Source organism: Mytilus trossulus, chromosome 1 (assembly GCF_036588685.1).
Source record: "Mytilus trossulus isolate FHL-02 chromosome 1, PNRI_Mtr1.1.1.hap1, whole genome shotgun sequence".
Classification (NCBI taxonomy): domain Eukaryota; kingdom Metazoa; phylum Mollusca; class Bivalvia; order Mytilida; family Mytilidae; genus Mytilus; species Mytilus trossulus.
The window spans coordinates 32,068,696-32,212,874 of NC_086373.1; the positions used below are offsets into that span (position 1 = coordinate 32,068,696).

The 144,179-nt window shown below is 31.9% G+C and overlaps 6 protein-coding genes and 1 pseudogene across 6 annotated transcripts in view; 3 read left to right on the forward strand and 4 right to left on the reverse strand.

Annotated features, from left to right (window-relative positions):
• The window catches only part of LOC134721638 (uncharacterized), a 3,525-nt gene extending 1,101 nt beyond the window's left edge, over positions 1-2,424 (forward strand). Inside the window, exons 2-3 of the mRNA XM_063584770.1 lie at positions 1,125-1,274; positions 2,144-2,424. Of these exons, the coding sequence (XP_063440840.1) occupies positions 1,125-1,274; positions 2,144-2,412 (419 nt within the window). The 3' untranslated portion in view covers positions 2,413-2,424. The remainder of the gene's footprint in view (positions 1-1,124; positions 1,275-2,143) is intronic.
• Positions 2,425-13,021: 10,597 nt separating this feature from the next.
• Positions 13,022-37,155, reverse strand: LOC134721645 (uncharacterized). Its single transcript, XM_063584783.1, has 10 exons — positions 37,050-37,155; positions 23,818-23,875; positions 23,041-23,187; positions 22,517-22,605; positions 20,894-21,152; positions 19,675-19,832; positions 17,957-18,019; positions 17,508-17,628; positions 15,628-15,753; positions 13,022-14,775 (listed from the first exon to the last, which is right to left on the reverse strand). Exons 1-10 carry the CDS (start codon positions 37,137-37,139, stop codon positions 13,493-13,495), a joined length of 2,394 nt encoding a protein of 797 aa, XP_063440853.1. The 5' UTR covers positions 37,140-37,155; the 3' UTR covers positions 13,022-13,492.
• A 5,804-nt stretch (positions 37,156-42,959) lies between these two features.
• LOC134721652 (uncharacterized) lies at positions 42,960-46,878 on the reverse strand. The gene is made up of 2 exons (XM_063584794.1): positions 45,855-46,878; positions 42,960-45,443 (listed from the first exon to the last, which is right to left on the reverse strand). The coding sequence occupies exon 2, from the start codon at positions 45,436-45,438 to the stop codon at positions 44,770-44,772; it is 669 nt and encodes a 222-aa protein (XP_063440864.1). The 5' UTR covers positions 45,439-45,443; positions 45,855-46,878; the 3' UTR covers positions 42,960-44,769.
• An 880-nt stretch (positions 46,879-47,758) lies between these two features.
• On the forward strand, positions 47,759-73,971 carry LOC134721662 (2'-5'-oligoadenylate synthase 1-like). The gene is made up of 6 exons (XM_063584802.1): positions 47,759-47,859; positions 66,986-67,171; positions 67,588-67,852; positions 68,447-68,616; positions 71,569-71,759; positions 73,021-73,971. Exons 2-6 carry the CDS (start codon positions 67,004-67,006, stop codon positions 73,148-73,150), a joined length of 924 nt encoding a protein of 307 aa, XP_063440872.1. The 5' UTR covers positions 47,759-47,859; positions 66,986-67,003; the 3' UTR covers positions 73,151-73,971.
• Positions 61,255-63,248, reverse strand: LOC134712506 (uncharacterized; annotated as a pseudogene).
• Positions 73,972-85,531: 11,560 nt separating the features above from the next.
• LOC134721666 (2'-5'-oligoadenylate synthase 1-like) lies at positions 85,532-91,744 on the forward strand. Its single transcript, XM_063584816.1, has 6 exons — positions 85,532-85,550; positions 86,293-86,481; positions 88,173-88,437; positions 89,413-89,582; positions 90,015-90,199; positions 91,442-91,744. Exons 2-6 carry the CDS (start codon positions 86,314-86,316, stop codon positions 91,566-91,568), a joined length of 915 nt encoding a protein of 304 aa, XP_063440886.1. The 5' UTR covers positions 85,532-85,550; positions 86,293-86,313; the 3' UTR covers positions 91,569-91,744.
• Positions 91,745-96,031: 4,287 nt separating this feature from the next.
• Positions 96,032-107,518, reverse strand: LOC134721673 (2'-5'-oligoadenylate synthase 1A-like). Its single transcript, XM_063584828.1, has 7 exons — positions 107,398-107,518; positions 103,482-103,650; positions 102,064-102,203; positions 99,646-99,764; positions 98,838-99,022; positions 96,888-97,072; positions 96,032-96,333 (listed from the first exon to the last, which is right to left on the reverse strand). Exons 1-7 carry the CDS (start codon positions 107,484-107,486, stop codon positions 96,165-96,167), a joined length of 1,056 nt encoding a protein of 351 aa, XP_063440898.1. The 5' UTR covers positions 107,487-107,518; the 3' UTR covers positions 96,032-96,164.
• Between the last annotated feature and the right edge of the window lie 36,661 nt (positions 107,519-144,179).

The window sequence follows — 144,179 nt, forward strand, 5'->3', positions numbered from 1 at the left end:
AAGAATCTATGGGAGGCAACACAAACTAACTAACATAAACACAATAGAGAAACCATCATATTAGAGTGCTAAACTGAATGTCTAAAGTATCAAGCAGTACACATATTGTAAAAGGCATTTATTACCCGAAAACTACTTGCAGATATTGAAAAAATATATAAGTATATATGTCTGTATTTTACATGAGCATATACTAACACTACAATATTACTGTAACTATTGCACACCTTTGTAAACTGTGCGAAGGAAGCGAGCCAAAAATATTTTAGACAATTTGAGCCATGCGATAAGAGAAGATTATTATCTTGTAATTCAATGAAAGCCAAAATATTCATTTCCACAATCTGAAGTGCCTTCACCTTTAATCAAAATGTATCACTACAAAGCTTCTATAATCGTTGTACTATTCTCCGTGTTCAGGAATCGTTATTTTAGTAATGAAATTTGTAATAATCTATATCAAGTACTGTAAGAACACAAAATTACTATAGTTCCATTAGATTTTCCCAAAGAATTTACGTTGTTATTTCAGTCAGTTTTAATGAACTTGCAAACTTGGCTAGATATCACATGTTATAAAATGCAACTAGTTATTTTCTGTTTGATTGCATGCTCTTTTGAAAGAACTCAATTGTTTTTACATTTAATATATTGTCGGTGCATTTTCCGTTGTGAAGGCATAATCATTCACAAAAAACCTTGTATACTTTACTAATCAGCTATTCCAACCATGGAATCATATAATATAAAGACATTCATATTCTTGTTGTAAACCGTTATAAACAATATCTCAGGTTTACGAATATTGTGCAATTAAGATGAAAATACAGATACCAATACTGAAACATATACAATACTTTACAGTGTCCAAGATCCATTTTGCATAAACATAAAATGATATCTATTGGAATATTTTATTTGCATCTATTTATGGTGTCATTTCAAACAATTAATGCCGCAACTGCTATGAAAGAAACCATTTGTTTCATTCTAGCCCCTTCGGAACAAACGATCTCAAATTCAAGGTAAATTCACCAAAACAGTCGCTTGTCAAGTTACCGTAATATTGCTGTACAGACATTATTTATATCATTGCTAAGGGTCTTTTTTTTTATGTATTTAAGGATATTGCACTAAATGCTACGTCTGCAACTCCGAAGAGCATCCAGAATTTTGTGGCCGCGAAGGAAACTTTACAGAGGAAAATGCACAACACATTGCAGACTGTAATGGAAACTGTTATGTGGGTACACTCACAGGTGAAAATGGAGAAGGTTAGTTTATTCCTCTTGTGTATTACGTCATGTTGCCGTTATGAAAGTTCAATTGAAATGATTAAATTAGGGAAAAAAGTAGTACACGGTTCCCACCCCATAAATATTCAGTAATGTTTTTATTGCTCAATGTTAACTTTCATTTCCACAACTGACTCACTGATAATTTAATCTCGGAATTATAACACATTTAAAAGCTAACAAAACATTCAGGTTTTGTCATAAGGATTTTTTGTGTTGAATTTTTCCCGGATACCATTATTTTTGCGATTTAACTTTTGATTTTAAAGTTCTCAAAAAGATATACACCTCTATTTGACCATCTGATTTTTCTATGAAACATTTGACTCGGATCGAATCATGCATTGTAAAAATGCCTTACTTATAAATATAGGTAGGGTTTTACCTCGAAAGTTCCCATTGTTAAACCTTTCAATCTCATCTCTTTGGGTACATGGTACACACTGTATATTTTTTAACGTAACAAATAAAAAAAGGACTAAAATCATTGCAGAAAATGAATACTTCTAGCTAAGGGGAAAATAGAAAAAGGATAAAAATTAATTTGAAAAAAGGATTCAGAAGGCCAACAGGAACAAAACAATCACAGACTTATAAACGTCAATAATTTAGCCATCTCAAACAAAGTAATAAAACGGGTAACATAATATTGTATCATACTTGATTAAATTTTAGTTTGATAAGGATACAAGTATACGTTTCAAATATATTTTCCTTTTTTGCCAATGAACTTTTTAAAAAAAAAAAAATTTATGATTTTTTTAATACTATCTCTCATCGTAATGTCATACCACCCTGTTTTTTATTTATCGTTTTATCTCAAAGTCCCCTTTAAATCTTTATTTTAGCACATTTAAGACAGTGTCTGCCAAGCAAAATAACTGGATGTGAAATAAAAGAGAGTGGCTCCATATGCCAATGTGGAACAGACTTTTGTAATAAGGATTTGATGACGTGCTACAAACAAAACATCAATATTCTCCGATGCAAACAAGCTCTGAAACCAGTACAGATGACACAGACATCGGATAGGAACAAAATGGCACCAAAAACATCGTTACAGTTTTTTGTTATCATTGCAAGCGTTTTCATGCTATTTATTTTTCAAATAAGTTGACCATTTATGACTGCTATCCAGGATAATTTATCACCATGGTAGAACTCATTTTGATATATATTTTTAGAACTGACCAATCTTGTGTCCAGTTTGGAAATTGATATGAACAACATTGCATTGGTTTTTCAAAAAGTTATCAAACCCTTTTGAAAAGACGAATATAACTTTCAATTCGATTAAGCTCATTGGATTATTTTATGCCAAATGGTTCTAATGCTGATTTCTTCATGATTGTTTTGTGGGTAAAAAGCTAGTGACCAATATTTATATTTTTTTATATTTAAGTGTGAAGTACAGTACGACCGGCTTGTAATAAAATCTCGAATATACCATTTGCTAATCGTTAAACTGCTGGAGATTGCAAAGGAGTAGGTCCGGTAAGGACTCATTTTGGCCTCAAATTTCAGTTTCATCTGACGAAAGATTTTGACCACTTTTTAAACACTTAAGTGTCTATTTCACTTGATTTAATTAATTTATGTGAAAGATTTTAACTGATTTAGTCATTAAAAACGGTCCGATTCAAGCTCAAATATGAAAAATCTCTCAAATCTGCCAAAAAACGACACTTCTCAGATGTTTTTTGTCAAAAACGAAAGTGGCCGCATCTGTGTTCATCCACAACCTTTATATATGTTATGTATTATCATGAAATACAACTTACATTTCAATATTAAGGATGAACACGAATGCGGCCACTTTCGTTTCACACGGAAACCGTCTAAAATTTAACTAAAATGATAGAATTTTGTATTTTTTTGTAATTTAGCATGACTTAATAGTGCTACGACACGATATATGTGCATTGTATTGTCAAAAACGGCCCATATTTATGTAGCAGAACCATTTAAATGTTTAATAAATAACTAAAACTTTACATTTTATCAATTTTGTAAAACTGTTATTTTTTGGGACCAAAAGGGGGTCTTACCGGACCTACTCATTTGAAGCATTGGGGGAAGTAAGGAATTTATGTTGCAAATAGTTTCTCGAGAAAAAACGAAACAAAAATAAAATATACCCAATTGCATAAGTCAAAGGACTATCGCTGCAGAGTAAGACAGCACAAAATGATTTGCAAACCATCCCAGAGATTGCGTTACTTTTCATTAGCGTACATATTAATTTACTTTGATAACATCTAATGAGTGGTTTTTTTTGTCGCAAATACTTTAATTTTCTATTTTCTTCCAGTAATCAATATTGTGTTTTCCCTTTGAAATGCAATGCACCTTCACACATTACTATACTTATATTTAGAATACCATTTTTATCCAATTATTCAGCTACCTTTTATGTTCTATGTTCTCGCTTTTATAAATTGGTCACATATATGCAAGTGACGGCATTGGTCCAAGTGATCAATTCAACGGCATGCAGTTCTTAGACCGGAACTAAACAGACTAATTAGAATTGTTAATAAACAATATTCACTGAAACCGTTTTAATTATCTCTTAATTAAAATATATATTGAAATGCAAAAACAAAATATATATAGATTATTTTCTTTAGAATTTAATTTTATTCAATATTTATATTAATTTTGTATTATAATTCAGATTTTATATGTACGTCGTTTATTTTCCCATCGAAACTATTGTCAATGAATACATATTTAATTTTACACCGGAGGGAGTATTATTTGGTTTTAATCTATGTTTATTTGTTTCCATCAGATTCTCTATTATAAAAGATTCCTATTCTATCATATATCAGGATTTATTTATTGAATTATTTCACATTCGGTTGAGTAAATACACTTAGGCGAGTGACTTTAACCATAAAATCAAATTTTTAATGCACCTACCTAACACACGGCTAAATTATATATCATTTTAAAGCTACACATCTGTTTTGCCCGGTCGTAAAAAAATCGTACGGTGCAATTTCCGTCTAATCGAGAACGAATAAGTGCATATTTTTGAAGATTTCAGCCTGATTGCATTATATGACTTTTATATACTTAATTCACATATGCAAACAATTTAAACTTTTAGCAGAGCGATTAACAGTCATTATTCAATTTTTTCAATTCAGTTTTTAATATTTAAAGCGTGTTTTTGACAGAGCGCACATGTTTCCTGAAATTCGAGTAAAAGTTAACAAAATGTGTGAAAACCCATTTTTTTCTTTCTGGTGCAACTGCTAAATACTTTAAACTAAAAGTAATAATGACTATCAACGAAGTTTTTGACATCATAAAATTTCCTAAAAGTATGCTTACTTCTAATCAAACAGCAAATCATAACAACTCATACAGTTGCCCATAATACCGCCATCTGCGAAAACACTGCTTTTAAGAATTTCTTCCTATTTAAACATTGTATGTGGTCAATATAAGATTTAATAAACAAATTCTTAAGAATCTGAGAAATTTAAAGTAAAAAAATATGTGCATCTTATTGCTTGAAATAATAGGGATGAAACTAAGAGAATTGCAATCTGCATTGTAACTACCAGTCTGAAATAAACATATTTTGACTTTTCTAATTGTTTGATTTGTAGCTTCATTATAAATATTGATGAAGTGAAAAGACCATTTTATTTATTTATGTGAATTGAAAATTTCGACCATGATAAATAAAAATAAACTGATGAAAATTGAAATTTCAAAGAATTTCAAAAAACTAGTAAACACATTATAAAACTTGATTTCTTGACTGCTTGAATTGCGTTGATCATTGTTTACATGTATTAATTCATAAAATAAGAATGATTTTGAAGAAAAAATATCCATTTATACGCAAAGATTCTAGTTACAACTAGACTTCCTGAATAGCTTGAATGACTAGTTCATTTTTCATACGAGGATGACTTCATGCAAGAGTTTCTGATGACGACTGAAAAGAAGCTTTCATTATCTTGAAACTTCACTTTCCACTATATAGATGATGTCATCTCACTAAAGAGCGCAAAATTTGTGACAATGTTGGACATGTATTTTCCATTGAAATTGGAAATAAAAGACTCAACAGATATAGTTTACGCCATCACGTATCTTGAAATCGATGATGAGGGTTGGTTGAGAAAAAGTTTTACGACAAGAGAAATGTGCATAAAACAACTCATAAAACCAACCCTTACTACAACATTATAAACTTCTCATTTCCATCTAACAACATTATAGCAACGCCTGCATATCTTTACTACTAAAGGAGGAGACCGATTTTATTGAGCCGCATCTCGTCTGAAATAAAGGCAACTATAGTATACCGCTATTCAATAGTGATCAATCGATTTACTAGTAACTGAAATAAATCCGGGTCACAAAACTAGAGAAACGCATAAACTATAAGAGGAACACAACGATATAACAGAAACACTGAACTGCTACAAAAAAACACACGCCATCATACAAAGAAACAGAGTATTCGATACCAACTGTCATATGCCTGACTTGGTACAGGATATTTGAAGAAAAATGGTGGTTTAAACGTGGTTCTAAACCAGAGTTCAAATGCAAAGTTGAAATCAGCCCTTTAAAAATTGCATGGACGCCACTACGAGTTGGTTGACAATTATGAGATATCTGTTTCGCCAGATGGCGACTGATAAGTTCCATCGACGTAACCAAATTGCCGTCATCTCTGCCGTGAATGACACCAACCGAATAAGGCTTGGCACCGAGTTAGGAAATACATGAGCCACAAGACGGGTAAAAGACAGCAGTGGTGTAGTGGTTAGTGGTTCCTGGTTCGATTCCCGTTCCGTGATGAAAATGTTAGGGACTGAATTTTCGGCTCTACTAGACACCATTTGTGAGTATGGTCTTAAGGAAACAATGAAAGTCCAATGGAAGGGGACGATAAATGGCTGTCCCGTGTAAAGAGAGAGCCATACCTCTTGCACGTTAAACACACGTTTGTAGATTTCGAAGAAGAGCAAACTAATGACGCTACAAGGTAGCACTTGCTCACGCAAAGTGGAAAGAGATTAATTAAAGTTGCAAAACTTGTTTCCCAATCCATTTTAAATAAATATGTTTAAACTAAGACGGTTGTCACATGTGGAACATAATCTGCCTACCCTTTGGGAGCCCTGAGTTCACTCAAAATCTTTTGGGGAGATTGTGTTACTCAATCTGTAGCTTTATATGTTGTGTTTTGTATACTGTTGCTTGTCTTGTTCGTTTGTTGCCCAGCTTTGTCAGTTCGTTTTTAATTATGAGTTTGATGTCCCTATAGTATATTTCGTCCTTATTCAAGTAGTAAAAAGTTTTCAAATGATAGATCAGTGTAGCTAAATGTATCATGATAACGATTTGGTTCTATATATATATATATATCACCGTGAGCAAATTAAGTTACTTAGTATTTTCGCGGATATTTGTCTTATTGCATTTATCTTCTTCAATTTACTTTGAGGTGATTTTTGGCCGATTTTCCTTCCTGCAACTTAATGTCTTTAAAGAATAAAAAATACCAAAGGGACAATCAACATCTAAAACCATGAATCAAATAAAGTTAATTAAAACCATGAACAAAATAAAACTAAAGTCCAAGAGACGAACAACAGTCCACAAAACACAGCATACAATGAAAACGATCACTCCTAAAACAGCGAATGATCTTATAAGGTAAAGAAGGGTATTAACTTTGTCATTTTTTTATTATACACTGCTTATAGTGTTTTACATCCACAATGACATGCTTATGTATTTTAAAAGCTTATGTAGAAATTTCTCAAAGCATCTTTTATTCAAATAATTAAAGCGAATAAACTTCTAAACACATTTAATATGATTTAATATAACACGATTTTAAACTAAATAAGAAACAGCCGCATTTTATTTAGTTTGTTTACATCACGCTCCAGACAACCAAGTGTTTCTAACCAAGGTTATTTATTTCAATGTTGCCTACGATTTTGTAGCAAAGTCATGCTTGCATTTAAACATAACTACAAAAAGTAAAAAAGTTTGACTCAGTAAAAAACAGTTTAACCTCAATTACCTCGCATATAATATGTTCTAACTTTAAATATCCCTTCTTTTATTATGAAATCTCATTCTCCTCCCTGATATTCTCAATTAGCGATGTGCTATTTTAACATAAATTAACAAAATGATCGCTATTTGAAGATGGTAGATTTTTTGGGCAACTGCAAACACTTCAATAGAAGGCTGTTCCATGAACAAAAATAAATAATAACATCTTAAAATTACAAAACAAATATTCCTTTACCTAAAATATATATATTTGTCTACTTTTTAGCATACAAATATCGATTCCCCAAGCTATATTTAACTTTTTGAAAAAAAAATCATTTTTTCAGAATTTGTGATAAACTTCAATTTTCTGGAAATTTTGCGCATCGAATTTCTTATTTTTTGTTTGATTTGAAAATCATGTATCACGTTCCATAAAGTTCATATGATCTTTTGAAAAATTTTAGGGTACAAGAATAAGAACATAGCGTTTTATTTAATAATCGTAAAAATTGGATTTTTTTTTCAAGACCTTTGACCTTGATTTAACAGAAAATGCATCGTACGATTTTTTTACGACCAGGCAAAACAGAAAGTACAGATTATCAGCTTTCGAATGATATATAATACAGCCGTGTGTTAGGTGGGTGCATTAAAGTCGTTAACTAAGCGTCTTCTTGAAATAAGTCACTCGCCTAACTGTGTTAAAAACAGATCCTACCAATGCATCGAGAATGATACGATAGTTGTTAAGTCGAGACATTTAAATTTTCAAAATTTAAAACACGAGGCTCGCAGAGCCTTTTAAATATTTAAAATTTAACTGTCTAGAGTGGATAAATATTGTATTACACGAGATTTGGTGGTGGAATCTGTTTCTCTAATGATTTTTAAACAATATGCAGACAAACTCAATACTTCTTTTCAAATGATCTGCAAAAAAAGATGTGTTCTTTCTATGTGACGTCATCAGGCATGGTCGCCTTTTTTTCGTGCCGTCACAACAGGAAATTCAGAAGAAAGCAAGAATATTCGACGTCATAATCGAATTTTGACCAATGATGAACTGGGATCAAACGATTCCCGCGTTGATTTAAATACAAATAATCAACATGTCAGAAAAGGGATAAATCGTGTAAGAACTAGAGAAACTTTTATGCATAATTACACAAATCTACTTTTATTTAAAGCATTTTTATCACCTTTGACAATGTACCATTTTTATATAATATCCGAGATGAATTTTAAAATGTGTGTTGTTTGAATTATTGTATTTGTAAATCAAATAAAATATAATTTTTTGCGTGTTTTTTTTTATATCTATCCAACCATTAACGTACAGAAAGGAGTTCTGTGCATACACGACAAGTTACATGACATGGAGAGTTATGGATGCCAGCATCATCATCTTTTTTTGTACTTTTGCAAAGTCATGATAGAAAGTCACACTTCATATTCTCTTATTCAAGAAGATTGTTGACACCTTAAATGACTTATAGATCAGGTCTCTGGTTAAAATGCCAACTTATGGTTTAAAGCTTTCTTTTGATTTTTTTTTTCGTCTTTTGACGATGGCAACTATTTGATGCACGGCATCAGCACATAATTGATGACATCATTTTTTATTTGAAGAGCAGTTCTTGTAACGTCATTATCACTTTCTATCTTCGGTGAAAACAGCGTTATTTCCGTTCTGAATCACGTAAGATGGAAGCAATATTAGATCGTAAATTGGAATCCTGACACCTCATATCAAAAATACCATATGACAGCCAAAACTAGCCTGTTTATTATCGCAAAATTGTGTAGAAAGTGGTGAGCAGGTCAACACGAAATATTGAGATTAACGCAGAGTATCTCGAGAAAAATGTGAACTAGCTAAAATCAACTTAAAAAATATTGCGAGCAGCCCTCAGCTCTAAAGATTATAAACGTCGGTACCATACTGATTAATAATTATTTTGAGCCCAGACCGACTGTGCCGGAGGAACACTTGAGCCCAGACCGACTGTGCAAGAGGTACACATATGTTTTATTTTTGGCAAGCTTCTCATCATTGTTGTACCAAAAAAAAAGATAGAATATGAAAAAGTGTAATATATTTCTACAACAAACTCCCAAATGTAACGGTCACTGTTGGAATTTCGGATCCTCAATGCCCTTCAACTTCGTATTTATTTGGCTTTTTAACTTTTTTGATATGAGCGTCACTGATGAGTCTTATGTAGACGAAACTCGCGTTTGGCGTATTAAATTATAATCCTGGTACTTTTGTACTATTATATGACGTCATATATCGAATGACGTCATTGTTGGACATTTTACGTCACAAACGTTGAGCGGTAGTTTTTTCTGGCACACTAAATACAATTGGGAAAAACAACTGACAGCAAGAGAATTAATGCTATAATCCTGGTACCTTTGATAACTATCTGTTAAAAACTGTGATAACATAAACCAAAAAAAAATGTTTTGATTTCAACATTAGACCTATCACACACTTAAAATGGTAAGTTATTTGCACAAAGGCTAAAATCACTTTTTACAAGAAGTGATTTCATTCAGACCTAAAAGGCCGAAAGGTGTATGCATTTTGTAATTTAAAGTTTATTGTGTATTGATTCTTATCATTTATATTAGACACATATCACCTATTCGTAGCCCCCATTTCTATCCTTTTTTGTACCTACAAGCAATAATAGAGGAAGGCGGGATCAATTATATACATTTATTTACACGTCAATTTGTGCTGGTTATCCAAACTTTGGCAATAATCATCATACATTTTCAAATACATTCATTAATTTTTTTTTGTATTATCCAAAATGTGTCCAACAAAAAAGGGACGAAAGATACCTGAGGGACAGTCAAACTCATAGATAAAATATAAACTTACAAAGCCATTGTTAAAAAAGAAAAACAAATAATTATTATAGTACAAACGACAAAACATAGAATACTAAAGACTTAGCAACACGAATCCAACCAAAAACCGGAGTGATCTTAAGGTGCTTAAGATGGGTAAATTGATCCTGCTCTACATGTAGAACCCGTTGTGTTGCTCATGTTATTACACACTCGGTAGATAGTGTATTCGGAGGGTCATAAAATGAAAAGGGAACGGGATTGTAGTACGAAATAAGGAACATATCCGATATCATCTGTGAAGCGGATATTCCATAACAGTCAACCAACTTCATTGTATAAGGATCACCAGTGCTTTAACTTTCTTTTTTACAAAATCCTTTGCGTAGATTTATTTTGTTTAAGATATGTAATACCTTCCAGTATGTTCTTAACCGGTCCCGACTTGGTAGTGTTACATCTTTCAAAGTCTGTTCGAATTATTTGGCAAAGAATTCCGCTCAAACTTTTGATAGAGGCCATCTTACACTTGCATTTTATTTTTGTTGCACTGTGTTGAAGCCCTCATTGTGTGACTATGAGATGAAGAACAGTAATATAAGCGCTGTTTCGTTTGATAATGGTTTTGATTTTTATATTAATAGGTATAGTTGATGGAGAACTTTTGTTTTTAAGACTTAAGAATTTCGCCTAGAATCATTAAAGTCCATCTTTTAAAAAGAATTGACAAAATGTAAAAAAAACAAATTCATACGGATACAATTACAGGGACTTATTTTCTACACTTTTGAGGGAATAAGACAAGGGTGTCATTATCTTCAATAAATTTTGTTTTGATGAGTTGAAATAATGGTAATTAAAATACCGGAACATATACAACTATAAGGTCAGCAATTAAAATAGATGGATTAATTAAAACAACACTATTTTTTATATGTTCAAGATAGAAACAAAGGAGAAATAAACACCGAGTTAACATGAACTTTAAAAGGAGCTCGACGAGGAGCATCGACATTGTGAGTGTCTCTCTTTAAAATTAACGTGAATTGTCACTCAAAATACCACAACGCAAATAGGACACAATCGGTAGAATATACTGGTACCAAGTATCTAAAAACTTAAACAAAATAAATCTACAAAAGTTGCAATTGCCAAAGTAATTCTTAAATGGGTGAAATCCATAAACTCCTGACAAAATTAACCGTGGGACTACATCAACCAACGCAACGAACCCTTGTTATATAGCTAGCAAAGCCTCCAAGTTGTAAGACCGATGTTAATGGTTTCGTTATTATGACAAATAGGTCGAGCAAACATAATTGGTATATTTGACAATAATTGGGATTCAGCAATCAACATTGTGTTAACATACATTTTAATATTTTAATCAGTTGAGTTGATGTCTGGAGCGGGTATGTCAGTAACTGCTAGTAGTCCATTGTACATTTATGTATCATTTACATTTAGCTTAGTATCTTTTGTTACCTATTCTGCTCGAACTTCCTTTAAATTGCGTTTCACTGTGTGTATTGCTGTGTGTTTTTTTTGTTATACATCTTCATTTGCTAGATGAATAGAGGGAGGGTTGAGATCTTACAAACCATGTTTCTTTGCGCCTGTCTCAAGTTAGTGGCCTCAAGCCTTTGTTAATCTTGAATGTTTTTTTTTAATTTTAGTTCATTTATATGTTTTGAAATTTAGTGTGACTTTTATATTCAGTGAATAAGTACATATTCTAGTTTATGGTCAGCTGAGTCCCACCTCCTGCTGAAGAGTTTTTTTTTCGCTGTATTGAAGAATCAATGATGAACCTCGGCTAATGCGTTGTTGTCTTTTTGGCACATTAACCATTTCCAGACTCCATTCTATCATAGACACAACTGACTTTAAATTAAAAAAGGAAAGGAAAATAAATCAGAAAAAGACGTCAACATCAAGTTATAGCAGTTTATAATAATCCGACGAAGACCCAACCAACACATTTTTTTTCTCGCAATTGATGGCACGTACAGTATTTTAAAACTTAATATCGTACTGTATTTATTTTTCTGATCAAGTTTTGATTAAGAAGAAGCATAACATTTTGTAATTAGCATATCTCTAATGATTCGTGACCGAAGAACTTATCTATTGTTGAATTCAGTCGTTCTTCCGTGTAACACTATTGAAGCAGTTTTTAGGTGCCACATGTGGAGCTAGATCTGCGTACCCTGTCGGATCACCTCAGATCATCCCTAGTTTTTTATGGGGTTCGTGTTGCTTATTCTTAAATTTTCTATGTTGTGTCATGTGTACTATTGTTTGTCTGTTTGTCTTTTTCATTTTTGGCCATGGCGTTGTCAGTTTATTTTCGAATTATGAGTTTGACTGTCCCTCTTGTATCTTTTGTACCTCTCTTATGTGTAAGTAGCACAATTCAGTGAAAATTAGCAAGAAATGAAACCCGTATAGGGTGACCATGTGTAATTATTCAGACATGCAAACGCCCTAAAATTGAACCGAATTTATGTTACTGCTGTGAAATAGGTAGTTGATAATTGGAACGTTATGAAGATCAAGATATGAAGCAGACATTTTAAATCCAGTAGTATCCTTCATCTCAAATTCACAGAAATGTAAACCCTCATTGGCAGTTGGGTTATTGAGTGATACAACGTCACTAGTTTACCTTAAAGTAAAATGAAAAAAAACTTTTCAAGATGAAAAGACTTCTTTCAATTATGTAGGGATAATTCCCTAGGAAGACGACGCATAGTAAAACAGTTCCATTTTTATATATTCGCAATGAAAAAAAGTATTTTTAAGGCGTTGTTTTGTATAACATGTCTTCCTTGCTAACTTATACTGGTGACCTTAAGTACGAAAATGCTAGCACATTCAGTCATTTTATATTTTTTATAGAATGCTTGGTAAAATTGTAACATATCATATGCATATATATCTGGTCTATTTTCGAGGATAGGAATTATAATAGTTCCTCAAAATTCTTGTTTTAACTGATTCAACATTTTGTGTAGCCCTATGTTGAGTATGTTCAATTTTACAGTAGTTCCTCATAATTCTTTGTATCAACTGATTTAACATTTTGTGAAGCCCTATGTTGAGGATGTTCAATTTTACGGATATCATTTTCCAGGTACAGTGAACATACATGAGAACAATTCACTAATTACGGTCAATCATTACAATTATAAAAGCTGAACACATATCCTTGTCCTTTTAATCAAATGGTCTACGTATCGTAACAAGAGCACACTGGGCTAATAATGTTTTTTTTTACTTCCTTTCTAATTTTCCTCAATGTCAGAGTTATTTTTAATATAAGACAATCCTTGTAATTCTTGGCTTGTATCTTGGTCATTGCCTTCGTTATGAGAACAGAAAGGGATTTCCGCCGCGTTGTTCGATTGTGTAGGTGATTGGACTGCGTTTTCAGTTTCATGATTAGCTTCCGGATATGTGAAGTTGATACACTGGTTTGAAATCGCAGTGCTAGCTATTGTTTTCTGATTGGTCTCCTCATTTACTGTTGAAGTCGTAGTACTCGTCCCCTGTGGTGTTTTAATGACTATGTCGGAGTATTGACCATTCTCTTTGTCGACACTTTTCTCGGATGTATCTGTCTGAACCAGCGTTTTAACAACAGTATCATGTTTGTTGTTTTGCGTCGAGTCTGACTCCACTGTTTTAGTTTTTGTCGAATCATCTATGTCATCAACAATTTTGACCTCGGTTTGTTCCAATGATCTTGGATACGCAGTGGATGTTGTATCTTCTCCACATGTAGCAGCTTGACTTTCTTTAACAGCAGTGGAATGATTAGTTCCAGATTTTGGTTCTGTTAAGCTAGGATCAGATTCATCTCTACCTGGATGTAATTGACAGGACGGGCCTGGCTCTGGTGGTATATTTGGAATAGCTATTGCATTGTTCCTAGGTTGAAGAGTTTCAACTAATATTTTCCTGCTAAACTGTGTTATTTCTATTAATAATTCTTCCTTACTTTTGGAAGAAGGTAAATTTTGTATAAGATGCCTCAAATCTTTCACGTGATCACTTCTTACCAATCTATATTTCCTGCCACGTCCTGACGGTGGACTCACATAGGAAAATATGTCTTCGCAGTAACTATTTTGTGTTTTATCAAATGCAACAAAGTGGCACCAAATAGAATGATGAGGTTTTGCCTGTAGATCTTTGATTGTTTTGGCTAGTTTGAAATGTAGTAATTCTTCATTATTTCTGGATATTGAATTTTGAGTGTCACCTAAGTTAGCTTTGGCATGATACGTTTCACATAAATCTTTAGTAGCCACAAATATCACGTGATTAAAACTTCCAATCAATTCAATAATGTTACTTTCGATAGTTTCAGGCGTTTTGCTTAAGCTTCCCTCATACAATAGCTGATTGAAAAGGTTGGTCGTATTTGTTGTTCTGATTCCAAATGTTATATTTATCATCTCTTCAAACCGAGAAACCGTTGTAGCTACACCCGAAGACTTTGCAAATGATATGAGCAGTACCTGGTTATTAATTAAAGGTTCATGCTGTGCATTCTCCGTATCATCTGGAAAAAAAAACTTAGTGGTGATTTATTTATTTACATTTACAGATTTAGAAAGATTCAAAAGAGACCATGAGTATTTCAAATTTCCATTACTTAGTATTATATCGTTTCAACATGAGTGTGGGGAAAATTTTGCTGCGACTTTTTCTCTTTTTTTCTCATTACACAAACTCAAACCTTTAAAGAATGAAAAATATAAAACAAACAGAAAATTTTTGATGGTTCAAGTAAATGTGTCTTTGATATATCACCGATGATAACTATGCAGGTTCTAACAATTATTTTCTACATATTTATTGGAGCTATATTTCCTTGGTTTTATGTCTTGGTACTGCTTAAACTCGAAAAATATAACTGACAAAAGAATAAATGTTTGGACATGACCAGATGTATTGCGATGTTTTGACCTGAAAGTTACATCTGATATTAATTATAAGATGGCCTTTACTCGATAACGGGCATTATATAGTTTCACACATTTGTGCTAATTTAAGCTTACAAAGAAAAAAAGAACGTCTTCAAAAATAAATTGTACCTACTTGCAATATAGAATCTACTAATCAACTGTTATATTTTTTAAGCTGTTGTTATACATAGTTATGCTGTAGCTTTATAATTTCTAATTTCAGAAACAGATTAAAATTGCACGTTTGAGCGTACTGATTTTTTTTTAATTTTACAATCAATTTGTAAAATGCATGCTATATTGTAAAACCTTTTTGCATGTTAATACATTAAATACACATATATATAAAATTGTCAAAATAACTGAAATGATGATTTTACTTAATGGTTTTAAAGAACGTAAGAACAACTAATGCATGCATTTTATGACATAAAAATAAAATTTACCATGATGTCTATTGTGACTATTTTTTCTCTTCCGGTGCCACAATATGAAAACTACTACTAAAACAAACATAACAAACGTTGCAGTTATAATTCCTATAGTGTACTGCAACCATCTTATTCTGTCATCTGTAAAAGTGTAACACATTTTGCATTATCAATTTCTCTATGATTATCATGGAGTTATAAGAATGCCGTGCAGCATTTATTAATATTTTCTTCCAACAATGGTATTATATCAAGGAATAGTTAATAGGCAAGGTCACAGATTTTGCTAAAATTTGGCATACAACCTTGGCTCATTGGACCAACTCAAAATCGAAAATATAATGCAGTAGTCTCTTTTATTATCTGAAATATGGCTGTTGATTTCGTTATTAAGGGTGTATATTTGTATAGAAATCACATAAAATTGGCGAAAAACCTTAAAAATTCGTCTTAAAATCATCAAATCTCTAATTCTACTTCATAAATTTTTCTTAAACTATATGTTGTTGACACAAGAATTTCCCTTTTATTGATATAAAATAATCATATGGTCGCCGACTTCATTTTTGTTTAATAATCAATTTGTTACCTTATTGGTAGTGAAAAACCTCAACAGTTAAATTTTACGGCCCAGAACGCGGTGACGTTACGATTATTTTGACGTTTTTTTACATTTTTTCAGAAATAACACAATTTTGAATGAAGTGTACCGTAAAAACGAAGTCGGTGACCCTATCTCTATTTTGCATCATTTATACGGAAATCTATGTGTCAGAAACATATATATTTTTTAAGAAAATCTATGGAGTAGAATTAGAAATTTGTTGATTTTGAGACAAATTTTAAAACGTTTTTCCGTCGAATTTATGTGCTTTCTTTAAAACATACATCCGTTTTGTAAGAATTCAATTAGTAATATTTCAAATGATAAAATAGATAAATGAAATATTTTTAAGCGAGAGTTTATGCCAAAATTTACTGACATCTGTGACATAGCTCATTTACTGTAACTTGACCTTTATAATAAACAGAATTGGCAGTCTTACAACATCTTGTTTTTTACAAACTAAGTGCAACTGCATTTGTTACACGTTTTTGTTATTAATGGAAAGGTTTGATAGTTTCCTGATGATCATATAATGCGAAACCACATTAAAATTACTTCAAACACTAATTCCTTCACTTTGAAGTCTCTTTTTAGATGAATATTAAGAATTAAAATACATTAATAAGTAATAAAAAAATTATGAAAATGAATTCATATATTTTTTATTTAAAAATAATTTCGAAACTATATTTGAAATGAGAACATCTTAATAATGAATTTTCATAACCAAATGCAAGGCTTGCCTTACTTGTTCCTTCTTTGCTAACCAACTTTTTCATATAGGTCGGCCTTTAACATGTTTAAATTACACGAGTATATTTCGTTTTATACTTTTTTATGCTTGCAACATTTATATGTACTTATCTATCAGGACTATGGACAAAAAATAGTTTCGCTATGTGATAAACAATTAAGAGTATCCGGATAATCAGAATCTATAGCTATATGGTATTGATTTTTTTTCATAACATAGTATTTTTAAAATTCCATGCTTTTTTAAATACTTACTTTCATATACGCACGTATATAAACTCATCTTAAATACAAGGATTGCAATTTTGAATTTGTGACAGACGCACGTTTTGTCGACAAAAACTCATCCGTGAAGCTCGAATAAAAAAGAAAGTTAAAACAGCCAAATAAAATACGAGATTGTAAAGCTTTGAGGACCAAATATTCCTTAAAGCATTGCCAAATACATCTAAGGTTATCTATTCTTGAAGCAGAAAAGCCTTAGTATTTCAAAAATTTAAAGTTTTGTACACGGTTAATTATTTAAAATAAGTACCAATGGTAATTTTCTGATGATATGATAAAGCCTGAGGAGACCATCTGTTCGTTTTGTTGATAGCTTTAATTTTAACACAAGAAGGTGGTTCGTCGCTATACTGTGGACAATGATAAAGTATCTACAAGGAAGAAAAAAAGATAGAAAAGGGAAAGTATTATCGGAATAAACATAATGCATGAGTCATTTTGTCGATGTGATAGTTTCCGCATTGAATTTATTGCATTGCTAATTTTCCTTTGTTCATTTGTTTGCATTCAATAAAAACTTTTAAACTTTTCGATTAATTGTTTTAAAATATGCACATTACTTTCATATAAAAAAAATTGTTTGCTTCCTGTAAGTTTTAATATGGTAGAAAATTCGTTATGTATAAAGGATATGTTAAATTATAATTGAAATATTTAAATAATTGAAAATTGCTTTTAGTTGAAATAAGTTAGACAAACCTTTAGAGCATAAATACCTGCAGGTATTTTAGTGAAGTTAAAGTAGCAACTGTCTTTATAAAACTGAAAAAAGAATAATTTGATAAACAAAAAAGATAGTCAATCAGATAAAAATCGATGCCAAATTGTTGGCGTTATGAATTGAAGCACCTATGGCCAATAACTGAAAAGACGAAGAAATTACAGAGGCCGAGTAAATAGCTAAATGCAAAGATTATTATTTGCCTTTTTTCTATAACATGAACAATAACGAGGCGACCGCATTTCTACACACGACACAACATGTATAAATGTCCGCAGCAATAAGAACTGCTGGACAACGGAGAGAATTGTTGCAGAATATAAACATTTAGACGGGCACTAATACATGTATGTTGCATTACTGTTTCAACAGTTAACCAACACAATACTTAAAATGTTTATAATTATTGAACCCTTAATCTATAGCATTGTTCGATCTAGAATAATAATGCAATTGACATGACTCAAAACGGATGGGTTTCCTTACACATACTTCATTTTTTAAATAGATTTCAAAATAAGTATCTTCATTATGATATCATCTTTGCACAATTCAGCATTACTCACTCTAAAATTACCAACAATATATGAATCAATTATATAAATACGTTTTATTCTAATGTTTTTGCAAAAATCCTATAAATTTTTTAAGACAGAGTTTCAATTAATATACTTGTTAATGAGGATGTTGATCCTGGCATTCAACTGAAACGTTTCTAACTAGTAAAGAAAGACAGAAACACATCAATGAAAAAAATATGAAAAAAATTATTGCAATCAAAATATTGTTGAATACTAAATTTGGAATATACCTTAAGAATTAAAGGAAATGCAATAAGGATGCCGTTGTAACAACACATAAAACATCTGACAAAAAAATGTTTTAAAAGACGCTCAATTGCTACCAAATTTTGATAAACCGGTAGAACTATTGGGCTAATGATTAAAGCCGTCTAACATGGCTGCCAACGTCACCAAAAATAACTTCACATATAATTAAGATTTAATATACAATTATAAAAAAATCTGAAACTGTAAGATCCTGATATAGTTTACTAAATTAAAACATGAAGTCTCTGAGTTCATAATTAGAATAAACTCATCATAGATGTCAGGATTAAAATTTTGTGTTGACGCCATACGCGCGCTTCGTCTACATAAGACTACTCAGTGACGCTAGAACAAAAAAAAAGTTTAAAAAAGGCCAAATAAAGTACGAAGTTGAAGAGCAATGGGAACCATAAATTCCTTAGGGTTTTCCAAATATAGCTACGGTTATCTTTTCCTGAGGAAGAAGAGCTTTACTATATCGAAAAATCACATAATTAGTCAATGATAATTCATAACAACACATTAGTGCTGACTACTGGCCTGGTGATATCCTCGAAGAATAAAAACTCCACAAACAGTGGCATCGACCCAGTGGTTTGCAAAACAACTTATCATAGATGCCAGGATTTAAATTTTGTGTTTACGCCAGAACTAACTGTCATTTTTATAGGAGGTTATGTGCATTTAAAAGTGTTCAACTAAAATATTTAAGAAAAAAGCTTAAACCACGACAGCCTTTTTTCATTTGTCATTGTATTTCTTGTATTTGAGTTGGCTTGTTTTACGTTTTAATCGTTCTTAGATGAAAAATCTTAAGACATACAATTGTCTTCAAAAGCTATTTAACTAGAGTCATAAGATATTACCTGTTTTGTGCTATTCTCTGGCATTTCCGATAAAAATATGCTATCAATATGTATTGAATGATCTTTAGGGCAGATATTAGAGGATCTTACTATAATTCCTGTGGAGGTCAAATTAACCGATAAATCATTTTTCAAACATTTACAGCTGTTTGGCGGCCCTGTAAAGATAGATTGAATATGTTTTAAAATTTACATGTTTAAACAAAGTGTGCTAATAAAGTTGAAGGCCGTACCTTGACCTATAATTGTTTACTTTTATAAATTGTTATTTGGATGAAGAGATAAACAGATAAATAATAGTACACAAGACACAACATAGAAAACTGAAGACCAAGCAACACTAACCCCACCACAAAACTGAGGGTGATCTCAGGTGCTCCAGAAGGGTAAGCGGATCCGGTTTTACATGTGGCACCCGTCGTTCTGCTCATGCTATTACACATTTGGTAAATAATCTAATTCGGTAGGTCACATTCATGAAAAGGGAAGGGGATTGTAGATATGACGTGAGGAAAATATCTGATATCCCTTGTGATGCGATTATTCTATAAAGGTCAACGACCTCGTGATGGCGTCCGTAAAATTGACGAAGGGATGATTTGAACTGCACTTTTTGGAACTGTTGGTTAAATAGCTTCCCTGTGAGCAGCAGCCCTCTATGAAAATCATGAGGGAAAAGAAGCCCGGAATATCGTATCAATCAACAAACTAGATGCAGTCGTCAAACGCCAATCATTCCACATTTATTTTATTTTTATATATAATATCTCGTATCAATCAATTACCTTCATAACTTTGGAAAATTTAATGTTTTATTTTGACAATAACTCCAAGTGGTAAATAAATTAGTATACGTGTGGTAAAATTTAAAGATAATACCTATATTTTTTAAATGAGTATGAGTAAAAGATGTTGACTATAAGTTAATGGAACAGTAACCAAATGACACTATATTATTTCTGATGATAAGACCGAAGTAAGGCTATTGAAACAAACATCACTGGTCATGTGTAGCTCTACGTTATTTAAGTATATGTTCATTTTGATCACTTCTTTTTTTTTATTAGAGATTTTGATTTGCTGAGGTAATGTTTAAGTTTGCCTTGCATGTTCTGCATAGCTTATATCTTTTCCAGTTTGATATCATATACACGTACATATATATCAACACAAACTATAAAGAAACTAAATAGACTAGTTCATTATTAAATTTTAGTACCTCTTGTTGTGGTAATTTTTCTCTGTATCGTTCTCTGTATCGTTCGTTTTGACCTTTCAAATTCCGCTGACTTTCCATAGTTTTCGTATTTTTCGGAATACCATCGACACTTATTAACATTGGAAGATTTTTCCCGTCTTCGATCTGTCCAGTTTTTGTAACGTACCAAACTCCATACTGTGACTTCCACGAACGATGCGTTAGTTGCTTCCGGAAGATTTATATTTGACAGTTGGTAGTTGAGCTCACTCCCTTTTACCTGTAAAAAGAAAACATGTAACTAAAACACATTTATTTAATGTAAGTTTATAAACTGAGGGTCTGGATGGAATTGAAAGAATAGAGATTTATCTGCAGTAATAGGCTGTCATCAGATGCTATCTCGATTGGTTTTAGATAGCATATAGCCTAAAATACACACGAAATGTTGATAAATATCGAGTACATGCATCGTAAATTGTTTATGTTTATGTCAGAATTTTATAATTTGAATAAAATGCCTCGGGCACACCTTACCGGATAGCTCGAAAGGACGCCTACCGGATAACTTCTTTTTCAATCTGTTAATGTCCGTTAGATGTCCATTCTTATCCGTTAGACGTCCGTCTATATCCGTTGCATGTCCGTTAAGCGTCCGTTTTATCCGTCGATGTCCGTTTTGTCCGATGAAAAACTTTGAGCATGTTCAAAACTTTGAATGGACGTCCAACGGATAAAATGTCCGTTGAACGTCCATTAGTCGTCCGTTTTGTACGGTGCTCTTCCGTTTTGTTTCCGTTATGTATTCGTTATGTGTCCGTTATACATCCGTTGGAGGTCTGGAAGATAAATTCAACGACGGACTTCTACCGGACGTTTAACGGATACAACGGATGTTGAACGGACAAGAAATGGACTTCTACCGGATGTATAACGGACACAACGGATGATGAACGGATCTGAAACGGATAAATATTTGCCAATTAAAAATTTCGCGTCAGAAATGCCAATTATAGGTATGTCAGATTTCTTAAACTTCATGAATTCTTATTATTCATAATCGATCTCAGAGTATAGGCAAGTCTTCACAATCAAGCAGTTCTTATTCAGGCCAGACACTGCCCTTTGACAGAGTTTTGAAGAACAAACCAAAACCAGTTACACAGAAACATTTTGAACATTTATGCGATTAACATGTATTATCTTTGTCGCCTTTGATTTTTCCGTATATCTTGTTCATCCGTTTTATCTGATACTCTTCCGTTAGGTGTCCGTTTTATGCGTTACTCGTCCGTTGGATGCAGCAGATACAAAAGATACAAAAAACTCGGCCTCTGAGGGCAATGAAAAGAGGATAACATTCTGAAAAATGTTTCCTTTAATCTATCTATACGTGTTTTCGTGATAATAGATATAATTCGTATTGAGAAAGCATGAGCATCTAGATATCCCAATGAGGATTGTAGCAAAACTTGGTTCCAATTGGACCACTGGCTTCATAGGAGAAAAAGTAAACAAATAACGACAACGACGATCACTAAGTGATTGGAAAAGCTCACAATGGCTCTTCGCGTCAGACAAACTAATTAGACACAAATAATGTATCGGAAGTATTTCTCAGAAAAAAATGAAATAAAAACCAACCTTGTTTTTCACCACTACATATCTTGATATCAATGGTACCAATGTTTCTATTTTAAGAAGAAATCCTTTTTGTCTGATATGTTTATCATCTTAAACAAAAGAATATATAAAAATCTATTATCAATTGTCTAACAACACATTATTGTTTGTTTTAAGTTGCATTAATAAAGATTAATGATATCAATTATTTGGAACTCTTTTTTTCATACTTGTTTATTTTCATTAATATGCTGATTTATGATCTTTAACTGTTAGAGTACTGGCTAGTTGACCATCAGATATTTCAGAAATTGGTAAGATAAACAGTAGAATATCTGTTCTTGCAATACTACAGGCCATACATTATATACACTTTTGAAATGCATAAAAACAACTTTATAACCCTTGTACATTTTAAAAAAAATAGTAATGAATTTTGATTTCTTAATAACACTTCAAAAAGCCAAATATTTAAACTAAATGGTCTCTTTGTAGAAAGGACAGTTACAAATAAAGCAGAAATTCTTTTGGACAAACATATTTACCTGGTTTTGAGTACTGCCAACTAACAGATAGATTTACAGTTCTCGAAGTAATTGAGTGGTTCATTATTTTGACGTAACTCACTTTAGGTGGTTTAAAGTTATCTGGCAAAAACTCCAGGTACTTGGTAATTGTACGATTTGAACAATCTGTAAAAAAATATTTTTCAAAGTATATATAAGTTATTCGTTTTTTTAAACTTTTGAAGGTGGTAGACTCTTAAATTGTTTGTACTTTTAAGGTGCAATGTCAAGTGAAATAGTCTAAATCAATCCAATATTTATCACTCTATCAATACTCATGTGTTCCCGTGTTACATATTTGTTTTTCGTTTATTTTTTGTACATAAATTAGGTCGTTACATTTTGTTTGAATTGATTTGTTTTCGTCATTCGGGACCTTTTATAGCTGAATATGTGGTATGGGTTTACCCATTGTGGAAGGCTGTACGGTGGCCTACAAATAGTTAATGTATGTGTCATTTTGGTCTATTGTGGTTGTCTCATTAGCAATCATACCACATATACTTTTTATATTCACATATGATGGAATAATGGTAAACCATACCTGCAGTTTAGCTTCAGAGGACAATTATAGATTTTTTTTCAAAAGCGTATTACCTTATACAAATTGATGACCCTGACAAAGTATTATTAAGTCATATGAAATGAAAAACAATTATATTTTTCTTCTTTGACAATGAATATTTCAGATGTGAAATTTGAAAAAAGCAACACACTTTTTTTCAGTTTTAAGAAGATCAATACAATAAGTCTTACTCGTATGTATTGCTGTACACTTGCATTCGTCAGTAGCATATGTACCAGTCTTTAGTACCTAAAATATATAATGTAAGAGAAATCCTAAACTTGAATTGTAACCTAAACATGCGTCTTATCTAAACTGCTCGTTGTCAATGAAAGCAAATATATTTGTTTTTTATTTTATATGACTTATATAAAAGAGGGACGAAAGATACCAAAGGGACAGTTAAACTCATAAATCTAAAAGAAACTGACAACGCCATGGCTAAAAATGAAAAAGACGAACAGACAAACAATAGTAAACATGACACAACATAGAAAACTAAAGAATAAACAACACGAACCCCACCAAAAACTAGGGGTGATCTGAGATGCTCCGGAAGGGTAAGCAAATCCTGCTCCACATGTGGCACCCGTCGTGTTGTTTATGTGATAACAAATCCGGTAAATAGTCTAATTCGGTAGGTAATATTTATGAAAGGGAAGGGGATTATAGTTACGACGTAATGAACATATCCGATATCATTTGTGAAACGGTTATTCCATATCGGTGTAACCAACTCGTGATGGCTTCCGTAAAATTTACGACGGGATGATTTCAACTTTACCATTTTGAACTCTTGGTTTCATAGCTTCATTGTGATCAGTACTTTACTTAATCTCAGTTATCCATTAAAAAACCGTTTAAATTGCTTTTGCTTTAAAAAAAAAAAGAATGCAGATGGCAGGCAATGTCTTATATGAAATTTTTATTATGTTTGAAGTCATTTCATGAATTAGTTCTCGAGAATATTTTCTAAGGTATTTAGCATTGGGTCAAAAACATTTTAACGTGCAAAATTTTTATCATAACATTTGCTTGGCATTGCTATAAAAAGTAAAAACACAAAAATACCGAACTCCGAGGAAAATTCAAAAGGAAAATCCAAAATCAAAAGGCAAAATCAAAAGTCCAAACACATCAAACGAATGGATAACAACTGTCATATTCCTGACTTGGTACAGGCATTTTCTAATGTAGAAAATGGTGGATTGAACCTGGTTTTATAGCTAGCTAAACCTCTCACTTGTATGACAGTCGCATCAAATTCCATTACATTGTCAACGATGTATGAACAAAACAAACATACTCAACGAGTAAAAATGTCAAAAATAGGGGTACAGCAGTCATTATTGTGTTATCATCTTAATATCACTATAAAAACAACAAATGTAACGAAGAATCACAAAAAGGTATACATCAAAATTAACATACTCATTTTGCTTTTCTTGTACCACTTAATTTATGTATATAAAGTTTACCCGTCAAGGAAAGAAGGTTGTCATTGCTGGTGTAAAAATGCGCGTTTGAAATTCGTACAGGTAGACATAAAAATAATTTTGTCGTTAAAAGTATGAACAAAACAAACATACTTGCATCACTATAAAAACAACAAATGTAACGAAGAATCACAAAAAGGCATACATCAAATTGAACATACTCATTTTGCTTTTCTTGTACCACTTAATTTATGTATATAAAGTCTACCCGTAAAGGAAAGAAGGTTTTAATTGCTGGTGTAAAAATGCGCGTTAGAAATTCGTACAGGTAGACATAAAAATAATTTTGTCGTTAAAAGTTTGAACAAAACAAACATACTTGCATCACTATAAAAACAACAAATGTAACGAAGAAGCACAAAAAGGCATACATCAAATTTAATATACTCATTTTGCTTTTCTTATACCACTTAATTTATCTATATAAAGTCTACCCGAAAAGAATAGAAGGTTTTAATTGCTGGTGTAAAATTGCGCGTTTGAAATTCGCACAGGTAGACATAAAAATAAATGTGTCGTTCAAGGTATGAAGGTATACATACATGCATAGTCAAGTTGATATAACAAACAACAGACTCAACAGTAAATGTAATAAAAATAAATAAATAAGGTGTGGTTCAAAGTATGATGGGATACATACGTACAGTATCAAGTCAAATGTATAAAATAAAAAACAGACTTAACAGAAGTTTAAAGTATTTTAATGAATAATTTTATCATTCATAGTATGTAAAAATCCATAAGTAAGAGTAATTTAAGTAAATGAAATAATTTTGTCGTTCAAAGCATGATGTTTTTATATAACCACAGAGTCAATTCAAAAGAATATCTCAAAAATGTACAAGCAATATTAATAAAGACTAATAAAATAACATTATAACGCGTTATTAAGATGATAACCAACGTTAGTACGCAAAATCTATACTTCAAGACCATCTTGTATTATTTGTGAAGTTGATACGGAATATTTATCAACAAGTTCTGGGTATCTTCCGATGAACTTTTTTAGAAAAAGGACGAGACGTTCTTTGACATACCCCTGGTTCATCAACTTTCTGCTCAGACACTGGTGACGTTGTACAAAGTCTGAATAGGAGCTGCAAGCTCTTGAATACCTAATAAGTTGGGAAATGTATATTCCATATGCAGGTGAAGTTGGTATATTACTACTAAGGTGGGGGAAATTGATAATTTCAAAATTGAAATCGTCTCGTTTGTCATAGATTCTGGTACTGAGATGACTGTGTATGTCAAATTCGAGGTATAAGTCTAAAAATGAGGCGGAGGAAGCCGTGTCTGTGGTCTCTTTAATTTCTAGTTCTAGTGGGTATATTAATGGAACCCAATCAGAAAAGTTCGGATTGTTAATGGAAAGAACATCATCAATATATCTGAAAGTGAAATTAAATAACCTGGCTTCTTTGATCTTCTTGTTTTTAACAAGTGTCTGAAGGAACTCCGATTCATATGAAAATAAGAAGAGATCGGCAAGGAGAGGCGCACAATTCGTTCCCATAGGAATGCCGACAATTTGTTGAAAAAGTCTACCTCCAAATTCAACAAAAATATTGTCAATAAGAAACTCTAGCATACTGATCACTTGTTCCTCTGTGTAGTATGTTTTACCCTTTTGTTCCTTATTAACAAAATATGCCTTATGGTATCCCAACGTGATAAATTTATAGCGTATGCTACCATTTTTATGATGAAAAGCATTGTGGATAATTTCTTTTAGACGATTTTTCAATTTCACATGGGGAATGGTTGTATGCAAGGTTGAAAAATCAAAAGTTTTAATAGAACTAATTTCAGAAAAAGATCGAGATTTAAAATTCTCCAGAAGTTCTTTAGAGTTTTTAAGAATCCACATATGATTAATACCACTGCGTGAGTAAACAGTTTCACAGTATATCTGAAGTCCCTCTTTAACTGCTGACAGAATTTTAGTCAATCTAATGGACAATTCTTTAGTAGAACAAGCAGATGAGCCAGCAATGTATCGTTGTTTGTACGGAATTTTGTGAAGTTTATGTATCCAATACAAACAAGGTAAGTCCTCCGATTTGTTGTTCAATGTAATGTTCATAGAAGCCATGAAGGACTTATGATTCGCTAAAATCTCATCCTTGTCAAATGATATGTTTTTGTATGTGGGATTACCTGAGTGCTCATTTATTCCTAATTCTTTTATAAGACATTCGTAGTAATACGATTTACATACAAAGACAATATTATTTGAAGCTTTGTCCGCAGGAACAACAACATACTTATCCTGAAGAGATGATAGACATTTTACAGCCTCTTTGTCACTAAAAATGGACTTGGGTCGATCATTCACACAGTTCTTCAACTTATGAATGCGACGTTTTATCAGAGACCTGATTGTTTTGACCCATTCTGACTAAATTATACCTCTAGTTTCTATAACCATTGAAAACTATTCCCAAAATAAATTTTGTACGTATTTTGTGAGAAGCACCCTATTTTTTGTTATCTGTAGGAATCCATACAAATATTTTAAAAGACACAAGGGACAAAGAACTATTAAAAACACATCCTGAATAAGTAACGTTTTTAAGGGAAGTGATTTTAAATAGTTTTCCATGTAATCACAAGTATCTGATTTGAAAAGGTTACTTCCCCTATATATTGCAATATCGTCTTGAATAATCATGAACTATAAGCAGCTAGACGATAAGCACGTGTACAATCAAACCAAATCAGTTAAGACATCTGTTTAAATGTTTGCGGTTTATAACAAAACAATTCAAACCACAACCGCCTATCGAATAATGTACATATCAATGTCAAGATTTTTGTGTGAAAAATGAACTAGTCCGTATGTGGATGTTTGCGTATTTTAAAAAAAAATGTTTTACAACAGGAATGAGGAACGGCTTTTCATTACTTTGTTTTATTGCATAAAAAAGTATACAAAAAAAGCGTCGACTACATTCTTAGAATGTTTACATTTTTGTACTTATATGTTTGATCCTTTTAGATTAAAGATAAAAATAACACAATTATTACTTTACTCTTCGAAGATCTGAAATAAAAATAAAATTGATTTATGTTCATTTTTATGGATTCATATCATTTTATCATTTTAGGTATAAAATTCGCATGTTTTTTTTTCTCCTCAAGTGATTGTATGAAATTTATTAAAGGAAAGTACATGTACTGTACATGTAATTACGACTTCAAGTAGATTGAGTCTAATTTTGTTTGGTTTATTTCACGGAAAACCCTATTTTCTCTTGCTGTCATAGTGTATTTCCAAGCCTACGACAGCTTCTCACATCAAACTTTAAGAACGACCTTTGATGCTTGACTGTTCAGTAGACAGGAAGCACTTTTTACTTTCCAGATAAGCTTATAGTTATTTTAACTATAAGGGTAACTCTGATATTCAAAATACATGTCTTCTTCCTTTGGTGGGTTTCTTAAGTAAGCAGTTGTATGGTTATATTTCAAACCCTATCCACTATGCTAATATGTTTTAGTAATAGTCAAATTATCTGTCTCATTTTCCGTTTTATTTTCAATTGTGTCCATGGATATTTGTTCTTTTTCTTAATAGCATGAATGAACTAATTGCCGTTATCGGGCATACGTAACCAAAAAACCATTGAAGTATAATCAAATGTAGTTTAGTAAACGTTTGGTTTTAAGTTTATACCATTATTTTCAAAGGAGAATCATTGTCGTTATTTAAATAGGCATATTATTATTGCCTTGGAATATCTTAAGGTACATGTATTATATGATAGATATATGTTATGAAATGACATTTTATTTTGTAAAAATAATCTATGATTTCAAATAGATCTTTAATAAACGTCAACGAATAAGCAACTAAAAGCACCAAAATACACTAAGAGGTTATTAAACAATGTACAATATTCAATCATTGAAAGGTGTCTAAGTAGAATTTTAAAATCGCAATCGGCTAAAATCTAAGCATTTTGATTAAGTTTAATAAAATAATCTTTATACCTTACAACACCAAATTCTACAAACGAACACACATTGGCGCATGTTATTCAGTGGTTGTCGTTTTTTTGCTTTCAGTATTTTGTAAATGAAGCAGGCAGTTGATTTTCTCGTTTAAATTGCTTTTAATAAATTGATCAGATTGGTGTCATTTATAGCTCATTGTGGGTTTTATTCATTGTCGAAGGAAGGCCTAACGGTGACCTATAGTTGTTTTAAAATGTCTGTGTCCTTTGGTGTCCTGTGGAGAGTTGTATCATTGGCAATCATGCAACATCTACTTATTTTGATATACAAACAGCATGATAATAACAAAACAAGCCAGACAACATTCTTGACTTGAGACGGCCAGTAAAATTGATATTCTAACCCTAACCCTACTTTTTCGCAGTCTTTGGGTAACGAAAAGGTAAGGATTATACATGAAATGATAATTAGAAAGTAAAAGTACTTTTATTTATAGGCTTAAAATAAAGTTCAAATCGATATCAGGCACGCTCAAACCAGAAAAAATAAAATTCAACAAATATATAAATAGTTCAAAGCTTTGAGAATCTATGTTACCAAAGGGGACATGACAAAAAGGAAACATATACTAGTCAACAAAAGAAACGATGCATAAGCTTGAACTCCAATTTATTATAATATACAATGAATAGGAAAAACTGTTATCAAATAAAAACACTCATTTACAAAGCAAATGCATACCATTAAAAAAACTTGACCATATTGAAAAATTAAGAAAATATTTTGCGGAAAAGGAAAATAAAAGAAGGCACTTCATTTCAAAGGGGAACATAAAGAATTGAAATATAGGGAAAGGCATTTAAAAATTGTATCGTTTGTTGACTAGTATATTTTATTACTTTTAATAATCAAAATCTAAAACAAAAATAGTATATTAGCTATAAATACATTTAATAAAAGATTCAAGTCTTTTGATAATCTCTAGTTTCATGAGAACAAAGTCATATGATAAAATAAGGGAAATAAAGTCAAACTACAAAGAGGTATTTAATGATAAAAAGTAAATAACCGTAAATGAATGATGAAAATAATACGGAAATAGAATTCAAAAAAGTTTTATAGAGTAACTAAAATTATCACGACACTTCTTTTTATTAAACACGTGTTATTAGTAATTAAGGAACATATACTGACCGCATGTTTCTGTTTCACTTTGTTTACTATAATTATATTTTTAAAAGAATATTTCACCCTTTCCTCTTCCTTACAGAGAAAAATTGTTGTTTTGGTTGGGTTTTTTAATTTTTTTTATTAAATATCATATTAGGAAGTAGATTTAGTGCACATGTTCTTTTGTTAAATTACATCTGTGTCTTATTTTGAACACTAAAGGTATGTAATCTGTACGAAAAAGAAAAACTCCAAAGTTAAATAAGCAGACACAATCAGTACTTATGCACATCCGAAGCAGTGTACTGCGCTGAAGGTATTTCAATTCTTAAAAAGTTGAGAGATTCAACAAGAAATAAACATAATACTCATCTATAACTAAAATAACAAGGTCTTTTTTGTCAGCCGTCATGGGATTGAAACAGAAAGCAGAGAAAACTGTGCATCTTATAGTCGGCATGACTTTATCAGATGACAATACCAATACTAAAATAAGGCTTACGCATAGTTCTATACTTTAATTCAGTCACGGACCCGCGATATCACGGGTGTGTCCCAGTATCAACAAAATGAAGACGTGTGGACAAGTCAAACAAACAAACGCAATCACCGTAATTGTGTTGCATTATGTATTACGGAAAATTTGGCATCTATGTTTTTGAGTTCATGTATAACCATTTGGTCGGTCATTTCAGGTGGAGTTTTAACTACCGTTTGTTTTCATCAGCCCAGTAGTCAGCATCAGAATTATCATTGATTTATTCATAATTATAAATGAACTGTTTACAAAAGTTTAAGATTTGAATTAATACTTAGGTTGGATTTTTTTTACCGCAGGGGATATATTACCTTAGCTGTATTTGGCAAACTATTAGGAATATTTGGTCATGAATGATCTTCAACTTCGTACTTTATTTGGTCTTTTTGACATTTTTATATTCAAGCGTCACTAACGAGTCTTTTGTAGACGAAACGCGCGTCTAGCGCAAACATAAAACTTCAATTCTAGTATTATAAGTTTATTTACAAATACTGGGTCGATACCACTGCTGGTGGAGTTTTACTTCCACGAGGGTATTACCATACTAGTAATCAACACTTCTTTACGAGCGTAAAACATTTGTTTTGTATTTTCCAGTTTTGTAAATACATTCTTGGAATCTGTTAGTGAAAGCACGATATCATAAGATGTCTAACTGTTATCAAATATGAAACACAATTATGAAACTTTTAATAAACCTTTCAAAGAAGTATTTCCAAAACTGTCAAGTTAATTCCCACAAACGGAAAAAGAAAATTAGGGTTATATAAACACATTAAGGGACAGCATCAAAGTAAGAACACAATATTGGTATACAACTAGTATTGGGCTTATTGATTATGTATTCTGTAAGAATAAAAATAATAAAATAGAGCGAATGATCAAAGGAAATTAAAATTTTTGTATGTCCGATTCGATTTGCTGGTTTTAATGTCTGTCAATTCTGAACAGGCGAAGGGTTTCAACAAGAAATTAACATAATACTTCGATAACAACAGAGTTAAGACATGTGAAAGAGTTTAACAATCACAATTACTGTTATAGGGATGTAAGCTGTACAACATGAAAACGTGATATCATATTGAAATGCTACTCTTATGCTTTAATTCAACTGGCTCGTTTTTTAATAATGTCATGATTTCTTCTAGTAAAGTATGTTAGTCGAACAGAATTCGAATATAAATTTAATAAGCGTCTTTATCCAAAATACCATGCTTTAAGGTGGTATGTGAGTCTAAAATAAATATGATAGAATTTGTTTATACTTTGCCAAAACGTAGTATCCATTAATAAATGCTCAAAAATATAATAAAAATGAGAGGTCACCGCGCATTTTCTCAAGCTACAGCACATGACAAAATGACACATTTTGTACGAATAATATGTATACAGGAAAAAAACAATTTTGTGATTAGAAACTAAGCAAAATGATAGAATTGTTAAATACTTAAGGAAAAGATTGCTTTCAGACAATTTTTTGAGAATATTAAAAGAAAAGATATGGTCACCATACGTTTTTTTCGGCTAAAATACAAAATAGGAAAAATTCATGTAGAATCCTACAAAAAAGCACTATTTTAGAGTTACCTGCCCTAATAATGTCATTGTTTTTTTTTAAAACAACCAAAATAATCAACATTTGCCAAAATTTTAATATTTATAAGTTATATAAAAATAAATTGGCTCCTTGAAAATTAACATTAAATATCTGCATTCCTGCATCAAAGTTTGCTAGCTTGATAGAAAATATGGACCTTTAATTGTCTGTTTTTTTTACAATCCAAGATGGAGGAAGACACCCATACCACCTTAAACAAAACAATCTCTCTTGTTTCCCATTTGAACTTATTGACACATATTACAAGTGATACAAGCACTAGTTTTGAATTGTTTAAATGAGCATTCTTTGTACATTATTACTATGTAATTTCCAGTTTCGTAAATACATTCTTGGAAACTGTACGTGATATTGAGGACAGCAATTGATATCTAAATGTAATCAAATATGAAACGCAAATATGGAATTGTGGTCACATTTTTATGAATCAGACAAGACATAGAAATCTTTCAGAGACTGACAAATAAATTCCCAGACCCGGAAAAGAAAATAGGTAATACAAACACATGTAGAAGGAAAACATCAACGTTTTGTATTAGCCTAGTATTGGACTTATTGATTGTGATCAGACGCAAGTTCTAATATTAAAAAAACCACCTGAATACTTGAAAATTAAATACGTGCAAAAACAAATGAGCAAACAGACTTTATTTTATTTAGTCCATTAATGCCTGTTATCTTCATACTTTTGACCAAGTCAATTGTTATATATGTGATTAGACAATCTGAAACCTTCATCAGGCCATTTATTCACTCGTATGAGTTGTCTCTACATTTGTCATTTCGTAGCTTGCTATACTGTATAAACTTAAGTTCTATTTTGCATTCAATTATCTGCTTTCTGTCATCATAATGAGACGAATATTGCTTCTACCATTTACCTCTTATATTTTCCCTTAGTTTTAGTTTGTAACCCGGATTTTTTTTTCTTCTCAATCGATGTATGAATTTCGAACAGCGGTATACTGCTGTTGCCTTTATTTACAATTCTGCATTTTGACTCTAAAATGGTTTTTCATGTACTAAATTCTAACGGATATTGCTCATAAAGAAAAAAAAGTAACTGTGAACTGAAAAAAAGGAATGACATATCCAGAAGATGTGATATGATTGGCCATGTAAATCAAGAAATGTCGACTCAACTATAGAAGCCGGCAGAAAAAAATCATCAATCTTTGAGAGATGCAATAAGAGTCTTTAGAACTGAAATCTTCGTTTGTAGCTTAGAATATACCACATTATTTGTCCAAACGGTTATTTATGAATTATGAAACTTACATTCGTGTCATTTTTAGCATTGTTTTTGTGTTATTATAGTACAAATGTTGTTTCGTTTACAGGTCAAAATCGTATAAAAATGTTTGAAACAAAACAATTTCAAATTTGGACTTAAACTTATTGACAATTATTAAAGTAATACAAGAACTAGTCCTTGGAGGTGCCTGTCTTGACAGTTTCTATGAATAGAGCGTTAAAAAATATTTTTTGGTAGTTTCCATTTTCGTTTATACATTCTTGGAATCTGTAAGTGATATAACGACAGGATATGATGTGCAGCTGTTATCAATTATGAAACACAAGTTTTAGAACTTTTAATAAATCATTCCAAGAAATGTTCCCAAAATTGTCAAGTAAATTTCCATACATGGAAAAAAGAAAAAAAGGTAAAACAAACTTATGAAGGAGGACAACTTTAAAGTAAGGAGTTCACACAATATGTGGGCAATTTATTTTAAAAAATGTCAAAAAGGTTGTCCTGAAACTTATATTCGTGTTAGTTGTAGTATTTTATATTTAATGATTGTGTAAATGCTATTTCTCTTTCCTGTTATCGTATAAAACTGTTTTTTTTTATCAAAACAATCTCCATATTTGGCTTTTAACTTATTGACAATTATCAAAGTAATACAATCACTAGTGTTGACTTGGCAGTTAAACAAAAGTTTCGATAATACATTCTTGGAATCTTAGTGATATTAGGGACAGCATTTTAGTATCTAACTCTTGTATGAAACGCAAATATGTAATAGTGATATCGAAAGTCTTGTTAAGTAGGCGAACTAAAACCTATGTCCCACCGCTTGTATTCTCGGTTGAATGGTTCCTATTATATTTGTCATTTTGGTAGCTTGCTATGCATTATAAGGTTGAGTTTTATTTTGCCAAAAAATATCTGCTTTCTGTCATCATAATGAGAGTAATATTGCTGCCACATTTACTATTCTGCATTTTGACACTGAAATCGTTTTTTATGTACTAAAGTCTAAACAGTATTGCTCATAAAGACACCAGTCAGTGTAAATTGAAACTAAAAGGAATGACAGACATGAATTTGTATTCAAAATATGTGATTTGATTGACAACATGACAACGAGACCTAATGACTTAGACGTTTACCAAATATATGTCACCATACGACCTTTAGCAATGAACAGGACCCATACCACATCGTAAGCTGTACAAATTCCTAATATAACAAACATAAAACCATTCAAACGTGAAACCCAACGGCATGATTTATATTAAAAAAAAAAAAAAAATAGTAAACAGCAACACAAGACAACGACTGAATATCATGATCCTGTCATGGGACCAGCAAAAATTAATACAGATTATGGCGAATGAAACACGTTTGTTAGCGCGCCAACCTTCCCCTTATTGCACAGAATAAGCATGCGACTGATTGTAAGTACCTCATTCTTGTTAAAGCCATTTAAAAAACATTTAGATTATATACAACAAAAACTTCATTTGTAGTCAGCTAACAAAGTAACGGGTTTTGATGTATTTAGCGTTTTTGGCATTTTGTATTTAATATGGGGACTGTTTTTTTATTTAAACATATTTTGGTTATTTGAGGTATAGCGCCACTTCCAGCGACTTTAACATTTTCATCCAGATTTATGTTTACCTTGTTTCTCTGTGAAGAGAATGTTTTAATTGAATTTTCCAGTCTTTATACTATATTGTATTCCAGCACTAATTGCTTAAGCAAATTTTGAGAATAGTGCCCTTCCTGTGTCAACGTTAGAACTATTGTGTGTGCTTTCCAAAGAAATGACTAAAAAAAGTTAAAAAAGTAGGAGTTTAAAGAAATATCTCATCATTTTACAAGATTTTTTATAGAAATTGTACGATGCAAAATAGAGACCGAATTATTATTAAGATCTTTAGTGTTTATAACTATATCTTTTAAACGACTTTTTGATAAAAGAGGTTTTCAACGAGATAATAGATACACTCATCGTAACCGCAAAGTTAGAGTCTATAATTTCACATAATGATGTCATTGACCTTGTTTAAATATTTGGGAGATAATGTTTGACAGTGGGGAATACCATATTAATGTATTCGTTTTGTAAATAAGCTTCACGTATCAAGTTGTCAACCATAATGAAAATCGTATAATAATCATTTGTACGCGTAAACCCTAGCAGCCGATAGTCTATGGCATAAGTATGGGTAAACAATTATAAATCCTATAAATTTTGTTGTCGATACGTTGCTGTTTTATTAAAATTTACCCTAAATCTCATTGTATTACCCCGCTCAACTTTAATGCCCGATACATTATTTCAATTACCAAAATAAGACATCAGCTTACTAACTTTGAAGTAAGCAGCGATTTATTTTCTCTCGTAGAAAAAAAAATCGGTACAGATGTCATCCGTGTAAAAGGAAGTAAATGATTTTAAACAAAATGCGTAATTACTTGATATATGAAGAAATATAAATGGAATTTTCAAAAAGTTGATTATGAGGAAAGACCAAATGCTATGTTATACTAGATATTTAATTACGTAAAAAATGTTCCTTGCGCTCAAAACATACAGTTTTTAAACAATTTGACAAAATAACTGCCAAAGATCTTGAACGAACACAATTAAAAGGCATATGAACATCACTTTCAAAGAGCTAAATTTAAAATATTCAATAATTTGATGCAGATTCAACGACTTCGGTAAAAATTATACAACTTTATCTCATCATAAGTTGTCCCAAAACATGCGTCTGATATAAGAAGGAAAATAACAAGCATAGTGTACAATCCAAAGTAGCAAGTCTAACCGACAGACGTTATACAAAAAGGCTACACTGTAATGCGTATCTTTATTATTACACAATGTTGATGAATAATATGCAATGAAGCCAATAGTTTACTAACGATTAAAGTCCATTTCAAGTAATATAACACAGACAACATGTCAAAAGTGCACGCCACCTTCAATTCATACAGATAAGACAAAGTCCGGGTTTTTACTTCGGAAAACCAAAATAATCCTTCAGATAAAAATTAAAATAGCAATCCATAGATAATTGAGTACTGAAGATTTCATGTAAGTTCAATAGTACATCATACACAAGATTGAAGGAATTTAAATATAAATGTCTACAGATGGATAAATCTTTCCCCAGTGTACCAAGATAAGCATTAAAGACACAAAATACATTTGCGCACATGCACATGTATACGTTGCAGATTAAAATTTCTATTTATACTTTCAATTTGATATTGGTCTACAATGCACCTGTATAACTAACAGGTACCTTAACATTACTTCGGCACAGGTGAAAATTGACAAAATTTAAATCATACATTTAAAGATAAAATTATTTAAACAAAATTTTAAATCTTACTTTAACTTTGCAAATTGGCCGATCAGACGGAATGCAAATGACAGAAGCAGTCAACATTATCACCATGAAGAGTTCCTGACAGATGTACATGTCGAATGATAGCCATTCTGGGGGTTTCCATTCTGTATTTATACCCTTAATTATTTCCTTATAATGGAATTATTTCCTTGATAATTATGTTTGGTCAATTATTATTAAAAAAGGGTGGCTTGACTCGGTATAGAACTGTTGTACGCATAGATAGTATATTTTGAGGTGGCATCCATAATGCAATTCGAGGATGTATAGATATGCATGTTCGTCTAATTTAATGCAAACGTTTAAGTTGAAAGTTTTTTTACATACAAAAAACAACTAACAAACACTGCAATAACACTTCAAGGAGTTCGTATGTTGCTTGGTGCTCTTCAAAATTTTATTTTTTCGCTCTCCATCCCGGTTAACCCATTTTGCAAAACCTTCATTTGAGCAATAATTGTTTAATTAGTTCTAATCCTGAATATGCATCAAATATTTGCAACTGGACACACAAAACAAACAATGTAAATATTTAACCAGCAAATTTTGTATAGATGTAAAGACTTTTACAACATTACATCTAGGATAGTAAAAAATGGCAAGAAAAAATGTGTCTGGCAAAACTCTAGTCAAAGTCCACTGGCATTTAATGCATGTGGTTACACTGTTGATCAGTTCGTGAAAATGAGTGAAAGCGCTTTTGAAAGAAGTTCAACCGTATTCTTCTGTGAAACAGGAGACATCGATGGCCAAAGTGGTCTAAGTAGTTCTGCTGTAATCATTAGCCAGTCAACACTGAGGTTGTGACTTTGGAACCCCTCGTGCGGGTGTACTCGATTCCAACCTTAACTGACTGGAATTATCATTTTTCCAATCAAAGGTCGGTGGTTATCTCAGGGCACACCGGTTTCCACCTCAAAAAAACTTGCCGCCACAAAAATGCCACAATGTGGCGTTTATAAGTGGCATTAAAACACCAGCAATCAATCAATCATGCTATGAAACGGATGTATGCATCATTCACGAAAACATATTAATAAAATATCCGTGTATTTGATTAAATTTAACATGTATTAATAAAAGCGATTTCCTGTTTATCTGAATCGCTTCTAAAATAGATTATTGCTTAGGATATAAGAACTGTAGCCTGCATCTCTTAATACCTTCCCAGCTCTTATAAAATATTGGTTTACTATGGTTGGATTTATTTTGGTGTTCATTGTCGAAAACGATCGTCTAATCCTGCCTAGTTCTAATCCTGAATAAAGCTGACTATGCGGTATGGGCTTTGCTCATTGTTGAAGGCCGTACGGTGACCTATAGTTGTTAATGTCTGTGTAATTATGGTCTGTTGTGGATAGCTGTCTCATTGGCAATCATACGACATCTTCTTTTTTATATTAGCACCTTTGGTCACACATCCGCCACCTTATCAACCATACCCCTCAATTTTTTGTTGGGTTTTGTGTTACGCACATAAATAAAAAATATGTTGTATGATTGACAATGAAACAACTCTCCACAAGATACAACACACACATTAACAACTATAATTGGTCATCGTAGAACCTTTAAAAGAGCAAAGCTGACACCGCATATCATCAGGTTCAAAAGTTCCCGAAACGACTTGTAAAACAACTAAAATAAACAAACTAACGACTGCATTTTTATACAAAACATAAACAAATAGTAAAAAAAATGTTACACAGCCACAAAGGTTAGCCGCTGAATTACAGGACCCCGACTTGAGACAGGCACATACATAATATTGCAGTGTTAAATTTGAGAAAGGAAATGGTGAATATGTTAAAGCGACAACCACCCGATCATAGAGCAGACAACAGCCGAAGGCAACCAATAGGTCTTCAATGTAGCGAGAATTCTCGCACCCGTAGGTGTCTTTCAGCTGGCCCCTAAAAATATGCATAATAGTACAGTGATAATGGACGTTTAAACAAGTTTGTTGATGTCAAACTCTCTCCCTAACCTGCGACAGTGGTGTAACAGTACAACAACAGAACACACTATGGAAATCAGATATACATGGCTTAATCAGATAATACAACAACAAAATATACAGAGTGTACGTGGCAGGGTACTTATATATCTCTGCGAGTGTAGTTTTCTATTGAACGTTTAGTATATTTTTCCGCCTTTTGTCGTTTTTTTTGTCGAACAGCGGTATACCAAAATTGCCTTTATTTTTCCGTTCTTGACATGTATTGGTCAGGGTTTTTTTTTTTAACATGCGAGTTTTAAATATGTCATTGCTTTCCCTTTTGTAATCTAGCATCCCATTATAAAAAAAAGTATCCCCAAGTTATGTTATCACATTAAACTCATAAATAACACTAATTTAAAAGTGATTTATGTCCCTACAATGTGTAAATATTACTGATTTCGTTTGATAATTGATTGTTTTTGTGAATTACTATATATTGTGAAAATATTGCTTACGACGTAAATGATTATAGATATGAGAAGATGTTGTATGAGTGCCAAGGAGACAACTCTTTATCCAAGTCACAATTTGTAAGAATGGTACTAACTCACAATATATGGAAAAGCCTAAAAACAAAAGTAAAGATGTAAAGGCAGGAGGAGTAAATCAGGAATAAATACTCAAACGTACATATTTCAAGCCAGAAGAGCTTAGTTTGATCCGAAAGTAAACCCGATATGTTCAATCTGTAAACAGGAAAATGAAGATCTAGAACATTGTATCCTACACTTAAAAGAAATTGAACTAAACTGAACTATTCTAACAGGGTCAGAAATGTTCGCTATTTCAAGTCTCTATTTATGTCTATAGAATTTTTTATACATAAATAAACATTCAATTTGAAAATATGCCGTGTTCGTTTTAACTTTAAAATTTCAGTGAGAAGTTGATTCTTTACTTATTGTTCCTTGTTTAAACGGGGCGATTATTAACTTATTTATTTTAAAAAAAATGTGTGGGTTGAAAGGTTACTTAATTTATTCTAAATTTTGTAATGTTAATCATTTCAAAGTATTGGTGTAAACCTTCCAAATTCCGATTTTATTTTCTTTAAATTATAACACACTCCCCATCACAGGGCACAAATTCCATTGACATAATTTACAAAACAGGGCACTCACCTATAGCGTGACAAACAAATCTACGAAACTACAACATTTTAAAGACTCAATTTTTAAAAAATATGTTTTTCAAACAGATTATTGATTCCAATCAAAATTGTTATTTGAAAAGATATTAACGTAAAAAGATGACTAACTAAGCGATTCAGTACCTTTCGTTATCAGGAAGTCGCATTTATTAGTGTTTCCGTAGAAAATTTTACGGAAGCCATCACGAGTTGGTGTTCTGTTTCACAGATGACGACGGACATGAACCAAATGAATTAGCGTAATCACAATCCCGTCCCTATTTCCACAAATGTGACCTACATTATGTAACTTATGACCGGGTTTTCACTTACGTAAGCAATACGAAGGGTGCCACTTTCAGGCAAAATATCTGATTATCTTTCCAGAGCACCTGAAATCACTACCGGTTTTTAGTTGGTTTCATGATGCTTAGTTTTTAATTTGTTATGTTGTGTTTTAATTACTGTTGTCTGTCTTTCAATCGGTTGGTTTTTAATTGTGTTTTTTTTCAATGCATTATCAGTTTGTTTTCGATTTAAAGGTTTTGATATCCCTTATGTATCTATTAGCCTCTCTTTTACATGATTCAGGTATGTGGTCAGTGGTATTAGTAGTCGTTTTTTTTTGTGCGCTGAAATGGACCATGCGAATTATGACATTAGAATTGTATTGTATAATGCATACATTTTAATGTGGCATATTCCATGCTATGTATAATAGCTGTGACTTATAACTTTAAACGGTTGCAAATAAACTGCATTAGACTTTAAAAAAAGTAAGCCTTACGAATTTAACACTTGGGTTTTGATGTCCTTATCTTATTTTTTCTACGTTTTTATATATATAGAATGGTACTTTTCATCTGAACTAATTTTAATGACCGAAAACTGCTCGATATGTTGATTTTCATTTCATCATCACCTTCTTACAACAATAACAACTTATTATCACACATTAATATGTTGGGGTTATATTCAACATTTAATTTGCATAATTAAAGATTTAGTAGAATATGAATTTTCTTTGAAAGCCATATGAAACCTAAAAAAAAAATTAAAAAAATGCACATGTTTTTTTTTTTTTTATTCTTAATGGCTAGTTTTTATTATAAAACTTAAATACATAATATTTTTCTGAAGAAAATTCTTCAATTTGTCTAAAATTAAGAAGAAATATACTATTTTTAGTGTCTAGCAAACAATTCACCGACATGTTTTCCGTATGCAGTTACCTAAGCGTGGGCTGTTTTTTCTTAAAAAAAATCCAGAGATCGAAATACGTAAGTGCGAAAAGGGAAACCACATGAAGTGTATATATATGTATATATAAATTGCTTACCTGAATACGCATGCTTCTTTGTTGATTGTTTACAAAGGTGACACTCAGTAGACTAAGTTTATTATATATGCTTGCATTTGTTCATCAGTCACTCGTTTCATATAACTTTTATTTAAAGTTGAAACTGAAGTAACTTCATTTTTAGTTTTTACATGAATGTGTAGCGTTGTCGTTTTTGTATGGATTCGTGTTTGTCGATGTGTTATTTTGGTAGCGTAAATTACGTGAAATCCATATTCAAATGGCACAAAGAAAACAAAACACAACACAAAGTTTCAATTCAAATCACTATGTTATCTGTTTGACATAATAAAACAGTTGAACAATTATCCTAATTCACTTACACAATATTACTCTTCTAGCTTACTATCTCCACTCTAGATATTATCTTACTCATCGATCTCTCTCGCATCCCCTTACATACTTAATTACAGGCGGTACCCCAACGGTTCCAAGATGGGGTACCGGGCAGTACCTCAACGGTTCCAAAGATGGGCTACCGGGCGGTTCTTAAGATATCGGGAGGTGAATTTAAAAGAAATAGATACTTTTCAAATAAAAAAGAATACTGGGCATTGCCCTATAGAAATGTAATTTAACCCAAACGTATTTAAAAGAAAGACATCTTACATAATAATTATCCCAGATGCTTATTAAAACCAAACAACAAATTGGCAGTATTTGGCCACAGCCTTTAATATTATTATTCTCATAATTTATACATGTTGTATATAACTGAAAAATGAGGTTACCCGCGTATTGCTGATTATGGCAACCGTACTGTCATATATATATATATAAATTACTACCACAGATAATGGTAACTGAAGATAGGATTAAAACAATTTGGAAATCACCGTGGGAACACAGGTGATGGATCGAAACCCTTACATTGTTCATCTAGATCTGTAGTAAATGATCCTATTCATAAAACAAAATGTTTTTTGATGCAGCGAATTATGCAAATCACAGGCCTAATAAATTCAAAGTCTTGTTGGAAGGTTTGATAACTTCGATCAGACTTCTTCACAGGTCCTGTCTGTCCAATTGGCCAAATACATATAGGTGTTCAAACAAATGACAACTGAAACATCACCTGAAATTATAAATTACAACACAGGCAGTATCTTATTCTAATAAATTGTATTTACAATAAATATACATTTTGGGAGGAGGGAGGGATTTTGAATAAAATTTCCTCTGATAACAACAAGTTATTTAAGCAGCCTCTCCTGTTGGACCCGAATTAAAAAAGGATCGTGACGTCAAATTGTATGGTTCACTAACCACCAATGAAATTTGAGTTTTCTGAAACTCACTAATGACCAACCAATGTAATAGTACAGCGCACCGTGATAACTGAATTTAAGTACAGGACTTAAATTCTATTATCCCAGATGCTTATTAAAACCAAACAACAAATTGGCAGTATTTGGCCACAGCCTTTAATATTATTATTCTCATAATTTATACATGTTGTATATAACTGAAAAATGAGGTTACCCGCATATTGCTGATTATGGCAACCGTACTGTCATATATATATATATAAATTACTACCACAGATAATGGTAACTGAAGATAGGATTAAAACAATTTGGAAATCACCGTGGGAACACAGGTGATGGATCGAAACCCTTACATTGTTCATCTAGATCTGTAGTAAATGATCCTATTCATAAAACAAAATGTTTTTTGATGCAGCGAATTATGCCAGATTGACAGTGAAACAGAATAATGATTCATTGTCAACCGCCATAAAATGGAGGTTCGCTGCCAAGCTGTGAGCCAAATACATCCACAATAAATCAAAGCAAACTTCAAGTTACATGTAACTACTAGAAAAGTTGCTCAAAAAATCGTAAAAAACTGTATATATCTACAGTAAAAATTTTCACAAGATCAATTATACAAAGTTTGTCAAGGGTACAATATTGTATTTATATCACCGAGACAAAAACACAAAACAAAACTAATTCTCCTATCTCAAAAGACCATGATTGGCTAACGAGAAGGCAGCTTTAAACAACTTAACTGCATAACTGGAGGAACAAACAAGTGAATGGGATGAATATGAAAACGCATCACACGGTATAGCTGACTTATATGAATCCTGAAACCAAATTTCAGAAATCCTTGTATTGTAGTTGTTGAGAAAAATGTGACGAAAATTTTCAACTTGGCTATCATGTGTAAAATCATACAAGTGTTCGGTAAACAGGAAGTTGTCAAGTGATCAATCTGAAAACGCATCACACGGTATAGCTGACTTAGATAAACCCTGAAACCAAATTTCAGAAATCCTTGTATTGTAGTTTCTGAAAAAAATGAGACGAAAAATATTCATTGGAAGGACAGCTCACTAAAACAGTATACCCCCCTTTTTTAAAGCGGGGTATAATAAACGGTAGAATTTAACTATTAATAGAAATAATTCTTTGGTAATAGGCAATCTTGAATCCCTAATTTGGCCTTGACCGGTTAACTCCCTCCATCATTTTTTATAATCAATTTTTGTAAAATCTCCCAAGACATTCAAACTACTGGAAAAAAAAAAAAATTATCACTGCTAAATAACACTTGATAGAGAAATGCGAGTAACTGCTTGAAACAAATAGCTATAAAATTGCACAATTCATACAATGGTAATGGTCATACATTTATAAACCAAACAATTTCTGAACTCATTAAAGGCCAATACACCTCTTTGATATGTTGTTTTAGGTACATGTACTTTGGGCAACTGAACTATCTACAAGGGACCCAATTATAGTTTGAAATTAATGTTTAAATCTTCTGGTATCCCTGCTGGGGTCTTTCTGGCTGTTGATTTGGTCTTATTTGCGAAGGCAAATTATATTGCTTGAATTGACAGTTTATAACTGAGTGAACACCATGACATTGTATACATGCATGACTATATTGACAAAATGAATTGAAACATTTGCCCTTATAATTAAAGGCATAGCACTTTGGCGTTTTAACCACATTTCTATTAGCAGAAAATGTATTGTAACCAGAAGAAACTACATTTACTTCCAAATTTTGTGTGCCAATACTATCAGCCATATATAATAACCAAAGCTCTGGATCTACTATAGCCCATGAACTTGCTGGATCCAGTGTTTTTCGCAACCTAAATTGCTCATCATATAACTTCCAACCTAAATTATTAGGATTTCTTTTTACGCCCAAACGTACAACTGACATGTATTTAAGTAATTCTTGTAATCTACCTGAATGCACAGTACAATATATATATACTAACAAAAATGATAAATGCTGATGTCCATTGGTCAATAGACCCAATTTTGTTTTGCATATTTTCTGTTTGCACAATAAATTCACCTCCTCTAAAAACAAGCTTTTGTGTAGCCTGCTGAGTATTGTTAATTAACAAAATGCCTAAATCAATAAATTCACTTTTCATAATTTTTTCTCTGATACTTTGAGAAACATTAAAAGCAATATTAGCATGCATGCTGGGTATCTGAATAGGGTGATCAAAAGTACTAAATGGCATTGTAAAACTTGAGGCACCATTAGTATTACCTAAGGAATGTTCTGGAGGATCTTGACTGGTAACAGTGTTGCACACTCTTTGGTCTGGTAGTGGTACTCTTGAGTATAACAGGGTATTAGCTGTGCTTGTCAAATCGACTGGCCCTGTACTTGCGCTGGTATATATGCCTGCCCCTGTCTGTGAAAACAACATTGGGTATGTACCAGTAGAACTAGTAATGGGTATGAATGGTGTACCAGTATCAAGTGTAGGCAACTGTGGTGCAGTTACTGACATAGTGTCAGGTACTCTCTGGTTAACCTTTTCCCTTGCTGATGCAGCAGCCAGTATTGGCAAATTTTTCCTTTTCCTGGCAGACCGCCTGAGCTGTGCTGACATGACTCCTAAAAGAATAACTAGAATTAAAAAACACTGTCTGAATATTCGATTAATCCAGATTGATTATTGCTTGATTAAATGTCCAGTAGAAAATATCACACATGTGTAATTAATATACTTAGCAAAATACTGATGTATCAAAAAATGCACAAAATAGCTAAATTAAATTAAATAGGCTGTGACCGGTTTTTTATTTAAAAGAAGACAGTACGATTAATAAGGTTGTGTGAAATTCAAGTAACTCTGTACTCCATTATCCATCAAGAACACCTATATTCGATAATTATTATGTTGATGTTGACCTCTTGTACACCGGAGAAACTCTTTCATAGAAGGCGAAACAACGGAGACTAGTGTATTTATTATTAAGGTGGATTCTTGTTCCTCGAACAGAAGTTTTGCAATAATATGCATACATGTAATGCATACGTTCCCACATCTGAAACCATGTATAAAGTTTGCTTCAGATTTTAAGTGATAGAACTCAGTACTTTGAACTACATATTTGATAACAATACAAAGCATTCTGGGTACATTCCATTAAGTGTGTAAATAAACAATAAATAAATTAAGTATGCGGACCAGGACTCGTCTTATAAATTCAAGTATTGAAACACATTAATGTAGGCGTGTAGCCACGATGATATTCTCCTTTCACATGATAATGGACACAATTAATCAACGAATTGAATATTTTGCAATGGCTCCGGTTCGCATACCAACACGAAAGGTTATTTCAAAACTCGCCAGATAAAATATTTTTCTAATTCTGGTAGTCCTAACATGTTACCAAGAAGCATTATTTACCATTTATTTATATTTGAAAGTTAGCAACGGCAACGGAAAATCATTGAAAGAAAATTCAATAAACCATGTGCTCGCCATGTGCTTCTGTAGGTCAGTTACATGTATCCTTGTTTCAAAGTAAACATCAGTTTTTACTACTTTACTTTTCCCCGTTGAAAGAGACTCAAATCTAAACCAAACTGTTGGCACTTAAAGAAAATTAAATAAAATTAACTTTGAAAGAGAAAAAAAAAATATATTTGTTTTTGATTTCAGCCATGTGGTCGAACCACACACGTGTACATGTATCCTTGTTTTTTGATAAACAACGTCAATATTTGTCTTTTCTATTGCACGACTCCTTGTTTTAAAATGTGCGTACAGCTATAACAATTCCTTTCAAAAATTATTATATAGCATAAAATACTCCCTGACAATTTTTTGCTGAATATTTTGAATAAAATTTCCTCTGATAACAACAAGTTATTTAAGCAGCCTCTCCTGTTGGACCCGAATTAAAAAAGGATCGTGACGTCAAATTGTATGGTTCACTAACCACCAATGAAATTTGAGTTTTCTGAAACTCACTAATGACCAACCAATGTAATAGTACAGCGCACCGTGATAACTGAATTTAAGTACAGGACTTAAATTCTATTAATTATACAGTCAAACTAAAATCTCTACAGTTGTCTCTTTTTCTTTTTCTCTTTATTGCATTCGTAAATTTAATTGTAACCACATTACTGTAGTCATTGTAATCATGTAAGCATTATTCTGATTTAATGGGTGTCTTTAATAGGCAAACAATTGTTGAACTATATAGTTTAATATTTTAATGAACGGTGCATGTAACAGTTACGCATCAGTATTCTATTCGATGTTTCGTAAATCTAACTGCATTTGTTTCCTCCTGAGTATGAATATCAATTTGTAACGATCACTACAACTACAAAAATGCAGAATTATTGTGCTACATCCTTGTACTTGATATAACTAGGTGAGGAAACATTTCCGAACTTCATTGGGCCATTCCAGTTAATATCTGATAATGGGGGATGGATGGTCCTTTCTGGGGGGTGTAAAATTTATACATCTTAGGGGTGAAATTTTGGGTCTTTTCATCTGACAGGTACACTTTTACGCAACAATTTCTGAGGGGTCTTGCAACAGTAAATAATTAAATATAATTACATCTTAAGGGTTATAAAAAAATACCTATTTCATATCTTAGGGGTGCTTTGGAATGTAGACAGTTTCGTATTATGCATTACCTGGTATTGGATTTAAAATGCTGATGGGTACAATCCTCGCAGTAAAATTTCTGATAGGTCAATTTTTCCCATGAAAGCCCATCCACCCAATATGAACAGAAACTCTACATCTGATAGGTCTTAATTTATAGATCTGATAGGTAGTTTTTCATCATGTTTTTATCTGATAGTTATGAACAAAAATCTCCCCATCCATCCCCATCTGTCAGAAATTAACTGGAATGGTCCATTGTAGCAGATCATTATATAGGCGTTTTAATTTTATCCGCTATGCATTAATGATTAATCATCAGTATGAGTCACGTAAAAAGGTCATGGTAAATTTAATTATATCCGGAGAACAGATACACAATATATAAAGGTAACAATTGCATAGTCTATTTTTGAAATTCATTATTATTCTTGTATACTTGAGATTAACCTATAAACACGTGCCTTTATAGACATCTCACACATTTTAAACAGTATACACAGCGGAATTTTAGTGATATGGTTTAAACACTTTCGTTTTCGATCAGATTTCGATCAATAAAACATTCCGCGAATACTTATGTATTAAACATATAAAAAGCACAAATCACAGAAATACGTCGAAGGATTGACGTGTTTTCAATTACAAAACCCATTTTCTATAGAACGCGAATGTACACGAAAACAGAAACTCGAAGTATATATAAGGTAAATGTATCGATTGCAAATCAGGTAAATGGCATCAATGTTTTACCCTGGTGAGATATTAATAGCATAACTATATATAGGAAATACTCTATTGTTATAAAAACTAAGAAAAAATAAATCAATTAGTTGAAAAAAGAATATTTCTCCGCATAATCCCCAGTACTTAACCATGTTAACCGAATACGAAGTTCCAGCATCCACTGTCAAAACATATTGGGTGCCTAAAGTACTGAACCTAATTCCGTTTATCGAGAAACACTGACCCCACACTCTCCGTCACGAGTAGCATTGATTCATTGTACGGGTCTGGCGTAACAGTATTTCCTTTTTATTCTATCATCTACTTAGTGTTTGTATTTTGAGTTAAAAAATAATTTGTTCTCTAACGTCACTTAAGAGACGTTAATTGCCTAAATAAGCACTCTCATTTGTGCTGTGTCTGCCTCGACTTAAGGTTTGAACCCACGAAACCTCAAATTGGCATTTCTCGCTACACTGAAGACCTGTTGGTGACCTTCTGCTGTTGTTTTTTTATTTGGTCGGGTTGTTGTCTCTTTGACACATTCCCCATTTCCATTCTCAATTTTATTAGCTAAATTTTCAAATTGACAACATGGAACTAAGGAGTAAACAGAAATTTGCATGTTGTAGTTACAAGTACATCATTCACATTGTACTGGATACACTATATGTTTCTATTTGCAATAGGTATTTAGCCGCCATCCATCATTTGTTTTCTGAGGGAAATAATTCCTACAATTAATTACATGTTGAAAGGTTCAAATGTACTTTTACCACATATCACATCTTCATATATCTATTATCTAGAATACTAAGTATATATGGCAGACCGTCATGGTACGTGTGTTTGCTGCAAATAACATAAAATAACATAAAATTTTAAAATTGTTATTTCATTCTATTCCTCAGTTTGAACAAATTTATTTACTTTTGAAAGGCATACCGGGTATTTTCTTTAGCTAAAAAGTATTTCTCGTGATAAAATTGTCAAATGGGAATGACTCTACCTAGAAAACCTTTTTTTTCTGTGGTACCAATATTCTTAAAGTACGGCAGATATATTTTGAACGACTTATTTGTAAATAGCAACCACGTTTAAATCAAAAACATCCAAATGCAATTACTTAAGTAAACCGTCTGATCGACCAAGACTATTTAATGGTACCTTTCGGTAAAAATATCGTTACATTGAATATGGTAACGTTAGTCATTCAATCTAATTAACCGTGAATATCTGGTGAAACTGATGTAACAAAAATGATAGGAAAATATAAAACAAAACATTCAATAAAAGCAGAATCAAAAGCCTTTTTAAGTCTACACCGTTTCACAAAGCCTTCTTAACTTAAGATGATCGTATCAGTTTACGATCGGTTTACGTGTGGTTCTACGTTCCTGTTACGTGTGTTTCACAAAGGCATCGTAAAGAACTACTAAGTTGATCGCAAGTTACGTCGTGTTTATCATCGTAAGTTTATCGTAAACCGAGAAGAGTGCTTTCTTTCACGTCCGCACTTTTATCGAGTATGGCATGCCAAATAAACATTTTTAAAAATAATTATTATGGATGGCGAATTATGGCAATATTTTTATATCAACATTAATACAACTAAAGAATGTTAGTCTGTTTTCAATATTAATACAAGATAAATGACGCTTACAGTCAAAGGACAAAAGCGAATTTCCACTCAAAAAATGTCCGATCATTTGAACTAAAATCGGTATTTTTCAAAAAAAATATTACCAAGTAAGTCTATGAGTAATTTTTATAAATAGATACCATAAGATGCAGAAATGTCTGATGTTTAATTGTTTATTTGGCCATATTTTTAGTGAGGTTCTTTTTCTACTGAATGCGTTAAACACAAATGATTTTTTTTACGATTTTAATTTGTTTAGAATACATAGCAAACTTTGCCGTGAGTCAAGCAATATTTTTCTTTGTGTTCACCTTGTCAGTAATTTAAAATACATATATTAACAACACGTTGTACCAAAATTCTTTTTGGAGACAAAGACAGTCAAATATATTCAACGAAACTATCCGACACAGTGAGGGTCTAGATAAGGGGCAACGAAAAAGGGGGGGGGGGGGGGGCACATTTCTTTGGTCTGTAATTCTTTTATCCATTTTGATCTTTTCAGCATTAAAAATATGCTTATACTTTAAACTATGTGTCCCTTTAGAATTTGCACTACACAAATGAAACCATTTATCAATTTTGTTAAATGGTTGATTGAAACGAAACACAGAAAAATATAAATATTTTAACTTAGCTTACTTGTAACAATTTAAGCAGTAGATTAGATGAATTAGTTATATCTGATCTTATCTAGTTTGTAATATATGAGGAAACAGTAATGAGAAGCTAGCGCTGAGCATAAAGTTTTATAACATATACAGCATTATTAGTTATCCGACATTAAGAGTTATCTGGAATCTGACAAAGTAAAATTTTTATCATCAGAACAGATTAGATTTATTACTGATAGCCCAATATAGAAAAAAAATGCTTATCAATAAAATCGTTTTTGAGGATTTTAATTTTTTTTAACTTTTATTTGTAGTGAGAGAAAAATAGGTTTTCCCCAACCCCCAAAAAAGCAAAAACAATGTCATCCGTCTTCGAGCATTCTTTTAATTATTTTTGTGTAAATTTTCCCAGGCATAGATTATCGTAGCTGTATTTTGCACACCTTTTTTTGGAATTTTGGATCCTCAATGCTCTTCAAATTTGTACTTGTTTGGCTTTATAAATATTTTGAAACGAGCGACACTGATTAGTCTTATGTAGACGAAACGCCCCTCTGGCGTAAACTAAATAATAATCCTGGTACCTTTGATAATTATTGTTATTAAAATCTTAAAAACAAATATTATCAGAGGTACTGTGAATTTTTCTTAAGCCAAATTAAGTATTACTGATGGCATTTGTTCATCAGTTGAATCAATTGTTCATTTAATATAACATTAAACAACTTTGGTAAGCAATTTATCAGGACAAAGTAGTTAATAGGATATTTTTTTCTCCTGATTTATGCAATTAAAATTAGATATGAGTATTCCATAGTGATGTGTAAATATCTGTATTCAAAAATGTTTAACAGTTTAACATTATTTTTGATAGATACATTTGTACTAAATTAAACTATTTCACTAATTATGGTATCTGGCCCAGGAGGGTTTTTTTCTTTTTTAAGCTTACTAATAATAGTTTTGATTCCAGAGTATTTTATTGGAGCATCAGTTTATCTATTAGATGTTATATTCTTTTCAATATTAACAAGTTGTTTTTTGTATTTTCTCTTTTCATTTACATTTTCATTTTCTTTTACAAATGTAGATTTTCCTTGGTCCTGAATATGCTTCGTAATTATTTCTAAACCTTGAAAAATTTCCGGTACATCATAATCAACCTGTTCTGGTTTTTTTTTGTCATTCCTTTAAGTATTTACCAATAATCTTTAGGTTTCTTATCAACACTGTCTGTTAACTAGTTAAATTTCTTCTCTTTGTATTGTGCTTTTTTAAATTTACCATTGTTATTAAACTTTTTAGCAGTTCAAAATATTTCTGTTAATAATTTGATTATTTAGACATTTTTTAAAAGTTAATTTCCAACCAAGTTTCTTTCTTTTTTTGTCTCATAGACACAATTGTCTGACCATACATGTATATAATTTTTCTCTTACTTTTAAATCTTTTTGATTTCTTTCGAGTAATCGAAGGGATTTTTTCCCCAAAAAAATGGTACAATTTTCAGACGCACCATCAATCCCTATTTCATTTCCCTCACACTCATTTAATTTAAACTTTAATATATCATTTTTAATATGCTCTGAATGTTCAGTCCATTTATATTATTTCAAATCTTTCCATTTTCATGACTTTAAAGGTAAAAGAAATTGTTTTCTATTACAAATGAAATTTAACTGAATATGTACATGATCTATCGAGTAAGTAAAATCATCAGTTAAACGTGCTTCACTGAGGACAGGAGACTTTCGCTTATAAATGCACAATCTACAGCACTGTATCAATTTATTGACATATAAGTATAGTAGCCCAGGCTGTTCCTATAAATCTGCCATTTAATATGCGTAACCTTGAGGCAATACACAATTCTAATGAGTTTTATGATCAACCATTATTTCTTCACTATGTCGACGTGTATTTCTTTTTCTTTTTTTTTAGATCAAAGTATTATAACTTGATACTTTATAATCTTTACAATCCCATTTCTAGGTTGCAAGTAATATATTTATGTCACTATGAATTTTATCTATAAATAATTCATCTTGGATTTTGTCCCAAGGCTACGCACATTCCAAGCAGAAATAGTGAACTAGCGTTTATTTTCATGTGTTCTCATGATAAACTTTTATATGTCATTTATTATAATAAGTTTTTTTACTGCCAATTATTGAATTAAGAAAGATGACTCTGGTTTATCATTTAATTGCAAGATTCGTCATCGGCATATATGAAATATTTATATTTCAAAACATTTCAGTTCCATACAATTGTACAAACAATATATGGCATCATTTATTAATATCTGAGAGCTAAGAAAGATAACTCTCAATCGTTGTATAAACAAGGAAAATCTTATCTTTCCTTTTGCTTGTGCTTTGTCGATATACCTTCTGATGTGATCTCGATACACAGCGCTATACTTATACATTTCGTTATTGTGTTATTGTAATATGGTAAACTTGTGTATTATTGATAAGTTTTGCTAATATGCTTGGTCTATATGCCATTTCGTACACCTTTGTTACATATTTTATTTTTTTTATTGTATTTTTGTATTTTTCTACACAAGAAAATCCCTGCGTCAAGTAAGGAATATGCCGGTTGTTATTCATTTATTTGATGTGTTTGAGCTTTTGATGTTGCCATTTGATAGGGACTTTCCGTTTTGAATTTTCCTCGGAGTTCAGTATTTTTCTGATTTTACATTTTTCTAGAAAAGAATCAATTCGAGTATTTGAGAATTTGAGAATATATAATAATGTTAACGTCCAGATTAGCGAGCTTTTGTGATAACATTTACGGGGTACATTAAACGCTAGAGACAAACATATTAGCTTGGCCTATATGCCATGTATGGCGTACTAAATTATAATCCTAGTACCTTTGATAACTATTTACACCACTGAGTCGATGCCACTGCTGGTGGACGTTTCGTCCCCGAGGGTATCATCACCGAAGTTTTGACATGTATATCATTAATGTGGTCATTTTATAAATTTCCTGTTTACAAAACTTTGAATTTACCGAAAAAATAAGGATTTTCTTATCCCAGGCAGAGATTACCATAGCCGTATCTGACACAATTTTTTGGACTTTTGGATCCTCATTGCTCTTCAACTTTCTAGTTGTTTGGCTTTATAAATATTTTGATATGCGCGTCACTGATGAGTCTTATGTAGACGAAACGCGCGTCTGGCGTGCTCAATTATAATCATGTTACCGTTGATAACTATTTACACCACTGGGTCGATGCCACTGCTGGTGCACGTTTCGTCCCCGAGGGTATCAGCACCTCAGTAGTTAACACTTCGGTGTTGACATGAATATTATTAATGCGGTCATTTTATAAATTTACTGTTTACAAAACATTGAATTTACCGAAAATCTAAGGATTTTCTTATCCCAGGCATAGATTACCTTAGCCGTATCTGACAAAACTTTTTGGACTTTTGGATCCTCAATGCTCTTCAACTTTCTAGTTGTTTGGCTTTATAAATATTTTGACATGAGCGTCCCTGATGAGTCTTATGTAGACGAAACGCGCGTCTGGCGTACTAAATTATAATCCTGGTACCTTTGATAACTATTTTCATCACTGGGTCGATGTTTTGGTGTGAAAAAAAATCCAAAGACTTTAAACAAATCAGAACTGACCTGGGTTCACTTTGAATTTAAAAGTTTCAGATTAAGTTCGAAAACAATTGCAACATTAAATAAATAATTTATAGTAGATTCATTATGTTACATCGGGTCATCAGTTTTCGCACCCCATAATTGCAGTATACCATCTTTAACCGCCAGATTATTGTTTCTGTTTGGTATTAGATTTATACTTTAGATCCATTTTGTGGTCGGTTTATTGGCTGTCAGCAGTGATTATGAACATATGTTGTTAGATCTGATAGTCAAATGCGTTTTGTTTTAACAAATACTTTTTCTCTCTTTGAGTCATTTTGAAAATTTAATTTGTTCTGTACTTAAACCCCTCTACCATAGAAATGTGTTTTATATGCACACGTATAGAAATCGCAGTTATTATCAATGCAATCATAGTCCATCCTAATCCAATTGAGGTAAATTATATGGCATTTTAAATATCGTTTCAATTCCAAATGTCACAGAAGAGACATTAATTGTAGAAATTCGAATATGGTGTACTAGTATTGGTACCTCATGTTTGTGGTATACCATCTTTTCCGGGAGTTCATTGTTTTTATGTTTGGTAGTGAATTAATATTTCAGATCCATTTTGTTACGTCTGGGTATCTGTTTATTTTGCAATCGCCAGTTTAATCAGTAGAGTTTAAGAAAATCCGTTGTTCGACCTGCTAGTCACATGCGTTTTATTAAAATATACATTTTTCTGCTGTTTGTGCTGTATTCAGACACCTTCTACCAAGAAATTTGTTTTACATGCACTTGTATAAAAATTGGACTTTTTATCCAACTCAATAATAGGTGTGAAAGTTGTTTTCAGTTTAGACTTACATATGAAGTATAAAACAAACTTTCAAAGCATATAATTTTGATGTACGTCTAAATTGAAAACAACTTTGAAACCAATGATATATAAATATTGCAGATATATAATTGGTCTAAATATCAGTTGAACAATGCTAGATCTATACATTTGATAAGTAATTTAAATGTGTTTGATCTTCCCTGGCCGGGATTCGATCTCATGCTGCTGTTATATTGTGGCAGCAATATAAAACGCATTATATTTCAAAAGAACATTTACCACGATAATTGATAGGAAACTCTATATTGTCCGACGAAGAATGCAATGCAATTAAATTTGTAACTCGTGTCCTCTGCACACATACGCAATCATCGTCATTCAAGATTAGGTACTCGTGATGATGTTTTGACAAATTACTTTCATTCACTGAGACGCTAGTCTTTTAACGTATACACCGTAACCGCACGAAACTGAATTAGCAACCTTCTTTAATAAGAAAATATTTCTAGAAACCCCCTGTTACTGATGCTGAGTCTTACCTATACAAAATAACAACAATGATATCGTATTGTGCATCGCAGACGTTCTAAACAATTTTCACTAGTAAATGAATTTGAGCCTCAAATGCTCAAGTTGATCTTCAGATCATTTTATAAGCTTGAACAATACATTTTCCAGTCATATTCAATCTTTTCGGTCACTTTTGAGACTTATTTGCCTGCAGAAAATTGAAGGCTGGTCAGATAAATCGTGTGTGATCAATTAAGGAATGAAAATCTTTTGTGAGAGGTATTGAACTTAATGTTCTGATTATCCTACCACAAGGACTTATTGCGAAATATATGAGTGGCCGTTCGTGTCAAAATAATGATACTTCTATCATGATAGTGTTTCCAAAAGCAACACTATTATAATACACTTATTAAAAGTATCATGATACTTGCTGAAAAAATCTCGATGCACCTGATAATGCTATTAAGTATCTTCACACTGTAGGGTACACTGACTACTGGGTAAGAATATTGTACTCTTTATAGTACTGCAACCATAGGTCATTTTTTTAAACTTTAATGGTCCGGAAGAACACACACCTAAATTATATATCGATGGAAAGAGGAAAACGTGTACAATAAGAAAAGTTGGGTCGTAAAAATCCACAGTGGTCACAATTTTGTGAAATTGAGGTCAAAGGTCAGAGCTAAAAAAAAATCTATTTTTCAACTACAAGGACAAAAAGGAGAAATATTCTGATATTTATTCAATAAAATGCTACAAAAACAATTCGATCATAAGTATATACTATAAACGATGTTAAAACGACAAATTTGACTACGTATATGAAGAGCTGCCATTACAAAATGGCGTTGATTTGGAACCTTCTGATTTTTTTTCCATTTAAGACATAGCAAAAGAAGAAGTGACCTTGTCCTTTTCACATCCATAAACTTTCATATTGTGTATAGTGTTTCACTAGAGTATATTACAGACTTATTTTCTAACTATAAAACACCAGTTTATCAATTTATTTCAACATTTTTTCTATCTTTGAAAAAAACAAAATTCAAGCGCTGAAACAGTGTTTTTAATTTTGCATCTTAAAGGTTGTGTATTTTGTAAAAAATAGTATCTACTTATAGATAAATACATATTGTGTATTTGCAAAGTCAAAACAGAGCAGTTATAACACAAAATATACTTAAGTCACCCGAGGCGAATGCGAGGTTTATAAAAAAAATTGAGTGTAAAACAAAATCAGTTTGGTGCATGAACTTTTTTAAGTGGGATAATCCTGGTAAAAAAAGTTAACTCATTAATTTGTTAAGGGAAGGATGAAAAATCATACAATGCAATGCCAATTTTCTAATGTTGTAATTCAAAATCAGTCATGATCCTTATGTAACTTTTAAAAGCGACACACAATAGCTCAAGTATTCATTAAATAGGGACATGACTAAATCTCTTAGTCATCATATGCGGATTCAGTACGCGTATAAGCATTACAAGACACTTCCCTTTTCTTATAAGAACAAGTCGGCGCAGGACATGCAGATTTTGTTCAAAGCAAACACAGTTTTTAAGTAAAAATGCTATCTGGAGCGTAAATACAATAATAATTATTATCATGATTCTGTCAAACTCGTCAGATATAGTCTAACTTTTGCATAGGAAACACAAAAGCAATGTGAGTACAAAGTTTCGATCAATATTCGTGACCCATATGCATGATTTATCTGCACTGTCAATCCCAAATGTAATTGGGCGAATGTTGCTACAGAAACGATGGATTTTGTAATAGCCATACATTTTCGAATTTTTGTTATCTTTAGGGACATATACAGTTCAGAAGCGCCTTTGCGTTAAGTTTCATCAATTAACTAACAAATGAACTTTTGAGCATAGGCTTCGTGTTAAAATCCGGACCGTGACCTATAATGGTTTACTTTTATAAATTGTGACTTGGATGGTGTGTTGTATCATTGGCACTCATACCACATCTTCCTATATATATTAAGAAGCTATGCGGACATCATTTCTATAGAAATACCAAAACGTCAACATAGCTCATAAGAGCACTGGTAGCAGGGTGAAGTAGTTGTTCTTCTTTTAATGTTTCCTTGATATTTTCAGACACACCTTGGTGTAATTCTGAATGTCTTAACATAGACTTTGATTTTCCTGCAGCAGATATGGCATCCCCTTTATTGAGTTCAGAGCTAAACTTTATATTTCATATCCCTTGGCTCCACTGTGTCTGAATTGTAAGGTGTCACAATATCTAGTTAGTTCTGGAGTTTGGCAGTTTGGCAGGCATCAGATGCAATCTTTGGTAAAAGAGATCGGTATATGTATTAGGTCGTGCTACATGAGAAAGTCTTTTTCTTATGGAAAAACAAATCACATTTCTAACAATAATTGTTATTAATGAACTGACAGCAAGTTCAAATTCTAATTTTTCAGTAACTGTTTTACTTAATTACATGGGTGTTGACTTCAATAAGTACTTGGTTATGCATAGATAAATGATTACTCACATTAATAAGCACAACTAAAAAGACTGTAAACACGTTTAGAAAACTCAGTTTTGTGTAGTTTTCTAATTGTTTTGAAAGGTTTTTTTTTTACACAAAAACCCTGTTTTCATATCCAAACTACGAGGAAGAAACTGAGCGCGAGATCGTATAAAAGTGTCCGGTTGTGAGGATACATGTCGATCAGTTTGATCACATACATGGATTTCTGTTATTTCTAAGTTAAAGTTCTCAAAGGGTGACTGGGAAAACGAAATATGGTCACTTGGTCTTCTCCCGACCGGCAGTAAAACGAAGTGGGACGTCCGTTTGGCTGTGCGAGATGTATCGCAGTCACGTCCAGTCAGAATGGTGACGTTAAATCCGTTGCCTCGTGTAAAGGGGAGTGCCACGTTCTAAGCATGTTAAAAACCCTTTCAACAACTGTTTGAGGGGTCCGTAGGTGGCCTGTTGCAATGGCAAATTCTGTCCCAATCCAATATACCATCATTTTCCAGTGGCAGTCTAAATTTTCCCGACCATCATCCCTAATGACCTCTATTATGACAAAACCTACCTATTTTTTTTTATTGTTAACCAGTTCTCGTCCTGAAGATGCATGAAATATTTTCCCCTGGACGTTAAGTAATCAACAATCAATCAATCAATCTAATTTAAAGACGCACCAATTTTGCCTTCTGGTGCAAGTCTCACTGATAACATCCCAGATGATTCGCCCAAAGAAAGCAGAATATCAAGAAACGTTGGTTTTAGCATCACCTTGTCACACACAATCTCTGCAAAACTTCAATAGTACTATTCCCCGGACCACTTGCATGCATATTAATTGCTCTGAGGCTAAACATTGATATACAATGTATTTTCACACAATATCAAATATAGTCATTTCCGGAAAAACCTCTAATCCGCAGGATTTGGTTAACTTTTATGAAAAGTCAAAATTTTATTGACAAAATATAACTTATTTACAAAAAAATACACGAAAGAACTACTATATATATTCAAATCACTCAAAAATACATTAACTTCTCCTACAAAATCTACATAATTACACCGAAACTATCAAATTGATTGTGAAGGAAAACATAAATGGTGAAGCTGATTAACAGATAGGAAATTTCCGTATTTAAAAAAGGTACAAATGATGTTTTTATTTTTGAGTTTTTGACAAAAAAAATTGGAATTTGCCCAACAAAATTTGCAGGCAGTATCGCAATAATATGTTTTGTCCTCTCAAATGTCAAATACTGTTTTGAATCATATGTTTTCTCGTTTTCAAAGAAAAAAGCGTTAAATTTCTATCTAAAAAACAGCCAACTTTAAGTTTGAAAGTTTTACTTGGAGATGGTATTATATTTATGTCTTCATCAGTCCGATGATCCTTGATGATATGTGTATAGAAAATATTTACGAAAATAGCGGGAAATTTAACCAAAAAATATATTTTTGAATTTGATGGTAACTACCCATAACCGTAAATTGAGGGGTACTCCTATTAAAGGGATAAAATCCAAAAATGTGACCATAGAAACTTTTTAAGACCCGACGGAAATTAACATATAAATATGATTCTATCATTTGAAACAATTTGCAGCCGTGTGTTATTCCGGACCATTAAACTCGTTAACTAAGCGTCTTTTTCGTTGTCAGTTGCAGTACTATTAAACTAGTATTATCCTTTAAAAAAAATGCATTAATAAAAATATTTCAAGCACTTTAGCTTCCCAAGAATATTTAACTATATTATATTTAAACATCGTGTTCCACTCTGCAAATCATGTCCTTTTAACTTTAGTTTGTATATCCGTCTGGTATATTTCGCCTTGGTATCTTTCGAATTCAAAACTAAAAAAAGAAGATGGTATGATTGCAAATGAGACAACTCTCAGCAAGACACCAAATGACACAAAAATTAACAACAATAGGTCACCGTTTGGCCTTCAACAATGAACAAAGCCCATACTGCATGGTTATCTATAAAAGGCCCGAAATGACAAATGTTAAACAATTCAAACGAGAAAAACAACGGCAAAATGTATGTACGAAAAATGAACGAAAAAACAAACATGTAACACATCGACAAACGACAACCACTGAATAGCAGGCTCTTGACATGGGACAGACACAAACATACACCATGTAGCGGGATTAAACATGTTCAGTGACCTTAGTCTTAGTTTATCACATATGCCGAAATGAACGTAGTATTTAATACAGTTAATTCTACTCCATACCATGACTAATATTTAGAAATTCACAGTTAAGGTTGGAGTAGAAACTAATTTTACGACTAAATGGATGAATTGATTTTTCCATAGTGAACTACTGTTTATCTGTAGAAACAATAAAGCTGCGGTATTTTACATTGAATACTTATTTCCCAGGTAAAAATGTTTCAGGGCCTGTGTTTCCTCAGTAGATGGGCGCTGCTTACCAGATATCTATGACATTAAGAATTTCAAATGGTTGAGTTGAAATTTATTCATTCGAAAGTGTTCGAACAACGTAAATATTTGGGTTGACTGTTATGGAATATATGTGGTACAAATTACTTTGGATATATTCAATTTTCCACAATCAAGTCTTATTTTTCACGATCGAGAATTAAATGAATAAGACTTATCGCCGATTTTTAAACATATTAAATAATACGACAGTTAACACAAGTCGGGTCGGAAATGTCATCCTCCCAAAGAACCTGAATTCACCCATAGTTTAAATTTGGTTTTAAACGGTTTCTTGTTGTATTTGCACCAGTTTTCAGTACTATATTTCATTTTCGTAATCTTCAATCATTTCTGCATGTAACAGTTTTGCCGTTGGAAACTGTGTACTTTATTTCAAACTTTTAGTTTTAAATTATACGTGTATTAAAGGTAAATTCAATCTATGCAGTCTTTGCCTAAGGCAAGATAAGTTATCCGTTATTTTATGGAATGTAATCGCCTTGTTTGACTTATCAACATATGAGCCGCGTCGGATAGAAATCGACCTTATGCAAAAAAAATCTCAATTTGAGTTTTGTTTATATTAATTTTGCTGATAGTCATACAATTTGAATACAAAAAAACGTTTTACTCTAACTTTCTTTTTTTTTAAATTTCGCCATTTCAAAGTTTTGACGGATAATTAGTGAAATTAACGTTATCGTGCATTGATTTTATTCTGTATCGGCTTTTCTCGCAATAAAGAGAGACATGAAATCATACATTGGTATACAATATTTAATTTAATTTATAAGATTGTTACAATGAAGCAATGCATGATTCTCAAGTTTTCAATCCAACTTTAACCAGTATATGTAAAATGTTACTCCTCTGAAGCACGAGGACAAAATTCGTCACGGAAATTAAACTGAACAAAAGGACGGACTTCATTGTACAGATAACGCCTTCTCTCCTCTGTCAGCCCTGCTGGCTGAAAAACTTCTGGAAGTGTCGTGAGCAACTCTGGTAGGTTTGCGCTTTCCTTTAGGAGGACCAGTCTTTTCTCCGGTTCATCAAGAGTTTCTCTCGCAAATACGACTCCTACTTCGTCACTGGTAAATCTGAAGTGATGGAATTTTCCTATACCTCTGAGTGGTTTAAAATATTTAGTGAAGAAATTATCCCATCTGTACCACTTTAAGCTGTTTTGGTCATCGTCATTTTCATTGAAAACTTCTGACCTATTGCATTTGGCAGAATTGTCAATAATTTTAACCAGTTGCGAAACAGTGTTTACGTCCGACTTTCTAAATTTTTTTTTCCACATGCCAAAACATGCGTCACATAAACATTTTGTGTGCCCAGCAATCATAAAATGCAAATTAATAGTTTTGTGTAAACCCTTTGCGCACCTCCACAACAGATAATGTAAAGTAGTTTTATTTTTGTTTTGTCCCACGGAATTATCAGCATGAAAATGGCACGCTTTTTCACCGTAAGTATTACCATGCAGATAATGGTGGAGCATACTTAAAACAGTATTGGTCCATGTGTCCGACTTCCATTTTCTCCGATTGTTTGTTGCTCATCAATCAAATAATTAGTTTGAATTGGAAAGTTTTCATCGCAAACTCCAAATATTTGAACCTTTCGAGGTGTTAAAAAGTAAAGAGCTCCAACTTGTTGAGACGAATGTGGCAAATTTACATATTGTGAAAAGTCAAAAATGTAATGAACATTTTCAAAATTTTTTGAACATGGAGTGTTATACTTTCCTATTTGAGACTCAGCTAACTTTAATTCATCACGTGATCTATGTGTACATAATTTATAATATTCACGCTCCGTCCGCGCAGACTGTATATGGTCAATTAATTTTTGAGTTGTCACTAATTTCGCGTCTTCTGAAATAGATCCGGAAATATCCTCCCTCAACTGAAAACACGTTTTACACAGATCCGTCTTTGGTTTCATAAATCGAATATGAGGAACACATGCAATCCAAACTTCTTTAAATACGGTTAGTTTCACATATTGTTGTTCTGAGTTAACGCATGAACTTACATATTTGGAGTGTACATATTTCTTGCTCTCGCTACAAGGTAGTAGAATAGGAGGGGTATTGTCGGTTGTCCGAGGCGCAGCCGGGAGAGGGAGACCAAATTCATCAACATACCGCTTGATAAATTTTATCGTATTTTCAATCACTTCAAATAAATGTCCGTGATTCGATTTTCTTCCACTAAGACCATGTGATCGAGGGATTACGCCATTTGCATTTAAGTGCTGTTTTAAATTTTTAAATTCGCTCCTCCCAATGTTATAAATATTTCTCCATGTGAACTCGCATATCTCAACTCCTTGAAAAGAATATCGGTATCGTTTTCGTTCTCTCTTTCCTCCTCTGAAAACGGAGTCTGTTATTTCAAAGTTTTCTAATTTTGAAAGCAAATATATGTCACGCTCTGCTTTTGTAAATTCACAAACAGACAACGATACATCATAGGCCTGTTCTCCGAATGTAGAAAGCTTTGTAAAACATTTTTTTGTACAATTACAGTCGTTAGCAAATAGAGCATTTATTTGAAGTCGGGAAGGATCCTCTAATTCATCATTTTGATTAAGAGAACATGTATTTTCCGATTGATCTTGAATGACGGAAGTGGAATAAAATTCCCGGGCCCTAGCTTGAATTGTGTCACATGTATTTTCAATATCAGATTCGTCATTTTCAATATCGGAATCGCTGTTATCAGACACATTCAGTTCATTATTGCTTGATGCCAAAACCTCTGGTATTGACCCTATATATTGTTCAAAATAGGCAACTGCTTCATTTTCTAGTTCTTCGCATCCTTTGTTATTGAACCAGTCCATTTCAGAAATTTACTACAACATTAAAGAGGAATGAAATTAAAGACACATTAAACCAAGAGAATTTTTCTATACGACTGGTTGTCGCGCTTTGCGCCATTATAGTTCACCAGTGATTTGTGACAGTAAGATCAAAATCTCAAATACTATCTATGTAAATTATAGTAGTTGAAATTTCAAAATAAACGGGATTTTTAGATGAAATTTTGGTTTATTATTTATAAATCCGACATCACAGTTTATATCTTCCCAAATTGTTACCTTAATCACGCAGACGGACGGACGGACGCAAAATTGTAAGACCCACGGATGCATAGATCAGGAATTTTATTGCCCGAATACTAGTTTTAAAGTTGTCGGGATATGAAAAAGAAGATTTAAAAGGTTTTATTTTGAAAGTTATTAGTTTTCGAAATACATGTTCACATGTATTATGCAATTGTTTCCCTCTTTCTCTCAATTTCTAAATAGAAATGTCATTGAACTAAATTACACGCGAAAGATTTCTAAATTTCTGAATAGATAAGAACAGATAAATTGCACGCAAATAGTACAAAATCCACCTAGAGCACGTCTTGATCTTTGTTTAACATTGTATATTTGTGTTAATGTTTCTTTTCAGATTTTCCAAAATGCAACGGCCGGTACAATGATATGAATTAATTTTGACTTAATTTTGTTTTTGCGTGTGTCACTGTCATAACTGTGTTGTAGCAAAGTTTTACAATACAGCACAAATTTCGTTTAAAACTACTAGAAATAGCTTTTTCAGAATATTACTTTAGTTTAGTTCAGCTTAAGAATTGTATACAATTATTTCTTAAGATGGATGTTATATGCCACTGAACGAAATGAAAATAAATTTTACTAAAATAGATAGTACTTTCACTTTGTATAAAAAGTAAAAATAGATCGTGAACGTAAAAATAGTTCAATATATAGAACGTATAAGGAAATACATACCTTAGCAAAACAATGTATTCCTGTTAGCCAAAACTGATACTAAGGTTGAGAAATATGTTATTTAGAAAAGGACAGGATTCAGGAACATTTTGTTTTATTAAATCAGACGACACGCGACACGCAGGTGACGGTTTCCAGATAATTTGGAAATGTTCATGTCGGACCGGATAAAGACGTTTCCGTGAAAGATTATAGGCTTTTTTTACTAAACTTATCAAAAATAATATACTAGTTTTGTCCCATATGTATGGAATACGTTAGCTAAAGGCCCGATTTATTCAGATTAACATTGTATGGTTTCCCCGTATGTTTTTTTTCACAAATTTCATATAAAACCCCACTAAAAAAAAAATTGTGAAGGCATATTATGTTGGATTTTCACAAATACGGAGTTAAAATACGAAGAATCGTCTAAAGTATACTAGTTTAATTTGTCATAGTTTTGTCGTCCATTACTTTTGTTTCTCATGTTATGAACATGTATAACAGTTTTTACTATTTAATTTCGTTGAAATACATAAGAAATTTCTGAACAAAATCAATACTGGGTATATTACCAAAAATTGAAAAAGTTTTACAACAAAAATCTATCAAAACAAACAAATATAACTGTGACAATTCTGCTTCTATTGGTACCTAGTACATTAAAATCCGACCAGAAATGTCCCCACAATATTTTTTTGAAAATACGTACATGTAGTTTTGTAAGATAGCGACATGTTTGTTTTTTTATAACGTCAGAAACTACCTGTATGAAAACTTGTGAAACTTTATCGTAACGTTACTCGGTTTGACGTCGAATTGCATAAGGTCGATTTCTAAATTATGTAAATCAAGTAAAGCATCAATTTTGCTGCGCATTTTGAATTAAATGAAAAGTGAAACTGCAAATAGTTGATATCATGGTATTGTCAGCTGTTAATATAATATATTTGTGAAAACAATATTTAAAAAGCAATTAGAAAGGACGAGTTTTTTCTCTGCTAATTACTAATCGTATCACATATTATGATAAGGAGGAAAATGCTTATTATTTTGAATGTTACATGTACATCTTGGGCATTTTTGCATCGGCATACATTATCTTTGTTCGTACAAACAAAGGTGTGTGACAATCACATATGACAAACAAAGTTAGAATGGAAATATACAGACAACCAATCCAGAACCCATCAAAAAGGCAATTTGGAAGAATATTGGGTGAAAACTTAAAAATTTGCGCAGAGATGAGCTTACAAAGCTTTATCTCCCCGGTGTGCCAATGTTATTTGATAAGACAATTAATTTACAACATGAAAAGAAAGAAAACATTAACATCAAAAACCATGCGAAAATGCATATTTAAAAAAATCAAATGGGGAACCCCTCAACAGAAAAGATTATTATAACATTCCATATCCGCTGACGTCAATCATTTATCTTGACCTTCTTCATGACTATGGATATCATGATAGAGAAAATCAAAAGATAACACTGATATTTTCAAACTCATCGACGAAAACAAACTTACAGTTCCATGACAAGAACCGAATAACGACGAGAGGACAAACAAAAGTTTACCAAATACGACAAAGAAATATAAAACTGAGAAATATCAAAGAGCGGAGGTGATCGCAGGTTATTCGGAAGGATAAGCATACTTTACTCCAAATTTCCATCCGTTGTGTTGCCGGGTATATTGTTTATACGGTAGCAGCTCAAAGTCGAGGAAAAGACGTCGGAACTGTGCCTACGACAATTGGAACATATCCATCTCCATTTATGAAATTGATATTTATATAACGTTCAACCAATTCGTGATTACGTCCGTAAAATTTTCGAAGGAACAATACAATTTCACTACTCGGAATGTTTGAGTCATTGGCTTCTGTATAAGCAACAACCATGTAAAAAGGAAATCATTATAGAAAAACATGTCGTGGAATATCTTATCAGCTGCGAGATAGATACTCCAAATACTGTTGGTGCTGTTATGTTGCTTCATAGAAATGGGAAGATCTTCATTAGGAAACATATGATTCGAATCATCGCTTTTGTTGTAAGGTTTTGTTCTTAGCCTTCTGTACATTGTAATTGTCTATTTCTAGTCAATATGTGGGACAGACGTACCTATATCTCGTGTATCCTTTAGTTTAGGTAAAAGGGAAAAGATACGTTCAACATATTCAAAATATAGCTGGATTCGGTTGGAACAAATCCTTTAAATTGTTTTTATTTTGAATACTATACTTTACTCTATGACTTCACTTCTTTTGAATTAGAATATATGAATATGAATATCAAATTTTAGCATTTAGGAAAGTTTATTTTTATTTATATTATATATATAAGAAGATGTGGTATGAGTGTCAATGAGACAACTCTCCATTCAATTCACAACTAATAAAAGTCAACCATTAAAGGTCAAAGTACGGTTTTCATAACGAAGCCACAGCTCACACCCAACAGCAAGCTATACATGTAATATAATGCATATATAGATATAAATGTGTGTGTGTGTTTGTTTTTGAGTAGGCGGTTACATAAGATGTATTGCGTTAAATTGGAATGGTTTATATCATAGGTTATTAATCTTTTCGATAAGTATCATGCTTGATCATGCTTGGTCAAGAAGCTTTTAAGCAGTCTTGTGGAGAAGTCTGTAGATGTCTCTTCCGCAATTTTTAATGTTGCTCGAACAAACATTTATGATTTTTGTAATGAAAGATATTAAGTGAGCAATATTGCTTATTATATATTAATATATCAAGAAATTTTAACTAATTGTATCATTCTAGGCAAGCTGTTTTAATAAAATGGTAGATTTCGTAGGACGAAATTCAGGGGAACCCCTTGATAGTTTTATAGACAGGGTTGTAAATCCTGGTTCAACCTATGTTAAACGGACAAAGTCGGTTATACATACAGTGGCAGAACTGATGAAATCTAATAGTGTGGATCATAGAATAGGCTCTACTGTGAAGGTAAAATATCAGACAAAATATGTGTTTGTATCAGGCCCATATTTATGGATTTACCGTTTCACTAAGCTACGATTCAATTATTCTGACAAAGTCGTTTGTGCTGGAATACAATTGATTCTTTATTTCTAGTAACAGTATATTTAAACCCAGAAAAAACGTATCGAAGCTAGCCTTAATATGCACGCGGTATAAACTAAAATGCATCTTACCATATCCAACGCAAACTTGATTGAAGATAATTGTAAAAAAAACAAAATCTACCAAAGATAAGCAAGCCAGTTTAGTATTTAGCATATAGAAAAAATGCATTTGATAATTTTTTAATTTAATTTTGCTGTTTAATTTTATGCTTTGTTGATATAGCTTTGCTAATATAATGCTAATAGAGATCAAGAAAATACTTTTATTTTTTAAAGGGTGGATCACTTGGAAAAGGAACAGCTGTCAAATATCGTGCGGATGCAGACTTATTATTTGTTTACACAGATATAACATCTGTTGAAATGCTCAAGTCCAAATTACCAGATCTACTGAAGGAACTACACTCTGTACTGGCTCTTTCTAAACACAAGGTGACCACTGTAAAACCCACACCGTACACGATACAGTTTACAATTAAAGTAAAGGGTCGTCTTAACGAGGTCGATCTTCTTCCTATTATTCAGTTAGATACTGGAGATCGTAAGTGAAAATAATATTGAATATTGTTGACACCATTTTTGAATCATAATATTAATATCGTCTCGACACAACATTTCAGAAAGTTGAATTGATAATTTGCTAGGTTCTGCAAGGCTGGGGTCGTGTTCATTTCTCCCATGTCTGTTAGATATTGCAATATTTTTTTAACTCATATCACTTGGTAAAGTTTTCTTTTGGTGGTTTTGGCTGTTATGTTCAGATCGTTTACTGCTCACATACACACTATGCATTTTATTCGCAAACATTGATTTCTGACTTAAACTCTAGCACACCATGTAGAGATTAAATAAGACCAACGTATCGTGTGTAATGAAATATTTTTAAATCGTCCTAAATTGTATTTGCCTAACGACTTACATGTAATCATGATAATTAACACTCAATAGGAACAACCAATTACTAGATATTCAAGGAGATTCAAATCCATATATGTAGACCGATAATGTCATATACCATGTTGACCGTTATCGAAATATTTCGCTCTAGCACTAAAGCCACGATTCCACTTAATCAACTATGATACTACAGTTATACCATTAACTTTGATATTAACATAAATGAACATCTTTAAAGGTTCAATAGAAACGATGAAACCAATTTACGACCAAATGGAGGCAAATGAGGACCTGAGAGAATTTTACTTCAAATGTTTAGCTCAATTGCAAGTGGACTTTGTCAAAACAAAGGATGAACAAATTAAGAGATCAATACGGCTTTTGAAGTACTGGATAAAAACTCAGAAGGTACAGTTACGATTATGTTATTGCTGATTTATTATGAATAAACTTATCATAGAAACCCTATAATTTTGTTCGCGTTTCGTCTACATACTGAGTACTATTTTTTGGTTCGTTATTCAGGTTGTGAATAATGTTTATTTTTGTGTGTGTGTCATTTTGTGTAATGAAAGATGAGATTTGTTGTCCGATAGCCTTCCACACGTGGAAGAATAACTATAGAATTCGTTGATAAAAAAAATCAATTAATCTTTACATTGTTGGGAGAAAGTACATTTCGATTTTGATGATTTTACGGTTTTCGTCGTTCTTGAGTGAGTTAAATTTAAACCAATTGATCACATATTTGATCTTCATGTCAAATTTACCGACTTTTGTTTAAATGTCATTTACAATATTCAATATGTGTTTGTGTTACAAAAAAATACAATTTGCATGGAATAGCGTATCAACATACACAGTAAATAGATGAAATTGGGAATTACAAGTAATTACTAAACAATTCAGTAAATACATGTTATTCCTCATCAATTGAGTAATTACATGTATTTGCTGATAATGCTGGTGTGTTTGAAGACTTATATTCAATTGACCTGTATATATGTTTATTTCAATTTTGTTCTGTTATTATACAAATCTTATACCACTTCTGTCAAACTGTATATTATTATGTATATCTGCCTCTTGTAACAGTGTAAACTGTCAGAGTGTACAATAAAATCAAATCTTGATACTTTCAGTGATCACATGTAATTACTGAAGTTTTTAGTAATCTTTACTAATTACTAAATCGATATTTTTGCTTCAAAATTAAAAACATGACTCAGGAAACTTAATAAGCAAGTAAGGAATAAGGATTGTAGAGCTTCCTTTTGGATTAAGAAAACTTCATGCTCATTATTTAGTTTGAGTATTTAAACTTGAAAATGGTTGTTTTATAATTTTTATAATTTGCAACATGCAAGAAAATTATGAATCTATGCCACGACAATGTGTAATTTAAACATGGATAGGTATATTTGTCAAAATTGTATATCTCGGTTACGATTGTCGCTTGGTATTATGATATTGTCAAACATGACATATATATATGGTACCGGTGTTGAATTCTATTATTTTCGTTGATTATGAAGATCACACGTTTGTTATTTCATTTATTCGAAGCCTTGTTTCTATATATGGTATATTGATGCTTTGTTTCTCTTCATCGTATATTGACGGTCAATGTAAAATTAATGCTGAATTTAGTTTGTCAAATGACTTTTTATATGAGTTATAAATGACAAATTTTACCTTCTTTTATCATTTATGCCTGTCAAAATGAAAATTAAATAGATACAGAGAATCATTAAATTTAAAAATGATTAATGATACACGTTTTCTTATGTGTTTTAAGCAAAAACTCAAGAAGATAGAAAGAAACTTAATAGACTATTTAATTAGTGATGAAATATTAACAAATCAGAGACTTTTGTCATGAATTATGTTTTCGTTTATCATGTCCGAGAGTGCCCTTTGTTAATAAAACATATACACTAAGGTGACCGTAACAAGCTCTTTGGGGGATCTAGTTAATAGTATAACAAGTAAAATCACAAAAATACTGAACTCCGAGGAAAATTCAATCAGAAAGTTCCTAATCACATGGCAAAATCAAATGACAAAACACATAAAAAACGAATGGACAACAACTGTCATATTCCTGACTTGGTACATGCATTTTCAAATGTAGAAAATGGTGGATTGGGTTTTTTTAACAGTTAGTAAAAATGGTGTAAAAATGCATTTAGAAATTAAACTGTCAATTGTTCTTGAACAATTGAGAGGTCTTTCCTTTTGTAATGTAAAATACATGTTCCAATAGGCGTAGAATGTATTGAAAAGCTTTAAAACACACTGAAAATCCTTTAAAATAAGGTTAAAAACACTAAATTCGCTATATGGGACATGACCTTGACCTTTGACCTTTTGACCTTTGTCAAGGTCATTAGTCCCCAATGTTATTGCCGAAGACCCCATGGGTCTTGGACCTTTGGTTATATAGTAAAAGCTGATTTTGTCTTTCCAGAAACCTAAAAAAGGTGTTATGCCCCTTAAAAAAAGGTCAAATCTCTTCGGTCAAATGTAACAAAATTGCGCCGTAATGACCCAAACATTTTCCACTATTCAAAACTTCTGTAAGTATAATAGTTTCTGAGATTATATCATAACAAGGTGATAGGTCAAAGGTCAAGGTCAACATACAAATTTGACCTTGAGGTATTTTTCAATGATACATGAATTGATGAATGGTGAAGATCCTAGGTGTCTACGACTTACGGTTTCTGAGTTTTGGTGGTCAACCGACACCGGTTAATTTTCATAGGGGCATAACCCTTCCAATGAGTCGTTGAATCTTTTCGATCCAAATGTAACGAAGAACCGGGGTCTGGTCCTGAACAAATTTCACCTTTTGTTTTTTTTCTACTTAATACGGTTACGGTGTTGGAACGATAACAAGGTTTTTTTTGGTTTTGGAGGGATTACTCCGAACCGACAAAATATTTCGACTAACAGGGTGAGTTCCAGATAGGTATTCATGACACCGATACAAAGTGTGAACATGAAAGCGACAGGTCTTACGGTTAAGGCTGCTAACTTCGTCAAAGTTTGGCGGAAGAATAATAATAATAAACAGAAGAAATACAGTAAGGTCTTTCCCTTTTGAAAAAGGAAAGACCTTAATAATAATAATAATAATAAACAGAAGAAATACAGTAAGGTCTTTCCCTTTTGAAAAAGGAAAGACCTTAATAAGTAATTACTGGTAATAACACGGCGGTTTTAGGAATTACTTGTATTAACAAAGTGCACCGGGGATAACATGTAGTTCATAAAGCTAAGGTATTACGTGTAATAACTAATTTCACCTATTGACTGTAACATATTATATATAATGCGGATCATGTAATTTTTCAGCATGTGCTGAAGTCATATGCGGCCGAGTTATTGGTAATAAAGGCATATGAAGAAATGAGTAAACCGACAACTGGTAAAATACAGACACTCAACTTGATGAAAGCTGTCTTTACGAAACTTTCAGACCTTAAAAACTTAAAAGTATCCTGGGACACATATTATACACCATCAAGTTATTATCAACCGCTACCGTAAGTTTAATATCGACTTTTTACTATGATACGTTTGTGTAAAGAGCTAAATCGTAATTAGCCTCATACATCAACACACTACTTCTTTCTTATTTTTGTGATTCAGTTTATATGTATCTGTACGCATTTTTTCGTCCACTTCACGTGTTGCTTTCATAGTTTTATGCTTTCATGTATTTGTGTTTGCTATCTCCTTTTCTCGATCATTTTCCTTCCATGTGCCATAAATATATATATATGTTTGTTTAAGAGATAATAATGTTTATTAGATGAACATGATGAATGCAAAGGGTAATGGTAACTGTATAGTTATGACTACAAATGGGAGTTGAAATTTTACATGTTTACAACTACATAATTTGCTTTAACTTAATAAGCGAAAGTTTTATACTTGTCTCGATCATATGTTTAATTATTACATTGAATGTGAAACAAATAGTAAAGCACTTATAAATGACTGATTGATAGACAAACTGATGAACATTTTATGTGAGGGACATACATAAACGCACTGGTTGCAAGTTCAGTTGCAAATATAAAATAGATATAAGAAGATGTGGTATGATTGCCAATGAGACAACTTTCCATTTAGGTCGCAATTTGTAAAAGAAAACACATTATAGTTCGGTCTTCAACACGGAGCCTTGGCTGATACCGAACAGCAAGCTATAAATGATCCCAAAGATCAATGCATATGTAAGATGAATGATAGGTTATCATTTGTACCGTCAAACGATCCAATAAACTAAATCCTGGTGTTTATAAGGATGTGCAACACATAAAGCCGACGAAAAAACATCCTATCAAGGATAGTAAATTCTATATAGTGATGGAATATTTGTCATGTTTGTTTTGTGTTTCAGAGATTTGTTTAATGGGATATTGAGTAGTAACAATCTTTTCAAATGATACATATTTGCATTCCTTATTTTCGAAGCCGATTGTATCTCTGAAGGACATATTTTAGGGTTATACAAATGGAATTGCAAACCCTTCTGTTCCTCTTAACAAGTTATAAAATATAGTTTTATATTTTACATCCTGCAATGTGCCGTAAATTGGTAAATATAAAACCCATTTTTTTTTATTAAAACCTGTAAAAAAATATAATGATATTTTTGTTTATACAATTATGTGATTGTTATGACAGATGTATTAGCGATACGTATTTTATGAACTGATTTTTCAGGCCACGATGGTACGTTTGTTCGACGATTTCTTATCTAAGAAGATTGAATAACATTTTGAATTGTATTTTCAGGGACCCACCTTACATACTTGATCCAGCTTTTCCATATCATAATCTGACCAAACAAACATCAAAAGGCATTGATGGCAAATACGTCCATCTTGAAAGAGATGCTAAAAAATTCTTAGCAAATTTGAAATAAAACTTTATTATGCTAAATGCTAAAATGAGTCTACTGTGGATATTCTTTGGGTGACCAGACGCAAAATGTGCAATATGGCAATACATTGACGTTGCTTTTTCCAGAAAAAATACAAAATTTCAAAACAACCAAATATGGATTGAATCAGGGTTTTATATAAACATGTATTGAATCTAAAGATTTTGTTCACATGTTTGACATGGACAAAGGTAGGGATATTGAAACATTAAGTTATTTGAAATAGGTGATCACTATACAGCTTATAGCCACATGTGGAGCAGGATCTACTTACCCTTCCGGAGCACCTGAGATCACCAGTTTTTGGTGGGGTTCATGTTGCTTATTCTTTAGTTTTCTATGTTGTGTCATGTGTACCTTCGTTTGTCTGTTTGTCTTTTTCATTTTTAGCCATGTTTTTGTCATTTTATTTTCGATTTAAGAGTTTGACTGTTCCTTTGGTATCTTCCGTCCCCCTTTTACTTTGAGGTTTTGACCATTTCCCTTTCTACCATCATTGCACAGTCCTTAAGCGCAAGGAAATCAGCAGTTACAGAAAAAGCAAATGAAATCACAATTCATATTGACACTTTATTCATAAATAACGATGAATCCTGAAAATAACATTCGTGTTAGTTGTATTTCATATTTAGTGAATGTATGAATTTTATCACATATTCCAGTTATAATCGATTATTTTTTGGCTGTTTGAACGTATCGACAAACATTAAAATAATACAAACCATAGTTTTTAAAGGTACATTCCTTAAGTATTAAATGTTTCTATGACTTATAAAATACAATAAATAGAACGTAGAGACATATTTGTTTTAATTTTCTAGGTTTGTAAATACTTTCTTGGAATCGGTAAGTGATATAACGACGGGATATGGTGTCTAGCTGCTATCAAATCTGAAACACAAGTAGGGAACATTTAATTAATCATTCAAAGAAAAGATGGCTAATATTGTCAATTACATTTCCACACACGGATAATACAAAAACATGTAGAGGAAAAATTTCAAAGAAAGAACACAATATTGAAAAGCTGAAATCATCTCTTTTGTCGTAAAGTTGTTTTTAACCGACCCTCATTGTCAATTTCTAGATGTAAGTCAAGATATGAAGCCGACTTAACTGTAGTATCCTTTATCTCCAACTCGATGGGATAGATGCGTTCCAAATAGTCACCAAAATTTGAATTGTTTAGTGAAAGAACGGCATCTATATAGCGGAAAGTAGAGTTAAAGGATATTGCTAACTTCTTATCTTTCTTCCTAAGAAGTTCCTGCATGAAGTCAGCCTCATAATAAGAAAAAAAACAAGTCGGCAAGTAGAGGGGCACAGTTTGTTCCCATTGGGATGACGACAGTCTGTTGAAAAACACGTCCTCCGAACGTAACAAATATGTTGTCAATCAAGAAATCAAACATCTTGATAATATCGGTTTCAGAGAATTTTTTGTTTGAATCAGAGTGGTTCTTTACAAAGTAGGATTTATCCCTCCCTAAGACAAGATACTTGTATCTACGTTGGCCATTCTTTTTTATGAAGCAAAGTAATACCAACTCTTTCAATTTGTCTTTTAGTTTGGAATGTGGAATACTTGTGTAAAGAGTAGAAAAGTCAAATGTTTTAATACTGTTACAAGATGAAAGAGAGTTAGATTGTATGTACTCTAAAAGATCTTTGGAATTTTTAAGTATCCACATCTGATTCACGCCACCTCTAGAATAGGCAGTTTCACAATAACTTTGAAGCCCGTCTTTGATTGCTGATAATATAGATGTTAATAATTTAGAAAGAGGTTTCGTGGAGCACTTGAAAGACCCAGCAATATACCGTTGTTTGTTAGATCACTTATGTAGTTTAGGTATCCAATACAGTGATGGAAGATCCAGTTCTTCATCTTTGGTTGAAATACCAAAGAAACAAAGAACACACCTATGATTATCCAGGATTTCCTCTTTGGTAAGTGTCGTAAGGGTATATGTTGAGTTTCCAAGTGAATTGTCTATACCTAATTCATTTATCAAGCAATTAATGTAATGACTTTTACAGACAAAAACGATGTTATTTGGGGCTTTGTCTGCGGGGACAACAACATATTTATCATGGAGGTCGGATAGGTGTTTAGCAACATTTGGGGCTTTAAAGATTGACGTAGCATGGGCATTGATGGATTTATTCAGTTTCTTAATTCTAATTTGTATTAACGACCTCACTGCCTTAATCCATTCGGATAGAGTGTCTACGTCTTCCTTCTCGCGCTTAGCCCATTGCCTGGCATAATCCTCGACTGAATCCATCAAAATTTTAAAGTTGTATTTCCAATTGATGGATTTAGACTCACAATATTTCGGACCTTTCGATAACACATTTCGTAGAGAAGTGTTATTGACAATGTTAAGGTCACCGGTTATAACGTGGCCAGCAGTATTATATGTGAATTGGGAAGTAGCACAAGTGCAATCACGAGGTTTAGACTTGAAGTCGTCAATATCGAGATCCTGCAAAACGCGTTTGTAATTGAACATTTTAGTTGCAATAGGTTTGGTATAGGTATAAGAAATGATTGGTACAGACTTGTCTTAAATAAGGAGGTATTTTCGATTGTACTAATTTATGATGAAGGATATTGCCTAGGTTGACGCCATCGAGACCTTTGTTGCCAAAGGAAAGATTAAGAAAAGATCTTTTCTCTTTTTCATCTTTTCCAATGCGAACTGGCTTGAAAAGTCTGTGACTTGCAATATCCAAAATTATAGTTTGAGGTTTGTATTGGTTTGAATGAGGGTTTGTAACAGTGGAATCCAAACATAAATTGAACAGAGAATGAAGTTTTGAAAGGGGTAATGAATAAAGTTTCGTGCGAATGTGATGAATACCTAACGGCTTTTGTATGAATGGCAGCAACTCATTAAAAGAGACATCATGCAGAGAAGGTGATGTATAATGACGATGATCATGACTGCGTCTACGTCGAGGAGTCGAGTTGAAAATATTTATCACATTCACCGAGTTACACGAAGGACTAGATAGAATACCTATACCATCAATTTTGTCATTGCAGCCATACCGTGTTGCAGTTCCCAATTGTCTAATCCAGTAGTCTTCTTTTTGTCTACGGAGAGTCGTTGCAAGATTAGGATTATTAGAGCTATGGTATATCTTTTCGATAATGCAAACTGTCATAGAAACGATGGAATGATCGGACTGATTGAAATGCTGGTATAGAATGTCGTTAGCATTGAGGTTAATGTCTGATCTATGACCGCACATACGTTTGTTTAGCCTTCCTTTCGTTTCACCGACGTATACCAATCCGCAAAGGTTGCACTCTAATCCGTAGACGACATTTCTCGATTAATAATTCAGATCATCTTAACTTCTGGTAAAATATACTTCTTGGTCAAATTGCTAGTGAATTCAGCATCTGTAATTAAAATAGCACAAGTTTTGCAGCCTTTGGTCTCACATTTTGAAATGCGACAGTGTTGTACTGTGTCATCAAAAACCAAAATGCTTTAAGGAGAACTGAACAAGGCTGTATAAGTGTAATATTACTATTGTCACTAGGACGATGATCTGAATGAGTCGTGTTTGAGATATAAGTCATGTCTGGTGATGAGGGGACACCTGCCATATCAGACGACACCGTGTCCATGGTGACGTCTGTTCCGAACCTTTTCATACTGGGCGACGTCCGAGCCAGTTTCCTGAAAGATCTTCGTAAGTTCATGCATTTGTAGTTTTGCTACTGGGTGGATAATGTCCTCGGGGACAAAATGTCCACCAGCAGAGACATCGACCCAGTGGTAATAAAAGAGGGACAAAAGATACCAAAGGGATAGTCAAACTCATAAATCTAAAACAAACTGACAACGCCATGGCTAAAAATGAAAAAGACAAACAAAAAAACAATAGTACACATGACACAACATAGAAAACTAAAGAATAAACAACACGAACCCCACCAAAAACTAGGGGTGATCTCAGGTGCTCCGGAAGGGTAAGCAGATCCTACAAGGTATGACATATCTGGTTTGATATAATTGTTAATAAGACAACTTTCAACCAGAGACCAAATAGATGAGAAGGTTCCCAATTATATGCAAAGAAGACAAAGTTTATGATATATGAATGCATTGGTTGAAAAATTGATTCACATTATTTCTTATCAGTCCCTCATATGACTTTAAATTAAATTTAAAATGGATCAACTTAATCTTCCAACTTAAATTGACTGTAATCTCTTTTTCTTTTCCTCTTCATTATATTCATGAATCTAATTGTAACCTAATTATTGAAGTCATTGTAATCATGTAAGCACTATTCTGTTTTAATTTGGCTACTTTAATAGGCAAAACATATTAGATTGATCTTTTAATGCACGGTCACATTTATTGTGATTAATATTCGGTTTGAAATCGACAATATGCATTAAGAAAGTAAGAATGACGTAGTACGGTCAAGGTACATTTATTACTATCTAGAGAATAGATACGCCATATCTGAAGGTAAAACTTTCATGCTTATGTTATTTTAGAGTCTAATTTTCATATTCATGATTATTCTTTTCGGAAATCGACCAATAAAACATTAGTTAATCAGCTCCCCAGCGTTTGTATTACGTTTTGAGTTCCGCATGTTTTGTCCTCTAACGTCATATAAAAGACATTAATTGCCGAAATACGCACTTTTATTTGTACCGTGTCTTATCTCGAATGTAGATTTGAACCCATGCCCAGTGGCGGATCAAGAACTTTCCAAATCTTATTAAAATTAAATCTCCGCTTGCTCATTGTTTATGCTTGGTCGCTGCTTGGCACCAAGCATAAACAAATGAGCTAGAGTGGAGATTTAGATTTGATTGGAACTTTTCATAAGCTGACTGTTCTAAAAACTCCAGACATGCTTCAGTGATTCCTTATATAACAACCAAATTTATTCCACGAAGGGGGGACCCCTGGATCCTCATATGAAGGCCGTCCAACTCAAGAACTTCCGAATTGGCATGTACTAATTGGCAACATGGAACTTTACTTTACTCACAGTAAGTAATATTTTCATGTCGCCTTTAAAAGAGGCATATATCTACCAAAAGAATAATCATACTCATAATTCAAAAATAAACTGACTAATTAAGCCATGGCAAAAATACAAAAACGACGTAGAGCCAATCAACAGTATACATAATACAAAATAGAAAACTAAAGACTGAGCAAGACGACAGTTTACAGTTTAAACATTCTTCATTTTTTTCTATAAACTGCCTGTACCAAGTCCGGAATATGACAGTTCTTGTCCATTCGTTTTTGATGGGTCTAGTTATTTGAATTTTCCATGTGATTATGGACTTTCCTATTGGATTTACTTGTAAGTTGTGATTTTACTTTGAATTAATATGTTCTCATCATTGAATCAACAAAAGTAACAACTGCCATAACATTTTTATTGAGTTCAAACGTGATTTATCCGATTACTGAACAATTATGTGTAATGAAATAACATTTCAGCTTCTCTCATTGCAATTCATAATCGATCACTAATTCTTGAATCTTTATCTCTGTACAACTCCTCGCGCAAACCACGGTGTTTGAGTATAAATGAGTCGTCTTTTCTGTCGGTACAGTGGCTTTTAAAGTGTAACTCCTTGTTCACGAATAATGATAAAACTTTACACAGTTGTACGACGCTAATTGATGAAATACTTGAAGTGGTATTACCCCGTTCTAACTTGTTTACTTATTATCTGTGATGAGTTTAAGGGGAAACTATCGAATTTGCTTTCTTTAATAATTCAGCTACAGTCAACTACACTGAGATAACAAATAGAAATTCAAATGATGCTTCTATCTCTGTGATGCCAAATTTCCGGTTACGACAGACGAACAACTTGTTCTTGGAAAATGAAGATAGGTATATTAAAACGTTTAATCCCGCTGCAAATGTTTGCACCTGTCCTAAGTCAGGAATCTGATTTACAGTAGTTGTCGTTTGTTTATGTAATATATACGTGTTTCTCGTTTCTCGTTTTGTTTATATAGATTAGACCGTTGGTTTTCCCGTTTGAATGGTTTTACACTAGTAATTTTGGGGCCCTTTATAGCTTGTTGTTCGGTGTGAGCCAAGGCTCCGTGTTGAAGGCCGTACTTTAACCTATAATGGTTTAATTTTTAAATTGTTATTTGGATGGAGAGTTGTCTCATTGGCACTCACACCACATCTTCCTATATCTATATATGGTGATACGTCCAAGGATATTACTACACCTCGCGTTCGACAAGTTATCCACTTAAGGATGTACACCTCTGGAGAGTAAAAAATTTCAAGATTTAAACTTTTTTTCTTAACCTGATGTTTGGGTTGATAAGACTGTTACAAAATAATTGGTAAAGAAAAATTCATATGGTGGGCATTCTTTTATTTTGCTAAGGTCCTTTGAAAATACCCAATTTTGATGAATTTCCCATTTTCATAACTTTTTACCTATTTTGGGGCTATAATCGTGAATAAAATCACAGTTCCACAATTAACTTTTTCATACTTTCTATAAAGATGAAGTGGACCAATCTGAATAAAATTTTACATAACAAAAATATAGGTAGATGTGAACATAAGAAAGTTTATCATATTTTGACGCTTTTTTGGTGTATAATTTACCATGTCAATTTTGTATTTTTGTTTTTTTTTCTCAGTTTTAAGAACGAAATGCATATTATTTCAACTTTTTTTTTAAACTTATTGAAAAAATACATATCTTAGAATTTTAAAAGACCAAAGTGATATGGAATGTACATGATTCTTGTGAAATCACTTTTTGTATCCCTCATCTATTATCTCAAACTTTTGGCTTAAAATACTGACTTGATTGTAAAATTTGAAAATTGGTTACTCAAAAATCACTCATTGTAAATACACAATTTTTTCACAGAGTTATGTTTGTTTATAATATTTTTGAAATTCATTGATAATTTCCACTTGTATCACATGTTTTGGGAATAATTCAAGAACGAGATTTCAACGAGACTGAACAAGACTGAAAAGTTAGAAGAATACATCCTTAAGTGTAGCTGTTTCCTCTGCTGTCTTAATTTGGGTCAAAGTTATAACTTGAGTGTCCACTCTTGTCGACCGAGGCTATTGTAACGTTTCCTGTCACTAAAATGTATTACCGCGTTGCGCATCCTTTGGATTTCAACGTACTACATCATGGGTATCTGGCGAAAGTTATGTAAAAGAATAATATTATATGGGAAAAGATTGGACACATGTATCAATAAACACGTCTTAGTGTGCATTTGGTACTTAATTCATCTATTAAATGCGACTAGTCTGGTTATTAATACACTAATTGACAATTTCTTAACGTTAAAGACGTTCGTCGGAAAATTTGACGAATTTCTGTGATCCTTCGAAACAGCATAGAATCGAATGGATCGGAACCAGCTTTAATCAAAATATTTTAAAGTCCAAAAGGTCAACCTATTTTTCACGCTTAAGATACAGTTTTGAGATAGAAAACAAACAAGAAAAAAAACTCTTAGATGATATTTGGTTTATTCCTTAGTTGTAAAACAATCATATGATGATGTGTACTTTTCATTAAAAGAATTAAAATGTATAAGCCAGAGAGTCTATATGTCGTAAGCCGTAATTCATAATCTAGGGACTCAATGTTTAGTACTTATGAATTCAGTCGAAAACTAAAAAAGTAAACAGTAAAAAAGTAAAACTAGATACTCTGCGACTGGTTGAACACGCTTTCTTGTGGCCTTTTCATAACCAATTGATACCTTACATTCGTGAATGTTCATACTATACGGAGTCCATTAACGGAAGTGTGTTCTTTAAACAAAAACTTCTCACCACCGAATAACGATGCACGACTAAAGTCGGTACTTCAAGTACATAAGTTTTGTGGTCACCGTTATCAATTCACTAGTGGGATATGTTTTTGCATTGTTCGATCTTTAGATACCAGCAATGAAAAATAATGTGTTATTTTTCTCATTGTACAATTTGACTGCTTTTGTAATTGGACGGCGGATGATACATGTATATAAGGTGACGTTTATCCCGTGTCGACGTACCCAGCCTCGCTTCTCTTATAAATAATTTGATTCCATCAAATTGTGTTTGATATCTTGATTTGTCTTCTCATGCAAATTATGGGTTGACTTCTCAATCAACATGATCACATTTTGATATTTAAACATATTTTAAAACTGTAAGGTCGATGATAAAATACAAGTCAAAATTAAAACACTAGATGTTTCTATTAAACATTATATTGCACCTATCTTCCAAAATAAATATTGCGTTGAACACATATTTTGTCAAACACAACATAGAAAACAAGACTGAACAACACGGAACATAACATGTTTTAATATAAATTGAACTATGTAAAGTATGTTTCCATCATTGAAATAACTAAAGTAACATATGGAATTGTGTTTATTTATTCAAATTGGAGTATGATTCATCCTATAATAATATTACTATATAAATATTATACTTTAGCTCGTCCCATTGCAATTCATTATCGATCACTATGGAACAATTGTTTTTGTTTGAAAAAACTCTCAATTCTAACAATTTTTAAAACCACTGTAAACCAAGATTTTGGGGTAAAAATTAATCGCTTTGTCTGTTCGACGTTTTGGTCAGTCTATGGGATAATATCAAACGCCGCGTTAATGGCTAGACATTACTGAAACTTTTCATAGTTGTACAACACTATATATACTTGGGGATTTTTTTGAAAGGATGTTATCCCGATCCAACATGTTTCGTAATATGTATGAAAATTTTATGTTAATGGCTAGACCATTTAATTCTTTCATCAATAATGCAATATGTGGTAATATATTTTCAAACGGAAGTCCCCTCCGTAGTTGATTAACAGCTTTACTATAATATTAAAAATCGAAATTCACAGGAATGACTTTAACAATCGAAATACGTTTTCTGAGGTTCCAACATTCATGTTACCAAATGAACAAGTTGTTCGGGAAAAAATAACAGAATGCATTCAATGTCATTACTTGAGCGCCCAGTCTGATCGACGGAGACTATTGCAACGTTACCTGTCGCTACTAAGTATTGCCACATTGTGCATTCATTGACATTGTCAACCATTCAATCTAATACATCATGAGGGTGTAAAAGAAGATATGGGGAAATATTGGACAAAGCTTTCAATAAAGGCGTGTTAAGATACAATTCAAGTGCATATGGTATTTTAATTCTTCTGTTTATTTCGACTGGTCTAGTAATTAATATACTTATTTAGATTTTTCAACGCGTGCAAGGCAGTTCCTACATCACTGAACAATCGTCAAATAAGATTTACCGAATAACAGATATTCCCCCGAAACATCGACGGATCTTATGTATCAGAAACCATCTTTAAGCAAGTATGTCTAAAAGTTCAACAGATTTAAAGCGCATAAGATACTGTTTTGAGCCGAAAATTGTGTTAGACAATGGGCAAATCGTGAAAATTAAAACTAGATTATCTGCGACTAGTTTACATTCCCTATTGTTGCGTTTGAATATTTCTATTAAACAGTGGCGATGACTTCTAACCTCTCATCAAATCTGTCAGAATCTGTCCGAAGAAATGTTCTAGGACAGTATGCAGAACTGTCATCATGTCACCTTTTAGACTTAGACAGTTCTAGCTCGAACAGTTCTTACCTTCATCTGAATTGACCAGATTTACCTAGAACTGATTTATACAGTTCTACCAAGAACTGATCCTGACAGTTCTACCCTAGAACAGATATCCAGCTCTACCTAGAAATGACAAAATCTTTGTTCAGTTCTACAACTCGAACAGTTCTACGATTAGAACTGATGTTAAATATATAAATAAGTCAAAAGAATATAGTATATGTCAAAAAAATCTCAATTAATACTGTTCTACAATCCTGACAGGTTATGTCAGTTCTTCGGCTATAACAGTTTTAGACAGTTCTGCTGACAGTTCCACAGTTAGAACAGATTTATTCAGTTCTGCTGGCAGTTCTTCATTTAGAACTGATTTGGTAAATTCTGCTGACAGTTCTACTAGTAGAACTGATTTGGACAGTTCTACATATAACAGCTATAACCTATAAAAAGTAAAATCACAAAAAATACTGAAATTAGAGGAAAATCACTTCGGAAAGTCCATAATCACATGGCAAAATTTAATTACAAAACGCATAAAAAACGAATGGACAAGAACTGTCATATTCCTGACTTAGTACAGGCATTTCCAAATGTAGAAAATGGTGGATTAAACCTGGTTCTATAGCGCTAACCCTCTCACTTTAATGACAGTCTCTTCAAATTCCGTTATATTTACATTGATGCGATAAATATACAGACACAATAAATACAATAGTCAAAATATGGGTATAACTGATTTTGGAACAGAAGTGTGCTGAGCTCCTAACACAAAAACAGTTTCAGGATAATTATGCACGACTGAAATGGAAACTACAAGTACATAAGTTTCGTGGTCACCTTTTTAAATTGGTTGACCAATACTATATATATGTGTATCGTCTAACAAGTGGTATGTTATTGGGTTTATAAATCTTTAAATACCAAATGACAAATAATGTGTTATTTCAATCAAGAATATTACTGAGGTATTTTTTTTGCATGTCGGATGATGCATTAATGTCAGTTGACGTTTATCCAGTGTTGCCGTAATCGGTCGTTTTATAGTGATATTACATTTTTTGTTTGTTAACTTGATTTTCCTTTAAATGCAAATTATGTGATGACTTCTTTATTAACAAGATCAAATAATGAGATCTGAACCTTTTTCAAAACTATAAGGTTGATGATACAAGTCAGAATTGGTCTTTAAATTCTTTTGTCCTTTCTTGACAATGGGAAAGGCTGACTCTTCAACTAATGTAGCATATTGATCTATTGAAATAATAAAACATAATATCTAAAAAAAAAATGTAGAATCACCAACCCAGTAGTCAACACCGAAGTGTTGACATGAATATCAATAATGCGGTAATTTATTTTTTATAAATTTCCTGTTTACCAAACTTTAAATTTTTGAAAAAACTACGGATTTTCTTATCCCAGGCATAGGCCGTATTTGGTACAATTTTTAGGAATTTTGGATCCTCAATGCTCTTCAACTTTGTACTTGTTCGGCTTTATAAATATTTTGATACGAGCATCACTGATGAGTCTTATGTAGACGAAACGCGCGTCTGACGTACTAGATTATAATCCTGGTACCTTTGATAACTATCAATATCCTCGAATTTTGTATAAAATACCATTCGTTTATAGAGGCAAATTGTTTTAACGTTGAATAAGCTACAATTAAAAATTGCTTGCTAGTCCCTCTCTGTGATTGCCATCAGATAACTGTGGACCATTTCCCAATCAATCTATCATCATGATAAGATAAATATTACAATTTACATTCAAAGTCTTTTTTTTAAATTATGAACGGTTCTGTTTATTGGTATTTAATCATTTTAAACGTTTCAAATTTATAAAATTATATTCGTATATCAATGTTTTTGATACACCAATAACAAAAACTGAAATGTATTGAATTGATATATTTAGTAATTATTCAAAATTATATCAGAAACCTAAACTTAAATATAAAATAATAATCCTGTTAAAGGGAGACAATACTCGCATTACTTTTTCGGATTGGCACATTATACAACGGAATGCCACTCTTGCATACAAATGGCACATCAATATATTTATTTAACATTGCAGTCGTGCTCCACCTTCAATGATGATTCTAAATTATTTATAACAAAAAGTTGTTAATCTATAGATAGTGAAGACTATTGATAGCTAACCCACTGTAAAAATATTTCTTTGCAATTGCTTTAAACTTCCTCAGAAAAAGGCTCGAGCCACTTGAATTGCATAGCTCTTAATTAATGTTTTTACACAATATTTGAATAAAGTAGTTAAAAATTATTCGCTTCTTTAAGTGTAAGACGCAATAAAAATCGTATGCTTGCACCATCTTACCGAAATACGGATTTAATTAAGTCCTTAACTTTGGATCCTCAATGCTCTTTAACTTTGTACTTGTTTGGCTTTATAAATATTTTGATATGAGCGTCACTGATGAGTCTTATTTAGACGAAACGGGCGTCTGGCGTACTAAATTATAATCCTGGTACCTTTGATAACTAATTAAACAAATCACCAGTACGTGTTTAGATCCGACTGAATACCTATATAAAAGTTAGATAAATTTGCTAACTCATGCATTTAATAGCTTCGTATGAGTCTGTTCTGTCTATATTTACCTGTCATACATCATTTGCAATGTATCGAGGTCAACCAACGTTGCAGAACATTCTATTAAGTAAAATCCCTTGGTGTATTGATATTACAGGTAGGTAAAGAGATTTATGAATTAATGCTTGCAATATCCATTCACACTTTACATAAATTAAGCATATATGTCAATATCGATATTACATTAGGCTCGTATTCTTTTATCTTAACGTGAACCATGTGAGATTTTTAAATTTTATATAAAAAGCAAGAAAATCCCCACTGTGTTTTTAGAGTATACGTCAAGGAACTTTCCAAATGGTTATTTGAATTATATTGGAAAATACAAAATGAAAGTAGATAAACTTTCTTATATTGGTGAATGAATCATACATATTTTATTTCCTATTTCTCAACAGGTAAGATGTAACATTGAATAAATAGTATGCTTTAAAAACAAAATTGTATATTCTGTTTTTCAATGCACACATTTTAGATATTGTGTTTGTTTTTAAGTTATATGTTACGTGCAGTTTTAGATTCGTTGCAAATCTAAAAATAATCTTATGTTAACCATGGTTACGACGATGCTTATCAGTCAGGTGTCAATGCGATGTTATTATGATACGTTTGAATCTGATATATATATATATATTTTAAAACGAACGGAAAGGGAGTGTTCTAGCTGAATATTGCCTGCGACAAGAAAATCTTTCTTATCACTTCTATCACTTTCCAGTTTTGTTTGAATTATCTTAACTTATCCTGTTCAATCAGCTTCTCCAACATATCTTATTGACTTTTGTATAATTGATTCTTGACAATACTCATCGAAGTTATAATTGACTGTATTAATCTAGGAATTCAGCAGCTTTAATAAAATGGGAGATTTCGAAGGACGAAATCCAGGAGAATCCCTGGAGAGCTTCATAGACAGAGTGGTAAACCCGGATTCAACCTACGTTACTCAAACAAAGAAGGTGATTCACACTGTGGCAGATTTGATGAGATCAAAAACTGTGGACCACAAAGTAGGCTCTACAGTTAAGGTAAAATGTTAAAACTTATGCTCTCTTATGATCTACAGACAAAATTATAACTTTTTTACGGACCGGTTTTTATAGATATACGTTTACTGGTTAATAGTATCACCTTTTAGCATTCAATTCCTTATTTTTTAGATATCAGTTTATTTCGTTGATATGTTTGCCCACTTAAAGGGGCACTAGATACGAGAAATATAAAGAATCTAATATATTTTATTTTTTTTGCTCAATCATTAATGACATGCAAATAGTGAAATAGTAATTCGCCTTTAGCAACCAGTATGATTCAATTTTGTCAAAATAAGCAAAAAAAACATTGATAATGAATTATTCACTTGCAAGTAAATAAATCGACCTCATTGGATCCGTATTCGTGTAAACTTCAATTTGACCCTTTAGTTTGAGACGGATATCTCGTGAGTTCTATGTATAAAGTTATTTAAAGGAAAAAAGTGTCAACATTAAAAGTGAAACAAAGGTAAATCATTTGATTGACTGATTCGATGCACCAAAAACCATTCTTATACAAGTAACATCGATGATAAACATTTAGTTTTCATCTATAATATGAAATCAAAACGACCTAGTATAACCCAACATCACGAGTTTGCTTAGTCAATTTATATCTATGTTTATGTCTACATTCCTTATATGATCATCGAATGAATTTAGAGGTCAACTCGATTATTACTTAGATGGCGTCTAGACTACAATATACACGAAACGAAGCTATGTCTGTTCATATCCGTGCTCTGTTAATTGTTTATTTAAGACTTTTAATAGTTATAATAGATGTTTTACATTGTTATAAATCACATATAAAAAAATGATTAAATTATGTGTACAGGAATTTGACAGCTAGTGTCCCTTTTTGTTTGACAACATTAGTAGAAAGGACACCTTGTTGTTTTCTTGTACTCTAACGTTAGAGTCAGATAGCATGATGTAACGTCCTAGTGTATGTATGCAGCCTTTTTAAAGACCGCTTTAAGTCTAAAGTCAAAAGGTCGTTTGTTTTCACAGGGCACTCGGTTTCATCCACCAAGAAAAACTGACCACAACGAAATAGCACGATGGTGTTTAAATCTGCGATAAATACAGATCAATTAATCAATCAATCAAATTTAAAGCCAGAAAATACACGGATAAAGTGTAATACAAAGCAGTTTATATCAGAGAGTAATATCAGCATTTTCTTGGACAAACCTGCAAATCTGCGCTGGTGAATTAATTTTACAGAAGGCATGTACCTTTGAAGTATAAATGCTAAAAATGATTGCATTGTTAGCTCAATCAAATGTACAGTTCTATCCAAATATTTGAGAAATTTGTTTTGTTTCATCAATGTTTCAGACAACAAATAAAATCAGTACTGGTCGAACCATGATGCATGCCCACGACACATGTGCGACGTCTTACTGACTGTTTTGAATAAGTTACATCAGTTTTGAATAGAAATGAATCAATTTAATTATCTGAATATGCTGTTTTTATTATTGTAACTGGCTGGATTACTACATCAAAGTATTTGATATTGTAGGATTATACAATCGATAACTACAGTATACATGCATGAAACTATCATATGTTTTTTTAACTGTTTTTCTTTCACTTTGTTTGTATGCTGTTTGATTATTTTGTTGTTGTTTATTTTTCTTCTGTATATATTGAAAAAAACTTTTTTTCTTTAAAAGGGTGGATCACTTGGAAAGGGAACAGCTGTGAAAGGTCGTTCGGATGCAGATTTATTATTTGTTTACGCAGACATACCATCGATAGATGCACTCCGGACCACGTTACCAAAATTACTGAGAGAACTACAGTCTGCACTTGCACTCTCAAAACATAAGGTGACTTCTGTTAAACGAACACCGTTCACAATACAGTTTGAAATTGAAGTTGATAAACAGCTCAACGAAGTGGATGTTCTTCCTATTATTCAACTAGATATTGGAGATTGTGAGTGAACTTACACCTGTGTTTAATTATACCATTAGAACGGAACGTTTGACAAAAAGAGCAACGGGTTGTTCTCAACTATAGCCAATTGTGTATAAATATAGCTTGCTCTAATGTACGTAGAGACTACAAAATGTCGATTCAAAACTTTACAGGTTTATTTGATTAATTTCTTGTTTGATTAATGTCCATTAAATATTTATGCATGTTCAAGCGCGAATAAACAATTTATTTACCATTAAGACTTTGCAAAGCTGAAAGATTTGGTGAACGATGGGAACTGAAGAAGAACCACATGGAGAAAACTTTGATAGGGGCATACCATTCACATATCTAACAAGGCTTCAAAAAGTTATAGTAGCATTTTCATCTGAATGATGAACCTGTCATTTTACCTGACTCAAGTCGCAGAAATTTACTTTATTATTCAACCCATATATTATTTTAACTTGGGTTAGAAAAGTGTCATCTTTCAAATGGTTTATACAAAATTATTACTCTATTTTGATATGAGCGTCACTGATGAGTCTTATGTAGACGAAACGCGCGTCTGGCGTACTAAATTAAAATCCTGGTACTTTTGATAACTATTTACTAGTTTTCCTCATTACATCATTCAAAAGAAGGTGTTTCTAGCATTAACAGGTGTTATTTACTATTGTTCTTCACTTAACTCGTTATTTACTTAGGCACTAAAAAAATAAAACTATTGTTTTGTACTCAACTCGTTACTTACTTAGGCACTAACAAATTAAACCTACAAACCCTTATTGAATGCATTGCTTTACAACACCCACTTGCAAAATTGAGCGGTAATGATTTTGAGTGTGCTGCTAAGCTTAGTTTTAATGCTACAAAACATGATATTAATTAAGCTTCGAGAACAGTATTTTGAGCCAACTCTTCGTGTTTCGAGATTCTATTGTTACATGAACTTTAATTATTTAGAATAAATATACATGTCAATCTTTGTAGGGTCAAAGGCAAAGATGAATCCTATATACCAGAAAATGAAGACAAATGAAGAACTCAGAGAATACTACTTCAAATGTCTAGCCCCATTGCAAGTGGAGTTCGTTAGCAAAAGGGACGAAAAAATAAAGAGATCAATACGACTTTTGAAGTATTGGATAAAAACTCGCAAGGTGCAGAAATAATCAAACCTCAATTCACATCTAAAATGGACAGATATTTGGGTTAACAATCTAATAAAATCATTGATTGCTTCACTACGAAGTAAATTTCTGAAAAAAAAGCATATTTTTATTTAATGTTAATTAGACCGTTTATCAATAACTTATCAATGAAAAGGCCTAACATTATAATCGAACAAACAAAAACAAGGTAATTGCTTTATCCAAATCGAAACTTCGGTCCCGTATTCCACCACTAACATTAATAGAGTTAACGCTAATAAGCCTATAAAGCATATAAGCCTATAAACGCGTCTTCAAGTAAACATAAATATGGTCTTTAAAGAATTATTATCTCAGTTTATATATGTAATTATAAAAAATATTTTTTCATTGAAAACGTGCTATCATACATATAATCGACATCTAATATGTAATTTTCAGCATGTGTTGAAGTCGTATGCGGCAGAACTGTTGGTAATAAAGGCATATGAAGAAATGGGCTCTCCACCAGTTGGTGCAATGAAGACACTCGATTTGATGAAAACCGTGTTTACGAAACTTTCAGACCTTAAAAACTTGAAAGTGTCCTGGGATAAATATTATACACCATCAAGTTATTATCAACCGTAAGTTAATCATTTATCAGTTGCAGATACAGCATTTTAAAAAAGTGGGGCTTCCTAACTAGAAAACGTGGAACATGTTAAATTTTTTTGCATAAATCCTGTATGTAGCTCTATTAGTGGGGTGCCCCGCCCCCTAAAATTCGGCCTCTGATATAATGAATACAAAACTCAATATTGTTGTTAATTGATATTAAAAAAACAATTTTATTCTATACTAGTACATCGTTATTCCTTTTCATCTATTAACAGTTTATCCTGTTTACAAATTTTAAAAATGAAAACAGGGTATGTGTCAATGCGATAAGAACCCCAACACAGACAGTAAATCCCGTATTGCAAGACATCCCCTCTTTTTACAAGAACTTCATGAAATCATATATTTCTTATTTTTCACTCCGTACCCGATATATCATGTATACGTGTACCAAAGATAGGAAATGCAAAAAAGCAACGTTTATTGTCACGCTATAAGTACAATTGGGGATTCAAGTTACATATGTATGGCACGCCATAAGAATAGACTATTTGGTTATATGTGAAGTTACAAGTACTATAGCATGCAGATTTGACAGAATGACAGAATAATAAAAAATCTGCAAATATAATGAGGTTCTGGTCAAATACATTATCGGATACACTATTTATTATGTAAATGAATTGAACCAAATAATAAAACTGATGTCCAGAAAATTAATTTCTATTTATGACTGAAAAACGTGTTATGCTGTTTTAGTAGGATATTGAGTATTTTTTCAATCATTTTAGATATTTAAATTCTGTATTTCTATTTATAAAAGATACGCTTTCTGATGAATCAAGTATAATTGTGTACAGCTTAATTAGTCTAAATGGATATACCCGTTACTGAGCACTGATAAAGCTAAGCAAAAAATCATTCTAGACAAATATTAGCCATTCTGATTTATTTGATGTCGGTCTTCACTTTCTTTCCGGATTATGAAAAGTACAAAGATTAACAGCAAACACACAGACATCGGTAGAAATGTCGTTTATATTTTTTGTTATGTCTGTAATATATCGATACTGAGAAGTATAAAAAAAAACCTGTTTTTTCTTACTTGAAGATGTTTTATGATATGTTTTTAATCAAGAATGTTATATTTTTGACAAATGTATTAGTGGTGCGTATTTTATGAACTGATCTGTTAGGCCACAAAGGTTAGTTTGCTTGTCGATTTCTTATAGTTTAGGATTATATAACAATTCTGATTATATTTTCAGGTCCCCGCCGTACATACTTGATCCAGCCTTTCCATATCATAATCTAACCAGGCAGAAATCGGGCATTGATGAAAAATACGTCCATCTTGAAAGAGATGCTAAAAAATTCTTAGCAAATTTGAAATAAAAACTAATTGTAATGCTTTCATGTGTATGTGAATTCTGTGAATACTCTTTTGGTTACCAAACGCTAAATGTGCAATATGGCATAACATTGACGCTGAGTTTCACGAAAACATATCAAGTGCTATGGAGAATGTATTTGTCTTTTCAACTTTTAATAAAACACACCTGTGAGGTAAATTCATTGTTATGTCTATAATTTCAAAACTACCAAACACGGATTGAATAAGGGTTGTCAATCTTTGCATTACTCTTAGTTTTTGAGCCATAATGTGTACGGTCGACAGTATTAGACATTGCTATCATTGGTTTTAAGTACACCCGTGTACAATAACTATTTCTTTTAGATTACTTACCGCATAGGGTCTAATGATATGCACTTATTCATTTCACTCTATTGATAAATTGCAATTAAATATAAACTCATCATAGATAAATATCAAGATGGAATTTGTACTTGCGCCAGACGCACGATTCGTCTACAAAAAGACTCCTCAGTGATTTTCAAATAAAAAAAGTTACAAGGATCAAACAGAGTACGAAGTTGAAGAGCATTGAGGACAAACAAATCCTTCAAAGATTTGACACATACAGCTAAGGTAATCCATTCCTAAGGTAGAAAAAACCGTAGCATATAAAAAGTTTTGAAAACAGTTATTTATTTAATTATAGAAAGTAAAATCTCAAAAATACTGAACTCAGGGGAAAATCTAATCGGAAAGTCCGTGATCACATGGCAAAATCAAATGACAAAACACATAAAAAACGAATTGACAAAAACTGTCATATTCCTGACTTGGTACAGGCTTTTCCAAATTTAGAAAATGGGGGATTAAACCTGGATTCAAAGCGCTAAACCTCTCAATTGGATAACAGTCTCATTAAATTCCGTTATATTTACAATGATATGTTAACTAATTAAAAAATTAGTCAAAATATGAGTACAGCAGTCCCATACACTACAAACCATTAAAAGTCTGATATGGCCTATATCTATACTCGACTGTATTGATTTTACTCGACCAGTCTGAATTGGTCTGAAATTTACTTGATAATATTCGACTATAGTCTGTACCATACTTAACAGTCTGAATATGTACTTGACCAGTACTTACAATTGTATTCGAGTCTGAACCATGCTCGACCTAGTCTGAACCATACTCAACCAAGTTTTAATCAATATGGACCTATTCTTTGTATCTATCAACTGAACTTGATCAATTTAGGAAATATTTTAATAAAAATGAAATTTGAACAACAACTTGAAATTAAAAGTGTATGCAATATAGTATAGAAATTTAAATTTCAAAATAATCAATCATAATATAACTTCAACACAATATTAATCAACACTTACATAATTATATATATCAACTTTTAAATTATAAATAAAACAAGCTGATCAAATAGTCTAAATAATAAATTGTGACTAATATTTTCAATATTATTCAAAAATTTCTAAATATTTCAGAAGGTTTTTTTTATGGTAACTGGACTATTTTTACCATTAACTCAAGCCTAGTATATATTTATGGTGTCAGTTGAGTTTAGTTAATAATGCCGTGAATGTTTTTGTTTTATTAATACATGTATATATATTAAGCAAATTTACAGATCTAACATTGTTGGGTTGATGTTTAGACGAGTTGTATATATTAAATAGTATATACAACAACTTAATAAAGCTTACAAAAAAAAGAGACCTTAATTGTTTTGTTTTATTAAACCAAGAATTTAATATGATACTCAGATAATTATAATAGAATTTCCATAGCGATCCCTGATAACCTTTTTAAAAAAGAAAATGTATTCCAAACTAACAGTAAAACTTTATTTCAATTAATTAATGTAATTTTTGTCAAATTAACATGGCATACATAAAGCACTTTAATATGGTATAATTACCCCAGTACAGGTTTGTTTTACAGGTAAAAAGAAAGCCTTATTTTCTTAATTTTGTGTATTACTTATCTAGTACATACATTTTTACATGTATATTTGAAAGGCCTTGTTATTTAATTTAAACAGGATGTTGCAATTTTGAATCAATGTTATTTAGAATTTAATACGTCTGACCAGGTGTTATATTATTTATGAGTTTACCTCCAAGCAGAGGTCATATTTTATATTTCACCACTAATCAAAAATAGAGTTTTATTTATTTCTTGAATTTTATCCCTTTTTGATATAAATCATATAAATTATATATTTTTTATCCTAAATATAATCCTAAATATATTTCTTAAATAAGATTAAAAAAATTATAAATTTTGTTGGCTGTTGTTATATATGTCAATTAAAAAGAAATTTATTTTAATAGTTGAAAAAGTAGAGTTTTTTTGGTCTAGTATGGTTCAGACTGGTCTAGTATTGTTCAGACCTTTAGTTAAGTATGGTTTAGACTGGAAAAATAGGTCGAGTGCAAGTCGAGAATAGGTTAAGACTGTTTCAGACTGGTCGAGTAATAGTTCAGACTATTTTCAACGGCAAAGATTAGGGTCATGTACGATTCAGTACAGTCAAGTATGGTTCAGACTGGGGTCGAGTAATGTCAAGTAAAAGTCAGACCAATTCAGACTGGTCGAGTAAAAATCAGTACAGTCGAGTACAGATATAGACCATTGCAGACTTTAATGGTTTGTAGTGATATCATGCTGTGTTAAACAAAGCTGTGGTTTAGATATGGAATGTTAATGGTATGCAGTTGTAAGTGGTCTTGCTATTTTGTTTGATATCGCCATACCAAGAGTGGCTTCTCCAATTTTTTGGCATCTAAAACATATATCGTGCTCATGCACATAAATTAATTGAAACTCTTTGAGATGGAACGGATATTGGTGAATTAATCATCCGTTAGTGGTACGAATTAAATTATGTTTTATGAATATCTATTCAGATAAACCATCAGTGAGCAATTGCATAAATCAAAATAAGTGCCATTCACATCTTTCAAAAGTTTCATATGTATAGCTTTCCACTCTTTCTTTTTCCTAGAGTTTACGTAATGACGGTTCTTACAAAAACATTGTTTTGTAAACACTGGTATCTGATTTTCTTATTTTGGTGAACATATGCATGTTTCAACACATAATCTGGATCGAAAACTATATTCGTTGCTTTTACTCCTTAATGCTACACTCTTTAATTAATGCTGCGTGATTTGTGGATAAGAAACAAATAGAAGTTGCAAGGTTTTTGATTATTATGTCTAGTTGACCATCTTTTGGATTTTACAATTTTAGGAGGAGGAATTGGTCTGAATCTCCTTTTAATTATCAAATCAAAATGCCTCTATGTAAACTAAACATGGGAATGTATTTTCTTTGAGGTCAAACTTTAGATGGAAATCGTCCATTCTTGGAAGGATTGCCTGTAACAGTGTGTAGTTGACCAAACTTTACCGGAATTTTGATAGGAAATGTTTGCAAATTTATGATTGGACTTTAATCATATTTGTTAACTATTGTTAAGAAATTATAATTTTGGAACAAAACTCATCTGCGATCATTTCACAAAAAGCTGACATACTAGGTAGGATCGATTGTCGTCATGTTTAATTGCCAGACATTTTTTGAGTTTCCCAATAACATCCTCTTATCAAAACTCCTCAACAACGTTTGACGGATAGTTTCATACATTGAATTGTTTGACATTATTTCTAGTTGCCTATGATTAACTGTCCTTTTGATCTGATTTTCTGCAAGAGCTGTTTGACTTTGAATATTTTTGCTTGCGTTTTGCACCATATTTTACAGTACACTGCATACCATTTTCTACTGTACACTGCAGCATCGGTCATTTTGTTTAAAAGCATCAGTCTTATTCGGTTAAAAGATGATTAAGACAATAACAATCAAAACCAAGGAGAAAACAAAGACTCTTAAAACCAAAGAACATTTACATCAACAGTTATAAATAATAAATAAGAAACAACAAGAACTTCACTAAACACCCGGAGTGAAATCAGGTGCTCCGGAAGGGTAAGCATTTCCTGCACCGTATACGGCACCCATCTTGTTTTTTATGTTTGGTAATGATAGAAGGTTATAATGACTGGGGAAGAATATCAGATATGATTTCTGACATGATTTCTAACACACTTTTGTCATAATGGCCATTCAGCTCATGATGGCGACCGCAAACTTTCTTGTGTGATGACCTTTATTTGATTGAACCATAGCCATGTCTTATCAACTTTTGAGAAAGCAGTATTCCTCGTTCAACAAAATCAACGTACTTTAAGCTAGCTCCAGAGTAACGTATCCAATTGAGACACACATACTCCATATGCTGGTGCCTTTCGGACGTTGCTACACAGAAACGGAAAGTTGACTATAGGAAAATAAAATTATCGCGTTTGTCATAAATTTTAGTACTCAACATACCATCAGTAGTCATTTCGAGAAAAAAGGTCTAAATATGAAGCAAATTTATCGGTGTCGGTAAGAGATGATTAAAAGACAAAAGAATATGATACCTTTTTTTATTCCCGATAATGTATGTTCTTAGATAATTTGCAGGATACATGATAGTAAATAATAAATTAGTGTACATTAATGTTATAATAAGCAGTTTGTGTATAACTGGCACAATCACAGAACTATTTGCAACTGTTAAAAGCCCGTTCTGCATCACGTTGAAGTCGGTCAACTTGCTTCATAACTGCTATGTCAGCTTTTGGAACATTTGGACCTCGATGATAATGATTTGTTATCTCACTAATCACGTTATTATAAGGGTCCACTGGGTCGAGTATGTATGGTTTTGATCTATAAAATAAAGCTTGTACTTGTTATGACTTTCCAAACGTATATACAAAGTCAATAATTTTCAATTTAAAAATATGCAAAATACACAAAATTGCAGGCTATCACGCTAATACATAATTGTTTTAAAATATTATGATAGTCAGTATTGTTGGTCAATGTTGATATTGTATTCAAAAGGAATTGATAGAATTAATAGATTCAAACTACTATATTTGTAATAATGAATAAGATGAGATGTCAAATCAACTTCAGTTATTGAAACCCTGTCGTGTACTGTTGTCATTTAAATGTTATATTTAACACTACCCTTAAATCGGGAGGTTTGGCATGCAAAAAAAACCAGGATAAATCCACCATTTGTTCATAAAATGTGTGGTTTTGCAACACATACTTAATCTTTAAATACTGTTTTGGATGGATGTTTATCTTTTTTCTGATTTCAATGATATTGTTAGCGGTTAATTAAATTAAAAAAAACAATTTACCAAAACATTAATTAATTATACATTTGAAGTCAATACATTAAATAAGACAAGTGTGAAAACTTTACTTACGGCACTGAATAATCTGCTGGTTGATAATAATCCGTCCATGATAATTTGATGTCTCCAAAGTTTTTTAGTTTGTCAAATACCAACTTTGCTATGGCTTCTTCCGGTATACCTGGGTGCGGTTTCCCGAGATCTTCCCATGCTCCAATCACAAGCAGTTCAACTGCAATCGACTTAATTATCGTGTGCTATAAAAATAGAAAATATTTTTAATGATCATATTACAAGCTCGAACTTGTATAAAGAATACGTCCATCTCATCAGCTGGGTACTATAATACATTTAATGTACTAATTCCTATATAATGTGCAACCTATAAATGTATGCTCGTTCAACATTTGTGGAGAAGGAAAGTCCCCAATCAAGTTGCACAATTAAAAGCTGATACACATCAAACGATTGTATAACAACTGTCATATTCTTTACTTGGTACAGGCACTTTTTTTGCAGAAAAAAATGGATAAAACCTGATTTTATAACTAGATAAACCTCTCACTTGTATTTGCAGTCGTATCAAATTTTATTATATTGACCAGGATGTGTGAACAAAACAAATAGACGTACACATGTCCAAATTAGGGGTACAACAGTCCATTATTGTGTTCCAATCTTAATCACTGTAAAAACAAAACAAAAATATCAAAAACGCAAAAAGGCAGATAGACAAAGGACATTAACAAAAATCAAAGACAAGAATACAAAAATTTACAATAGCATAATAAAACAATGACTGGATTTATAAGTACAAAGCCACTTCAAATGTATCAAAAACGCACAACAAAGCATATAAACAAATAGGAATACAAAAATCATATTTGTGAAACAGCTGTTACACACCCTTTAACGGATTTCTTTTAATTTCAATTTAGGTTAATGAAGACACATTTATATTTAACCAATTTATTTAATTTATTCTGTAGTGTATCATAGTCGCATAACAATATACAGAAGTTGGATTTAAAATACAATGCAAACACAGTCCACTACGTAGCCTCAATGTTTTACTGGGTCAATTTATTATTTATATGTAGAGTCCGGCAACATCCCCAAGTCAATTTACAGTTTACCGTAGCATATGGTGCTGCCTGTGCTGATAAGTATGATTAGTTTATTGGCAAATATTCAACAGAGATCAAGTATTCTTTTATGTATTATTTAATTTAACATTAAATGGGAGAGATTGTTAATCATATTGCAGAAAGTTTAAAAATGCATGCATCTTATGCATGAAGTTTATGACTCCCGATGGACTATTAGTCAACGATGGAACCATCAGCTCAAAAGTCAGCACTTCTGTAATGAAATTTGTTTGTAACAAACCTTTCTAAAATTGTCCGTTTATAAATTGTGAAGTTAAAGAGAGACTTAGGTTTCAACTACATCGGGCAATAAGTTGACCTGAGATGAATTTGGCTGTTTTATTGTCCTCTTTTGGTTATACAGCACTTCGGCTGTTTTTTTCCGGCTGATACATACTTGGTTTTCAACTATTAGGCTGTAAGCGTTCCTGATGAAGCAAAATTCAGAAAAGCGTGTCGTAACCATAAGAATTAATAACTTTTTTTCTTCAAATTTCTCATAGAAAATATGCCGCACAGCACTTCTTTTTTTACATTTGAATAAAATAATTGTGCATATCAACTTTTCGCTCTAAGATATAATGTTGATCGAAGCTTCACAGTAAAAGTGGCACAGTTTTATACGTAGCGGAAATTAAATAACATTGGATGTATTTACAACTATGTATAAGTGCAACCTTAATGATGGTTAAATGTCCAGATATATATAAAAAACCACAATAAAACAGTTAATGTGCATGCTGTGACACATTATCGGTATAAAAGTATGTATTTCTATTTGATAAGCTTATATAAGTATTTTTTAATGGACTACGGACATTCACCGTAATCTACCTTTAAAAAATGTTTAAAAAGATCAAACTATTTAACATACATTATTCGTTTTAATCCAGTACTTGATCAGCCTAATGACTCTTTTAATTTTTTCTGGATGCTTTCCAATAAACTCTGTTTGAAGTGGTCTCAAACATCTGTTGTAATATCCTCTTTCCGTACTGCCAGCTTCTTTTCTCATTTTGGTGTGTATCGATTTTATTTCCTCATTCGTTAAGTTGCTGGCTAAGAAATGTACACACAAAATGAATCCATAACTCCGAACTGATTCAGATGTTTTTTTTTGTTCTCTTTCAAATATTTAATGGATATTTTATCATAAAAGTGTCAATTTACTAAGGTTATCATTTTTCAGTATTTGTGGGACTAAACGAAATAATTCTATTATATTATTGATAATTTCAACATTGATAGTTGTATACAATTTTGTAAATACATGATAAGGTTGTTTTATGTGCTCCATGACTGCATATCTGGTTTTTTTTTTCAAATTCCATCCACCTTGAAGTTGATCTGGGGCTTATCGGTTATCGTTGATGAGTTAATTTATTACCTTTTGCCTGTAATAAGTCAGGAATATGACAGCAGTTGTCCATTCGTTTGATATGTTTTGTCATTTGATTAGGGATTTTACGATTGAATTTTTCTTGGAGATCAGTATTTTTGTGATTTTACTTTTTACTCACTAACTTCGCAACCAGAATTGAATTACTTTTCACTACTTCTTATTATTGTTCTAGACCATTGCGAACTCATATATATTAATAAGATTGCACTTTTTAGTCTCATGGCTATACTCCGATAATCTAATGAATATTGAAGATGCTGAAGATTATATAAATACTTACGATCCTGTGTTATATTGAGAATTGGCATTATGTCAACCTCTTGCCAATCCCCGTCAATTAAAATATGAGTGTTATAAGCCCATGTCGTGGTTGTTGAGTCTTTAATCCTGAATTTGGAACTGGATGGAGAAAGTGAAAATAACAAAAAGTCAGCTTAATTTCTTTGATTAGAAAAAATATGTTATATTTTCTTGGTAAATAGTAGTATCAAGTCATATGAAAGTTGTTTTCAGTCGTCCCTTTGGTCAATATAGTCATGATAGTCGAGCGTTTGAATTTGGTCAGTTCTAATGGATTCTCGTTTTTTAAGTTTCTCTTGAGTGCGGTATGTTTGTTAATATGTTTATTAAACACGTATTTACAGTGCAGCGAAATATACTTTTGTGGATCGTATGTTATGTTTTACAAAAAAAGGCCTAGAAAATTGAAAACGCCCGTTTACTTTCAACAGTACACAAAAAAAGAAAGGCATATGGAGAGTATGGCAAAATAGGACATGTTTGTGAGCGTTCAACTGTCACGGAATAGAAGTTCCTTCATAACAAAAGTTCCAAAAGGAAAGAATATCCTGGAATATTATTTCCACAGGAATAAATATTACAGTATATGTTCATAACGGAATAAATGGTATAGAATATTTGATCCAACAGGTATAGGTATTATGACAATGTTTATAATGAAATTTCCATTGGAACTTCTTTTAGGTGGAACAAATATATGTTCACACACCCATATCCTTAACGAACAGTGGTGTAACAGGCCAATATAGGAACACAATATATTGGTACATTTTTTTGTAATGAATTACAAAAAAAAAACCCGACCATTCATGCATTGGTTTATATGTGTGAATTTAGACTGCATTAGTATTTTTGGATTTAAAATTAGAATGATACATGTTTTGTTACTGCAGGCCACGTCAAGAACAATAATTTCTTGTCACAGTCCATAATTTTAACAAAATTTTACTATTTACTATTTTACACAATTTCAATAATGCTAAAATGAACGTGTTTTATTTGAAAGTAAATCAAACGATCGACATTGATAACTATTTCCTGTACTAATCTTATTTTTGCATCTAAGCCTAGTATTGCAATTGTTTCGTGGTAACACCTTTTCTTTTTTATTGAACATTAATGCTTCTGGACAAAGTGCTCTTGCTTGCAGTGATTTTTTTTTCTTAAGTCAAACAGGTGGGTTTACGTAAAGCTTACCCTCCAATATCGTTCAATGACTGTAGTGCCCAATAATCAAACTAAGACATACACAATACTATCTATCCATACGACGTCATTTTCCTATCTTAACAAACGTAGTAAATCACCAAACGATTTGTATATGCAAAATAACAAAGTTTACTGTAACAATATTTGCATTTGATTTGGACATCTTTTTGTATTTCGCTTAGTGTTTAGTATAGGAGGCTAATTTTCTAAACTTATTGTTTCACTTTGTTATGTTTATTCGCTGATTTTATATCTGTAAACGTCAGAGATGCACTATTTTGTTGGAATTCCATTATTTAAACAGTTGACTACCTGTTAAACATTACTGTTTTGTACATTTATATAATTGTAAGGGGTAAAAACCTACCTAAGTCAACAAATTGTCAATCGCTAGGACAAACATAAAAGGTTCATGGATGAATGTTAAAATTGAGAAAAGAAATGGGGAATAGGTCAAAGCGACAATAACCCGACCATCGAGCAGACAACAATAGTTTGAATTTGTGAGAAAAATTTACTGGTGTTATCATTATCATTGAATTCAATTAAATATATAGCAAGATTGAACAATTCATCCATTAATTTCTATAGATATAAGAACATGAGCTATGAGTACCAATGAGACAACTAGCTATACAAGTTACAATTTGTAAACGAAAACCATAATAGGTTAAATATTTGTTTTTTTTAAATAATTGCCCAATGATAGTGTTTATTATATGAGTAAGTTTTAGCTTAACAGTTTATTAAATGAGTAAGTTTTAGCTTAACAGTTCGTTATATGAGTAAGTATAAGCTTAAAAGTTTGTAATATGAGTAAGTTTTAGCTTAACAGTTTGTAATATGAGTAAGTTTTAGCTTAAAAGTTGCCATATTGATGTAAGTAACGCGAAGAGAGTACAGGCTAGGGGAATAGTGTTTTCTCCAAATTGTTATGAAAATCGTGCAATTTAAAATTAGTTATTAACTTGTTGTAAACCAATTAATGTTCGTGAGCAACTTATTATCGCGACTAGAAAAATAACGTAACCTTGCCAAATATGTAAAATATGGATTTTCTAACTGCATAAAGTAAATTTGAAAATCGCCATGTTAAATTGCTTCGAAATGCATTCAAAAGGCGTTAACGCAAAAAAAAAGTATCCGCGAAAATAGGTTCGTTTAATGTATATAACCCTAAACTGCTTACCTAAGAAGACTGTGAATTGCATCCTTGATTCCGCTCATTTTCTGTTTAAGAGTTTCTACAGTGGTGATGTCGTATATCGGAAATATAAGATCTACATCTGATAGATCACGAACTGCAGTCCCTTTCCCGATGGATCCTCCCTTTAAGTCAAAAATGAACATTATGCAAGAAAACAGAAATAATCAAATCAAACAAGTTTATATGATAGATATACATAAAACATTAGTTAGTATTCGTAAATGGCCCTTAAGAACCCAAAGAAATTAGTCTAGGAATGTGTAGTAATCATTTTATGTTAACTCCATCCTTATTGATCTGATCAACTGATTGCGCTTTAATATCGCAGTTGATATCCTTCAGTGTGGGATTAATGTTTATACTATTTCTAATGGTTCAGTAGATGTTTAAGTTAAATTAAGATATGGCTATTTCTAAATGAATATAAGTATTTCCGTAAGTGTGGACAACCGCATTACTTAAATAGTAAAGTTTTGCATGTGTATGAGAAGAATTTCCTCTGCCTTCTTATTCAGAGTATTTGATTATGGCGTGTAAAACCTTTAGAGAACCCACAGTTTAGCTAATTGTGCAACCTTCTTTTAAAAAATATAGTATTGTTGTTCTTGTTTAAATGTCGATAACAAGTACGATTTAATAAGAGAAAATTTCAGACGAACGTTGACCAAATCTGATCCAGTCAATTGATAACCTGATCGAGCCAAGAAATGGTCTCTATATTTGTTAATTTCTGTGTCGTTTTGGTCTCTTGTGAAGAGTTATCTCATGAGCAATCATACCACATCTGGTTTTTTTATATATCGTCCACAATGTGATACCAATGAGTGCCAATGAGACAACTCTCCATCCAAATAACAATTAAAAATTAAACCATTATATGTTAAAGTACGGCCTTCAACACGGAGCCTTGGCTCACACCGAACAACAAGCTATAAAGGGCCCCAAAATTACTAGTGTAAAATCATTCAAACGGGAAAACCAACGGTCTAATCTATATAAACAAAACGAGAAACGAGAAACACGTATATATTACATAAACAAACGACAACTACTGTACATCAGATTCCTGACTTAGGACAGGTGCAAACATTTGCAGCGGGATTAAACGTTTTAATGGGCCCAAACCTTCTCCCTTTTTCTGAAACAATAGCATAACATCACAACATATAAAAACATACGATAAAATATCAATTAGCAGACTTAACTCAATCAAAAAACGTATGATTACACAAAGAATAAAGCACAGATAGCGGACCATAGAATAGTATATTGACATCGGTGTTTGTTTCTAAAACCATTCTGACCTTATTTTAATGTTAATGCAATAATTTGGTTTATACTTTTTGAAACGAAGATTTCAAGACAAAACAACAAAACTTTAAGACTGTATAATACTGTACCTTTATAGTACGCATCACACTATACTTAAACTGACTAGACTTCAAGACCTCAGCTACTTCATCAATAGTCTTTTTGCATTGTTTAAGATACTTGGTATCCGGAGTTACAACCTCGTCGATAAAACAAGCAAGCGAGTCATATGATTCAATACCTTTAAAGTCCATGGTTCTACAATGAAGTAAAGCAACCAACAATCAATCAATCAATCTACAATGTAGTCAAAGAGATCGATTCCTGTTCAGCTGTTTAGAACAACTAACTTATTTATTTTATTAATATTACTTATCAATAAGAGACCTTTTGGATCATCAATGCTTTTCAACATTGTACTTGTTTGGCTTTATAAATATTTCGATTTGAACGTCACAGATGAGTCTTATGTAGACGAAAGTGAAATCACAAAAATACTGAACTTAGAGGGAAATCAATTCGGAAAGTCCATAATCATGAGTCTTATGTTGTCGAAACGCGCGTCTGGCGTACTAAATTATAATACTGTTACTTTTGATAACTATTCGATGAGACTATTCCAATCATAAGTCATAAAATATACATTTTGTTATCCCAAATTGCCAGTTATGTTCTTCATTGCTACATACGAAGTAATCTATGTTTGTCTGTGTCAGTCTTAACTACCTAATATATAATCAACATTGTTTACTGAAATTTATTAAAATATTAATATTCATATGGTTATTTGCTGGAAATAAACTAATGAAATAGGTTTGATTGTAAACATAATTTATATTTCATCAAATTGATTATAGTTTTAAAAGTGTCTCTGCATGTTATCGCATCATAAATGTAATTTAAATCATAGTTTGATATTATCAAATAATGAAATAAATAACACATAAAAGTATATAAAATTGATGTCAGCATCTGTTTCCTAGAAAGTTCGGGCAAATATTACAAAATGCAACTCTCAAAGGGAGCTTAAGGAAAGATGGTGCATTTTCCTAATAATGCTTTTCAGCAGCCATATCATGTACAATGTAAATCTTAAAGACAAGTAGGAGTCTGCATCAAATTCATTAGAAATTCATACGAAAGACATGCACGTCGAAATTCAAGTCTATCATTATGGATTTTTATTTTAGACCTCTCACCCCACCTGCAACGCCCCATCTACCGTTACTTTCCATTCTAGGATATAAAAAAAAATCAAAACTTTTAAGCAAAAGTGGCTTAGTTTAAGAAGTAAAAGGAGTTCCTATAGGAAAATAGATTGTCTATATTTAAAGAAGGGCAACCTTTACTTTTATGAATATATATGATTTTTAACTTCTTCATAAACACACCCAATCATTCTGTTAATAATTGAGTAATCAGATCTCGCTCTAGATCAAGAAAGTGTGTGCTACATTTGTTAATCAAAATTTTACTTTACGCTTGACGACAAAGACGATGATTTCCATAATGTCTTGCTTCATAACATAAGTCGCAAGGAAAACAAATATGAAAGTGCCTACAATATTTTGTTTTGTGATCATGATATAAGTTATTTTTATGATACTTTTATGGACAAAATGTCCTCCTTTCTTGCAAAAAAACTACATTGATGTTAGATCAAATGAATGTGCATTGAATTCCGTAAAATCTACTTTCACTATCGTATGTATCTATTCGATAGGAAAAGTTACTCCCGCATCATTCAGAATATAGTAAAATGTTCATAAAATTTTACAATTTGAAATAGATTTTGAATAGTAATTCAGTTGAAAGGGCTTCCCTTATATTCGTTTGACCTTTTCTTTATAAACTACAAACTCATTCATGCTTAATTATAAGGTTAACATTAAATTAAAGAAACGTCTAAAAAAAATTAATTTTTGCCATTTACGATGTATTTTAGCAGTGGTAACAATAAAGGAATAAAAATGACACGTAAAGGACAACACCCAGTTTGAAACAGTTTCTTGTAACACAAATTAAAACAAACGTTTCAGCACAGGACTTCAGAACGTTACAACCGTGTTTTGGATTTTAAGAATTGTCCGAGCTGAAATCATTTTTTTTGCGTAGTGTATTGTATTGTTATATGTAACACTATATTAGTTCAACATCAATTCTAAATAACAACCTCGAGATCGATTTTCAATGGATGATATATCATCGGAAATGTTGAGGCTTGTTAAAATGATTAAAAGTCAATTATTCGAGATTTCAAACTAACTACCCATCCAATTTGCAACGATTCCGGTGTTGATCTTGTCGTATTTCAATAACAGTTCATTAAAGAATGTTTGTAATTTATACATTTACACTACAAATCCTTGTAAGTATTTCCGACATTTCATATACTCTGTAATGCGAAACAAATTTGTAACTTAGGCCACACCAATTTGATACCTTGTTCGACGGACCCGCCCGCACCTATTTTTTTCAAAACGGATTTTTTTTATTTTTATTATATTCCCGCTTCCCGCATTCGGAAATGAAATCATGTCCATTTCCCGCACCGTTTTTTTGTGTAAATATTATATTTAGATCTCAACATTTGTTTTTTAAAATCAAAGTTTAGCCTTTATATAACGATTTTAAACCTATCAGCACCCCACAACACTGTAAATATCTGCGAGAATATTTGTTTCAGCATAATTCCACGCGGGAGTGCTCCGATATAAATAGAAATACCAGTACAGAACAAAACGTTGGTTTCTTTCCCCCTAACTTATATTCCCTATAAAAAAAAATGTTCGTTGTTAAAATTATGTACAAATTACTTCTGAAGGATTTGCCTTCAACTGCAATTATAATGTATGGTGACGGTCATACCCGCTGCAGGTTTGTGCACCTGTCCTGGTTGATTCAGAGACCTGTCGTTCAGCAATTATCGTTTGTTGATGTGGTTCATCGGTATTTTCCCGTTTGGAAATATAATTTAGATCGTTGGTTTTCCTGTTCGAATTGTGTACAATACTAAGTTGTGGTCCCTTATAGCTTGCTGGTTGGTCTTGATCAAAGCACTGTGTTAAAGGCCGTACTTTGACCTATGTTTGTTATTATCAGGTTGGGACCAACCCTCCCTCAGACAAGGGCCTTGAAGGGGTCATTTTACCATGTTTACTGTTCAGTCTGTTGTAGAAAAGAAAATAGAAATACTAAGGATTTGTACAGTGCTACTATACAAAACCTTTGACAACTTAGAATTTTTTTACTCAAAAAGAGGAGAAATACATTATATTTTAAACAACTTTTCTAAAAGAGGGATGGGTCCACTTATTTTGAATAATATTAAACATGGTTAAAGTCCAGGAATATTACATAATTCTTGGACATGTTTTGATCATTTAATACCAAATATTATAGTTCTTTGGGAAAATATAAGCCCTTTTGTAATTTTTACCAAAAAAATATATTATAACTTTAATATGTTGACCCCTCATAAAAGGGATATTCATAACATTAAGGGGTTGTTCTGAACCTGATTATGACTTGGATGAAGAATTGTCTCATTGTCAGTCACACATACATTGACCAGATTTAATTATTCAATTATTTCTTGTTAAACAGGGAAAAAAACTTCATAAATTAAAGAAATGTCAAGGTACAATTGTTAAATCAAGTTTTAATATAGTCAAAACCTACTATTTTATGTTTACAAAAAAAAAATATAATCGCTCGCCTTTACTTTTTAAGCTTCGCCTCAAAAATTTGCAAATTAAATATTTTTTTATTAAAATTTTCAAATCGCTCGCTCGCCCCAATTTTTGGAGTCCAAAAATCCGTAGAACAAGAAATTAAATTGGTGTGGCCTTAATTATATAATAATACAAAATTTCAATCCTGATATCTAGATTGAGTTTATTTGTAAATAAACAATGTAACTGAAATACGTGCACTAGAGATTTTTTTTAAATATTTATACTAGTAGTTAAAATCAATTAGTTATTAATACATTGTGCAGCTTACCTTGTAGAATTTAGGAAACAATATGTCACTGTTTCGTTCCCTTTATTATATACAAATTCTACTTTCGTTTTGTACCTACCAATACACATCCAGTATCAATTTGAAAAGTTCCTTGATATTTATTTAAAAATAAACTGGGAATCTTTAATTTCTAAAAATAAACCATCGGTAATTTTCAGGAAATTTCCATTAGTTTCACTTCCAGACAAATTTCAACCTGTATACGTGTACTATAACAACACAATATAAATGCAATGGATGCTTCATGTACGTTTCACGGTAATCTCGAGACGGTAATAGACACACAAATTCACGAGTTTGCTGATTTTAGAATGGTCTTCTGAATCTGCAAATGAACCAATTGTGTTCCAATCCCCGATAGTGAAATTTTGAGTGTGGCTTTCCATGACGATGCACACGTACAGTATCACTACTTTGGGGTTTATTCAATTCCTGAGTATATATTACTTAACTTTATCTCTCACTGGATCTACTGTTGCTGTAATGATATTTTTGAAATCATTAACATGAATGCAAAGCTCCGGTTCTTTTTCCGGTTTGAACTTTTTCATACGGCCTTTTTTAGTTATATCAGCTGTTCAACGTTTGAATTAGATTATGGAATTCGAAATAATTCAGTGTCGAGCATCATTCCAATGAGAGTAATTGTCGAAATGCGCATATGATGAAATGGAAATCCCTAAATTTAGGAAAATAAATATGCAATTACCATGATAACGATCATATTCAATATAGAGATCGTGGAACATTCGAAGTGTTTTTTTATCTCCTCACCTTACATGAAAAAAGAAAATAAGAAAAGTTGGCTTCATTGCTCATGAGATCAAAATATGAGCATGTAGACAACTGTATGGCACTGGACCATCACCATAATAACTATACTGTAACTGTGTAACAAGATCAAGCTTTTCATATCAGATTAATTATTTAAAATCTATAGAATGGTGTAGATGTTAATTTTAAAGTTCCCAACAGGTAATTTAATGAAAAATATTACTTAACCAATGTTGAAAGGTTCTGGACACATTTTAAGATAATTAAAAAAAACAAAAAAAAACAAAAAGAATGAAATTATTATTTCTTTTTTCTTCTCAAAACGAATGGCGACCAGTTGTGACGATATGATAAACGTATCCTTTTACTCATCATTTAACATGCTCCATATCAATCAAGGTAGGTATCTTATGACGCATGCATTGTTTTATATTTTAAGTTGTAAATCATTGTCTGAATAATTAGTTGGCATCATGATTAAAACCATGGTCACTTCTCAAAACTTGAAGACAGAAAGTTCATTTGTAAACTTAAGTTTCACAATAAAAGAAGGAAGAAATGGGTTATGTATGATCATTGTAAAAAGTGTTGACAGATGATTAAACAGAACAATTTGTCACATTCCACAAATACGCACAGATATCTTCGTATTTAGTATTTATAATATATAGTCAGAAAACAAACTTGGATAAAACGAATATTACTTTACTGTCTTTGATTATTATAGTTATACTTACATGTATAATTGACGACGATTTGATTATTTTTAAAAACATATTTGTACATCTTCAAAAGTAATGTGTATTTATATTTCAATCATTGGCTATACATTATCCTTGGTATGATATTTGATTTTTTTGGAATAATTGTTTTTATCATTTTAAAACTGAAATGGAGTTGTCCTTCGTTGGACAAGAATAAACTGATAAATATTATATTTGACTATAAATCAAGCTTAGATTTCATAATGACCATGCAGAAAAAAATAATCATCATTTCCTTTAACGTGCATCCAGTTGGGTAATCTTAATGATATAACATGTCAAATTTATGATTGTGTCAAAAGTATTTGATTAGTAGAACGTTTATACCAAATTGTCTTATAAACGTTTTTGGTTTTTCTTTAGAAAATTCTTTCATGACTTTGTCATAAAACTCTAAAAAGGTAGACTTTATTGTTTTTACAACCATTTTTGAATAGAATAACTGTTTTATCACCTTATATTTGCAATTTCCTAAAGATTTGTCTTGCAATATATTTTATTTTCCCTTTTTAGTATCTTTTGTGGTTATTTTGATGTCATTATTTTGATGTTATTATTATTTTTAAAACCAATGAATGAACGAAAGCATTTCTTTTTCTAATCCCTACAACATTTCAGTCTACAAATAATCTTGAATTAAAGAAAATGATTAAAATAATAATTTAAAATTTTATCAAATCATTTGAACTCATTTTTATAAAACGGTGATCTTTGTCCCATTTCCCATAACGAGTACACAACACCGTATTCTTATTAGTGGCACATAAAAAACTACTTCGTCGTATCATATTAAAACTTGTATTTAAAAGCAAAGCTTAATCGGTACCAAATAAGAATAAAAACAATTTATAAGACATAATATTTCAATCATTTTAAATGAGGTATGGTGTTGGCACTCAGTAACTGCATGTAGTCATTTGATAATTTAATTATTATTGTCATTTTGCTTAGTTTCTCCTGTAATTTATTTTGACATCGGATTCGGATTCTTTAGGGCTCAGTTCTACTGTTCGTATAGCTGTTCGTTTGTTTATAAAACATTAGCTAGTGGTATAGGGGGAGGGTTCAGAACTAAACACAAATGTTTATCCGCGTTCTCTGTGTGCGCAAGTCACAAGCCTCTAGCCTTTGATAGTATTCTTTCAGTTCATTTTTGTTTCGGAGTTTAGTTTAATTTCCATTTTCATTGAACTAGTACACATTTGTATTTAGAAGCTACCTGAACCCCGTTGACGAGTTTGGGGTGACAAATATGTAGGTCAAGTATCATGTTAAGTTTGAGCGAGTCGTAATTTGTTTCATCATTTTCCATTTGTTCCGTTTGTTGGTGTAGTCACTGGAACGCAATTTGTTTTGAAATGATAATTCAACTAAGAGTGTCATCGTATCGTGAAACACGAGGTTCAAATTTTAAAATCATGCACAATTCCTTTATCTACGAGTAAACAACCGATTGTGCGTTTCGTCAACTACAAGTAAACAACCGATGGTGCATTTCGTCCTCTACGAGTAAACAACCGATGGTGCGTTTCGTCCTCTACGTGTAAACAAACAATGGTGCGTTTCGTTATCTACGAGTAAACAACCGATGGTGCGTTTTGTTATCTACGAGTAAACAATCAATAGTGCGTTTTGTTTCATGTCATGTTCTTTTTCACGTAAAATTATGAGAAAAATCGAAATCCTAACTTTTCTGATCAAGTGGGGAGTGAGAAGGGAATTTCAAAAGTCAGTATCCAAATTAAAGCACTGTAGCCACAAACGCCGATAAAAAAAAGAGCATGCGAAGTCATTTGCAATAAGGGAAATACGTGAAATTCGACACATAAACAGACAGCCGAAAAAATAAAAAAGAAAGGTCGATCTACACAAGTTTCACAAAGACGCAGGCAGCATTTGTAAGACTAAAGGAAACTAAGACTGGTTGGGACCCGCCTTCAGATGGATTAATACTTCAAGATAAGGTTGTTGGGATCAACAGAGATACACGAATTGACAGGATTTCAGGTGGAATCCACACCTGCCAGGCAGCTGACAACCCTATGGATCAGAGCAGAGACGAGTTTGAATCCTCATTCGAAACAGGAAGGTTAACATATTTTGTAAATTAACGTACATTTATTCATAACTTAAAAGAGAAAAGAGTAACAATGATTTCTTGTTTCTCTTTAACGAAATAGATTATTTGAAACCTATATTCCATCACATTTATTTTAATACGTTTTGAATGAATTTATATCTTTTATTTTTCAGCGTTCAAGTTATCTTCTATTCAGTTGTAAAATACGATAAAATTCTATTCATGCAAACACGATTATCACCGCACACATAATGATATGACGAAACACTTGTAGAGATTAAAAGAGAGAGATTGGCCGCAAAAAAAGACCGGATAACTATTGAATAAAAGAGACTAGCAACCAAGAAGCTAAGGCTAGAGAACGACAGAAAAACTCTTCTCATCAAAGAACAGAAATACCAACCATAGATGACAAAGCTGAACTTTAATTTGCAGCAATGGATATTTCCGTAAATATCGTACATGTACCTGCATTTTTTGTCACTCCGTTTATACAATAAAACGATGTTGTTTTTTTTAATCTGGAAATGCACAACCTGTATGGTGTATAAACATTTTGAAAATAGAAATAGCCGTTATTACTCAATGACATGTAAACGTAAGTGATTGGTATGTTTTCTCTTTGACCCATTCAAAACGGTATTATGGTGAGTTCTTTTAGGGAAAAGAGCATTGATATTGTCACATGGTATCAATTTAATTGGTACGACAACAGTTGAATGTTTATCCCTTTATGGGACCAGTCTTAATATTTTCGGTGCAAGCTCTACATACTTAATTAATAATCAATCTCGCTATCCATTAATTTAGAAAACTGCATATAAATTCATTAATTATAGAATTTATCAGGTCAAAACCTTACGTTTATCAGTCTGTCACGAATGCTAGTCCCGTTGTTCACTTACGTAATAGGTTGATCCGGCTTTGTGTTTATGGTCAGGCAAATCATTTCTGTCTGGTGCTAAATGTGTTCCGTTATCTTTACATATGTTGTGTCAGGCAGCAACAACATTGCGACAATGCATACCAGCATAATATAACAATGTGCCAGCACGAGTATATATGTATAAACAGCGGTAACACGATTTTAACACTCCTAAACTTCGTTTGACAACATTTCTTTTTCTCACGTTGTAACTTTTTTGCTTTCCAGTAGTGAGGTCTAGACCAACTGTCAATAACCAAGGTCCAACGGAGTACCCGCTATCGCGAAGAAGCCATACGTCTGATATTGTTCGATTCTCGAAAAATACACACACAGTTACATGTAATTGTTTGTGTATTTGATAGGACCAATTGAAATCGTCGTTGGTTGCTCCTGGCCGCTGTGGGACTATGTTCAACAATTTTAAATTAGAGTCACAAACTCCCTGTACGTTTAATTGAATGGGGTTTTTTTGCGATTTTCAAACATTATTATGCTCATCTTTATGTATTTTTCATAAAATTTGTATCCGTGCCCGATCTCTATCAATTACACCTACTACATTAAGAAATTCTGCAATTTCGTAAAACCAATGCTTAAAAGTTTCAAAACTAGCTCCATATGTTGACATAATACTAGTAGTGTGTTGATTGCATGCATGAACTAAACACATCATTACATCTCATACATATTTTTAATCACTCGATGAAGATATGTTATGAACACCATTATTTACAAGCTAGTGTATCTACGTATGATGTATATGTCATCTAAGTAGTCCAAAGGGTTGTCGTATTCTCTTTGCTGTCTATTTCTACGAATTTCTTGGACACAAAAGCCGCTGCCATAATTGGTTCCAAATTAATGACTGAGCTGAGACTTGTCCTTAAGTAAGATTGACGATATGTTGATCTTAAGACACCAAACAATGTGTCCTAACGTTATAAGGATAAACAATACGATATATCATAAGGTGGTCTTAGGACACGTCCTAATCCTGAGATAATTTCGAGAGCACCAAGTTTGTAAAGTAGATTGGTCCCTTCTGGTCATTTTGTCGAGGACATGTCTGGTAGAAAACGCCTTTTATTTGTTATTACATTTATTTTTATAAGACACTTTTTGTTAAAAAAAAAATAGTAGTGCAAGTTATGTCCCTTGTAATTTCCTTAAATGACCGTTTTATTATTTTGAAATTAGTTTAATATCTTTTAATGAATAAATATTGATAATCTTTTTTATAAAACTTAAACCACATATATCTACAATTTTTATTCGTATGACCACCTCGTCTGAGAAAAAAAATGTGGTTTCAATTTATGATTAAATAACTTTAATTTTATTGACCCAATCAACATTCCACAGTAATAACTTAATCGACCATTCTCCAAATTATGAATTATGTTTTTAAAAGAGGGGCGAAAGATACCAGAGGGACCATCAATCTCAATGATCAATAAAAAAAATGACAACGCCATAGTCAAAAATGAAAGTTTACGCGTTTTAATATAAAGGTCAACAATAAGTATACCAGGCTAATATAACATTGAAAACGGAAGTTCCTTAATTAAGGAATAAATCTCCCTCATGCAAAGCTCTGATTCCTTTCACGGATTTGGCTATACTTTTTTGAACATTTGAATTATAGCTCTTTATCTTTTATATAAGCTTTGGATTTTATATATTTTTGCCACGAGCATCACTGACATCTATTGTCGAAATGCGAATCTGGTGCAGAAAGATTGGTACCGTTTAAGTTATTATCAAAATTCAAAAGCACAAAAAACATCAAAAGAATAGAAAACATACCACTTTTACGATAGCAATCTGCCATTCGATAAACTAACAATAATGTGTACAGGTTAAAACAATGTGCTTAAATGCGTTTTTAAATCATACAAAAGCCGCACTACTGGCTACATGATGAGTGGAATCTTCCAAAACTGACTCTGTCGCCAACATCAATGACAAAATAAGTCAGATATCAATGTTCTGTCATAATTGTTTCTTTTTGGTCAACAACAAATTAAGCGATATGTTTTTTGTCTTAACGAGTTTAAGCATAATAACATCAATATTAGTGAGGTTCAACAGTTTTAGGCAATTTGAATAGTAGCAATCGAACACAAATATTTGGTTTTTTTTAAATATAAGACGTTAAGATAAAACATTTAACTGTGATTATTACCAAAGACAAAACAATGGCAAATAACGCTAATTTATTTCAGATAAATGACTTACTGCAATACAGAAGCGATATTCTAATCTTTGAAATGACAATTTTAGCGTATAGGTGTACGTAAGAACCTTAGAAGCTATATGACAAAAAAGGAAAATCAGCTTTTAATTGTTTTAAAAAATAGACCTCGTTTTATACGGCTTTAACATGATATGAATTTTATTTTGACAATACTGTTGATGATTTTATGATATCTGCAGATGGTGTTTTGGTATCACATCCTACAAATAAAGCTACTTAACTTCTTTTTAACCCTTATATTGTGGTTTTTAATTAAACTGCAAGATCTTATTAATGTTAACTACTCTAAAGAATTGATGAGAGAGGGTTGAGATCCAAAATATATTGTGAACCCGCTACGTCATGAAACTGAAACTTATCATACGTCATCCTTTGACATATCTTGATATTTATTTATCACTAATAAAATACTGAAATAACTGAACTTTTCTTAATGCTATTACAAGTGATTATTCATTTGATCCTTTTTGGCAGATAAAAATTATCAAAATACAATTTCAAGAGTATGAGTTTCTTTAAAATTGCTAATACTCGCATGTACAGACTACTTTATTTTATACTTTCCAACTAAGTAAATAGAATGTCCGTCTGGAACATTACTAGTCGACACTAATAAACTTCTTTTATCACTTTGTTTAAAAGTGTGAACAACTTAACACGTCTCTGACGAACAGCGTCATTAATGTTCTTACGTCACACTACAATCAGTACAAATGACAACAACTCAGTCGATGTTGATTTTAAAGAAGTATCTGCAATCTTTTTTCTTATACGGAAATAATTTCAATAAACGTCTGGTTTGTGTATGTGAAGATCTTATTAACACCACTTCTTTGATCCGACAGTAACACATATGTTAAGGAGGTAGCTGTTTTGCATTGGAATGGATATTTATAGTTATTTATCGAGTACCTTGCTCTTATTTGTAATATTTGTTTTTTCTAAATCTTGTTTGTTGTTTAGTATATGACCTGGCTTATATTCAACAAATTGTCTCTTGAATAGCAAACGAAAAGAAGACTATTTTGAAGTCATGATCCGACATCGGACTCTTAAATCAGTTTTACTCTGCCTATTGCTGTGTGTTTTGGTCTATACATTAACTAAAGGTAAAGAAAAGGAATAAGATCTCACAAAACATGTTTAATCCCAACACATCCCAACACATCGATAAATCAACGACAAATATTAAAGGTTACGTAACTAATATGCAATTTTTGAACTTTATCTACAACTTTTTCAACAATTCTCGTCTTTAGTACTTTCATAACAATGCTGTTATGGAAAAGAAATTTGTAATTTATTTGGACTACAAAGACAGAAGGAAAATTTAACCTGAAATAACTGACTTCTTACCACAGTGAAACGAAATTATAAGCGCATAAAACTATTAAATGTCACTTTTACCTTGCGAGTGAAAGTCAGCAACGCTCAAACCTGAACATGTAAGGTGCATGTATGAATACGAATAAAAGTTATGAGCTTTATAGAAAAACTACCATTGCATTTTAAATGTTTTGAAAAACAGACTTCATTTTATACAAAACAGCTTACATGATTGATATTTTGACGATTATTCAAAAATAATCGATTCTGGAATATGATTATGTGCTATAACATCATTTAAATAAAGCTTACTAATTTCCATATTTTTTCTAACTTATGGTTTTGAATGTCTCCGTAGTATCTTCTTAATGTATAAATGGGAAATAGTTGGCATCAGAAATAAATTCTATACCCTCCCCTTCATGTGGATGAACCTTATCATATGTCGTTCTTTGACCTGTTCTTTTATTTGTACAATACTAATAAAAACTTATAAAGCTTAAGCAGGAGATTATTTATTTGATCCCTTCGGACAGATGAATTTATCAAAATACAATTTCAAGAGTATGCCTTTCTTTCAAATTGCTAAAACTCACATGTTCAGACTACTATATATTTTTTACAGAAAAAGTAAATAGAATGTCCGTCTGGAACATTACAAGTCGAGACTAATAAAGTTCTTTTATCACTTTTTTTAAAAGTGTGAACAACTTTTAACACGTCTCTGACAAACAGCGTCATTAATGTTTTTACGTCACACTACAATCAGTACAAATGACAGCAACTCAGTCGATGTTGATTTTAAAGAAGTATCTGCAATCTCTTTTTATATACGAAAATAATTTCAATAAACGTCTGGTCTGTGTATGTGAAGATGTAATTAACACGACTTATCTGATTCGACAGTAACACTTGTGCTTAAAAGATGAAAACGATACGTCATTTATTCAATACGTTCGATGTGCTTTTCTAGATTTATCTTCACCATGAACGCTCAAAACTGAATATTTTAAAGCCAATGATGTATAAGATCCGACAAATTTGGACATTGTATTGTCCATCTTCATTATCTTGGTCCATTGTTTATAGAAATAAGGTTTGAATAAAAAAAAATAATGTCAGATGCACTTTCAATTAATAGCCTGTTTTGAAAATGTCACCAAATAAATTCTACCGGAGGTGACCCATGATTTCTCCCATTCTCAAATCTATTACCTAGAGCTCTGTTTTCACATGGTTTATTTACAGAACTCATAATTAGCTAGTATGCATCTGACATTGCACCAAAAAATACATATATTAATATTTTAGTAAAATATAAATTCACTACCTAAAGGAAATTTCAAGTACAATGAATTACATAGTGATATAACAAATTACCTTAATTTGCCCAACATTTTACCCAGTTAGGACTCCACAGCATTGCTATATCTTACAAAAATACAAAAATGTTTTAGCTAAAAATTCCAAATAGTTTAATAGTATATTTAGTACATCAGTTTTCACCTAGGGGCCTTGGTGGTTCTCTCCCATTACTCTGACTTCCTTTACCAGTTAAAAAAATATAACCAAGATATTAAATAGCCGCGAAGTAGACTAGAAAGGGGTCAAACGCGAAATAAAGTATCCACAAAAAAAAGTTGGTTTACAGAAACCAATCTTGCTGAAAGTGCCGTTTGACACTAAATATCTGAATCAGTCTTTCCTCACCGAGATTTTTTTAATATGCTTATAGCGAAATAATCTTTTTTTTAACAAAACACATTGCCAATTTTGTTTAAACCGAACACACAACCAATAACATTTTTAGTCAAGCATTTTTACAAATACTTAATTAAGTGAGGAGTGACCAAAAAGAACCTTGACGAATATCCAATCAAAGTAATGTCAACCTTGTCTGTTTTCTGTTGTAACTTGAACCTTAGTTTCTTCATAGTATATGTATATTGCGTATTTGAGATCTGAAAGTAAAGAAAATATCAATGTATATAACTACATCACGTACGCATTTGAGTTGGTTGAAAACTGACTAAAAAAGACTTGCAGGTCAGGTGACATTTATTGTTCAATCATAAATTAAAAAAGTAAAATCACAAAAGTACTGAACTGAGAGAAAAATCAAGTCGGAAAGTCCGTAACCACATGGCAAAATCAAATCAAAATCAAACCAAAAACCAATGGACAACAAATGTCATATTCCTGACTTGGAACAGGCTATATTGAAATTAAAACTCGCTTTAAGTAGCCAGTATGGTTACATTTTTCGTAAAAAAACAACATCGCCGAATAATTATTCACGTGCAATAGAAAAACTCGACCTCATTAAAACACTTTTAATGTGAACTTCGATTTAACCTCTAACGCATAGACTAAACGTGTTCAGCTGTTAACAGAAAATAATGTCAAAATTGAAAGTTAAATAGGTGTAAACCATTTGCTTGTCTGGTTGGATCCACACAAAAATCGTCCTGATACTGATAAACACGGTGCTTAAAATGTATTGTTACCCTATAAGATGAAATCAAACAGACCTAAAAAATTCCAAATGCACATGTTCGCTATCTTTTTAAAGGTACATTTGTGTTTTTTTCGGGTTTACGCTAAATGACCACTGGCCGTCTCCAGATGTCACTTCGATGGTTGATTAGATTGTACCTAGACTAAAATAGCAACAAAATGCTGATACATATTATCGAGCTTATGCATCGCAAATTGTTTATTTTTGACTTTTTAGAATTTGGATATATTTCTTAGTTTGTTGTGAATAAAAAAATATGAGAATTTGAGCCATATTGGTGAACATGAATTTGACAGCTAATCCCCCTTTTATTATATATCATTTTCGCTATAATAACTTATAAAAATGCACGATAAAGACGTAATGTGTATCTTAAATTTCTGCAAGAAGCTAGAAGATTCAAATACTACAATTTATCCTTAATGTATATCGCATTGCCCAATATTAACATGATTTAACGAGTTCAAGAGATACAGTTATTGGTAAACATATTTTAAACGCTTAAGGTAAATCCTCATTTGAACAATATAACATTTATATGGGATTGAATAGTGCCAATAATAAATGTCTCTTTTTAAGTTTATTATAGGTGTTTACTTGACTGTCTTTGAATTGTTGTTAGCGGCCTTGTATTGTTCCTGTAATTAATTGATTTAGTTCCTGTACAAGTATTAAAACAGATGTTAAGCTCCTTTAGCAAGATATTTTTTTGTCTCATTAAATAGTTTATTAATATTGATTTCTATTTTGTAATGTATTCTGTATATTCTTTATTTGATTACATGTTTATTTGGTGTTTATGATATGCTACATAAATTGAATACTTTTTTAAGTAGAATAAACAAGAATGTGTCCCAAGTACACGGGACACATTCAGTGGACCATTAAAATGGGCTAAAATCTCTAATTTGGCATTAAAATTAAAAAGATTATATCATAGGGAACATGTTTACTAAGTTTCAAATTGCTTGAACTTCAACTTCATCAAAAACTACCTCGACCAAAAAACTTTAACCTGAAGTGGGACGAACGGACGGACGGACGGACGGACGGACAGAAGGACGCACAGACCAGAAAACATAATGCCCATAAATGGGGTAAAAAAGTTACACATTACAGAAATTTGATTTACGCTTATTGAGAGTGATATCATTTTCATTATTGATAAACGCGCATTTCATATTGGTAGAAATATGATAGACGATGCAACCATTTCTTTTTTCAAAGGAAAGAAGAAAACAGAAAATAGAAAGTAGAACAGACGTTAACAATGGTACCTGAAAAGGCAGTGCATACTATAGACGTCAACGAGGGTTACTTTATAAAAAAGGGAAAACGGTCAATGTGCGTTTGCAGTCCTACAGAAAAAAAGCTAGTTCAACTTTTGATACAGTTACGTCAAACGCTGTATGTTTAGCGAGTGTTACCTAACTATAACGTTATAGACCTCTTGTAGCAGGTTTCTGATTCCTGTATTGTGGTGATGCAATTTTAAACTTTATAAAATATATGGGGATGTGATATGATTGCCAGTGAGACTGACATTTAAAGTAAAACAATTTGCGAAAACCTTTATGACAGACATGAATCATTGACAACCACTGAAGTACATGCCCCTTAGTCATTGCTAGTAAAGACAGGCATATAAATAACGCGAAAGGGTTATACATGTTTGTGAGCGCTCAGACCTTCCTCTTACCTGGTATTGTTGTGTTACAGCACAACATAAGAATAGACTATGCAAATCAGTTGATTGGGCTTAACTCATCAGATCGATACAAAGCAGAAAACATTAAAAACAAAAACAGAAACCGGACGTGGTAGTTTAAATTTACATCCTTCATCTCTTGCCACAAAAAATTCACGGAGTTCAGATCTGAGAATACTCGAAGTTACTGAAACTATTTTAAAGCCAAACACAGCTAATAAAAATGCATGCATTTAAGACTTAATTCGTTTATGCATAAAAATATAATTGCAGTAAATGAATCTTAATCAGGTACATATGGAACAATAAGTGAAATTATGTATACAGTTGAAATAAAAGTCATCTGGTTTTATCACACACGTATCAAATAGATTTTCTCTGTACACGGAGGAATGTATTTTAATGATGAAAAAACTGTCTTTAACATGACAAAATAATAATTTTCAAATGTACTGCTTTACATTTTGTTTGATTAAAACTTTACCTTATTGCATTATACCCTTGATATTTTGAAACACATTTTCTTCGCTAAGCAAGATATTTTACAACACAAAAACGAAAATCGAGTATCTGAAACAGAAGAAACTGCTTCTTATACAAGTATACCGTTTTTTACCGATTGTTTTCAGCTACCATCCTCCCTCGAATGATATAACCTATCACGGAAAACATAAAAACAAAACATCTTATATTGAATATTCATTTTTATTTTAAGGGTTATCACAAAATGAATTGTAGAACTATAACAGACAAGGTGATGCACCTCCATATTAATTAAAAACCATTTTCCATAAAAAGGGATCATTTCCTTTTATATAGTTTTTTTATACAAAAAACGGAAATTGTAATAGCAATATTGATTCCGTCACATTGAGTCATCAGCAACTTTGTATTTAATTTTTTAACATATTGAGTGAAACAAGGGGATTAGGATCACTTTAAACGGTCAATGATTTCATGCGATAATCCCAATTCTGGTTTGGCTCGTGTTAATCGGTCTTCTGTTTTCGAAGTAGTGTCTGTTGATTTGTTTTATTTTTCGTCGTCGTGTGTGGGGTTTTGTTTTGTGTGTGCTGTTAGTTTCTTTCTTCATATGGATGTGTTAATGTCCACTTCATATCTTCCGGTTTTGATATACATTAAGGTTTAAATCTTAATCCCCTCCTTACAAAACTTGCTTACGAATTCTCTCACGCTTGTAAGTTGCTTATATCTATGTCATTTTGATATTTAGTTGACTCATTTGGCACTCACACCACACCTTCTTATAATTATAGTTGTAAAGAACAAACATGACAGTAGTTCAGTAGCCTTTACTTGATGCATACATACAACAAAATGATGCATTTCAACTGATCTTTAGTAAAAAAAAAAATCAATATCATTAAAAGCAGAAGGTTTTTGTTAACAATTTTAGTAAACTCTGATTGAATCAGTAGGAGGATATACTAATAGTGACACATAACTTCTCCCCTTTTTTATTATACGCCTTATCTTTAAGTTCTATTCTCTTTTCTGCTTGTACTAGTGTTTGAGGTCGGACATTTTTCTCGCAATGTGCTTTTTTATTTCTACAACGAAATACAATTAAGTTTTTGTAGCAAGATATTTATTTGTTTCTATGAGTTATTTATTAACAAAAACTATTTAATAGGATTATATACAGTGAAGGTGCTATTTTGAAATATATTCTGTACATGTTTTATTTGATAACTGTATGTATGGTGTTTATGATATGTTACATTAATGGAATTTATATTAATAAGAGAATGAACATTCCACCTTGAAGAAAATGTATCAAGCACATTAACATTTGCACTATTTCAATTAATGACTTAAATGTTGCACATTCATTAGTGAATGTCAATTATGACTCCTACACGTCTTAAACACTTGAATTAGTATGGTTCAACTGGTGATACAACCTAACGTTACTGTACTATTAGATACATATCAACGATTATCAAAAATTTCTTGTACAAGTTGTTTATGATACAATTCCGTTATTATATTCCAAATTAGTTCTACGATATCTTTTTCTTGAAATTCACTTAGTCCAGTATCAATGTAACGAGGTACTTCAACAAATATGATTTGAATTAGTTATTGAGTTAAATGGAAAATTAGACAAGATAATATTTTTGTCTTCTTCCTTGTAATTTTTTTTAGCATTTAAGCATGAAATTCTACGATTGGTTGATACGTAATTGACATTACAATCACTTTTTTTTTTAACTATGAGTAAATATCCAAAGTTTCGTTTATCTTTTAAAAAAAAAATTTAAAACAAATTTCAATTGATGAGGTTCAATTTTGTTGGTTTTTTTTTCAATAGGACGAGATAACGTATTTATGCTCTAATTGAAGCATTTAAACAAGACAATCGTTGTTTACTTTATTTTCGACTGTTTTCATATTATCATGACATCAAAATTATGTACAATTATCACCAAATAGAAGTCCACTGTTCACATATTTTGCTGTTTTGCAAAACAAGTATTTGTCCTTACTTATGAAAGTAATGATCAGATTTATGAAATATTTATCCAAAAATGTTTTATTAAACCCGTTTCAACTCACCATTTTTTCTAAAAATGTCCTGTATCAAGTCAGAAAATTGCAGTTGTTATCTTAAAGTTCGTTGTTGTGTGTGTTACATTGTGGTTTGGTTTTTTTGTTGCACTTTAGTGTTTATGTTGTTTCGTTGTTTTCCTTTATATTTGATGTATTTCCCTCAGTTTTAGTTTGGGATCCAGATTTGTTTTCTCTAAATCGACTTAAGACTTTCGAACGGCGACATACTACTGTTGCCTTTATTTATTGCGACAAAGATGAAAAAGAGTAACGTTCTGTATTCTTTTTTTGTTTATAGGTCTTCATATTTTTAATAATCTTTCAATTTCTAATTATTTTGGCCTCGAGCATCACTAAATAGAAATTGATTGTCGAAATGCGCATCGGTTACGTTTATATGAATTTTGAAAATAGGTCAAGGCTTCTGCTCAAGGCCTGATAGTCCAAGCGGGTTTCACTAGCCCAGCTTGTGCCGTTTTACTGCCCTAAAAGTAAATGTTTTTTTTTATTATTTTGGAAATAATTTAGATTAAGAAATTTATCTTCCTTATACAAAGCTCTGATTCCTTGCCCAGCTTCGAATATACTCTTTTGGTCCTTTTTTGTTTATAGATCTTCGTATTGTTGAAAACTTTTTTGATTTTAAAATACTTTAGCCTCGAGCCTCACTTAAGTAACATTTATTGTCGAAATGCGCCTCTGTATCGTATGATATTAGTATCGTATGCATATCATAAAGAGCATGAGTGATAGAGTATCATGATAATGAACCGATCTGTGTTATGAGTCGTCGTGGAGCCAAATGTGTATGAGCTACTTGTAAAATGTAAAAATATGTATGAAGACAGGAAGCCTAAGCGAACATATAATTTTGACTGAGAATCGCCCTTCTCCTTAATGCTGCGTTTTACTAGAGAAATACCAAATACCAAAACATTTATTTAGATCCGTTTGGAGATCAAACCCTCAACGTATTGCACTTAAACGAGTACTAGACTAACGAGGCTTTACGTGTCACTAACTTTTCATGTTTTTTTATATGTAGCTGTGTAGCCAAATGCGTTACAATAGTTCTTTATAGTCTATTTTCACAGTAATTCAACAACATTTTTAAAGCTGCAATGAATTTTGAAGTGATTTTCATTATTTCTTTTAACTCATGTATGTGCCTAATCATAATTATTTATGATATTAAAATGTAATAATTATTTTATTGAAGTTACCAAAAGACTTATGTGTATAAAAATACAATGAAAATCTGAGATACTACAAAAAGTATCAAACGTTTTAAAAGAAGACTGCATTTTCAAAAATAATTAAATCTGAATTGTTTACAGCTATTAAAATAATATTCAACATAATTGGCTAATATGTTGCTTAATTTCAATGTTATCCTTTTATTGTTTCATTAGGAATCATTAAAATTCCATTCTTATTTTTTGAAATTGCATTCTGATTTAATTCAATGAATTACTTTTCACAACAGTACGTGTTTATGAAACATAAGTTGCGATTTGAATTAGTTCACACATTGTGTTACATGCAAGTGCTTTTTCATGTTAGCACTATCGCCCTTCTATCACGTTTTGGATAGTGATCGTGTTGCATTTACGCTGCTGAAGAGATGATGCCATTTTATTACAGTATTGATGCTTCGCAGACCTCACGACGCTTTCAGATATTAACACATGGGAATTTGTTCGTCTGCTATTCTGACAGAATAAGGAAGAAATTACCATAAAGTGTATTAATGTCTTTAACACACTACAGATTGGAGTGGGAGTGAAAAGTGTGAATGTAACACTAAAGAAAGGACTTGGGAATAATTGGATTGTCTAAAATATTTGTCCTATAGCTTATTATCTTACTATATAAACGATTTGTTGTCATCAAGATTTGTCGAACTTTGTCAACGGTTCATTTAATATCGCATGTTCAAACATATATGCATTACCTTAACTATCTTTTATCCACAAGAAGACAAATAATACATGTATTTGAGTATTTTACCGACTGTCCAGATAGATAGGTATAGTAGAAGGTCACTACAGTGCTATATACCATTGTAAACACTTTTGACATACATGAACATTCATATGAAGGGAAAGTATATAGAAAACAACACAGTAAAACAAATCATCAAAGATACCAGACAATGGCCCAACAGAAAGTTAAAATAAATTGCGATAACACAGTTCATTGTACTGCAATATCTGTAAATACATTAGATTCTAATGCAATTAGTTTGTATCAATTGTTCTGATTGGATGACAGTTAGCGTAAAATTCTCTATCTCCTTGTCTGTAACTAAGGAAGCCGACATTTTCAATTGCTGAACGTATTGACATGTAATTTCTACAATAATAAGCAAACAAACTAACATGTTGAACTTAAAAATCTTCTTTTTATCATATTTTATTACATTCTGAAGCGGCACAGAAGCCAGAAAACGCCCGGTGTGTTTATGTTTGACGTCGTTAGCATACCTATGACGTCACCTAGTGTAGGGACCAAAGAAGATAACATTTTTTCGCGGAAGATTTTACACTAAAATAATGATTGAAATGTAATTATGAACTTGTTTTGCATTAGAATTGAGATAACGGTATTGTATTTGAAGCTTTTGCGGACGTCCATCGGTAGTTTTACTGTCGCAAATACCCGTTCACCTGTCTCCGCTCCGTGTCGCCATGTTAACTAAATTTGCAACAGTAAAACTACCGATGGACGTCCTTAAAGCTTCAAATACAATACAGTTATCTCTTAAATCTCATGAATCAAATATCAATGCTCGCTAGACATTTCGACAGAAATGCTTCGGGCTGTATTTTTTGTTAAAACTAAATTTTCAAATCTACACATTTAAATAAGAAATTGCGTGATTCTATATAAGATCACAATTTTTCATTTCTATGTCACTTAGTCTCTTATGGGGAGTTGTCTCGTCGGCAATCAGACGAAATTTTCGTTTTTATTGACGATGTTCAGTTGACTTAATATAGAATTCAAGTAATCCATTTTATCTAGTATGGTGATACAATGAGAGCTAATTATCAGAGAAAACAAAAAAACTTACCATCCTATTAAATTTTGAAATCTTGAATAGTTTTAGATTGTAACAAGTGGAATATATATTTTATTTTTTAATTCGATAAATACATTCTATGAGCATTTTGAGTATACTATTAGGTGACTGTTAAATGGAAAAATAACCCTTTAAATATAATTTACCGGGGTAGTTCCTTTTTTCTAAAGAATAAGACATTAAAAAATAATGTCAATACATATAAGAAGATAAAATTTTATTTCATAGATAAGACTTTGTAGTAAACAGTACTCAATACTGTGACGTTACAAAAAGTATTTTTTTTCCGTGGCAGTTTTGTGAAGAAAATACAATGAAAATGGCTTTTTGGGGGATTTTCAGAACGGGTAGATGCATTCAGAAGAGGAATAGGTGTTTGCAAACGCTAAGAATAAGACAATATTACATTAGAACGGAATGTAACCATACACATAACGATGTATAATGAGTCTCATATATGTAGACGAAACGTGCGTCTGATGTATCACATTTTGACCTGTTATTGATAATTATTGCTGTAAATTCAGAAATTATTGATGGCATTTAGTATTGCGATTTTTTAGAAATGGACAAGAATGCTAGTTTAATTATTGCGAGTTTTGAAAAATCTACATACAGATCTATGGTTTATTTGTCAACATACGAGTTTAAATTATCGCGATTTTAGAAAAATCTACATACAGATCTATGGTTTAGTTATCACCAAGTCGCATTATTCGCAATAATAAAAATCTCGCAATAATTTCTAAATTTACAGTATATGGTTTTGAAAGACTTTTTCTAAACATTCATTTGTATCTACACAAAGACTTCAAAAGTCTAAGCCATATTTTACAAATCATATATGCATGGTTGGTCTTAGTCATATTTTACAAAGCATATATGCATGTTTGGTTTTCAATGCTCTTCAACTTTGCTTTGATTTGGCCTTCCAACTGTTTTGAGTCATGTACCACGCATGCGTCATATGCAGAAGGAAACTTCGTCAGACGACCAAATTACGCTGAAATTAAAACTATCCTAGAAATGATTATCGAACAGAAAATATTAATACATTTGATATAACCAATAAGAGCTAAACATTAATATGCTGACTGCAATTTTTGAAGTTTAGTTAAAAAAATGAATTATGGTATTTCTAATTAGATGTAATGTTTAAAGCATTTAACTACAACTATATAACGTGATTAATTCCTACGCATATACGATTTATTACGATTGACTATTATATATTGGAAATCTGATATGTGTAAAACAAAAATAAACTTGTTATCGTATTATAAGCAATAAATTATACAATGGCTTTAGAACGTATTTTACATCATAAAACTATCAATAACTACAAAACGTAATACTTGAACAGTGTTACAGCAACGGGGGATGCACTACTAAAGTAAAATGTCAGAAACATGTGATCCACATTGACTAAAATGAAAAATAAGGGAACTACATAATTCATAATAAAAACATAAGGAAGGGTCGTTGCGGCGTAGAAACGTATCGTACTACACGACTACTATATTTCTCTTTAAAATATAAAAATGCGATGACTTATAGTTGTTAATTTCTTTGTTATTTGGTTTCTTGTAGAGAGTTGTCGCATCTTTTTTTATACTTGGGCAGTGAATGTACGAGAAGATACCGTCTCAGGTACTTTTTTAACTTTGTGGATTTATAATGTCTTTAAATAAACTGTTCAACTTTGTATTTGTTTAGGCTTTCAAACTTTTGTATCTGGGCGTCACCAGTAGTTCTTGTGTGGACAAAATGCACTTCTGGCGTATTAAAATTTTGAACTTGTTGCCTTTTGTTGGCTGTTGTTCGTGTGATTCTTTGTCAATTGTGTTCTCCAATTAATTTATATTGTAGTTCTGTGGTGTTGTGTTGTCATTTTGATGTTATATTTCACATGGCCATAAAAGTGCGAGGTTTGGCATGCCACAAATCCAGGTTCAACCCACCATTGTTCCCTTTAAAAATGTCCTGTACCAAGTCAGGAATATGGCCATTGTTATATTATAGTTCGTTTCTGTGTGTGTTACTTTTCAACATTGCGTCATGTGTTTTCGTTTGCGATAAGACGTGTCACGGTTCTTTTCTATCCCAAATTCATGTATTTGGTTTTGATGTTATATATATTTGTTATTCTCGTGGGATTTTGTCTGATGCTCGGTCCGTTTCTGTGTGTGTTACATTTTAGTGTTATGTCGTTGTTCTCCTCTTATATTTAATGCGTTTCCCTGGGTTTTAGTTTGTTACCCCGATTTTGTTTTTTGTCCATGGATTTATGAGTTTTAAACAGCGGTATACTACTGTTGCCTTTATTTTTCCTCGTTAACTTTGTCTAAATGCTTCAAGCTTAACATAACTTTTACAAGTTGACAAAAATTAAAATGTCTTACTTCCAATTGTTTTCAAAGTGTTATGATGCATTTTCATATCTTAAATTATACTATACTGCGTGTCGACCTTGCCTCCTTTGATAGTTCATGTGTATGTATTTGTCTAATTAAAAATGGAAATCTCCTATTTAGTCAACGTTTTAGTAACGACGACACCTATTCTTGTCCTGTTGTTGTAAATCAACTCATCATAGATACCAGGACTAAATTTTATATATACCCCAGACGCGCGTTTCGTCTACAAAAGACTCATTAGTGACCCTCGAATCCTAAAAGTTTTGCCAAAAACAGCTAAGGTAATATATGCCTGAGGGAAGAAAAGCCTTAGCATTTCAAAAATTCAAAATTTTGTAAACAGTTTATAAATGTAATCATATCAATGATAATTCATGTCAGCACACAAGTGTAATTGAAAGATTAGACAACTAGCTGTAGTTCATATCGAATTAACAGAGAGTTTATAATTCGATTGTTAGCAGTTTGCGCTTTCAATTATAATGTCATTTAAACGTCATTGCAAACAGCAAGTATTTCTATAATATGTCTGAAGAAAGAAAGGTGTGCAATCTTACATTAGACGAGTACAATAATGTTTAACCTTGTGACCACCTAATCGAACTCTTACAAAGGTATTAACAATCATTTATTAGAATGAATTCATAGATGGAGCTGAACTATTAATGAATTTTCACTTTATGCTTATGTATTGCTTAACATTGTAAATAGTTATCAAAGGTACAAAAAAAAGAACCAGGATAACAATTTAATACGACAGACGCGCGTTTCGTCTTCAAAAGGTTCATCAGTGACGCTCAGATCGAAATAGTTATAAAACATTTCAAACAATTTGTTTAACTTACAAACAGGCAAACGGTATTGTATATAATCTATTCTAAATGCATTAAACCAATCTGATTTGATAAGACATATTATTTCAACATTTCAATTATATGGACCTATATTTCCAAAGCAAGAGTGTTACCTTACATATCTCCTGGCATTTCTATCATTGAAGAATCAAAGAGTAAAAAAATGTGTAAGAGTATAACATGTGAACACAGAAACCTTTAAAAGAAATCATTACATCATAACTAATTTTATATTGAATAAAATATGAATACTTGTTAACACTATGAATTCTCCTTTTCTTTATCAAAGACAATTTATTAAAAAACTATCCACGATATATATTTTCGTAACACAATATATACAAAATACAACATTAAGGAGTGTTTTAATACTCTACAATGGGATGGTTGTTAAATGAGGGTCTCATTGCGGTCTGAGCGTGACGCGGAATAGTCGATTTTTCGTAATCGTGACAGGTGAAAGTCAAAATATTGAGCCGTGAAAGTGGGAAATGAAGTCTAGCGGAACGCTGGAAATTACAAAAAAATGAGAGTTGCTTACGTACATAGTGTAAGCGGGATACGGGAATCTGACAAAACAGTTAGCGGGATCCTGGATCAAAAACCCCAATGATACCCCCTTAAATAATTTATCTCCTGGGAAGCATTTTTCGCTGTACGTAAACTATCACGATGGAAAAAAATGTTACATGGTTAATTAGATTCTGTAATAGTACTGTTTTCCTTCCACTTCAGTTAACCGATTTTTTGTAACAAAAAAAATCATGAATGAAATAAATAAATATCAATTCAATAATTGCTTATACAATCCTACTGGGATATTTTTTGAATGGATAGGTTGACAAGTTAAGTTAATTGTAGGAATGTTCAGATCTAAGTAATAATTTGAAACCATGAAGGGTTGTGTCGGGATGAACAAATATATGTTTTATGTTAATTGTGTAAATGTTCTCCTTTAATTTCATTAAATAAATAGAAAGTATTACATAATTCATACATACCGTACTGATCACAACTTAAAAAAACTTTGTATTTGTATCACATTGTTACTATAGGCAGGTGTTAAAATAGATGTATACTTTGGTAATCAGATTACCCACATTCATTACTTATATATTTTACTTATTTCCATAAGAAAAATGATACAATAATCACCATTGCTTTTAACATGTTTATTAAATGTCCATACGTGAACAGTTGTATCTTTGACAATATGCAATTCAACTTTTAAAAAATCATATTTTTTTTCATTTTTAACTAACATTCTTTAGATTTATATACATATTTTAACATTTTTAAATGATTGTAGTATATAGTTGTATATATATGAATCTGGTTATAATTTATAGGGGTCTCAGTGTAACAAAAGCTACATGTATCATTTTTCTTTATTCAGATGCAGATCATAGACTTCTATGTGCATAAAAAATTTCATTAAAATTTGTAAAAGTGCCAAATTACGCTTTTTACGAAATGCACATCTGGTGTACTTTATGACAAGGTCGTATCTTTATTGGGTATGTGAAACCACTGTGTAGATACATATGCAGGTGGACGTAACGTTTCACAATGTTTAAAAATCCGAGGAGTCAGCAGTCTTGTGTTAATATAAAATTTTATAGAATGCTGTTCTGTTTTGATAATTAAATTAAATAAATGTTCAAATCATTTACACTATAAGGTAGTTCTACCACATACATATATGGCCTGTTTGGTTACCTAATTGTTTGGTTCTCGACTGCTCCTAAAATTCCTTAATCGAATGCAACAGTTGATAACCGATGTTCTTAAACGTTATCAAAGGTACCAGGATTATAATTTAGTACGCCAGACGCGCGTTTCGTCTACATAACACTCATCAGTGACGCTCATATCAAAATAGTTATAAAGACAAACAAATACAAAGTTGAAGAGCATAGAGGATCCAAATCTTGCACCAAATTAACAAGAGGCAAATTAAGGTAAAATTATAACAAAACCTAAGGAAATTTCGTGAACTCCTAAATGAACGATACCATGTTTAAATCATTTGCACACAAGTAATGAAATTTATGACTTGCCATTTAAGTAGACTTTCCTACTTTGTTTAATAAAGTGCCAGTAATAAGGCTAATGCATTGGAAACTCGTTTAGAAAAAAGAATACATAAATAAATATCTTAAAAGTTTTTTGCAATCACTAGGTTGATATCATTGCTTGTGAACTTTTCACTTTCGGGTATCATAAGACTAGTAGCAATCATTCGTTTATCAAAATTAAAAAGAACTTATACAATTCCTTTTTCATATTAACTTTTAATTACCAAACGTGACTTATTCCCGATTAAGACTGTTTTGCTGAATTCGCATTACTATAAGACGTGTTACGATACTTGTCTATCCCAAATTCATGTATTTAGTTTAAATTTTTAATGTTATATTTGTAATTCTCAGCGGATTTTGTTCTTTTTCTTTTATTATATTTAGGAGTTACGGAAAGAAAAAATGATCACTGCCTTTATAAATAATATTTAATTTTGTACGATAATTTACGTTTGAAGTTGGATTCATAACAAACTGGACATATATATATACTATAGTTAATTGCTATTAATAAGTATTGCAATATGCATTGTTTAAATGTAATATCAGTATTTAGTTCTAATATAATCTTAAATCAATCCTAATTCTATTCTACTTTTAAATTATAGTTTTTCATATGTGACGTCACGCTGTTTCTAAATTTCATAAATTCAAATGTGGCGTAATGTTTGTGCCTTTTCGCCATCGTATGTGACGTCATTTTAAAATTTATGATTTACTGCGTTTAGGCCTGAACTGAGTCGAGTGTGTCTATTCTGTTTGGTCTTTAATAGCATTATGTATTTGGGTTTAGTTTTCAGTAATTAGTTAATACTTCAGTTTCATTATATATATATCTCTTTCATATTCATTTGATAAAATTTACTGTTTAAAATAGCAATAATTGTTCTAAATAATAAGGATGTTCTTATCCCAAGCATTAACACTATGCCGTATTTGGCACAACCTTTTTAAACTTTTGATCTTCAGTGCTGTACAACTTTGTACTTTCGATCTTTTATATCTGGGCGTCAGTGGTGAGTCTTGTGTTGACGAGGCGCGTTTTTGGCGTATTGAATTTTAAACCTGATTCTTTTTGTTATCTATTAATCATGTGTTTCTTTGTCTAATATGTTCTCCTATTTATTTGTATTGTAGTCCTGTAATATTATGTTGTCATTTCGATGTTATATTTAACTTGGCCATTAAAGTGCGAGGTTTGGCATGCCACAAAACCAGGTTCAACCCACCATTTTTATTCCCCTTTGAAAATGTCCTGTACCAAGTCAGGAAGATGGCCATTGTTATATTATTGTTCGTTTCTGTGTGTGTTGCATTTTAATGTTGTGTCGTTTGTTTTCTCTTATTTTTGAGATATTAAGATAAGACGTGGCACGGTACTTGTTTATCCCAAATTCATGTATTTGGTTAAGATGTTATGTGTTATTCTCGTGGGATTTTGTCTGATGCTTGGTCCGTTTCTGTGTGTGTTGCGTTTCGGTGTTGTGTCATTGTTCTCTTATATTTAATGCGTTTCCCTCGGTTTAAGTTTGTTACCCCGATTTTGTTTTTTGTCCATGGATTTATGAGTTTTGAACAGTGGTATACTACTGTTGCCTTTTACACTCAGACTTTCTTACCCGTAGACATTATTAAGATGATATTTTAAGTTTTTAATGATTCAAACTTCGTATTCGAAATTACAGTTGAAATTTTTGAACTGATCGCCACTGATACAGACAAAATCTGTGTCTGATGTTCCGCCTTGTTCTGTGAAATACGATTCGTTAACGTTCACCAATCTACATATATAAGATGAAATTACTCATTGAAAGTGAACATTATAAAAATATCTGAAAAAGATATTAAAGAACTTTAAAATTTTAAAATGTAGGTTACTTTTTTTCCTGCAAAATATTCTGTATAACTTCTGATACAGATAAGGTACACAAGAAGTATCCCAATGAAAAATAACAGTATACGCAATTCCGTCAAACTCAACAAATCATTTGTCCATAAAAAGTCGACTACGGTATTATCTTTGGTGTAGTTGTCGTTGGAATTCGTGTGGTTCTCCAAAGATTTTTTTCCGACCTAAAACAAGTAACTTAATATAATTCCCATTTGTACAGAAGAAACAAATTAAAAACGCATCAAGAACATTGAAATGTCCATGACTCTACATCTTCAACTCTTTAGAATTGCTGCATCTGTTAACAACAAAATATGTATTAGTAGAAAAAAACAAATTAACCATTTGTAGATTTATTTTTTCATGGTTATTCTTCAAATGGTAGAAAATTGGAAAAAGTATAACCGATTTAAATATTCAAAAGTCACATAAAGGCGATGAAGGCATGATATCCAAACTATTTGAATTTTAGTATACAAATGCTAATTTACCTTAAGACGATACATTAATTATCTTTTCCAATATAAATTAAACCATGATAAGAAAAAGGATGAATGAAAAAAAAACGTTAACGACAACCATACCTGCGACAGGAACAATTCAAATTGATCGGAAATGGTTTATGTTCGCGACATGTGATACGAAAATGTTGGTAAATTACAAGATAGATTTTATGATAACAGTGCAACTTGAATAACACGATCTACCACAAAATGTCACTTATACCAATTTGTTTTTAAATAGACCTTAGATTAATGCATTACTTGTAAACTTTTCAACTTTTACATCCGTCCATTGAAGAAAAAACGTATCCTTAAAGAACATACATCGTACGTGTAAAAAAAAACCGTATATAATCCTTTCTAATACTTAACTGGTGTACAAAATGTGTATTAAAAATAAATTGGAACATTATTTTAGGCTTCTTGTCTTCAAGAGAGCCGTTGTGTAGTGGTGTTGTGTAGTTGTTAGTGCATTGGACTACTAACACAAAGGTTCCTGATTCGATTCCCGTACGAGATGAAAATTTCAGGAACTCAATTTTCGGCTCTCCCTTGACACCATTTGCGAGTATGGTCTTGAGGAAACGATGATTGTCCGTCGGAAGGGGACGATAAATGGCTGACCCGTGTTAAGAGAGAGCCATATCTCTTGCACGTTAAAGACACCCTTGTAGATTTCGAAAAAGAGTAGGCTAATGCCGCTACAAGGTAGCACTCGCACCCGCAAAGTGGAAAGGGATTAATATAAGTTGTAAAACTTGTTCCCAATCCACTATAAATAAATATGTTTAAATTAAATTAAGATCCAAGAGGTTGGCTATGTTTTCTATTTGAAAATAACCAGCAAAGCATCGTCATGCATTATATTTAATGAAATATTCTAAACACTTGTTGGTGTTTTTTATTACTTACATTTTTGTTTTCGGTTTCAACTAAGAAATTATATAAAAATGCATATCGTCTATTTATTATGATTTCTCTTTGGTTTGCAAGCTCGGCGAGGACGTACTGTGGATTCATTTATTTTCGTGGGTATCAATTTTCGTTGATGGTTGAAAACTTGCATATTCGTGGATATTTGATTTCGTGGTTTTGACCTTCTCTGTATACAAAGCCCATTAAAAATATACATTTCGTTGAACATTTGATTTCGTGGTTCACCTGTACCCACGAAACCCACGAAAATTGGTATCCAACGAATAATGATGAATCCACAGTATTTGATAAGTTAAGTTCGGGAAATGCACAACTTTCATTATGGGAAAAGTTTTCAACAGGTTTGTTTCCATTATTTTTAAGATTACGATAAAATCGCAAATAAGAGTCTATCGTTTCAGTTTTATATTAAGGATGATGTCTCCTCTTGTTTTTTAATATATATCGATATTTGGAATCCTCGAATTTTATGCATGTTTTGCCAATAAAAAAAAATACCCACAAATCTCTGAAACACTGACAACAGAACTGAGAATAATATTATCGGAAGCTACATGTAACAGTTTACCAGCCTAGGAATTGAAAAGGACATGCGTTTTTCTGGGATTTTCTGCATCGGGAATAAAAAGCATTGGAAAGCCATTATATAATTTTGCAACAATGTTAGATCTGTAAATTTGTTTACGTACGTAGACACTTTTAAATTTGATGGTTTTTTTTTGTTTGCCATAAGGGACCCAAAAAGAACGTATGTGTCCCCAAGCTAAGCGCCATGCTATGCATGCATCACAAAACATGCACACTCGAACTCGATTAAATTGTAACGATAGGGTATAGGACATAATCAGTAAATTTACAGACCATAGGTTGCACTGTTTTTACTTGATCCTTTAATTTTACAAATGCGTAATTAAATATTCGTATTTCGGCCTTTAAAGTTGTCAATGATATGGGCATTACATTTTTTTTCGACAGTTGAATAAAAAAGGTTCAAATGACAGGTATTTTATTCAAAAATAACTCATATGAAAATAGAATTTTGAGCTTTTGCATAAGATAACCGAATAACTTGTTTCGTTTTGTCATCTTAATTAATTTCAAAAATAGTCACACCTTGGACAAAATTCTATAAAAACAAGATAAAATATCAAAATATCGAAATGATAGCATCAATCACTAACAAATTTTATAAAATGTTACAACTAGTCCAAATATTTTGACAGATCAAATTAATCTTTTGGAACAAAGATTTATTAAATGGTGCAAAAATATGGACCAACTATTCCTATCAGATCAAATATCATCTGATATTTTATGTATTTTTTTTAATTAAATGTACTAGTATATTTAGATAATAAAAAAAAAACGTACGACAACACGTACACAACGTATTATGAGTACCAAAAATAATTGTTGTCACTAATAACATATGTATACCTCTTTGTTTTTGATAGATATTTCTGATTAAAAAGATTATTTTTTCACTGAATGATCATTGTTGACGTGTGTTTGTCTATAAAAAAATTCGATCATTTTACTTTGGACAGGGCCTTCGGATATGTCGTGTGTATCGTTCCATATATAAGACGAAGTATCAGTTTTCTCTTATGATAATGATAATATAACACATGTACAGCTGCAGTAAGATGTTATTAGAATATTCTAGATATTCTCATAACAAGTTTTAATTCCATTTCTTCTAGTTGACGTCAACAAACAATACAAAATTATCCGCAATTAATAAGCTATTGATGTGTTATGCCATAGACTAAATTAATGTGTTTTTATTTTTATTAATTTGCTAGATTATTCTAGGAATAAATCTTTTATTTGGACGTTATACGGTTTCTCTTTAACCTCAAATAATTTTTATACAGCACGATATGCATATATATACACAAATAAATAGATATAAAGAGTCTTAAGAAAACAACATACCCTGTATAAATAACCCTATATTATAAAATGGAGAATGTATGACGTAAATCTGTCTTATATTTAGACGTATTAAATAAAAACAAATTAAAGTAAAAGCTTAATAACTGTTATCGGCTGACAAATTAGGTTGAGCTGCAAACTATTTCATCAACATGTTATAATATTGACAGTGGCGGATCAATAACTTTTCATAAGGGGTCCGGGGGCGCTCCAGTCATGCCTCAGTGATTCCCTATATAATCAACAAAATTTTCCCACGAAAAGGGGAAGGCGGCCCCAAGATCCCTCCCCCCCCCCCCCCCCGTTCCTTGATCCGCCTTTGAAAAATGATGTAATTATAACAACCCTAGATTGGGCCGACGACGACCTTCATTACTAAACTATCAAACTAATCTATTGTGCAGGATACCACAATGCAGGCAGAGCTGTCAAGAACCTCATAACTTTCGTACGTTTAGTTCCGATGGTTTGCGACAACAAACTTATATACAGATTTAACAATATTGGTCAACAACTTCAAAAGTTCCCTCAGCGGGATTCACATCCTTGCTTCTTTGACATCATTACAATACCGTTCTGCACTGTGTCTAGTGTCCTAGATCACTCGATCCCCTAAGTTACATTTTTGAATATAGCTACAGTACATACTGTATAGTGGCAAGAAGATGATGTACCTTTTCGGTCAACTCATTTGTCTGTCATAAAGGTTGATAATGTTAATTGCTATGCCGCCACATCAAATTTGCTAAATGTCAAATTACAACTTTAAATAGGTTCTAAATTTCTGTCATAGTAAATGCATACGTAAATACAAATTTGTAGGTGACATCCTAATAATTTTTGGACCATACATTTAGTAAAAATCAAGGTGCATATCTATGATTTTTTTCTCAGGCATGTTTAATGTTAGATAAATACGGGTCAGTGACTTTTATTTAGCGCCGTAATAGATTCTGAATTGATGGCAGAGTTTCTTTTATATGTTCTGAATTTTTATATATGATATACTCGTAAAACTATGACATTTTGTTTATATTCACATCTGTGTCTAACACGGTGCATTCTAAAGTTAATATATAAGCACCCATCAATCCTTCATGAGCATATTGCATATCATTTTATTTATAATCCATCTTCATGGTTGTAAAATTATCTGTCTGCGGTAACCGGTAACTATATATATATTTAATACATTGTAAAATTTGCATTTGCCAGATTTAGCCAAACCAAAAATGTATCTTTTATTTTGATGCAACCATCTGAGAGAGATTTTATATATATATTTTTTTTTTAATTGTTCTTTTTTAGGGTTGCTTTTATATAGTTGTACTGAATATCAAAAAAGAAACACGTGTTTTCAGCTAACGATCATTGTTTTATAGCATACTTGAATTGATATAACTTGACTATAACAGCTGCTTCGTGTCAAGCTGAAACTTAAAATAGACTCCAAAGTTCTGGCAGTGTCAATTCACACGTACACACAAATTTATCTGTGGCATCCTAGAATTGTTTTTTTTTAACTTTTGGTATCATACATTAAGTAAAAATCTAGGTTCATATCTATTAATTTGTCTCGTACATTTTTTGTATTATAATAAATAGTAAGTAGTTTATAAGATTGATATGACTGTTTGGGTGTGTACATAATAATCCACTGAACAATGTAAAAAATCCCAAAAATACTGAACTCCGAGTAAAATTCAAAAAGGCAATTCCCTAATCAAATGGCAATATCAAAAGCTCAAACACATAAAACATGTGTATGCGACAGTCATATTCCTTAATTGTTAAAGGCATTTTGTAACGTAGAAAATGGTGGATTAAATCTGGTTTCATAGCTAGATAAACCTCTCACTTGTTTGACAGTCGCATCAAATTCGATTATACTGAAAACGATTCGTGATCATAACAAACAGACATATTAGGTAAAGATGTAAAAAAATAAGGGTACTGCAGTTAATATTCTGTTATGATCTTAATCAATTTAAAACACACATATATTTAAAAGAGAAGCACAAAAGGCATATAGTCAAAGCACATAAGCAAAGGCTAAAGACAAGTATACAAAACATGTACCATAACCCAATAACACAATGACGGGATGTATAAGCTACGTCATATGTATCAAAGAAAGACATTTAAACAAAACAGATGAGCTAAAATGAAAGACAAGAATGCTAAAACAATCATAGAACAATAACAAAACAACGGGATGTATAAATTATTAGCTCACCGGTGCCAGAAGGGCCTTTGTGAGTTTGTGCCAGCACTTGGCGTTCGTTGTCGTCTGTCGTCGTAAACTATTTAAAAAATATTATCTTATACTACAAAAATACGTTCAAACTTTAACTATAAAGTTCCTTACTGTATCTAGTTTATAAACTGTATCCACAGTTTTGATCCCTCGACAAACACGACCGCCATGACTAAAAATAGAACATAGGGGTCAAATCCGTTTTTTGGCGTATATCTCAAAAACTAAAGCTTTAAAAGCAAGTCTGGAGTGGTAAAATTGTTTCATTGGTCAACATCTAGCAGTCCTAACATGTTCAGACGAATCGAACAACCGAATGTCGGGGTGCTGCCACTAAATTGGTGGTTTAAAAAAAATTTGCATTTCTTTGTTATTTCTTGAACATTATTATTGATAGATATAAACTATAAACAGCAACAATGTTCAGCGAAGTCAGAACACTATAACTCTATATATGATTAAAATTACAAATTTACCCCTCAAGGAGTTATTGTCCTTTAAAGGAAATTTTATACAACTTGTTCGTAACGTTGGCTTACATTTAAAAATCTTCTTTTTTGAAACTATTATGCCTAATACTTCTTACTTTAATACATGTTCCTTGAGGATTCTAGTGTATGCATGAATTATATCATAATGTTGATCCATCGAAAAAAAAATGGCCGCCATGGCTAAAAATAGAACATTGGGGTAAAATGCAGTTTTGGCTTAAATCTCAGAAACTAAAGCATTTAGAGCAAATCTGACATGGGGTAAAATGTTCAAAAGGTCAAGTTTTTATCAGCCGTGAAATTTTCAGACAAACCAAAATACCACTAAATCGGTTAATTTAAGGAAATTTTGCTGTTTTTTTTCATTATTATCTTGAATATTATTAAAGATAAAGATAAACTGTAAACAACAACAATGTTCAGCAAAATAAGACCTTCAAAAAGTAAGTTGACCAATGTTGTCATTTGACCCTTGAAGAAGTTATTGCCCTTTAAGAAGTTATTGCCCTTTAATGACAATTGTAAACAAGTTATTTATGTCTTTGAACATTAACAAAATCTTCTCAAATGAATCTAGTATACATTTTGTATTTTATTTCCTCGTAAGTAAAAAAAACATAGAAACTATGGCTAAAATAGTACTTATTGGTAAAATGCATTTATTTGCTCTTGAAGAAAGTAACAGATACAGCGAACATTTAATTGGCATTGTTAAGCCACTCATTAATATATATTGAAAAACAAAATTAATCATTGATGAAAGATTGAAGCAAATCAAAAACAGGTGAGCGTATCAGGTTCCTAAAAACCTCATGTTTAACACACCCCTAGATCATCAACTCTCTGTTCTAAAGTTTTACAAAGTCTGTGTAGGAGCTGCAAGTTCTTCAATACTGATTAGTTGGAAAATATATATCCCACGAGCAGGTTAAGTTGGTGTTTTGCTACTAAGGTGGGGTAAAGTGATAATTTTAAAATTAAAATCGTCTCGTTTGTTATAAATTTTGGTACCGAGTTTACCGTGTATGTCTAATTCGAGGTATTAGTCTAAAAATGAGGTAGAGGAGGTAGAGGAGGTCGTGTCTGTTGTTCCTTTATTCTAGTTCTGAAGGATAGCGTGGTAATTGAAATGAAGGAAATGGACCCGTAACAAAAAGAACTCATAAAACATTTTGAATGCAGGTATTTCTCATATGTTTTGTTGGATGGAATTAACACGTTATCTCTGACTAATCGTCGTCGTTAGTTGAATAATTAAATAACCATGGCCATTTCTGAAACGATTGTTTCATGTGATTATCTCTTTTCAAGGAAGTTTTATTTTAGAATCTGTTAACACTGTCTACCTTCCGTTTTTATTTATTTCTTCCAATACGGTCTCTACGTTGAGATTGTTGAAGTTCAATGCGATGGGTCATGTTAAAGTCACTGCATACGTGATAAGCTGTCGGGACTTATATTAAGAGAGACAATTACTCAAATGCAGTTAGTTTATGGAAAATTATAGCATCTTGTTTTCTGTCAGCTCTCTCTCTTTTGTATCGTTTAATATTTTGCTATCCGAGAATTATATGACATATCATAAGATATTAGTTTGGTCCTGGTTGAATGTCGTATGGCAGACTGTAATTGTTCAATTCCTGTCAATTCAGCTATGGTTGATAGTTGTTTCATTTGCTATTATGCAACCTATCCTTATATTTATATATATGTGAAGGTCAAAAGATGTATCAAAGCGCAAATTATACAATCGCAATGTATGTTATGAGCTCTGCATCGCTCCAATATTTAAATTGCATAGTTGTTTCAAGATGAATATATTATTTTTGTTTATTGGCTTATGACATCGATTTAAACTTGTATGTCTTTAAAAATAGGTCACTTATTATATTGAGAGTAAAAATGAAAATTCTCATGGTAAAATGAGGGCCCTCATGTGGTTTTTGATTATGTGATTACTTGGCCGTTTTTTAATGATTATTTGATTATTAAGCCAAATATTTCATGATTATTTGATTACCTAGGACTGTATTTTTAGTTTATGAATTTATGATTATTTGATTACTAAAGATAAGCAAATATTTAATGATTATGTGATTATATTGGCAAAAAAAATGGTGATTATGTGATTACTTGGACCCCCCCCCCCCCCCCCCCCCCCCCCCATGAGGGGCCTCTAAAATTTGGTGCGTTATTGCAATTTGATAGCCATCAATTATCTTTATGATTTGCGTATAAGATTTCGTTACGACTATGTTGCTAACAAGCATTTGGGATGATTACTGTTTCACCTCAATATTATTTTGAGACATTCATAATTTGATTTTATGAATATTTGGTCGCTTTATTGCCATGCATGACGTAATTCGTTTTATATGTTACCTTATTGAGAATAAACCAATTGTATGTGTATATTTATAGTAACATGCATCGACAATATATTAACATTAATATCAATTACTGTAAACTGCTCCTTATTGTTTTTGCATGTAGAAAGGAAATAACACGAAACAATTATAAAACAGGCGTTAATACATGCACTTAAAACAAACTAATTCATAATTATGTTAAATTGTATAATTTTTTATTGTCAAACGATAAAATCGTAAAATATATATTATTAGAATCAACCGGAAAGAAATAGTGCACGTGTACGTTTTTACACTCATTTCCGTCTAAAAAGTTGAAACTGACAAGAGCTAATTTGAGATATATATAATTATCATATGTTTAGTAGTAAACACAGTAGTTTTGCATATGTAATAAATAGCCTGCTGTTTAATCCATATTGCGCAACTTTGATGCGCACACTTTATCGCATACCCTTTTTCACACCCCTACCCTTTATCGCACCCCTACCCTTTATCACACCCCTACTTTTTTTTTTATTACATAAAGTCAGTTTTATTTTATTTTTTTGGCTCAAGAAAAAATTTCCTCAAAATAGGTCAATTTTATTAATGACGTCATTGTTTGGTACATGTACGTGACGTCACGAACGACAAGTTTTCTATATTGTATGCGACGTCATGAACGTCAAATTTTCATAGTTTTGAACACTCAATGCAGCTATAAAAAGTACAAAACACACAAATAAATACAATAATAAACAAAATATTTTTTTAAAACAACAGCACGCAAATTGTAAGGTGCTTTGGATAGGTAATTGAGCATTTCTTTTAAGGCCTTTGAAACAAGACAAAAGTAGAACTGAAGGCAACCCAGTGCTATGGATCAAAACACAGTTCATATAATATAATACTCTTCTGTTGAAATATATGATAAAGCATATAATACATGGCAAAATCCGTATCATATGTCGTATCATCCCGAGACATCAATATCAGCCCAAGGGCCTTTATTCTCTATATATCAATCCTCTTTTAAAAAATATTCGGTCATGCTTTTTTAAATGTCTTTTGGCTTTTTTTAGCCGTGACCTAAAACGTCAATATCTATAAATATACCAAAAAATTAAAATGACCAACGAACATATCAGCATACGCAGCTAAAGGTTAATCAAGAAAAATACCGAACTTCAAGAAAAATTTAAATTGGAAAGTCCTCTAATCGGTTACAATTGGCATCAAGTGTTTATAGGATGATACTATAGTATTTCTTAGATTTCCAAGTCGTGAAGTCAAAAGATTTTGTTAAACATGTGTTATTTGTAAGTTGATGAATGTCATATGTTTAAGACTTTCGACTTCCTTTCTTTATATAGTTTGAACATTTTTTTACATGCATCGAACTGTTATGTCAAATTACACGTTTGTGTATGAATCTAACAAACTTGCTAGGGGAAAGATTTGTAGCGATTACGTTCACAATAAGCTAGGACACTACAATATTAAATCTACACAATCGAAAAATAAAACAATAAACGTATCGTGTTAAATCCGTTGTTGTTTTCGAATGCATTAATTAGTATTTAATGGTCCTAGAACACAATTAATTTGTAGTGCATTTCTTTTAGAACATAAATGAAAATAAAAAAATCCCACCTGCGCTTTCTCAAAGAAACTTTTACAGTGTGTTGTACTACTTTTTGGACAAATTATATCAAAATTATAGAAAACTTCATCGGCTCTTACTCAAAATATGGACAATTTTATGTTTAGGGCGTCTTGAAATCTTTTGACAGCTTCCGAAATGCTCATTTTCAACCTTTTTTCAACTGGACCAAATCACTACTTTCCTTTAAAATTGTGGACTCAAATTTTTAGGCAGTGTAATTTCATCCACTTACTTGCAATTTGAGGCATTAAACATGGAGAAATAAATTTGGAAGGGGTATAAAAATTAAAGGCAAGTAACCCACTGTCAACACTAGGGACTATATTTGTATGGTGGTCTCGGACCTAATGACCTACTAGGAACACCCATTGTTTACAATGCTACTTTGCATAACAAACACTAATGCATTAAAAAAAAATATTAAATTAAGGTAAACATCGAATGGAAGGTGATCAAAGGATGCACTATTTGGTATTGTTTATAAGTGGAAAACCTGATAAAAGATAAAACATTGAAAACATCTGGACAAATATCGTGATCGGACTTGTAATGAAAATTATATAACAATCGAATAAATCGTGATGATAATTAGTGTATGTACTAGACTTTTGAACCTATACGGAGTTCTAAAGAATCGTTATGATTATTGAAATAGCTATTTATTTACGTACCATTGATATAACTAGGACGGCAACTAGTTAATTGGTTATTAATACTCTTCAATGGTCACTGACAGTCATTTGTCGCAATATATAGCTGACATTGAAACGTCGCAAAAACTACATAATATATAGAAGATGTGTTGTGAGTGCCAACGAGACAACTCTCCATCCACGTCAAAATTCATAAAAATCCATTATAGGTCAAAGTACGGTCTTCAAAACGGAGCCTTGGCTCAGACCGAACAGCAAGCTACTAAGGGACCCAAAAATGACTATTAAAACGGAAACACCAACGGTCTTATCTATTATTAATTAAAAACGAGAAACGAGAAACACTTATGAACCTCATCAACAAACTACAACCACTGAACATCAGACTCCTGACTTAGGACAGGTGCAAACAAATACAGCGGGTTTAAACGTGTTAAAAAGCAAAAACATAAACCCTTATCTGAAACAATAATGTAACATCACAAGATTCAATGACACACTATAAAATATCAATTGAAATGGCTTAACTCAACCAAAAGTCATATTAACACTATTAATTTATAAAATATGAACATACATTGAACGGATAAATTTGATCTATAATACAATTTAAATACAAAATCAATAAAATAAGGGGGAATGAATAAAAGTAACAGTGTGTACCGATGTTAGATGAGTTTGAATTTCCTTTGGTTTCTTTCGCCTCTTT

Excerpts from the sequence above, each read along its gene's own strand:
- LOC134721652 (XM_063584794.1), bottom strand. The coding sequence starts at position 45,438 with ATGTCAGCACAGCTCAGGCGGTCTGCCAGGAAAAGGAAAAATTTGCCA.
- LOC134721666 (XM_063584816.1), top strand. The coding sequence starts at position 86,314 with ATGGGAGATTTCGAAGGACGAAATCCAGGAGAATCCCTGGAGAGCTTC. Across the intron at positions 88,438-89,412 it reads TCAACTAGATATTGGAGATT|GGTCAAAGGCAAAGATGAAT; the intron begins GTGAGTGAACTT and ends CAATCTTTGTAG. Across the intron at positions 90,200-91,441 it reads CCATCAAGTTATTATCAACC|GTCCCCGCCGTACATACTTG; the intron begins GTAAGTTAATCA and ends TTATATTTTCAG.
- LOC134721673 (XM_063584828.1), bottom strand. The coding sequence starts at position 107,486 with ATGTGTATTGGTAGGTACAAAACGAAAGTAGAATTTGTATATAATAAA. Across the intron at positions 99,765-102,063 it reads GCAATTCACAGTCTTCTTAG|TTCCAAATTCAGGATTAAAG; the intron begins GTAAGCAGTTTA and ends TTCTCCATCCAG. Across the intron at positions 97,073-98,837 it reads ACTGGATTAAAACGAATAAT|CACACGATAATTAAGTCGAT; the intron begins GTATGTTAAATA and ends CTATTTTTATAG.
- LOC134721645 (XM_063584783.1), bottom strand. The coding sequence starts at position 37,139 with ATGTACATCTGTCAGGAACTCTTCATGGTGATAATGTTGACTGCTTCT. Across the intron at positions 19,833-20,893 it reads AAAAATTACCACAACAAGAG|GGCCGCCAAACAGCTGTAAA; the intron begins GTACTAAAATTT and ends CTATCTTTACAG. Across the intron at positions 18,020-19,674 it reads CAGAGAATAGCACAAAACAG|TTTTATAAAGACAGTTGCTA; the intron begins GTAATATCTTAT and ends TTCTTTTTTCAG.
- LOC134721662 (XM_063584802.1), top strand. The coding sequence starts at position 67,004 with ATGGTAGATTTCGTAGGACGAAATTCAGGGGAACCCCTTGATAGTTTT. Across the intron at positions 67,853-68,446 it reads TCAGTTAGATACTGGAGATC|GTTCAATAGAAACGATGAAA; the intron begins GTAAGTGAAAAT and ends ACATCTTTAAAG. Across the intron at positions 68,617-71,568 it reads ACTGGATAAAAACTCAGAAG|CATGTGCTGAAGTCATATGC; the intron begins GTACAGTTACGA and ends GTAATTTTTCAG.